General features: G+C 44.5%; 1 protein-coding gene across 2 annotated transcripts; it reads left to right on the top strand.

Annotated features, from left to right (window-relative positions):
- Nucleotides 1-70,203: 70,203 nt before the first annotated feature.
- Nucleotides 70,204-143,811, top strand: XPO6 (exportin 6; the record flags this gene model as incomplete). 2 transcript variants are annotated; one of them, XM_079719914.1, is made up of 23 exons in its annotated part: nucleotides 70,204-70,288; nucleotides 73,278-73,390; nucleotides 74,169-74,366; nucleotides 79,413-79,572; nucleotides 81,541-81,618; nucleotides 91,244-91,697; nucleotides 94,988-95,114; nucleotides 100,988-101,097; nucleotides 109,552-109,660; nucleotides 111,339-111,428; nucleotides 112,595-112,664; nucleotides 119,064-119,223; nucleotides 122,331-122,423; nucleotides 126,024-126,168; nucleotides 127,825-127,971; nucleotides 128,880-129,069; nucleotides 134,587-134,742; nucleotides 135,691-135,805; nucleotides 135,981-136,152; nucleotides 137,556-137,717; nucleotides 140,092-140,190; nucleotides 140,346-140,576; nucleotides 143,124-143,811. In XM_079719914.1, 23 exons carry the CDS (start codon nucleotides 70,237-70,239, stop codon nucleotides 143,223-143,225), a joined length of 3,333 nt encoding a protein of 1,110 aa, XP_079576040.1. In that variant the 3' UTR covers nucleotides 143,226-143,811. The 2 variants fall into 2 exon arrangements, with proteins under 2 accessions (XP_079576040.1, XP_079576039.1); XM_079719913.1 differs by having other exon boundaries at nucleotides 70,237-70,288; nucleotides 111,336-111,428.
- Nucleotides 143,812-144,179: the final 368 nt, after the last annotated feature.

Raw genomic sequence — 144,179 nt, 5'->3', positions numbered from 1 at the left:
TCCCCTGCATTGGCAAGCGGATTCTTAACCACTGCGCCACCAGGGAAGTCCCAACCTCATGGTTTTCAATGCCATCTTCACACTGAAGTCTCTGATATCCTCTCGCCCGCCCAAAAACTACAGCTTTGAGCTCCGGACTCTTAGTATCAAGTCCTCACTTGACATCTTCACTTGGGCATCTCATGTGCTTCTAGGTTGAAAACAACCATGGCCGAATTCTTGAGTTTCCCACCACGTCTCTTCCCTCCCTTGAAACTTCCCATCCTCCCCCCACTTATCCAACCCAGAAACCTCAGATTCATCCTTGCTTCCCTTCTTCCTTTAACCCATCAGCAAATTCTGTCTCCCAAATATATCTAGAAGGCACCTATTTCCCCCGTCTCCAAGGGCCACCATGGTCCAGGCCAATGCCATGGCCCCCTCCATCATCACCATGACCTCCACCCCGGTTTCCTGTGTCTACTCTGGCCTGGCTGCCATGGATTCTCTCCAGAGCAGCCCAAGTGATCACTTAAGATGTCAATCAAATTATATGGCTTCCCCCACTTAAAAGCCTCCAAAGCTTTCCCAATCTTATCCAGAATAAAATCCATCCTCCTCACCATGGCCCACAAGGCCTACATGATCTAGCCATTCCTGTCTGTCCCCATTGCCCATGTCACTCTCCCCGTCGCCCGTGTCACTCTTCCCATCACTCACCCTCCTCTAGCCACAGTGACCTGACATTTTCTCACAGTCTCCAAACTCTAACCTGCCTCTGGACCTTTGCACTCTCTGTTCTCCATGCCTGAAATGCTCCTCCTCCAACTCTGCTCAGCTCCTTCTCATTCTTGAGGTCTTAGATGAATTGTTCCCTACCTCCCCTCCCCCTTATGTCAAGTGGGTGTCTCCTCCAACCATCCCTCTGGTCATTTCCTTAACAGTGGGTTTTGAACACGGAAGATCGTATTTGTTTGTTTGTTTACTTGTATTTTGTTTGACTCCCCCTTTGATAAAAGCCCAATGAGAGCAGGACTGGTGTTTTCACTGTCCAGTTTCTAGTGCTAGTCCACTGAGGGTGCTCAGTGAAATCTGCAGAATGAATGAATGCATTCCGCACGAACATGCTGGGTACCTCTTATGTGCCAGGCGCTTTCATGTATACCAAGTATATCATTTTCACAACAGGACTACGTTTCCCAGTTTCTCTTGCAATTAGCTGCTTTGGCCATGTAGTGTGGGCAGAAGTGAAGTAGGCCTGTTGCAGCTTTGACTCGGAAAACCCTTCCATGTGATCTCCACCCTCTTTCTTCTTCATTTGCCAGTGGAAGCAGAGGATCCGGTGATGGATTCTGAGGCCCTGGGTGATGACAGTATCACAAGGTGGGAGGAGCCTGGGTCCCCGAAAGACTGAGTAGAGCAGAGTGTCCCCCACACCCCAGCCCCCTCTGGACTTTGTGTGAGCAGCACAGGAGGCTCTGCCATGTGAAGCGCATGCGATTCCAGGGCTTGTTCATTAAGGCCGCGAGTCTCACCTTAATCACACATCAAGCATCAAGTGGAGGTGGCTGATGGGTGATGCTTTTGTTGGCAAATTTTCACCAAATGCAGATGAGTACTCAGTGTGGCCGTTTCTTGCATCAGCCCACGGAGGGCACTGCGTTCACACCTCAATGACAGCACATTGCACTGCTTGCAATTGTTCCAGTGTATCCTTGCTGGGCTCCTCCAGGGAAGTGCCTGGTTTGTGTTCATCTCTGTGGCCTCAGCATCTAGTCCCCAGGAGGCCTCGGGGAACATTTGCTGAATCCACACATGAGTGAACTGGTTGCCTGCATCCCTCCTTGCCTCTCCGTCCCTAAAAGCGCCCCAGCAATGCTTTAATTTTACAGAGGCCCAAAGAGAAGAAATGACTTCCCCAGAGTCCCAGAGAAGCAGGATGCCTCAGAATTAGCACGCCCTGGGGCTACTAAACATGGCAGCTATTGGGAGTGAAACCTGGCACCTTCCAGGGGCTGGAGAAAGTCCGAGAGTAGTGGGGGAGGGGAACAGGCTCCTCTCTACCCCCAAGGTGACCCTAGCAGACCTCACTACCCACTGCCCCTCCTCCAGTAGGAAAGAAACACTCCAGAGCCTTCCCCCCTCCCTCCCCGCTAGCACTGCCTGGCTCCTGCAGCCTGGGTGTCCACCATCACTCAGTATTTTTAGCTTTACCACCTGGCACCTGTGGTCACTGTCTCTGCCCAGCCTGGCGGTGTCCCCTCTCCAGATCTTAAAGGGCCAGCGCCCACCAGCTCAGTGATTCTGATGTCCCATCTCCCCACATCATATTCATTCATTCATTCGTCCATTCGTCCAATCATTCAACAAGCATTTTGAGCTCTTACTATGAAAATAGTGATGCTCTCAGGAATTCATTGTTTTGGATTTCGAGAAACACTTCCACACCTGTGACCTCATTGAGTCGCCTAACTTGGCCCCGTTTGGCTTCAAGCCATCCCCACTGCTGGCTCCATCACCTATAGATCAAGTCCTTGGCTCAGCCGTCAAGGCTCTTGGTTATCTGGCCCCCGCAGACCCTGTCAGCCCCATCTCCAACATGCCCACACAATTTCTTTTTCATATCACCAAGTCTTTGCTCTTGCTGTACCCCCTGCCTGGGATGTCCTTTTTTTTTTTTTTTTGCGGTACGCCGGCCTCTCACTGTTGTGGCCTCTCCCGTTGTGGAGCACAGGCTCCAGACGCGCTGGCTCAGCGGCCATGGCTCACGGGCCCAGCCGCTCCGCGGCATGTGGGATCTTCCCAGACTGGGGCACGAACCTGTGTCCCCTGCATCGGCAGGTGGACTCTCAACCACTGCGCCACCAGGGAAGCCCTGGGATGTCCTTTACTTAACTTCACTCACCACCTGGCAGAGGACCTGTTCTTTAAGACAGACCCGCAGGGGCTCCTAGGGTTCCTGCGGGCAGAGGTGGTCAGTCCCTCCCCCTCACTCCCTGCACGCAGTGCACTCACGCCCATCAAGGCGCCCATCGCTCTGCCAAACTGATCAGTTTGCTTTCGGGTCTCTCCTAGCAGGCTGGACCCCATGAGGGCTGGGGCCCTGGCGCACTATGAGTTCTCAGTCACTGCTGAATGATGAACTGATAACCATGCAAGGAGCAGCCCACCATTTCCCAGATGAGGAGACAGAGACCCGTGGGAGGGAAATGACCTACCCAGGTCCAACAGTGAGATTCAGGGAGGAACCTGTCGCAGGCTGCAGGAGCCCATACCCCCGCCCTCCTACTAGGGGCCTGGAGGGAACACCTGGGCTGGCCCTGAGCCTGCCCTTCTCGCCACCTGGGGCAGTGCTGACTCAGGCAGTGATGGAGGCGTGGGCAGGCTGGGCTGGAGAGAGGTGACCCCTGTCTCCCCTACAGATGTTCCATCTATTCCCAGAGCTTGCGGTCACAGCTTGTGAAATGCACTTGGCTGGAGCCTGGGTTTTCCTGAAGGTGGGGGTAGGGAGAGCTGGCAAAAGAGGCAATGATCTCTAGGGCATGAACCCCCCGACCGGGTCCCAGTGCACACTCCCTCCCCCACATAAGTACGTAGAACTCACACCCACTGCCACAGACATGAACACATACTCACAATCCCACATACTCACACCCAGATACCCAATCACATACACACACAAACCCTCATTCCCCTCCCCTCCCTTTCTTTTGTACACAAACTCACATACACGCATGCATATGCACACGCAGACATTTCCACTTATTAATTCAACGAAAACCTAACACTATTAGGTATCAGTGCAGTGTAGGGAGGAAAGGTGGCTTTCAGCTTGGGATGGGGCAGGGGCTTCTTGGAGGGCTTCCTGGAGGAGGAGGTATTGCAGCTGGGCCTGGAAGGAGGGGAGCCAGGGGAAGGGAAGTCTGGGCAGGGTTTCACTGGGGGTGAATACAGGAGAGCAGAGCGAGATGCGGTGGGTGGGGCTGGCCTGATCTCGCAGGCCTTGAATGCCCAGCTGAGTATTGACTTCATCGTGTGGGAGCTGGGAGCCATGGAGGGCTCTGAGCAGGGAGGACATGACCACAGTGGGAAAGCACAGGAGGGTCACTGTGGGGGCAGGATGGGAGAGACAGGGAGGAGGCTGTGGGGATACCCGGGTGAGAGATCTGAGAGTCTGACACAGGGAGGTGGCGGTGGCTGGTAAGAAGTGGACAGACGAGGAACTCGGAAGCAGGACTTCCAGGCCCCCAGGGGCCCCATCCGAGCCCTGTGCCCTCACCCTGCCCACCCGCTGCCCACCTTGGGCACTGACCTCTGCAGTGGGACTTCTTCCAGCAGTTCCTCCTCCTCCTCCCTGTGGAAACAGACGAAGCAGAAGGCTGGCACATCCTCTGTTCCACAGCCCAGGGGCCAGGCCGGAGGCAGCTCCAGGACGGGGCAGGGGTGGCTGGTGGCGGCCTCGGCAGCATCGTCCCTTGCCTGGGCAGGGGTCCCCGAGCCAGCGTGCTCCAGGGTCAGTAGCCTGTTGGCTTCAGGACCCCGCGCCTGCACCTGCCCACCTGCCACCTGTGCCTTTTCATTCAGGTTACCCGTTGCCTCGGTGGGTGGGAGAGCCTGGGGCTCTGTCTGGTGGGATCTGCTGTCCTGACCCACAGACCTTCCAGCCACGGGGTTGGGCCCCGGGAAGCAGCTTCCAGCCGCCTGGACTCAGAGGCAGCTGGCTGGTGGACAAAGGTCCAGCAGGGCCCCTTGCTGCCCCTGGTGGCGCCCGAGGCCCCTCAGCTGCCCACTGTGCTGCAGCCTGTCAGAGGCAGGACCAGGAGGACAGGTTCGCCGATGTCCTGTCCATCTGTTCATCTGTCTGTCCGGCCGTCTGCTCCCCCCCGTCCAGCCAGCACGGCAGTGGCGGTGGTTTCCCTAAGAAAGTTTGCTCTCCCCAGCTGGGGTGGGTGGCACGGCACGGGTGGCCTCCGGGAAGGACAGTCGGGACCTGAAGCTGGAAGGTGGGCAAGGACCAGGTGAGGCTGGCACAGTGCCCTCGCTATCCCCGAGAAAAGTTCTGGACCCTGGAGTCCTGGCTCCAGCGCTGGCTCCCACTGGAGCTCCTTCTGCCCCCGGCTCTTCCGACTCCAGCGGCTGCTCTGCTCCGGCAGACCGGCTTGGCTGTGGGTATTAATAGCTCCACATTCACGCTGAGAAGCCGGGAGGTTAACTCCTTCCCTGCCAGAGCTGAGAGGCCGGTAGGCGGGTGGCCGCAGGGAGCAGAGGGAAGGCAGCGCCTGAGTTCTGCCCCCGACTGAGCCTGGCCTGCCTCCCACGGGACCCTCAGATGCCACCTCTTGCCCAAGGATGACTGTGCAGCGCTTGGCATCTGGATCTTGGTCAGAGTGCCCGGGGCCACCTGAATCCACCACGCGCTTCTCCAGGGAGCCGGGTGAGACTGGGGTCTCAGGGCATCGTCCCTATCATGAGCAGGGCACTGAGTTGCAGGGAGCATCCCCAGGACTCCTTCACTTACACATCCACTCCTGGATCCCTTCTGCATTCCCTTAACAAACAATTACCATCACCAAGTCTGGGTCCAGTTCTGTCACTGGCTTCCTGTGGGCCCCCCCCCACAATGAACCACACGCAGCCCCTGTGGGACCCAGAAATGGACCACATGCATGGTGTATTCTATTGAAGAGTGCGGGGAGAGGGTGGGAGTGGGGGAATCCGAGTGGAATTTATTTACTTGAAAAATGTTTGGGAATTCCCTGGCAGTCCAGTGGTTAGGACTCCACGCTTTCACTGCCGAGGCCCGGGTTCAATTCCTGGTCGGGCAACTAAGATCCTGCAAGCTGAGAGGTGCAGCCCCAAAAAACTGAAAAATGTTTATTGAGCACCAGCTACGTGCCAGGCACTGTGCTAGACACTGGACTCACAGCAATGGAGAGGGCAGACACTTCCTGAGTTGCTGGGCTTGCCTGTCACAGCTGGAGGCCGTTGGGGCTGAAGCTTGTATACTCGGTGGCAGTGTGTGAATTAGGAAAGGCGCTCCCTCTGGGCAGGTGCAGCCCCTCCCACACACACACCCCCGCCCCTCTCCCCAGCACCAGCTTGTAGTGCATGGCAGGCTGGGTTCCAGCCCCACTCACCTCGTCTGCAGCTTACAACATGCACAGCCATTCATAGTGGCTTTGGAAGCACCAGTAAACAAAGGAAAAATAAATTCATCTTGTGTAAAGTGTTATGAAAAAATAAAACATGGAGCTGTGAGGGAGGCTGATGGGAGGTGGTTTGACAGGGTGCTCAGGGAAGACCTCACAAGGAGGGGACACCGGAGCTGTGACCGGCAGGAGGAGGACCCAGCTGGAATAGCTGGAGGATATCTGGAGGCAGAACAGGTCCAAGAAGAGGGACCAGCAGGTGCAAAGGCTCAGAGGCAAGAACTAGCTGGCACGTTTAAGGAACAGTGAGGAGCAGAGGAGAAGGTCTCGAAGCCGAGTTTCAGAGTGAGTAGATCGTTTCCCAGGGGCTCTAGAGGTGGGGCATCACCAGCAGAGAGCAGTGTACCTGCAAAGGCTCAGAGGCATGGAAAGATGCAGGGTGCCCTGCAGGACAGGAAGAAGAGGCAGGTAACACGGTCAGAGATGTACGAGGTATTCATTCCAGCGCTGCCGCTCCCGGGGCTCTGAGGAGGAAGAACGGGTGGGAGGAGGATGGAAGTGGGGACCTGGGTCGGCTGAGGGGCTGAGGAAGTACGTGGGAGGTGGAGCGGCTTGGAAGGAAACATCAATTCAGTGAACTGAATTCCACCGGCTGGAAGGACAGATCTGGGCCTCCTTGGCCAAGAAAAGGTGGGGGTGGGGACACAGCCCGCCACACACAGTTGTTTAGGCTGCACACACTGCACAGGGCAGCCCGGTGGGTGGTGAGTGGGGGCTGACATGCAGCCCTACCTCTGCTCTGCAGTCTTGCACCTTTAAAACTCTGACCGCATGCAGGGGTTGGGGAGCACCTTTTTCTAATTGGTCCACTCAAAAGAGTTCCTTTTTCTTATTGGTCAGCCTGAAGAGTGCCTTTTTAAAAATCAGTCCACTTGGGGGGGGTCGCTTTTGAATTGATCTGTTCAGAGGGCATGCTTTCATCTAATTGGTTCACCCAGAGGGGTGCTATTTTCCAATGGTCAATCCAAAGCGGGGGACTTCTTTCTGATTTACATAAAGGTGCCCCATAGGCGGGACTTGGGGGGGCATGACTAGAGGCCCCAGGTTCAAGTATGGGCTCTGCTTACAGACCTGTGGTGTGCTTGGGGCCAGTCACCGTCCCTCTCTGGAACCATAGATCTATAGACTTAGCCAGAGGAATGAGCCCAGAAAGGGGCAGACTCCCTGGAGGTCACACAGTGACACACGGCAGGGCCAGGCATTCCTGCTTCTCATCTCAGTGCTCTGTCTTCCTAGGCTGCTTGCCTTGGAGACTTGATGTTTCTTTGAGGAGAGGACAGGAAACGAGAAGGGATAGGAGGACTAGTAGAGATTCATGGAGGAGGGGGAGGGGAGGGGAGGGGAGGGCAGGCCAGGTTAGGGCAGGCCAGACCCCAGGGAGGGAGTCATAACGGGTCAGGTGCCCTAAGCCTCCAGGCGCCCCTTCCCCCTCCCCTGGGCCCCCTGGGTTTGTCATTTGTGGATGTTAATTATTCATGATGCTGGTGCTTTGCCTGGTTTTAATGCACTCTGATGGTGTTCTCTGGCTAATGGGGAAAATCAATAGGTTTTAATTCTCAGTAGCTGTGAAGCTCTGTCTGTCTACTGTTTGGGTGGCTGGGTCTGCTCTTGGGCTGGGGCTGGGGGTGGAGGATCAGACCCAGTTCGCAGGAGCCTGAGACTCTGCCTTTCCTTCTCTTGGCCCCACCCCCTTCTGACCCCCGCCTGGGGAGGGAAGATTAGAGTCACCAGGCGGCTCCAAACTTCTCCAAGCACCTCGAGAGAGTCTGAGCACTACACCTCGGCCATTTGACCCCCCTCCAAGAGGGATGGCCCCTGCACCAGACTTATGGGCCAGAAACACGTCAGCAGAGGCAGCCCCACCGGCTTTGGGGGGCTGGAGTCAGGCCTGCAGCCCTTGGCACTCAGGGTCAGCCCCAGCCATCCTCCTGGGCTCAGGCTCGGCTCACAGACCTGTCTCAGGCATGGGGGGAATCTCACATTCCTGAAGAGACTTAAGTGTAAGCTTCTGATATGATTTCTACGTGCAGTTATACATTCAGGCATGACAATTTCTCTGATGGGATTGAGAACCGAGAACATTTATGGGACATTAAGAACTTGTCCCATCTCAGACCACATCCTCCCCTGACCTCTCCATGGGGTATCCCTGAGTCACTGTCCTTTATGAATCCTGTCATTACCTTGTGAACGGAAAAACTATCTTGCACTGTATTTGCATGTATGTTAATTAGGCAAGTATAAACATTTAAGATACACCGTGGCGTTCATAATGCTGTTTTTGGCACTTCTTAATGTTTCCAGAGCACAGTGAGCCTCTAAAAAAGGAAGAGGCCTGAGATGTGTTGACCTTGGAGAGGCCCACCCACCTCCTTACCTGAGAACCTAGACCTTTCCTGGTGGACCCTGGACCCACGCCTTTGCTGGCTGGAAACATTCAGGCCATCCACAGGGGCTGTCTGCCGGGTTCCGAGACTAGCACCCTGGCCTTCGTGAACCAGGAACCGGGATGTGAACAGTGACTGCCAGGCCTCACGTGTCCTGTCCACCCAGGCCCCAGCGAACACTCCCCCATGCCCCTTATTTTCCATTTTGGACTCAGGTGTGCAGAAGGCGGGGTTAATCTTTCCCTTCAGTTCATGGCACATTGTCATTCTTGGTCCACACAGGACCCTTTCTTGTTTTGATTCATTTCTCATTCCCTCTCACCCCCGTGGATGGTGGGCAGGCAAAATCTACTGAGGTTTACTCCAAATACCTACCTCGGGGGATGGTGGAGAGAATTATGTGAACCAGGGCATGTGAAATGCCAGGTACACAGTAAATGGACGGGCTCTCTCGCCCAGGGGCCTCTGAAGCTTGGACAAAGCACCTTCCCCTTTGGCACACCTGAGCATGGCTGGTGCTTTTCAAAGTCCTTCATTGGAGACCTGAATGATAGAACCTAAATTGCTCATAATCCAAGGGGGAAGCAAATACAGACACAAATAGCTCCCATTTCAAATTCAAATTCAGTAGTCACTGGGTGCACACTCTAGGCCAGGCCCCCCATGCTGGGTAGTGCACGTGGGGGCCCAGACAGGTCCAGAGAGGAAACACTCCCACCAGTGGGGGGTGGTTCCCTGCCCAGTAGAGGATGGGTGAGAGATGGCCCTTTACTCTCTATTAATTAGGGTGCAGCTAAGCTGCTGTAACAAAGAGGCCTTCAATTACAGTGGCTCAAACAAACCTTCTGACAAATTAAGAGCATATGCCAGGGACTTCCCTGGTGGTCCAGTGGCTAAGACTCCACAGTCCCAATGCAGGGGGCCCGGGTTCGATCCCTGGTCAGGGAACTAGATCCCACTTGCCACAACTAAGAGTTTGCATGCTGCAACTAAGACCCAGTGCAGCCAGATAAATAAATAAATAAATATTTAAAAAATAATAATAAGGAAATGCAGAATCTTGGAACCCGCCTCAGACCTGCTGAATAAGAACCTGTATTTTAACAAAATCCCAGGTGATTCATGTGCTCCTTGAAGTTTGAGAAACCCGGACTTAGAAAGAGAACAGGAAAAAAAAAAAGAAGAAAAGAAAGAGAATGGCAAACAGAAGGAACAGCTGAAAGAGTTAAATTCATTGCCTTTAGGAAGAGACCTGGAGTACAAGAGAGGTGGGGTAGGGGACTGCTAATTTTTGATATAAGCTCTGTAGGGTTTTTTTAAATTTATTTTTAAAAATTTTGGCTGCATTAGGTCTTTGTTGCTGCATGCAGGCTTTCTCCAGTTGTGGCAAGCGGGGGCTACTCTTCATTGCAGTGCGTGGGCTTCTCATTGCAGTGGCTTCTCTTGTTGCGGACCACAGGCTCTAGGCACGCAGGCTTCAGTAGTTGTGGCGCACGGGCTTAGCTGCTCTGCGGCATGTGGGATCTTCCCCGCCCAGGGCTCAAACCTGTGTCCCCTGCTTTGGCAGGTGGATTCTTATCCACTGTGCCACCAGGGAAGTCCCTAAGCCCTGTAGTTTTATTTGAGTTTTAAACCATGTGGAAGATTTATGTTGCTGAAAAAAAGTAAATCACGTGCATGATTTAAAATCCCCAAAGGGGGGCTTTGCAAACCACCTTTCTGCTGGGTCAGAGGCCCAGTATAGAAGGGGTAGGTTTGCGCCTAATACCTGGCACCGGGGCATTTCAGATTAGTGAGAAAAAGATGGGCTACTTGATAGTCTTTGAAAAATATATATCTGGATCCTCACTCACTGGATACCTCACTCGTTAAAGCATAGGAAACAACAGATGGATCAGAGATTTCAAAGTTAAAAATAAAACTATAAAAGAATTAGAAGAAAATATGAATAAATTTAAAAAATAATCTCAATGAGAAAGTGTTCTCCCGGTGAGAAACCAAGTTCAGAAATTATAAATCTGACTATAAAAAATTTAAAAGTTTCTACACAGCAAAAACTACTACAAACCAAATAAACACAAATGGCCAACTATTTTTTATTTTTATTTTTCCCTATGCGGGCCTCTCACCATTGTGGCCTCTCCCGTTGCAGAGCACAGGCTCCAGACACGCAGGCTCAGTGGCCATGGCTCACGGGCCTAGCCACTCCGCAGCATGTGGGGTCTTCCCGGATCGGGGCACGAACCCGTGTCCCCTGCATCGGCAGGTGGACTTGCAACCACTGCGCCACCAGGGAAGCCCTGGCCAACTGTTTTTAAAGTGTGTAGTACAAATGATAGATAAGCGCTAGTGTCCCTAACACAAAATTAGCTCTTTCAAATCAGAAAGAAAAGGACCATGAACCCAATAGGACAAATAGCAGAGACTGTGAACTGGCAGTTCCAAAATAAAGAAATAGAAACAGCCAATAAGTATATGGGGAAGATACTCAACTCCTCTCATCCCTGAAGGGTCTTTGCATTTCCTGTTCATTTGTTTGGAACACTCCTCCCCCAGGTAGCAACATCACTTGCCACAGGTTCCTTCAGGTCTGTGTCACTCAAGTGTCACTGTATAGTCTAAGGGCTATAAATGACCAGGGGCCTGAATTTCACAATATCTAAGGTGGGAAGGCCCCTGGAAGGTCATCTGTGTGAGATAAAGCCAGCAGGGACCAGGCCATGCCAGCAGGTTAAGGGTTTTGAGTTGATCCTAAGAGTAAACAGAGGCTAATCGGGAGGAAAAGACATGATCAGATTTGTAACTTGAAAAGTCCCCTCTGGCTGCTGAGGGCAGGGTCGGGGTGGGGAACCCATGCGGGAGATGGTGCGGTGGTCCAGGCTAAAGGTGACAGTGGGCTGGAGCAGACTGGAGGAAGTGGGAATGGAAGAAGCGGATGAACTAGAAAGATATGTAGAGGGTAAATCTCAGGCCTTGGTGAGGTTGTGGGAAGAGGGGGACTTCTAGGCTTCTGGCTCACGTATCTAGACCAACAGTTTTGTCAGTCACTGAAATAAGGAATGATGAAAGAGAATTGGTATGGAGCATCGTGAGGGCAAGCTTAGCCTGATGGGTCCCACGGGCGTAGGAAACATCCGGGTGAAATTGAGGAGTAGCAAGTTAGACATGCAGAACTGAGCCTCCAGGGTCGCTTTGGGCAGATGGTGATTAAACTCAAGGGAGTAAGTGACAACAAAGAGGGTTAGTGTGGAGTGAGAGGAAGAGAGGGGCTAGGACCCCGCCTTGAGGAACCCCCCAATTTAGTTGCCACATAGACAGGGATGAGCCAGGAAAGGGGATGAAGAAAGGAAACCTGGGTCAGAGAAGTCAGCTTTTTAAGAGGGAGGGAGGGTGAGCAGTGCTGAACCCTGCCGAGGGGCCAAGAGAGATGAAGACTTAGGAGAAGCCCAGTGGGGGCTTCCCTGGTGGCACAGTGGTTGAGAGTCCGCCTGCCGATGCATGGGACGCGGGTTTGTGCCCCGGTCCGGGAGGATCCCACGTGCCGCGGAGCAGCTGGGCCTGTGAGCCATGGCTGCTGAGCCTGCGCGTCCGGAGCCTGTGCTCCGCAACGGGAGAGGCCACAGCAGTGAGAGGCCCGCTTACCGGAAAAAAAAAAAAAAAAAAAGCCCACGGGATTTAACGTTTATGGCAGAGGCAGCCTGAATGCCGGGATTCTCAGCCTGGGCACTGTGGACATTTGGGCTGGATAATTCTGTGTTGTGGGCTGTCCTGTGCCTTGGAGGACGTTTAGCAGCAGCCCAGGCCTTTACCCACTAGATGCTCGTAGCACCCCACTCCCCAGCTGTGGCAACGAAAATTGTTTCCAGATGTTGCCTAATGTCCCCTGGAAGGCAGAGTTGCCCCCGGTTGAGAACCCCTGCCTTGGCAGCGTGTTTTGAGTAGGCATGCAAATGGCAGCAGTGACATTAGGTAGTTGTTTCTAGAAGATTGCTCGTAGAGAAGAGAAATAATGCCGGAGAGGGCAACTTTGAAAATGTATAAATAACGATGAAGTGGCAAACTTTTGAATTTTCTTTTCTTTTTTTAAATTAATTTTTATTGGAGTATAGTTGATTTACAATGCTGCATTACTTTCTGTTATACATATGCATATATCCACTCTTTTAGATTCTTTTCTCATGCAGGTCATTACAGAGTATTGAGTAGAGTTCCCAGTTCTATACAGTAGGTTCTTATTAATTATCTATTTTGTATATATTAATGTGAAAACTTTTGAACTTTCTTTGCCACTCTTTGATAGGTGAGAAATGGCCTCTCAGTATGGTTTCACTGTATATTTCTCTTATTGTGAGTGAACTTGGCATCTTTTCAAAGGTCTAGGGGAAATTTTTCTTTAGAGACTATCTTTTTCATGTTTTTACCCATTTTTCCTATTGGTTCATTGGTCTTTTTCTTGTTGACTTTAAGAATTCTATATATTAGGCAAAAGAGTCCTTCATTTGTGATATGAGCTGCAAATATTTTTCCCCAGCTTGTCATTTTTTTAAAAAATAAATTTTATTTATTTATGTATATATGTATGTATGTATGTATTGGCTGCGTTGGGTCTTCCTTGCTGCGCGCGGGCTTTCTCTAGTTGCGGCGAGCGGGGGCTACTCTTCGTTGTGGTGTGCAGGCTTCTCATTGCGGTGGTTTCTTTTGCTGCGGAGCACACGCTCTAGTCGCGCAGTCTTCAGTAGTTGTGGCGCGCGGGCTCAGTAGTTGTGGCTCATGGGCTCTAGAGCACAGGCTCAGTAGTTGTGGCGCACGGGCTTTGTTGCTCCACGGCATGTGGGATCTTCCCGGACCAGGGCTCAAACCAATGTCTCCTGCATTGGCAGGCGGATTCTTAACCACTGCGCCATCAGGGAAGCCCTGTCATTTTTCTTTTGACTCTTGTGAGGCAAAAGAGACATAGGTCCTTGTGTATATTTCTGATGGGTTGTGCAAATTTGTACAATTCTTGTGAATGGCAATTTGTCATTATCTATCAAAATTACAAATGCCTTGGGTGGGGAAGAGAAGGATTGGGAGTTTGGGATTAGCAGATTATTATATATAGGATGGATAAAAACAAGGTCCTACTCTATAGCACAGGGAACTATATTCAATATCCTGTGGTAAACCATAATGGAAAAGAATATGAAAGAGAATATATATATGTAAAACCAAATCACTTAGATGTACAGCAGAAATTAACACAACATGGTAAATCAACTATAGTTCAATAAAATTTTTTAAAATTACAAATGCCTTTATCCTTTGACTCAGCAGTCTCACCTCCAGGAATTTATGCTATAGAGGAACTTGACATGGTTGACAATGTGTGTGTGTTTGTGTGTGTGTGTATGTATGTTGGTTATTGTTTCTGTTGACTTTTTTTCTTACAAGACTGGAAATAGCCCAAGAAGCCATCAATAGGGGACTAATTTGCTGCATAAGAATTTTTGATAAGAAATAGAATTATCAAGCTTTTAGAAACTAGAGCAGAGGAAGAATAAGATTATATGAAATTTGAAAAGGTAAATAGTGTCATAGTTTTAAGCAATTTAAAGATTGTTAGATTGAAATTATTAGTCATTCATTCAAGTAATAAACATTTAATGAATACTTGCTATAAATTTAAAAAAAGACTGATTCACTGCTATAAAAAAAAGAAAGTTTCTATGTGCTGTAGTGGAAAACTCGCTAGGACAATGTTAAGCCAAAAAAAAGCAAGAAAAGGAAGAGTATATTTAGAATGCCATCTTTTGTGTAAGACATGGGGGAAATGGGAAATATGAAAATATATTTTATTTACATAAAAAAAACACTGAGGGAAAAAAGTAAAAAATGGTTATCACAAAAGGTTGGGACATAGGGAGGATGGGGAACAGGAATGACAAATATAACTTTATTTTTGTTCTTAGTTTTTTTTTTAAACCGGTAAATTATTTACTCTTTAAAAAGTTAATGGGGGACTTCCCTGGTGGTCCAGTGGTTAAGAATCCACCTTCCAATGCAGGGGACGTGGGTTTGATCCCTGGTCAGGGAAATAAGATCCCACATGCCGTAGGGCAAGTAAGCCTGCGTGCGCCGCAACTAAGACCCAATGCAGCCAAATAAATAAATAAATGAATATCTAAAAAAAATTAATGGGGGCTTCCCTGGTGGCGCAGTGGTTGAGAGTCTGCCTGCCAATGCAGAGGACACGGGTTCGAGCCCTGGTCTGGGAGGATCCCACATGCCGCGGAGCGGCTGGGCCTGTGAGCCACGGCTACTGAGCCTGCGCTCCGCAACGAGAGAGGCCGCAACAGTGAGAGGCCCGCGCACCACGATGAAGAGTGGCACCCGCTCGCCGCAACTAGAGAAAGCCCTTGCACAGAAAGGAAGACCCAACACAGCCAAATAAATAAATAAATTTACTTAAAAAAAAAAAAAATTAATGGGATGGATTCCAGTTGAGAGAAAGTGGTTGAAAATATAGAAGAGAGAGGTTCGCAAGAGGGTAGGAGGGTTGGAATTCAAGACCCAGGTGTAAGTGTTGGAATTTGCCTCAGTTTTGCCATCTGTAAAATGAGCTAACCATGAAAAGCACTTAGCACTGACTTATCAAATGTAACTCTCACTTCTTCTCCGAGGCCCTGAGTAGGCTGGGTGCAGATGCCAGCTTCGGGAAAAGACCTTGTCCATAACTCCTCTAAGTGCATCCTGGGAGGATAGTCAATGGTCAGTGGAGGGCCTGAGCCAGTCCCGAGCCTCACTGCATGCGAGGGAGGGAGACCACAAGTGAGGCTGAGGGGCAGGGAGGCTGCAGGCTGGCAGCCATCACTTCACAAGTCCACCCACACCCTTTTCCAGCTCCACAAGCCCACGGCGGGGACAGATTGGCCCTAAATTTAGCTGAAAAGCAGCCCCAGAGTGAGCTTGAGAAGCAAAATGCACAACAGCAGCCATCAGCATGTTAAACCCCTTGCTTCACAATAGAAGAAACTGAGGCTCAGAAAGGTCTGGGGGGCTAATTATCCAGAGCTGCACAGCAACGTGGGCCTGGCCCTTGCAAGCAAGTACCTGTTCTGTAGTGTTGTCCCCCTCCCCCAACTGATATGTTCAAGTCCTAACCCCAGTACCTTAGAATGTTACTGTGCCCGAGGCACAGTGGTGCTAAATAGATTGAAAAGTCAGAGTTTGGCGCAGAGAAAGGTTTATTGCAGGGCCATGCAAGGAGAATGGGTGGCTCAGCCTCCAAAACCCGAATTTCCTGAAGGCTTTCAGCAAAGCATTTTTAAAAGCAAGGAAGGGGAGGGGTTAGTTGTTGCAAACTTCTTGGTGTCGGAATCCTTTGTTCTTGCAGCTGTCCACATAGGTCAGGTCACAATGTTCCTGTAAACCTCCAATGAGTCAAATGTTATTCTCTGTTCAGCAACTTTTTATCTCTATATAAATGGAAAAGTGTTATACTCTTAAAGGTCAGAGCCTTGAGAATGGGCTACCCTGTATATTTCAGGATATAGGCAACATTTAAAAAAAAAAAAGATTTAATTAATTAATTTATTTATTTATTCATTGGCTGCGTTGGGTCTTCCGCTGCTGTACGCTGACTTTCTCTAGTTGTGGCAAGCAGCGGCTACTCTTCGTTGCGGTGTGAGTGCTTCTCATTACGGTGTCTTCTTTTTGTTGCGGAGCACAGGCTCTAGGTGCGCAGGCTTCAGTAGTTGTGGCACACGGGCTTCAGTAGTTGTGGCTTGTGGGCTCTAGAGCACAAGCTCAGTAGTTGTGGCACATGGGCTTTGTTGCTCCGTGGCATGTGGGATCTTCCCGGACCAGGGCTCGAACCCATGTCCCCTGCATTGGCAGGCGGATTCTTAACCACTGTGCCACCAGGGAAGCCCCTAGGCAACATTCTTAATTGGAAGCAAAGGCAATAGAACACAAAGGTTAAAGTAAAAGAAACAGATCTAATACAGAGTCAGATTTGTTCTTCCCTATTACAACTGAATTTGGAGATGGTGTCTTTAAAGAGATAATTAAGGTAAAATGAGGTCATTAGAGTGGGCACTAATCCAATGACTGGTGTCCTTATAAGAAGAGGAGATTAGGACACAGGGACACCCAGAGGGAAGACCATGTAAAAACAGGGAGAAGGCAGCCATTTATAAGCCAATGAGAGAAGCCTATCAACAATTTTGGATTTCTAGCCTCCAGAACTGTAAGAGAATACATTTTGTTGTTTAAGCCACCCAGCCTATGGCACTTTGTTATGGCAGCCCGAGCAGACTAATATAGTTCATTTCCCATTCATGTCAAATAGGTCTGGAGGCGGGCAGTCCAAGGTGGTATGGCCATGTCACAGAGATTCAGGCTCCACTTTCTCTCCCACCTTTTATTTTCAAGGTCACCTCTTGGACCAAGATGGCTGCTGGAGTTGCCTTATTCCAGGCAGCATCAAGGAAGAAGGGACAAAGAGTGGGTCCTTCCTTTTTAAGGCAACTTCCTGCAAGTCTCATGGACCAGTTTTGCTTACATCTTATTGGCTATGGCTTAGTCACATGATCAAACCTTCCTGCAAGGGAGTCTGGGAAATGTGCCCAGCTAAAAACAAGGGTTTATTCCTAAGGAGCAAGGGGAGAATGAATGCTGGGGGAGGCAACCACAGACCGTGGCCTCAGTCCAGGTACTCAAGGGTACATGAAGATCTTTCTTTGCGTTTTCCACAACTTAGCTTAATTTATATCGCAAGTCAAGATGACACTGCCACCTCACTGTGTGAATGTGTCTAATTCCTGGGTGGCTTTTGAAATGCCCAGCTATGGTGGGCGATGTCTGTCCTAAAGTCCTCTGTCCATGCAGGACAAAACATCAGCCCTCAGCCGTCTGCCATTGACTTTTAGCTTGTACAGTCCCCCTCGTTTCTGTCTCTGCAGCTCCTTTGGCCTCTTCTGGACCATCCTCAAGGCTCAGGGATCGTTCTGCTGTTCCCATGCCCGCATTCTTTCCATCTGCCCTTGGGCTTCTCAAACTTCTTTCTGGGGTCTTGTTCCTTTCCCCACAAGAAGTTGAGTTCAGGGCCTCACCCTCAGAGACTTCCCAAACTCTCTTTCTTTCATTACCTCTCCTCTGCCTCTCTCTTTTGTCCCATACCTCAGGGGAATATTTCTGATCTGAAGTTGGCAAGCCTCTATGTTTCTCCAAGTATGACTTAAGCTATTGGGACACAAAAGCCAGAATCATGGCTTTTTACCCACTCACATTCCTCTCTTGAGGTGACAAGCCCAGGTTTTGGCTTGACAGCAGGAAAGAAAAAAGAAAATATCAGGAAATTTAAAAAAACATAGGTTAATATCCCCAAATTATTGTCCTGCCATATTTTCAATAAACTTCCCTGTGGTTGACACTATCTGGCATTCCTTACCTCCTTCTCTCTTGCTGTTGCCGCTGTACAGCCTGGAAAAGCTAAAGATTTTCTTTCCCAGCCTCTCTTGCAGCTTAGGGAAGCTGTATTTCTCAGTTCTGGTCAATAAGATGGGAGCAGAAGACTGCTCAAGGTTTACGGGAAGGCTTTTACTTTATCCAAGAAAAGAGGCCAGGTGTGGCTGTCACTATCTCTTTCCCTCTGCTTCCTACTTAGAATGTGAACACAATGCCTGGAGCTGCAGCAGCCATCTTGCCACCATGAAGGCAAAGCTAAGAGAATCAGAGATGCCACTGACCCGTTGAGCAGCTGAGTTTACACAGCATCACTTATTTACTATTAAGCAAGAAAAATAAGTCCTCATTTTTATGTCTTTGTTTCTTGCTGCTGAAACCATTCCTAATGTATATACTATAACTTTATTTAAGTTAGCACAAACGGGTTTCTCTTTATTGTCATGCCTGGTGCCCAGAGAGTGACAGTGTCTTGGATTCTGGGCCATGTGGATGCAACAGTATTCCTAACCACCCTCCATCACGCTCAGCCCAGATGCAGCCAGCAGTTCTGTCCTGGTGATCCCCATGCCAGGCTCTATGTTTCAAAGTGAGTCACATAGGTAAGTAAATTCTGCTGAGGGGTACTGAGTGGAAAATCTTGGTTCTTCAAGCAGGCTGAAGGGTGGAGGTAGTTCACCAACTATTGTCAGACTTGTCTACTAGAGGGCTTCTACAGGTGTGTCATGATACGTTGGGCAGGTTCGTGACTGTTCCAGAGGAAAGTGCCAGGCTGAGGTCTTCCTTTATGCAAGGGGAAATCCCTTTGCTAATCCCTTCCTTCTGCATCTTTCTTCAACTGAAGTCATCAAGGCCTGAAAATAGAGGGTTGACAGAGTACAGATATGGTTGGTGTTTCGAGAATGTGTATTATCCAGAACTTCAAATCTGACTCCATCCAGCTCAAAAGTGATGGCCCAAGCCAAGCCAACCTAGAATAAGCCCTAGGACTCTTCCCAGAGCAATTCAAGAAGAAAACCTTTCTTTCCTTTAGAATTATTCCTGAGAGGATGATAGTATGGAGGAACAAAGGCCCACCACTAGGGGAGAGCCTGTCCAAGAGCAAAGCAAAACCAAAGAGGTAGAGACCAAGGACATGGTAGGAGATCCTGGATCAGGCTATGCCTGAAGACCACCTACACAGAAACTTTTAAGAATATATGTGGGGTTTCCCTGGTGGTGCAGTGGTTAAGAATCCGCCTGCCAATGCAGGGGACATGGGTTCGAGCCCTGGTCCGGGAAGATCCCACATGCCACGGAGCAACTGAACCCGTGCACCACAACCACTGAGCCTGTGCTCTAGAGCCCGCGAGCCACAACTACTGAGCCCGTGTACCACAACTACTGAAGCCCGTGCCTAGAGCCCGTGCTCCGCAATAAGAGAAGCCCACACACCGCAACAAAGAGTAGTCCCTGCTCGCCGCAACTAGAGAAAGCCCATGTGCAGCAACGAAGGCCCAAAATGCAGCCAAAAAATAAATAAATTAAAAGAAAAAAAGAATTATAAAAGGATATATGTGAATCAGAATATATCACTGTTTTCTTAAAGCCAGTTTGAATTGCTTGCTTTCATACAAAGTAAAAATGTCTTGAGAATTTCAGCTCATGAAGAACAGTGTGGCCTCTAGGCAGCTAGGCTGAGACTTAAGGCCCACATTGCCTGTTGTCAGATCCATTGCAATGCACTGATGACCAGAACCTGATTCCAAAGTTTCCCTGGGAGAATTTGGGTGCATATAGCTTGCCTTGATGTTTCAGCTTTGCCTTGTCCCTGAGGATTTCCCAGACCATTGGTTCCAGCCCAAAGTGCATCTCTCTGCTCTCCACATTTGTCTGTGCAGTGCATTTGGCACTAAATTATGTGCCATCTCATCTGTTGTCCTTAGCTGGTCTTTAAATCTTGGCAAACTTGGGCTGCTTTTCAATTTTCTCTTTTTATGTGAACTCCTCCAGGCCAGGAGCTGGTTCTTATTGATTTCATTTTTCTACACAGCTTAGGGCTCTGCGCACAGATGGAACTTTGGGGTGGCAGCGTGGGACGATGGAAGATACACTGGCTTTGAATCCTAGCTTGGCCACTTACTATCTGGGTGACCTTCAGCAAGTTACTTAACTGTTCTGAGCCTCATCAGGGTTATTGTGAACACTAAACAGTATAAAATGTCATTCATTTGTTTCTTCATTCAATAAATACTTTTTTATAGAATTTATTTATTTATTTATTTTTGTCTGCGTTGGGTCTTTGTTGCTGCATGCGGGCTTTCTTTAGTTGCGGCGAGCGGGGGCTACTCTTCATTATGGTGCGCGGCTTCTCATTGCGGTGGCTCCTCTTGCCGCAGAGCACGGGCTCTAGGTGTGCGGGCTCAGTAGTTGTGGTGCACGGGTTCAGTTGCTCCGTGGCATGTGGGATCTTCCCGGACCAGGGCTCGAACCCGTGTCCCCTGCATTGGCAGGCGGATTCTTAACCACTGCATCATCAGGGCAACCCCAATAAATACTTATTGCATGCACACTCTGTGTCAGGTATGGGACTAGAAGCTAAAAATACAATGGCGAGTATATCAGTCAAGATATAATTTGGTTGGTAGTAAGCAGTGGTGGCAAACACTGTTTCTTTGTTCATTCTGGCACACAGCTGGACTACATTTCTTAGTTTCTCTTGCATTTGGGTGGGGCTGTATGGCTAAGTTCTGGCCAAAGGATTTTGGGGCGGAAGTGATATATGACACTCCCAGGTCTTTTTCCTAAAGCAACTCCAGTGGAATCCTCCACACTCTGTCTTTTTCTTTTTGCCAGCAGATGCAGAGGATCAGATGAAGGACTCCAAGGTCCTAAAGGTGGGTTGAGTCCCAAGATGGAAGAGGTGTGGGACCCCAAATGACTGTGTGGAGCGAAGCCCTCCTGCCAAGCCACTGTGACTGTGATATGGACAAGAAATAACCTTCTACTGTGATAAGCTACTGAGAATTTAGATTGTCTGTTACAGCAGCATAGCCTACCCTGACATCACGTGTGGCCAATTTAAGCAAAAGTGAATTTCTTGGAAGGAAATGGACTGCTCATGGAGTCAACAGGAGGCTTGGAGATGGGCAGTTCCAGAGGCCAGGAAGGGGAAATAGTCACATGGAGCAGGCACTGCATCTGGAATCACAGTCTAATCATTTCGATCTCTTTGTCTCAGTATTCAAATTCCTAGGAGGAGGGCTCCATCTGACCTAGTTTTGGCTGTATGCTAAACTAACTTTCTTGGTCACCCAGGATTAAGGGATCACTGAATAATTTCCTTCCTTCATTACACTGAGGCTTTCTTATTCAATGTCAATCCTCTCACATCCAACAAGTGTTGACTACATGAGTAATGGAGTTCACACGTTCCCCTTTGCTAGAGGGGAGAAAATCTTTGATTTCAATCCCTGCTAATTGTATTTGTTACTGAGCAAGGGCTCATGTATCCACGACAGAGAAAGCCAAATTCTGACAGTGGGTGTTTGCAGCAAATTAAGGGTTTATTTGCAGGGTGCCGAGCAAGGAGAAGGGGCAGCTCATGTTCAAAAGACCTGAATTCCCCGATGGATTTCAGGCAAGGATTTTAAAAGACAGTGTTAGTGGAGAGGGTCATAGGATGCTTGATCAGCTTGTGGACCTTCTTCTGATTGGTTGGTGGTGAGGTAACAGGGTGATGTTTCAGGAATCTCAACCTTCTGGTTCCAATCAGCCTGGGGTCTGCTGCGAAGCAGCATCAAGTCACCATCCTCCACCTGGGTGGGGGTCTTAGTTTCTGCAGAACAACTCAAAGGTATGCATCAGATTGTTATCTGTTTCCCTTTAGGAGGAACTAGAGTCCTGTGGCTCTTGCCCTAATCATCAATTGCCTGAACCTGCTCTTTGGAACTCAGGGAAGCCCTTGGAGACTAAAGCCTTTTTTTCTACAAGCAAGAAATGGGGGACACAGAGGAACCTTTGTACCTGGGAAGGCCCTGCAGGGTCCTGCTCGGTTTTAATCCCCCCTTTTCTTTGATATTCCTCAACTCTGAGGGGAACAGGGGCGGGACAAGAAAGGGAATAAAGTTTTGGATAGAGAGATTAATCGTAAACTCAGCAGGAGAACTCAGTTTTAGGGGGGGCTCGGTTTCATATTTAATAAGAGGAAGAAAACGTCAAAAGGGAACTGAGGGGGAGATGGATGTCGGGCAGATTGAAAACAAGTGCTCCCCAAATGAGCACACTCCCTTTTCTCTCAGAGTTCCAGCCTGCAGGAGGCCCAGGCTAATCACATACTCTCACAAGGCAGTACAATGGACTGGGGTGACCTCCATGATGGAGAAGTACAAGCCAACCAGACTTGGGCCAAGTGGTCAGGGAGAGTTTCCCAGAGGAAGCAACATTTGATCTCAGGCTTTAAGAGTGATGGTGCTGCAAGAAAAAAATGGGATGCAAGAGGATGGTCACTTCCCAGGTCTCAGGTGAGTCCCTGGGACAGGCTGCCAAGTGAGGGCCCTTGGCTTCACACAGGAAAGAATTTAAGAGTGAGCCACAGTAAAGTGAAAGCAAGTTTATTTAGAGATACACATTCCACAGACAGAATTGTAGTCCATCTCAGAAGGGACAGCAGCCCTGAAATATGGGGTGGTTAGTTTTTATGGGCTGGATAGTTTCATAGGCTAATAAGTGGGAGGATTATTCCAACTATTTTGGGGAAGGGGCGGAGATTTCCAGGAATTGGGTCACCACCCACTTTTTGGCCTTTTATGGTTAGCCTCAGAACTGTCCTGGCACCTGTGGGTGTGTCATTTAGCATGGTAATGCATTATTATGTGTGTATAATGAGGCTCAAAGTCTACTGGAAGTCAAATCTTCCGCCATCTTGGACCTAGTTGGTTCTAACAAGTTTTTGTCATATCCTCAACAGCTATGTCATTCTTTTAATGGTTGTGCCCTGCCCTCTTCCCTCCTGTCTTAATGGGGATCTCTTATGTAAAGGGAGAGGTAGTGGCAAAGGAAAGAACATATGTAAAGGCTGTGAGGTACTATAGTAGATGCAAATTTCTCTCCTTTTTCTCCCACGTAGGGTTTGAAATCAGGAGGAATGCCCTCCTTGATTTTCCGTCATCTCTAGAAAATAGATAAAGGTAAGTAAAATGAAAATGATTTGCAGGTGATATAGTTTTATATCTGGAAAACCCAGGTCTGGGGCGTTCCTGGTGGCACAGTGGTTAAGAATCACCTGCCAGTGCAGTGGACACGGGTTCGAGCCCTGGTCCGGGAAGATCCCACATTCTGCGGAGCAACTAAGCCCGTGTGCCACAACTACTGTGGCTGCGCTCTAGAGCCCACAAGCCACAACTACTGAGACTGCGTGCCGCAACTACTGAAGCCCACGCACCTAGAGCCCATGCTCTGCAACAAAAAGTAGCCCCTGCTCACTGCAACAAGAGAAAGTCCATGCGCAGCAATGAAGACCAACGCAGCCAAAAATAAAAATAAATAAATAAATTTATAAAAAGAAAAATGAAAAATGTATATGAAGGAAACTTTAAAGCGCTGCTGAATGATGCAAAAGAAGACTGAACTCATGGAATGACATACTTATTCTTGAAAGAAAAGTCAACAGCATAAAGATGTCTCTTCTTCCCAAGATGATCTATAAAATATATGCTATTGCAATTAAAAAAAAACTCTATTTGTTCGGAGCTCACTAATTCTTTAAGGCTCAGCACAAATGCCATCACCTTCTACATGAAGCCCCCCAGTCAGAATGTATTGCTCAGTGTTCCTTGACCTTTATTCTGCTTTCAATCTTTCATTAGAATTGGTGGCAGATAGCTGTGACTCTCTCTTGTGGGTTTTTTTTTTTTTCTTTGGCCACGCCAGGCAGCTTGTGAGACATTAGTTCCCCGACCAGGGATTAAACCTGGGCCCCCTGCAGTGGAACCATGGAGCCCTAACCACTGGACCGCCAGGGAATTCCCTGTGGCTCTCCCTTAAGAATGAGAACTTGAGGGCAAGGACTCTCTCCCACTTCTCTCCATGTATCAGGTTAGTAGGGTTCAAGGTAAAGTTGACCATGAGGCTTGGCAGGCCTGAAGCCACAGACTTTACCAGAGGTCAGGCATGTGCAGGCTTCGTCTGGAGTGCTGGAAGCAGCTTCCCAGGCCCTCTCCTGGTCTCCTTGTCCCTCTGCTGCCTGGGGCCTTGGACTTGCCATCTGATTCTGCTTCTTGCTATCATTCTGCTGGGACCTGTTGTTCGTTCCTGCTGTCCTGGAGTCTAAACTTGGCCAGTTCTGGGCACTATTTTCATTCTGTGTATCAGGTCCTAGCAACTGGCCTGGCCTCTTTCTGGGAACTAAGTCACCTTAGTCTGTGCCTGGTTTGGGTTTGGAGTCTTCTGTCTCAAACAACGGTTTGGATTCATACCTCACACTGTACACCAAAATAAACTCTTAAGCAGATCGGAGATTTACCCGTTGCTGTTGGGTGTTCTTTTTAAAGCTATAAAAGTACTTGAAGAAAGTATGGACAGAGGCTTCCCTGGTGGTCCAGTGGCTAAGATTCCGCGTTCCCAATGAAGTGGGGGGGTTCAATCCCTGGTCAGGGAACTAGATCCCACATGGCGCAGCTAAGAGTTCGCCTGCCGCAACTAAAGATCCCGCACGCAGCAATGGAGATCTTGTGTGCCGCAACTAAGACCCAGCGCAGCCAAATAAATAAATAAATATTAAAAAAAAAAAAAAAAGACGGGCTTCCCTGGTGACGCAGTGGTTGAGAGTCTGCCTGCCGATGCAGGGGACACGGGTTCGTGCCCTGGTCCGGGAAGATCCCACATGCTGTGGAGCAGCTGGGCCCGAGAGCCATGGTCGCTGAGCCTGCGCGTCCGGAGCCTGTGCTCCGCAATGGGAGAGGCCACAACAGTGAGAGGCCCGCATACCGCAAAAAAAAAAAAAAAAAAAAAGAAAGAAAGAAAGCATGGACAAATTCCTTCAAACATTGGCATGGGAGTATCTTTGCGAAGTATGGCTCAAAATCCAGAAATCATAAAGGACTGATTAATTCAAGTATAAAAAATAAATTTAAAACTTCTTGGAAAAGTAAAACCATAAGCAAAATCAAAAGAAATGACAATCTGGGGAAAATGCCTGCAAGTCAGTATCACAAATAGTTTATCTCCTAATTACATAAAGAACTCCTAGAAATATAGGCAAGAGTCCAACAATTCAATAGCAAAGAGGGGCAAAGTACATAAATTGACAGTTCACAAAAAAATTGTGATGGCACCTCTCAGTTTGGCAAAAAAATTCAGAAGTTTGACAATATATCCTACTGGCCGGTCTGTGTGGAAATAGATACTCTCTGTGTAGCTTAGAGCAGTACACAACTCCTCTGGAGGGTGATTTGGCACAGTCCATCAAAAACACCATTTGACCCAGCAATTCTACTTTTGTGAATTTATTCTATGGACACTCTGGCACACTTATGTATGTAGATGCACAAGATTTTTATTATTTAGTTATTTTGGCTGCGTCGGGTCTTAGTTGTGGCACACAACTTTTGTTGCAGTGCGTGCGGGCTCTTGGTTCCGGCTCGTGGGCTTCTCTCTAGTTGCTGCGCATGGGCTTAGTTGCCCCGTGGCATGTAGGATCTTAGTTCCCAGACCGGGGATCTAACCCGTGTGCCCTGTGTTGGAAGGCGGATTCTTAACCACTGGACCACCAGGGAAGTCCCTAAGATTATTTTTTACAGTATTGATTTTGTTAGTAAAAGAATGGAAAACATATTATCTTGGGTCACATGCTTAACCCTGACGTGGAGTCAGTCCACCCAAACTTTAAACACTGAGAGTGGAGGAGAGGTACCTTCTGAGCAAAATTGAGGTTATCAGAAGAAGGGACAGGAAAAAAAATAGGAGTCCTCTGCGTCATTTATGTTCTTCCAGTGTAACAAGATGGAGACAACTTCCTTCATCAGAATGTTCCAGAGCAAACACAGCTGATACGACACTTGTGGTAAGATTTCAAGATGTGTTCAGGTAACCAGAGATGGTGGCTAAACCACCTTTTAAGGATGGCAAGTTCTGTTGACGTGAGGGCCCTTTGCTCTGCTGAGCAAATGATGAGCGTGCATATGCAAATATGGGGTAGCATCCAGGGCAATGTCTCCTCTCTGTATAATAGTGAGGAGAGAAACTTGAGATTTGGAATGAAATTCTTCAGGGAGAGAAATGAACTAGACTGCCAGGCACTATGAGAGATGAGAGATGATGGGCTAAAGAAAAAATGCCAGTAGCAGTTTTGCTGATGAAGGATTGTAGAAAAAAGCAGAGTGTGAATGAAGGTTTTAGGTTGTTTGCAATGGGGTGTGTGATGTAAGTCTCCTCTTCTGTATCCTTATGAAATCTTTAGTAAAGATGGGTCCCTGTTGCTTTGGTGCACGTTTACTCTGTTGAGCATGGCACTGCCCCAGCAGCATTAGAAACGTGGGCTGTTTTTACTGGCCACAATGACTGCTGGGGGTGAGGGCATGGTCATTACTGTCACGGTGGCCAGGATCATGCTAACTGGTGAGATGTTTCTCACACACGGCCAGTCGCACCCCATTGGAAACACTGCTTTGGTGTGAGTCAATTGTTTTGGGAAATTTGAAGATGTTTTGGGTTTTGCATCCAGGTTGATGTAAGGCAAAAAGCAGAGCACACAGGAGCCAGAGGACAAAGACACAGCTGACACCTGGGTTACACCTGCATATAAGACTTTTGATTACAGGGACTTCCCTGGTGGTGCAGTGGTTAAGACTCCGCCTGCCAATACAGGGGACACAGGTTCAAGCCCTGGTCTGGGACGATCCCACATGCCGCAGAGCAACTAAGCCTGTGCATCACAACTACTGAGCCTGCACTCTAGAGCCTGCGAGCCACAACTATGCAGCCCATGTGCCACAACTACTGAAGCCCACCACTGAAGCCTGCGTGCCGAGAGCCTGTGCTCCACAACAAGAGAAGCCACCTCTATGAGAAGCCCAAGCACCACAGCAAAGAGTAGCCCCTGCTCACCGCAACTTAGAGAAAGCCCGCGCACAGCAACAAAGACCTAACGCAGCCAAAAATAAATTAAAAAAATAAATTTATAAAAAAAAGACTTTTGATTATATTGTAGCTACATCACTTAATTTCTCTTTTTATATCTTCCTTCATTACAGCCCTAGATTTATTTCCTCTTTGTTGTCTGCTTCATAATAAATTGCCCTTTTCTTTTTTAAATTAAAAAAAATTTTTTTTTTTTTTTTTTTTTTTGGCCAGAGCACCGCACAGCTTGTGGGATCTTAGTTCCCTGACCAGCAATCAAACCCATGCCATCGGCAGTGAAAGCCTGGAGTCCAAACCACTGGACCACCAGGCAATTCCCATAAGGTGTCCTTTTAATTTTCTGCATTTTACATTTTTTCCCATTAGGTCTAATCTGCATATAAAAGAGAGGTATTTTGCACTCAATTTGTATTCATTTGTCCACAGACCAGGGCTCATCTTCTCTTTTGTCAGCACCATATTTTTGGAACCATTTATGATCTTTTATTATCCTCACCATTTTCATTAGCCATTAAAAAAGTAATTATTTATGGATTTCCTAAATTTAGATGTTGTTTGGGAAATAATTTAGGCAAAAATAACTCTTACACACACTGTTCAGAATTGAGGTATTGCAACCTCGCAGATTTTTTTCTATTAATAATACATATGCCTTGCTTCATTCTCCCAAAGTTTGCCAGGTCAACAGAAATCCATTTCAACAGCTAGCTAACGGTGAAGGTGGAGGCGGGGGTTGGGCTTGAGCTGGAGGGTCCCTGATCTGAAGGTTGCCGGGGGGCTCAGTGAAGCTGTAGGAGGCCTGGGTGTGTCTTGAGGTTGGATGGTCTTGATCTTGCATGATGTGAGCCTCAGGCACTTTCTGTCTTTTAAGGACACAGTCAACAGACAATTAGCCAGGTCTCCTGTCAAGGGATTGCCCAGTGGTTGATTGGGGTTGTGGACAACTGGTTTTTCATAGTCCTACAAGAAAGGAGCTGTGATGGCTCCTTATGGGCTCCCTTAAAGGGCAGACCCTTACTATAGTGTTCTGGTTATGGATTGTTGCAGGTTCTGGGTATGTATTGTTGTCTCCCAAAACCTAATGACTTAAAACAACAACTTATTATCTGTCACAGTTTTGCAGATTGACCAGGCCTAGCTGGGCGGTTCTCATTTGGGGTCTTTCATGCAGTTGTAGTTAGATAGGTGCTGGGCCTGGAGTCTTCCCAAGTCATGACTGGGCTCAACCATCCAAGATGGCCTCTTCCCTCACATGGCTGGTGCCTCCACTGGGCCAGCTGTGATGGATGAAAGCTGGTCAGGCAACACTCTCTTTCTTCCCACCATCTTTCCACGTGGTTACCCAGAATTTCCTCACAGCATGGCATTCTTACATAATTAAACTTCTTACGTGGTGGCTGACTTGCCCCAGAGGGAATATTCCATGAAACCTGGGCAAAAACTACAAGCTTTCTAAGATCTAACTTTGGAAGTCATGCTCCCTTCCACTCCAATTCATTGGTCAGAACTGAATTCCCAGGACCAGCCCAGGTTCAAGGGCATAAGCCTGAGAATACTGACAGATATGATTCAGAGGGGGCTCATCTTTGCACACATGGTCGTGTGTACCAGTCAGGAAAGGCCAGGTTATGCTGCAGTAACAAACTACCTCAAAATCTCAGTGCCTCAAAACACATAATTTATTTATTGCTTGCTCTGCTGGTCTGTTGTGGGTCTGGAAGGGGTTCTGTCCCACGTAGTCACTCATTTCATGGTACCACAATTTCAACATGGTGCCTCAGGGTTTACTATGGCAGGGGAGAGCAGAATGGAAGGGAATTGCCCAGGCAAGGAAATGCTCTGGCCCAGAAGTGACATGGGTCACTTCCACTCAGTTGGCATCATCCTACCCAACTGCAAGGAATAGGGACATGTAATCCTCCCCTGTACTTGGAAGAGAACAGGGGCAGATATTGCTGGACACTAGGGGTCTGTCCCCCATGATGCTGTACCCATGGATGGTTCCTGTTGGATATTTCTGGTGGATGTTACAACTAGTTAAGTCTTCAGACAATATTTCTCCAATATCATATTAATGACTGTTTATTAACTGCCCTTTATTCCACAGGAGGAGGACACTTGGTAGGAGACATGTGAGTTTGGTCTTTGGGATGAGTAGGATTTTGAAAGGAAGGAAAAGGGATTAGGAAAATGTCATTCTAAAAGGATGAACAACCTAAGCATAGGCTCAGAGACATGAAAGAGGCTGCTATTTTCCAGGAGCCATGAGGATTCTAGCTAGGTGAGAGAGAGGAGATTGAAAGGAGGACTGGAACTAGGATAGAGATAGTAATTAATAACTAAAATGATTGAAAATCTTTTAATATGCCAGACATAGTTCTAAATACTTCATGGTGCTCAGCTGGGTCTCTTCCATTTCCCCTTCTCTACCTAACCCTGGGCCCAGGAGGTTGGCCTCTATGAACTGTATCACCAGCCTCCCTTGATCTCTGGCTTCTAGTTGGATTTATGCAATGGAGAGCCCCAGCAGGAGAGAGAGGGAGGAAAGAGAGTGAGGTCAGTGTATTTATTCCACTGGCTTCCTCCCTGCAGGATCACCTTGGCTGGATGCTTCCTTCAGCTGCTCTCACATGATTCTCCCTTGCTAGATTCTGGCAACCATTCCTCCTCTAGCCCCTTTAGGCCTAGGGGTACTAGTAGTCCTGCTGTTACTAGACCTGGGGTATTGCATTATCCTTTGTAGGGTTTCCCTACAAAAACCCCTTTTGAAACACCCCTTTGTCAATTCTTCAAATCTGAATTAGAGTTTCTTGATAGAACCTGACTGACACAGGTACCTACCCAGCCAGTTAGGTACTGGTGTTGTTTCCATTTGATGGATGAGGAAACTGAGGTACAGAGAGTTTAAGTGACTTGTTCAAGCCCACACAGCTAGTAAGAGGCAGAGTAAAGACTCAACCCAGAGACTCTGGTTACAGACTTTCAAAGACTGTCAAAGGCCTTGAATGACAGGTTAAAGAGAGTGTGCTCCCGTCACCTATAGAGGGTGCCAGACACTCACCCTTTTTTCCCTTCTTTCATTAAGTCCATATTGAGTGCTACTGTTAACACCTATGTCTTTTGAGAAACTAACATGTTTCTTCATCTGCAAAATGGGAGAATTCTCCAGGTTCTAACAGCCTGGCAGAATTGTGGTGGGGCTCAGAGAGATCTCGGCCATTGAAAGAGCTATTGTGGAGCTTGGGGGATGGAGCATGTGATCAACGTCCAGCCAATCAGAGCATCATATTCTCCCTGGTTGCAGTGATTGGTTCAGGAGCGATCCAATGAAAGCCAATGGGATTATATTCCTGGAACATTTGTAGGAGAGGTATACTCTCTTCTCTATCAGGCTTCAACCTGGGAGAAGATAAAGCCTGGGTATGTAGGGCCCACCATGTGGACCGCCAGAACCAACGAAGCAGAACCAAGAAATGGAGAAAAACTGAGTTCTATGACATCACTTCAGATCCAGAATCCAGCCATGTCTAAAATCCATGAGACCATTTGGATCTCTCCCAGAGACAATATAGTCCCTTTTTTCCCATATGATAGTTAGGATTCCAACTCTAGAGTCCCAACTTTGTCACTTGCAGTGGAAAGAGTCTTGGCACAGTACAAGACAGCTTGGAGTGGGAAGAGGAGTTGGGGACACTGCAGCAGTCAGGTGAACTTCTATTTATCCAGCAAGACCCAACTAAAATGTTACAATTTCTGTTTAGCCTCCCAACTACTCCCCCTGCCATAGCTAGAAGGCTTGTATACACCTCTGTTATAGCACCTCTCACACTATACTGTAATTTTGGGTGGCTGTTTCCATCATGAGGCAGTGAACAATTTGCCTGAATCTTATTCATTTTGGAACTCTTAGGTTTTGCAAAAGGTCTGGCAGAAAGTTAATACTAACTCATTGAATGTTGAACAAATAACTGAATGAATGAGACCAAGGCAGTAGCAATAGGAATGGGCAGGAGGAGATGGATGGGGGCCATCCCTGCAGTGCCAACAAAAAGTAATAGCAGCCTTAAATCTTTTTTTGGAATAGACAGGCCTGAGATTAATATTAATAACAGGATGTTATTTAGTTGACTTGGACAAAATCCCTGGAGTAAAATTAATAATAGCTGTGATTTATTGCATGCCTTATGTGCTAGATATTTTGTGTACATTAAATTTAATCTTCACTCTAGCCTGGCAATGGAGGTATGATGGACGTGTGGTGACTCTAACAAATCCACTTTTTTCTGGGGAATTGAAATCAGCCCAAGGGGAGGATTCTTTAAGTCAATTATAGCAATTCCATCTTCCTCCACATGGCTAGTTCAGGGATGGGCAGGCCTGGGTCAATTAGGACCGGTAGGATAAAGCTTGCTGCCATGAGATAGGACATGAGAAAAGGTGCTCTCTCTTGCTGGATGTGAACAGGGAATTTTGTGGCCCTGGCTGGCTCTGGCAGCCATCCTGAGGACAAGGCTGATACATGGAGGATTGCAGAGCCAAGAAAATCCTAGAGGAATGGATCCAGGGCTCCCATCACTCCCAGCCTGAAGCTGACTTATTTCTGGTTGTCCAGTCATAGGAGTTATGCGAGCCAAAGGCATACCTCTTATTGAGGGTGAGTTGACTTTCTGTTATTTCATCCAATCACACAGTGAGAAAATTAAGACCTCTATAGTTCCTTGCTCAATATATCTCAGCTAGCGGTAAGAGCTGGGTTTCCAACTTCAAATCTGTCTCATCCTAAAGCCTTTGCTCATCTCACTAAACTGAGCCAAGAAAGGACAAGTCACTTGGCATGGATCCTGATTCATCTGTTTATCGTCTTTAAAAAATATATTATATATTTATTTGGCTGCACCTGTTCTTAGTTGTGGCACTCTCTGGAGTCTTAACCACTGGGCCACCAGGGAAGTCCCTGTTTATCTTCTGAGATGGCTTCTCTTGTACAGGCAGTTTATGCTGCCTAGGAGATTCTATGTCCCCTCTCTTTGCCTAGCAAACTACAACATGTCATCCAGGCCACAGCTAAATAAAAGTCACTTCCTGACTGCCTCTGCATCCCAACCCCCAAGATTAGTTTAGATCCCTTGGCTATTAACTCTCAAGTGGTTTGTATTTTACTTTAATGCTCTTATCACAATTGTAAGTGATGACTTATTATTATTTTTTAAATTAATTAATTAATTAATTTTATTTATTTATTTTTGGCTGCGTTGGGTCTTCCTTGCTGCGTGCGTTCTTTCTCTAGTTGCAGAGAGCGGGGGCTACTCTTCGTTGCGGTGCGTGGGCTTCTCATTGCGGTGGCTTCTCTTGTTGCGGAGCATGCGCTCTAGGCACGTGGGCTTCCGTAGTTGTGGCTCGCGGGCTGTAGAGTGCAGGCGCAGTAGTTGTGGCGCCCGGGCTTCGTTGCTCCGCGGCATGTGGGAACTTCCCGGACCGGGGCTTGAACCCTTGTCCCCTGCATTGGCAGGCGGGTCCTTAACTGCTGCGCCACTAGGGAAGCCCGACTTATTTTGTAATACTTTTAAAATAATTTGTTTCTCTATTCCATAAGGGCCCACGTGTGTCTGTTTTGCTCAGCACTGAATCCTTGGAACAGTGGTTGTCACTTAGTGGCAACAATATTTGATGAAAGAATAAACGAAAGCGGTTGCTTTCTGTAGCCATGAGTTATATCAGCAGTTCTCCAAGGGTGATCCTGCAGCATAAGCATCACCTGGGAACTTGTTAGAAATGTAAATCATGAGCTTCTACTGTTTAGAAGCCCTAGGAGTGGGGAACGGCAATCAGTGTTTTAACAGGCCCTCCAGGTGATTCTGGTTCATGCTGGAGTTTGAAAGCCACTATACAGATTTGCTATCCAGCCTATGCACACTAGCAGCACCTCTGCTGCCTGGGATTGTTTCTTGCTTCCATTTCTTAAACTCAGCACTTTCACAAGTAAAGTGGTTGGAGGAAAGGAACAGGAACCCAACGCATCTTTACCCTCTGAGATCCTCTGCAGTTGCTGTTCCTTCGACTTTTTTTTTTTTTTTTTTGCGGTACGCGGGCCTCTCACTGTTGTGGCCTCTCCCGTTGCGGAGCACAGGCTCCGGACGCGCAGGCTCAGCGGCCATGGCTCATGGGCCTAGCCGCTCCGCAGCATGTGGGATCTTCCTGGACCGGGGCACGAACCCGTGTCCCCTGCATTGACAGGCGGACTCTCAACCACTGCGCCACCAGGGAAGCCCTCCTTCGACTTTGATCACACTTCCCGCTACTGACTTTATCCTTCAGGCCTCAGTTTACATTTCCATCCCTCCCTTCCATTTTCTATCTTGGGACCCTGCGTGTTTGTTGCGTTTATTTCACTCACAGCACTCCTCGTTTCTTACAATTAATTTATTCACTTGCTCTCTACTTGCTTCTTATCTGCCTCCTGAGGGCAGAGACTACAGTAGTCTTGTTTACTACACTAGTCCTAGCACCCACAGCGGCGCCAGGTCCATGGCAGGGCTAAAATGTGTGGGCTGAATGGATGTAAGTTCCACAAGGGTAGAGGCTGCGTGCCGCCGACTCCTAGCCGGGTACTGGGCACGCAGAAGGCGCTCCATGAAGATATGGGGAATGAATGAGCGCAGGAAACGAAAGAGAAATCGCCACTTTACCAAGGTGGCAGGTCCGGTGCCCTTTACCAACATGGCCGCCGGCCCGCGTGGACTGGCGGAGGGCGCCGGGCGTGGGGCGGGGCCGAATGGGGGCGGGGCCAGAGGGAGCCGTCAGGTGCGGCCCCGCCCCGCGTCCCCCCCCGGCCTCCGCCCGCTCGATTCCGGATTGGTCCGGTTCCAGCGCCGCAGCCCGGCGGCCGCGCCGTGGGGCCGCGCCGGGCACTCGCCACTTCCGGCGCGTTGGGGCTGTTGGTTGGGGGCGGCCGCGCGGCGCGAGCGGGCAGCTCTGGAGCGGGCGTTCGCAGGGATGCTCCGGGGGGCGGCGGCGGCGGCCGTGTGGGCTGAGGCGGCAAGGATAGCTCGGGCCCTCGGGCCTTTCCCCTGAGCCGGCCACTCGGGCTGCGCCGCCGAGGCTCCTTCAGCCTCCGCCCCTTCAGCCTCGGGGTCGGGCCCACCGCCACTTCTGAACGCGGGGGCCGGGGAGCCCCTGCCTGGGCCCGGAGCCTCCCATTGGGGGTCGGGCCCGGGCGGGGGGCCCCGAGCCGCTGCTCTCCTCGCCGGCCTCCGAGCCCCATTTCCTGCTTTTTCAGTTTCCTTGCGGAGGGGCGGGTGGGTCTGGATGAATTGTTCCGGGGGTCCCCGATGAGGCGGGCCGGGGGGCCGCGCTCTTTATAGAGGGTCCCCGCGGGGCCCGGGTGGGGAGGCCGTTGTCTTTGCATGGGTGGGGGACTTCCCGAGCCTGCCGGGACCATGACCTGAACTGTGCGAGCGGGACGTGTCCGAAGCCCGAGAGCTAGCTCACCTGAGCCGCCCTCTCCCCCGGCCAGCATGGTAAGTGGGGTCGGAGCACCTTTTCTCCCGGGTGCCGGGTCTGAGCGGTGGGAGCGGGCCCGGGACTGCTGAGCCATCGCTTCTCCCCGGGGCGGGGAGAGGCGCGTGCCGAGCCCGACACTGACACATGCGTGCAGGGTTTGCAGCCGGGCTCTGAGCTCCCATCCCCCCTCCCCCTCGGGATCGCTTTGAACTGGGAGGGACCTGGACGCGGAGCGGACACAACCCTTGCATCTGGTGTTTGCCTCTCTTACATTGTAGCAGCTCATCATGATGGTAGCTATGATTTATTTATTGAGGGCTTACTGTGTGCCAGGCGCTGTGCTAAAGTGATTTGACATGTGTTATTTAATTAGCACACCAGCCCTGTGTTCTGAAGTGGGGACACTGAGGCACAGAGCAGCTAATTACCCAGCTCAAGGTCACTCTTAAGTAACAGTGGCAAGATTTGAACCCAGGCAGTCTTGATTTCAGAACTCCTATTTGATAGAACACACTTCACAGAGCTGGAGGAGGTCTTGCTGTAGGTTTATATACGGGGCAGCTGAGAGGGTTTGTGGTTTTCAGAGGTCACTTACCTAGATCATAGGAACTAGGAATCAAAGTCAGGAACTGTCCTATTCTTTTGACACCCGTTCTGCCTTTCTTTCTGCTGCACGCTCTGGCCTTTTCCCTGGTAGTGCCTGGAGAGCTCTTCATCTTTCTAGATCTAGTTCAGAAGCCACTTCTGAAGATAACATTCCACATTTTCCAGACCCAAAGGCACTGTCAGTACTCCCTTAGGTTTGTGCAGTCACATCTGTTTTTAAGCATTTGTCTTATTGTAATTGTCTATTGCAGTAGACTCAGTTCTCTCAAAGATGAAATTGTCTGAACTTTTATCTACCCCAGCTTTTGGTACATAGTAAGCCCACTGGGGGTGGTTGCCTGGCCTGTGTTTGGCCACTTCCAGTTACAGAAGTGTTCTTAAGGTTGCCCATTTTACATCTTCCACACTAGTGGTTTAGTAGAGAAGGGGATGCAGTGACATCTGTAATATAGCTGTTCAGGCCAGTGGGGTTTTCAGAAGTTTCAAGGGGCCTGTGGGTTATATGTTACGTTCTGGGCGGAGAAAGAAGACCTAAGGCGTAGCCCTTGCCTTCGTGGGGCTTACAACCAGTCAGATAAAATGCACCATTAATGCCAAGCAGCACTGTATAATAGATACTGTATGTAGGATAATGGCAGATCAGTTAAGCTGTCTGAGTCCCAGTTTCCTTAGCTATACAATGTGGAGACAGGGATTTTCTAATGAATAAAGGTATGAGGTATAATATTTAGTGAATGATGAAAGTAGTATTCAGTAATCCTTCATTGATTCTTTCAATGAATTTTTTTTAAATGGTGGTAAAATATACGTAACATAATATTTACCATTTTAACCATTTTTAAGTGTATAGTTCAGTAGCATTAAGTACATTCACATTGTGTGCGTCCATCCCCAGAACTATTTTCATCTTGTAAGACTGAAACTGTACCCATTAAACAGTAATTCTCGGGCTTCCCTGGTGGCGCAGTGGTTGGGGGGTCCGCCTGCTGATGCGGGGGACACGGGTTCGTGCCCCGGTCCGGGAGGATCCCACATGCCGTGGAGCGGCTGGGTCCGTGAGCCGTGGCTGCTGAGCCTGCGCGTCTGGAGCCTGTGCTCCGCAGCGGGAGAGGCCACGGCAGTGAGAGGCCCGTGTACCGAAAAAGTAAAAACAAACAAACAAACAAACAAAAAACCAGTAACTCTCATTCCCTTCCTTGTCCCCTAGTGACCACTATTCTACTTTCTGTCTCTATGAATTTAACTACTCTAGGTCCCTCATATAAATGGAATTGTACAGTTTTTGTCTTTTTATGACTGGCTTATTTCACTTAGCATAATGTCCGCGAGGTTCATCCGTGTTGTAGCATCTGTCAGGATTTCCTTCCTTTTTAAGACTGAATAATATTCCATTGTGTGTGTAGACCACATTTTGTTTATCCGATCATCTGTTGATGGACACTTGGATTACTTCCACCTTTTGGCTGTTGTGAGTAATGCTGCTGTGAACATGGGTGTACAAATCTTCTAATGAATTTTAAGTAGCCACTGTATTAGAGGCTCTAGCGAATGTCAGGTAAACAAGACAGACACGTACCTCCCCTCGGGTAGCTGACAACATTGCTTTAGAACCTTTGGACAGAATTTTATTGTTTATTGACTTAAGCTGGCCAAGCACTCTTGTATTCAGGTTTCATTTTAATTGGCAGTCAGGAGAGCGTTATGAAAATGACCACCTTTGAGCAATTAATTGTAAAGTAGTAGTACTTGACTTCACAATTACCATTTACAATGTTTTCTGAGGTAAGTTTTGAGTCAAGTTTTCTGTACCCTACCCCTCACTTATTTTAGCACACAGTGGGTGACCACAGCGGATTTGAGGTGAATAGGACTGTCAAATTACATCCTTTTTGCAGTACTCACACCAGGGGTTCATCTCCTGTAGGTGTCCCAGGTTCAGGGGTGTGGATGGGGCAGGCCTTGTCCCTGGATGCAAGGAAGCCATTGCCTGATTTGTGTCTTCCCGGAGGAGGGTCTTTTGCCTGGGATCACAGTTCTTTATTCCAGGAACTTTTTTCCATTTCTTACTGACTTAACATTTTTACTTTAAAGAGCGTTTAAAGAGTTGGCAAGTAAGTTTGGGCCTTTGTAATATCTTCTTTTTAAAACTTCAGCTTGCTAATAAGATGAAAATGGTGTAATATGATAGAACTACCATTTATTCAGTATCTATACTAAGCTAGCTGTTTTTCATTTGTTTGGTTTTTCTTTCAGTCACTCAGTGTCAGTTAAGCACACCAACACTGGTAGGTTGGTTACCTTATTGCCATTACTACCAGAGGAGGAGGTGAGCAGACCTGGTGTAGGAACCTGTTTAACAAGTGGTGGAGCTGGCATTTGGGTCCAAGGTGCTCTCCTCCAAAGCCTGTGCTCCTGGAGGTACAGGTGCTTCCTCATGTGGAAGTTGGTTGGGAATGTCATCCAACTACATTTTATTTGGTTCTGAGTAGTGATGAGGGCTGGGGAGCATGGGAATTTCCTTTAAACTCTCCCTCTAGGAGGAGGGATTTTGACCTGCAAATTTAGAACTAGTTAAAAAAGATTTGTAGTTGCAGCACAGAATTCCTAGAACAGTTAAACTATAACTACATTTGATTAAATCATCATTTTGGGTTGAATTCCCATGAGTTCTCAAGTGATGTAACATCTTAGAGGTTCCCACTACTTCTCTGAAAAATTGCTACTTAATATCAAATGAGCTTTGCTTATTATGGAAATTTTGTGTAAATTGAACCCTTACTTAAATTAGCATTTTTTTTCTTTTTTAGTTTCTTAGAAGATTTCTTTGGTTACAAAGTCTTCTCATTTTTGAACTCTATATTTTTATTATGTTTGGCAGTGCCGCGAGGCATGTGGGCTCTTAGTTCCCCACCAGGGATCGAACCTGTGCCCCCTGCAGTGGAAGCGCTGAGTCTTAACCACTGGACCAGCAGGGAAGTCCGCCTTCTCATTTTGCTTTTTAATTATTTCATTTTTGGCTGTGTTGGGTCTTCGTTGCTGCGCATGGGCTTTCTCTATTTGCGGCGACCAGGGGCAACTCTTCTTTGCGGTGTGCGGGCTTCTCATTGCCGCGGCTTCTCTTGTTGGGGAGCACGGGCTCTAGGTGCGCGGCCCTCAGTAGATGTGGCTCACGGGCTCCAGAGCGTGGGCTCCAGAGCGCAGGCTCAGTAGTTGTGGCGCATGGGCTTAGTTGCTCCGCGATATGTTGGGATCTTCCTGGACCAAGGCTCGAACCCGTGTCCCCTGCATTGGCAGGCGGATTCTTAACCACTGCGCCACCAGGGAAGTTCTTATTTCCCATTTTATAGATGAGAACATTCAAGGCCCAGAATGGTTAGGCAGCTTCTCAAGCTCACACTGCAATCAAGTGGCAGAACTGGCATTCAGAGCCAGGCAGTCTGGCTCAAGAGTCAGTGCTCTCAACTGTTACACTTTCACCCCAGGAGGGATAATATTGTCCCTGCCCTCTAGAAGTCAGTTTAGTGAGGAAATGGGACATATATTCTGGGAATTATGAGAGGCTGTGGTAAGGGTGACCATAGTAGAAGAATGCATTGATACAAAGGTGGCATACCTGAGGACAGGGAACAGGGAAGATTTCCCAGGAGGAATATTTGAGTCTTGAAGGGTTAGGAAGAGTTTGACAGTTGGACACGGAAAAAAAGGGCCTTCTAATTGAAAGTTTGCAGATAGTTACAAAGATTAGATATGTATTAATAAAGATAATAGAAAGTAATAGGTGTCAGGAGTGGAGGTGAAAGAAGAAATTAACATTTGTTGAGTGCTTAGGACTTTGTAGGTCTTTATGTGCATTTATACGCACAGTACACAAGCATGCTATTTTTTCTCATCGTGAATACCTTTATTCCTACTTTCCTGGCCAGCTGCTGCCCCATTTCCTTGTTCCTCTTTGCAACAAAACTCCAGGAAGGAGTGGTCTTTAATTCCTCACCTTCCATTCTCTCCCAAGCTCACTTGTCAAGGTCCCACCCGCTGCTGTTGAACGCAGGGGTTAGTTCTCATCTTAGTCAATCTGTCCGTAGCATTGGACATGTTGAATACTCCCCCTTCTGTTAAAGTCTTTCTTCACCTGGTCTCCAGGACACTAAAATGTGCTTTTAGTTTTCCGCCATCTTACTGGATATTTCTTCCTCATCGCACTGATCTTTGAATAGCTGGAGTGCTCTAGGCCTCAGACCTAGTTAGCTCCCAGGCCAGACCTCCCCACTGAGCCGCAGTTCTCATATATCCAGCTGCCTACTTGACATGCAAGCTTGTTTGTCAGGCATGTCAAATGTAACCTGTCTAAAACCCAACTCCCGACTTTCCCCTTAATTCTTTTCTACCCACAGTCTTCTCTTTCTCAGTTGGGGGCAGCTCCATCCTTCTAGTTGCTTGTGGCAAAAACTTGGAGTCATCCTTGACCTTTCTTTCTCTCATATCCCACATCTGGTCCGTATCAGGAAGGCTGATTGTTTTCTCCCTTCGAAATGTAGCCAGGATTTTATCACTTCTTGTTCCCTCCACTGCTGTCTCTCTAGTTCAGGCCTTCATCATCTCTTGCCTGAATTACTGCAGTTGCCTCCTAACTGTTCTCCTAGCTTCTGACCTTGTCCCATGATAGACTGTTTTAACACAGTAGCCTCAGTGATCCTTTGAAAAATCTAGGGCAGATCATGTCTTTGTTTTGTTCCCATGGCTCCTCATCTCACTTAGAGCGAAGGCCACAGTGGCCCACGTGCGCCTCCATGGCCTACTGTGCCCTCCATATTCTGGCCCGTGGTTACACTCTGAACCCATCTCCTGCCACTCTCCCCTTGGCTCACTCTGTTTCAACTCCCCTGGCCTCCTTGCTGTCCTTCAGATGCTCCAGGTGTGTGCCTGCCTCAGGGCTTTGGCCTGGCTGTTGCTTCTGCTTGGACTGCACTTTCCCCTAGATGTCTATATGACCAGCGTGACCTCCTTCAGGCCTTCTCAAGAGTCATGTTCCCGGTGAGGCCAGTCCTTACCACCCTATTTAAAATTGTAATCCCATCTCAGAACTCCCAGTCCTTCACATCCTGCTTTACTTTTTGTAGCATTTACACTTTTAAACATTTTACATGGTTAATGTTATTTATGAAATCTATTTTTTGTTATCTCTTTGTGCTAAAATATTAACTCCCTAAAGCTTTGCTCTGTTCACTGATGTATCCCGAGAGTCTAGAACAATTGCTGGCATAGTAGACAGTTACATTGTAGTTAGGAATGCTGTGGAGGTCTTGGGTGTTCAAGACCTTTAGAGAAAGGGAGTAAATAGAACTTGCACAGAGGGGGTATTTCAGAAGAGGAGAAGGGTGTAACTAAATGTGTAGTGTTAAGAAAGGATCTATAATAGACTGGTTTGGCAATGGTGGAGATTTTTGTGAAGAAGTGGTTGGGGAGAAAGTTTATAACAGCAGTTAAGGGCTGGGTTATGAAGGGCCTCCAGTACTACTCAAGGGAGTTTGGCTTTGTTTTTTGGCTGATTTTTCCTTAAAGGAACATTAACCCATCTACTGTGTGTAGGTTAGATTGGTGTGGGAAACCAGATACGACACCATGCCTGGGTGGATGTGATAAAGGCCTGTTCTTGGATTTGGAGTTAGGAGTGGAGAGGAAGACTTGACCAAGAGAGTCATCACTTAAAACTGCCTGATTCCAGGGCTTCCCTGGTGGCGCAGTGGTTGAGAGTCCGCCTGCCGATGCAGGGGACACAGGTTCGTGCCCCGGTCCGGGAAGATCCCACATGCCACGGAGCGGCTGGGCCCGTGAGCCATGGCCGCTGAGCCTGCGCATCCGGAGCCTGTGCTCCGCAATGGGAGAGGCCACAACAGTGAGAGGCCCGTGTACTGCAAAAAAAAAAAAAAAAAAAAAAAAAAACTGCCTGATTCCAGATTCAAGGGATGAAGAAAAGGGAGGAGCTCAAGCTGATTTTGGAAGCCTCTAAACTGGTGATTGGGAATAGTAGGAAATTTTAATTAATTGGTGGTTGGATTTGGTAGGAATGGAAGAGATGACAGGTAAAGAAACTGACAGGGAGATGACAGGAGACAGTCCATGTGCCGATAAAATAAGGGATTTGGCTCTGTAGGTAGGGAGGCAGATGCTGCTGTGTTGAGATGAAGGTAATTGGCACTGGGCAGGACAAGGATCTTGACAACTTTTAGGTAGTTGGATTGTTGACATACGTGTCCAAGTCAAGGGAGACGTGACTGTACCGGCTGGGGTGAAGAGGGAGGGAATTCCTGAATGTGTAGCTGTTACTTTCTGCTTCTTTTTCATCCTCCCTTTTCCTCTCCACCAGTGGTTTGTTGTGCAACCCACTGCAGACTGATTGTTTGTCTTCACTACTTTTCAAGATCACCAGTGACCACTGTGTGCTGACTCCAGTATATACAGTCATCCTTTGGTATCCACGGCGGCTTGGTTCCAGGATCCCCTGCATATACCAAAACCTACGGATGCTCAAGTTCCTTACATAAGTTGGCGTAGTACAGTGAATGCATAAATAGCCTCTTTTCAGTCCTTATGCCATCTTTTGGCTGTTGGCAAACACTGGTCACTTTTTTTCCCCCCGAAACACTTTTTCTTGGTTCCCTTGGCTTCCATGATATAACTCTTGGTTCAGTCTCCCTTGATCTTCTTTCTTATGGCTTCAGCTATGGCCTGTGTACCAATGAGAACTCAACCACCCTCTCCAGCCTTGGATATCCACCGGAGTGTCCTGTAGACATCAAATTAAACATGACTAAACCAAATCCATCATCTTGCCCTTAGGTTAGCGCCTCCTCCCCCATGCCCTAGTTCTCTTAATGATCTTATTCACTGGACACTCAAGTGATAAACCTGAGTCATCTTTAACATCCTCTTTGCCATCAGTCCTCCACTTGTAGACCTGTTGATGCTGCAGCTAACTTATTTGTGTCCTGACCTTGGCCTTTCCCTCCATTCCCTCCATTTTGGTCAGGCCATTGTCATCTCTTGCTTTCATGGGTGGTGTCTTGACAGCTTCCAGGTTCTTCCTCCACCAGTCCATCTTCTTTCTGTATTCCTGCCAGAGCTACCTCATGGAACTCAGATGTGGTCACGTCGCTTCACCCCAAATTATTTTGAGCAGAGGGTCCCCAGTGTTGTCAGAGACCAAGTTTTTATTACGGCAGAGTAGTGGAAAGCACATGGGTCCTGGATTTTCACAATTTCTCTTTTACTCCTCTCAGTAAGAAGAAGATGATTTATTAAATGCTTAAAGTGATTCATTCGAAATATCATTTCAAGACTTCTCAAGTTATGTCTTGTTCTCTAGCCACAGCAAGCCACTTGTCATTCCCAGAACACCGAGTACGCTTTCGTACGTCTCTGCCTTTGTTCAGTGCTGTTCCCTCTGCTTGAATGTCCTTTTCTTCTTTTTGAGGCCTTACCTACCATGAACGTGACCTCTTTGAGGCTTTCCAGCCACTGGTTTAACATTTCTCATCTTTGATTATAGTTAGGTGTTCTTTTTTTTTGCTTTTATTATTTTGATTTATTTGTTTTTATTATATAAGAATTACAAGGCTACATTCTTGTAGTAAGTGTCAAATAACTCAGAAGTTTGAAGAGCAAAATGTGAACCTCCTCCATCCTTTCCTTGCCTTCCTCTCCTTTCCTCCCCCTCCAAGCCTGGGAGTGGAGAGGATTAGTTCTTTCTCTTTATGAGCCCATATCAGAATGAATCTCAGTCTTCTTTACATTTCCAGTGCCCCGTAGGCATTCAACAGATATTTAGGTAATTGAAAGGGTCAGGTGTGATGGGAATTCCCTGGTGGTCCAGTGGTTAGGACGCTGTGTTTGCTGCCAAGGACCTGGGTTCGATCCCTGGTCGGGGAACTAAGATCCCACAAGCTGTGCGATGTGCTCCGCCCCCCCAAAAAAGAGGTGCGAAAACAAATCCAAGAAGGTCAAGGTAGGCCCTTGAGGTTAGTAAATGATAGTAGCAGCATTTAGAGAGTATAGTAAGCTTGAAATAGAGTATGAATATAGTAAAAACCCTGTTTTTCCAAAAGCCATGCAGCCAGCAAGCTCAGATAGCAGCATTTTTGCCCTGGGCAGGTGGAGGTGGGGAGCAGGTAAGCAAGAGGAGTTGTTAGAACAAATGCTGTGCAGATGGTACACTTCCTGTGAGGCTCCAAAAACTGATTGCTTCTGGGAGGACTGCTGGGGAACAAGTGGGAGTAGGGGTGGGGTGAGCTGAGAGCTGTGGATGTACCTGAGGAAACCCACAAGGCAGAGAAAAGTGAGGGAGGTGAAAGAGGCTAATGGGAAGGGAAAGAAGCTGGGGCTCAGAGGGAGAAAAAAGGTCTGTGAGTGTTTCATAATTACACTCTGTGTTAGCCGTTGTTTAGGGGCCCTCATGTATACTACGGGCAGTACCTCATTTCATCTTACAGCCACCCTGCAAGGTAGGTATTACTGTCTGTTCCCATTTTACAGTTGAGGAAGATGAGGACCCCGAGGCTCAGGGAGGGTAATATAAGTAGCTTGTTTAAAGTTACATAGCAAGTTGATAGAGATGGGATGCTGACCCAAGATTCTAAACGCACAGCCCATGTTTTTTCTGAAGCACTAGGTTTCTTCTTAAGCCTATGCACATTTACATAGGTATATTTACTTCAGATGTAACCCAAGTGAGTATATTGTCCCAGGAAAAACAGTACATCTAGCCATCTAGCCTTAAAACTTGCATAATTTACCTTTCATAACAGAAAGGGCAAGATGGTAAAAGTTTGCTGATGACAAACGTTACTTGAAATGTAGCCCAACTGGGTATATTGTCCCAGGAAAAACAGTACATTTAGTCATCTAACCTTAAAACCTGCATGATTTACACCTGGTAATGGAAAGGGCAAGATGGTAACAGTTCACTGATAACAAATGAGAAAATATATATTTCTGCATATGCTTTAATGTGATAGAATAGAAAAAATGTGACTCGAGGGCAAAGTGGTAGCTGGAGCACGTTACAGGACAAAAGAGAGGAAGGTTGCTTGGCTTCTTTATGTATTTCAGTTCAGTTAAGCCCATTAGGCTTAGCATACGCAGTAGTTAATTTACATCAGAGCAGTCTGCTGCTGTTTTATATGAAGGTTATAATGAAAAATATCTCTGATCTCAGACTCCTTGAAAAGGTAAAGGTATTTTATGAGTTAAATGCAGTCGGTGGGGGAAGTCATTAGTTTTTAAATTGGCTAATAATCAGACCTGGGATAGATCAGGGTTTTTTTTAGATTAACAGTTGAATAATTTTTATAAAAATTATGTATGCTCATTAATAATCAAGCAGTATCAAAAGGTATCAATACAAAGAACATGGCAAAAAAAGAAATCCCCTAAATCCTCCTACCCTGAACTATGATTAACAATCTATATATCTTTGTTTCTATCTATTTGCCTATAAGATAAGGAGGATAGATATCTAAAATAAGTACTTTTATTAAAAAAGTGGTGATGCTGATTTTTTGGGTCATGCTAGTTTTAAAATAAAAATCAATTTACTATTCTTTGTATTTAAAAAAACATACTTTTTGAAATATTTATATACTTACAGGAAGTTGCAAAATGAGTGCAAGGATTCCTGTTGTACCCTTCACCCAGATTCCCCCAACGGTGACACCTTACATAGCTGTGTGCAATACCAAAACCAGGAAATTGACATTAGTACATGTCATTTGTTGACTAGACTACAGACCTTATTCAGTTTTCACCATTTTTTGACCTGCATTCATGTGTGTGTATGGCTCTATGCAATTTATTCCATGTATTGACTCATGTAACTTCCACTGCAGTCAAGGTACAGAGCTGTCCCATCACCGCTGAAGATCTAACTCATGCCTTAGTATTTTTTTCCTAATACTCTTTCTATTTGTAGCCCTCCTCCCTCTCGCCTAGCAACCACTAATCTGTTCTCCATCTCTACAGTTTTGTCATTTTGAGAGTGGTATAAATATAATCTGCAGGCCGTAACCTTTAGACATTGATTTTTTTTCACTGAGCACAGTGCTCTTGAGGTCTCTCTGTCTACTTGAATTTATTAATTTAATTTATTTTATTATTTATTTATTTTAAACATTTATTTATTTTAGTTTTTTATTTTTGGCTGCGTTGGGTCTTTGTTGCTGCACACGGGCTTTCTCTAGTTGCGGTGAGCGGGGGCTACTCTGTTGAGGTGCGCGGGCTTCTCACTGAGGTGGCTTCTCGTTGCGGAGCACGGGCTCTAGGTGCGCGGGCTTCAGTAGTTGCAGCATGTGGGCACAGTAGTTGTGGCTTGCAGGCTCTAGAGCACAGGCTCAGTAGTTGTGACGCACAGGCTTAGTTGCTCTGCCGCATGTGGGATCTTCCCGGACCAGGGATCAAACCCATGTCCCCTGATTGGCAGGTGGATTCTCAACCACTTCGCCACCAGGGAAGCCCCTCACTTGAATTTAATAGCAGAAAAATAAACAAGTGAAACTGAAAAATAAGTTGTCAGATTTCAAATAATCTTTGCCACAATAATTATTAGCTCTTGATAAATCCCCATAGGTTAAGGAAAAAGATTATGAAAAACATTATGAAGATGGCATCAATTTTTTTTTTTTTTTTTTGCCATGCCACACGGGCATGTGGGATCTTAGTTCCCCGACCAGGGACCGAATCCACGTCCCCTGCATTGGAAGCGTGGAGTCTTAACCACTGGACCACCAGGGAAGTCCCAAGACGGCATCATATACTTTAAAATTTTTAAAAAATTTTTAATTTAATTTTATTTAATTTTTTTATACAGCAGGCTCTTATTAGTTATCTATTTTATACATATTAGTGTATACATGTCAATCCCAATCTTCCAGTTCATCCTCCCCCCCCCCCCCGCCACTTTGGTGTCCGTACATTTGTTCTCTACATCTGTGTCTCTATTTCTGCCCTGCAAACCAGTTCATCTGTACCATTTTTCTAGGTTCCACATATATGTGTTAACATACGATATTTGTTTTTCTGTCTTCACTCTGTATGACAGTCTCTAGATCCATCCACGTTTCTACAAAAAAGATGGCATCTTTTTTTTTTTTTTTTTTTGCGGTACGCGGGCCTCTCACCGTTGTGGCCTCTCCCATTGCGGATCACAGGCTCCGGACGTGCAGGCCCAGCGGCCATGGCTCACGGGCCCAGCCGCTCCACGGCATGTGGGATCTTCCAGGACCGGGGCACGAACCCGTGTCCCCTGCATCGGCAGGCGGACTCTCAACCACTGCGCCACCAGGGAAGCCCAAGATGGCATCATTTTAAATAAATAAATATATTCTATGTTTCAGTTCTAGGCAGCATCAATGAACTTCATAATAGGAAAAATAAAAAAATTTGTACTCCTTCCCCTTTTCCCTCCTCACTCTTGTTATTTTATTTTGTCAGTGTCTTTAGAGCATTTACAGTCTGTTCTATAACCATAACTCCCTCAGTATTTTGTCTTAGTTTTACATTTTAAGGGATTCAAATGTCCCCCACTAGTTCTTTTAACTATGGTCTTTCCATATCTGAATTTTTGGATTCATTTTCCTGTTAGCTAGATTTTGTTGTCAGGGTTTTTTTTTTTTGTTTTTTTGTTTTTTTTTTTTGGCGGTACGTGGGCCTCTCACTGCTGTGGCCTCTCCCGTTGCAGAGCACAGGCTCCGGACGCACAGGCTCAGTGGCCATGGCTCACGGGCCCAGCCGCTCTGCGGCATGTGGGATTTTCCCGGACCCGGGCACGAACCCGTGTCCCCTGCATCGGCAGGCGGACTCTCAACCACCGCGCCACCAGGGAAGCCCTTGTTGTCAGTTTTAAGAAACGGTGCCTTATTTGGTGAATTAAGAATGTCTCTATCTCTTTATGTTTGAAGGATGTCTTGGCTAGGTATAAAATTCTTGGATTGTGGGGGACTTGCCTGGTAGCACAGTGGTTAAGAATCCGCCTGCCAATGCAGGGGACATGGGTTCGAGCCCTGGTCCTGGAAGATCCCATACGCTGCGGAGCAACTAAGCCTGTGTACCACAATGACTGAGCCTGTGCTCTAGAGCCCACGAGCCACAACTACTGAGCCTGCATGCTGCAACTACTGAAGCCCGCGCGCCTAGAGCCCATGCTCCGCAACAAAGAGTAGCCCCTGCTCGACGCAACCAGAGAAGAACCCACGCGCAGCAACAAGGAACCAGCGCGGCAATCAATCAATCAATCAATCAATCAATCAGTATTCTTGGATTGTGGGACCTCCCTGGTGGCACAGCAGATAAGACTCCATGCTCCCAGTGAGGGGGCCTGGGTTCGATCCCTGGTCAGGGAACTAGATCCCACGTGCACACTGCAACTAAGTAGCCCGCCTGCCGCAACTAAGACCTGGCGCAACCAAGTAAATAAATAAAAATAAGATAAAAGGCCAGGCTTCAGCTCTGGTTGATTCAGTTATTTAAAATAAAAAAAAAAAAATTCTTGGATTGTACCCTCAGATCTTGTAAACATTGTTCCGCCATCTGGGATTCAGTGTTTTCTTGAACCTTTTAATCTATTTAACATTGATTAGCTGATATGTGTGTGTGTGTGTGTGTGTGTGTGTATGTATGTATATATATATATATACGCACATATATACATATATATATATATATATATATATATATATATACTTTTTTTCCAGTAGAGTTCATGGTTGCTCTGTTCCCTGAATTATTTGTTTTGAAAATGTCTGTCGTCCTTATCCATAAATGGTAACTTGGCTGGGTATAATACTAATGGGTCATACATTCTTTTTCCTTAGAATTCTGTAGATATTTCTCCATTGTTTTCTTCCATTGAAGGTTGTTGTGTGGAAAAGCCTGGTTAGCCTAATTCATTCTCTCTTTACCTCAGTGAGAGAGAACTTGCCTTTTTTGCATGATTGCTAGGAGAACTCTGTATTGCTGAAGTTCAGTAACTCAATTAGGATATCTTTAAGTGTGGATCATTCTTTTATCATTTTGCCCTAGAACATGGTATGCCTGCCTTAATGTTTTTACCTAGTTCCCTAATGTTGGATATTTAGATTTCCAGTGTGTGCTGCATCAGTACTATAATAAACACATCAAATTTCTCTTTGTCCATTTTGTGAGATTGTAGGATAAGTTTCTAGAAGTGGAATTGTGGGGCAAAAAGTACATTTAAAAATTCTGGTATTTAGTGCTTTTTCTACAAAAAGATTGTATCAGTTTATATTCTCACTAGTGGGATAGTTCCTGTTTCCCCACCTTCTGGCTGACACCAATAAAACTTTTTAATGTGAAAGATGAAAATGGCACTTCAGGAATAACATGTGCAGTCCTTTAGTTATGAGTGAAGTGGAACATCTTTTGATGCTTTATTTCCATGTGTATTTTTTCCTATGTCACTTGACCATTCCTGACCTCTATACATTTTTCTGTTGGGTCAGCCAACATTTTTTTTTTTTTTTTCATGTAATTTGGCTGAATAGTTTTAGAATGTTGATAAAATTAGGTTTGGAATAGCTTGCACATTTGGTTGATTAATCTCATGCCACTAATTTTAGTCAGGTTAAGAACACTATCATTTCTTGTGTACTAGTATTGTGGACTTGAATAAAAAGATTGTCTTGGTGAGGGGGCTGTAATCTGATAGTTTTCTGAACCATCAGACCTTTTGTCTGATGATCCATGTAATTAAGTTGTCTATTCCTTCCCACTTGGTTTCATATGTATTTGTCATAACATGATGTAAGAACAGGTTTAATCATAGGAAAGCACTTCTATTGCCAGAAAGTTGCAGTGCTCACCCTGGTGAAGTGATTTTTCTGGTAATCATTTGTTGCTGGTCCTGTTAATTGGGTGCATGAATTTAGAATGTTAAAAGATACATGAAGTTAACTGATTCACTTTGTTATAAAGCAGAAACTAACACACCATTGTAAAGCAATTATACTCCAATAAAGATGTTAAAAATAAAAAGATATATGAAGTAGCTTCATAGGAGAGTTTACCGATCATGCTTAGGGTTTCTCTGATTTTCTACTGAAATTCCTCTAATGGCAGAGAGAGCCTACACTTGCTTAAGAGAAGGCCCTTGTCCTGGGGCTTAAGGTCATAGCAGCTCTCTGTAAACCTGAAATTTCTTGAAAATCTTGAATTGTATGTTAAACCTGTGTTGTTGAAGAGTCAATATATATTTTTTCTTTCTTCCTCTCTTCTTTGGTTCCTCCCTTCCCTCCCTCCCCAATCTTTACAAACAAATTAATGATCCAGGCACATCCATTATCTTGAGGAGCACTGTGTAGCCATCATCACATTTTACTGTGGGGGTGACTGGTCCACGTCTCCAGAGCTCTGTGGACAGGCATACTTTTATGAGGAGCGTTGAAAAATATCCTGGTGTATCTGTAAAGGAGACTTCTTATGAAGAGAAAAAACTTTAAGGTTTTTGAAAAGACCTCAAAGAAATATAAGGAAACATTTTGAGAAAATACCCCTTTACACCTCAAGAGGGAACAGATTGAAAGAGAGCTTTGAGTAGACTGCTTTTATTGGCATACTCAGTAGACCCTTGGTACGTAACACTTGTGTTTTTGATTATTTGTCCGTAACCTTCAAAGCCTTTGATAAGTCATTTGCTATTTTAAAAAAGTATGACTTGCAATGCCTTCAGGTGTCTGGAGCAACTCACTTGGCTGGCACATGAGTGGGCCCGGCTCATCTCCTAGCTCAGTACAACCTGGGTGTTCTTTACTCTTCAGGGTTATGACAGTCTTCATTACTTTATGAAAGATAATCCCGCAAAGAAATCCAACTAATAGAACTGGTGATGCAAATGAAATGATCTGAGGAAGTTAAAGTTCTTAGTTAGCAAAAAGGAGTTATGGACAAATTAGAGAACAATGTTAAAAACTTGGTGCCTTGAATCCACCATACTCTAGGTGTGGAAGGAAAGGAAAACAATTCCTCATACTAGGTGAATGCTAGGCCATTGCAAACGTTGCTGATTACTTAGAGTTGAAAAGACACTTAATTTGTGGTGTTATTCTATTCACTGGAATGTGTGTAATTTGTAATTCTTTACTGAAATGGAAAGTCAGGAGCTGGAGGAAACGTTGTTGATGAATTTGGGGGCTCACTTGCAACAGGGTTGCAAGATAACTGGAAGCTGGCCTACAGCTATTGAATGTAAGCATGGAAAAGGGTGACTAGAAGTTACAGAAGTTTATAACTTCTGGAAGAGATGGGCATGTCAGCAAATGATTACAATGCTGGGGAATAAGTACAGAAAAAGAACCTTGTAAGAGGTATAACAGTACTTAAAGAAAAAAAAAAAAAGCCTGGCCACACTGGGGATGGGAGGGTTGTATCAGGGAAGGCTTCCCAAAGGGGGTGGCAAATGAGTTGGGTTTCAAAGCAGAAGTAGGAAGTCCCTAGGCATAGAATTTGGGACATGAGGTGGTGGGGAAGCAGAAGGGCCATTTTGGACAGATGGAGCCACAGATATACACAGAAGAGTAAAAAAACGCAGTGTGTTTAGGACAGGTTGTGAAGATGAAAGCTTTGAAATGTTCAAGAATAAGGAGTTCTAATAGGCAGTGCAGGTGACATCTGTGAAGGCAACTACTCCTGGAAAGGTTTTTATTTAATTATTGAGGGAAGGAGCCATGTGCTTTATTATTGCCTAGGAAATTATTCCTCTATATTTTGCATTCTCTTTTTAGAGAAAGACAAATTTAATTTTTATTTTAAAAACTTTTATGGCCACATTGTGTGGCATGTGGGATCTTGGTTCCCCAACCAGGGGTTAAACGTGTGTCCCCTGCGGTGGAAGCATGGAGTCTTAACCACTGGACCACCAGGGAAGTCCCTAATTTTTATTTTTTATTGAAGTATAGTTGATTTATAATGTTGTGTTAGCTTCAAGTGTACAGCAAAGTGATTCATATATATATAATATATGTGTATATATATAGAATATATGTATATACATTATATATTCTTTTTCAGATTCTTTTCCGTTATAGGTTTTAACGAGATATTGAATATAGCTCCCTGTGCTCTACAGTAGGCCCTTGTTGTTTATCTATTTTATATTTTTAAACTATTTATTTATTTATTTGGCTGTCGGGTCTTTGTTGCGGCATGTGGGATCTTCATTGCCGTGTGCGGGATCTTTAGTTGTGGTATGCAAGCTCTTAGTTGTGGCATTTGGGATCTAGTTTCCCAACCAGGGATGGAACCTGGACCCCCTGCATTGGGAGCACGGAGTCCTATCCACTGTACCACCAGGGAAGTCCCTATTTATTCAATTTAAACATCTTATTTTGAGTTATTTTAGACTTGCAGAAGAGTTGCAAAAATAGTACAGGGAGTTCCTGTATACTCTTCTCCCATAGGGATTTATTAAAGACAAAAACAAAAACAAAACCACAGTAGCCAAGTCTTCCAGTAATTTAGCTCAGTTTCTGCACCTTCTTCCTTCTAGTACTGCTTGGCAGTTAAAGTAGGTACTGATGTGATCACAAGGTCTTCTCTGCCATTTTTTGATTTTTGCTTATTTTTCCTGATTGTAAAAAGTGTTTTGAACTCTGTAGACTATTTGATAGTATAAAATAGACAAGAAATTACCCCCATCTGATTCAACCTCTAATAACGTTCTTGTTTCCTTCCAGTCTTTTTTTCTATTTACTTTTTAAATATGGTTGAGATCACACTGTAAATGTACTTTTTTCTTTTGCCTTTTCCGTTTCACATAGTATAAGTAGTTTTCCAAATCATTAAATACTTCATAAATATTTACAGTGGCTCTATAATATCACATTGCATGATTCTTTGGCAGTTAGATTGTTCCATTTTTTGCCATTGTAAATAATGTGTGATTAATGTTTTTGCAAAAAGCTTTTTCTGTATTTCAGAAAATTGCCTTAGGCTAGATTCCCAGAAGGGCCCAAGGGGGTATGAAAATTTTTTTTTTAATAGATCTTTTATTTTAAAATAGTTTTAGATTTAGTATAAACATTTTTAAGGTATGTTGTAAGCTATTTTCCAGAAAGTTTATACCGATTTATTCTTCCACTAGCTATGGATAAATACTCATTAGCATTGGGTAGTCTAAAGAAAATTGTTGTAAAATTAGTAGATTAAAAAAATGGCTTTTCATTATTCCTTAATATCTTTTTTTTTTGTAGGAAAAGTTTTTACCAAGTTAGATTTTATTTTTGTTTGTTTATAGGAGACAGATCCCTTATGCTTACTTTAGTTACTATTTAAGTATCCTTTACGCTTACTGTAATATATTAGAAATGGTGCCTTTAACTTTTTTTTCCATAGTCTTAAGTTGATTTTTATTGTTTCTTTAAATACACATAACAGAAAGTTGACCACTTTAAAGTGTACAGTTTAGTGACATTAAAGTACATTCACCCTGTTATGCAACTACTCCCACTCTCCAGTTCTAGAGCGATTCATCACTCTAGAGGAAACCCAGTACCCAGGAGCAGTCACTCCCCATTTCTGCCTCTTCCTAGCACCTGACAACCACAAATCTGCTTTCTGTCTCTATAGGTATGCTTATTCTGGATGTTTCATATAAATGGAATCATATAATACATGGCATCTCAATATCTTTTAAAGCAGAAAAAAAGATGAATTAGATTAAATAAAATTTGAATTGAGTCTATGTATTAATATTAAAGTTTGAAAATTGACAGTCCATCTGTGGCAACAGTCTTTTTTTTTTTTCTTTTAAAGATTTTTTTTTTGATGTGGACCATTTTTGAAGTCTTTATTGAATTTGTTACAGTGTTGCTTCTATTTTATGTTTTTTGGTGTTGTTTTTTTTTTTTTTTGGCCACGAGGCATGTGGGTTCTTAGGTCCCCGACCAGGGATCGAACCCGCACCCTGCATGGGAAGGCGAAGTCTTAACCACTGGACCTCCAGGGAAGTCCCCGCAACAGTCTTGAATTCAGCATATTTAGTTGGTCAAGATGTCCCATTCCTAGTTTACGGTTGTTGTTGGTGAACAGAGGGCTACAGGCCTTGGGGGAGGAGGGAACCTAAAATAGGGACAAAGATAGGAAGAATATGGGTTTGGAGAGTGAAAGCCAGTGAAATGAGAGCGTATTCCATGGCTGGGACTATATAGGAAACTCGTCTAGAAGTTAACCTGTGCAGCAGCATGATTTGGAGAACTTTAGGTAAGGTGCTTCCCTCTGTGTCATCAAAAAATAACAACAATAGCAACAAAGTAGCCAGCCTAAAAATGAATGAATACATTTGTGACAGTGTCTAATGTATAATAACCTCAGGAAATGTACGAATTTTTGCTTAGGAGTAAGAGTGGTGTTGGGGACAGTGAGGACAACCAGAGAGGGTCCGGGGTGTCTTTTTCGTGTTTGACATCTTCATTGGAAGTCCTTGGTAGTAGGGGAAGTTTTGTGTGTTTGTGTGGTTTTTCATTTTTCAGGTAGTTTTTCCAAAGGCCTTCAGAGTTTGATCAGGCACCCACTGAAATGGAATGCTTGGTGTAGATGGAGGATTTTATTTATGGAACAAAGTATAGCTTCCATGGTAAATTCTGTGGGCAAGTCAATGTCTTGTTTTCATTAGTCAGTGTGTTATTTCCCCAGAGCCGGATACCTATGAGAGTGGGGTGGGGTCATTGTGAATCAGCAAAGCCAGTGATCAGAACTTGGATTAGAGATACCTCAGTCCCCAAGTAGGCAGTGGCCTAACTCATTTTATTTCAACATTGCTTATGATTAAGCAGTTAAGGACGGATTTTTGCAGCAAGTAAGGAATGCATTCAGTGTTTAGCAATTTTAATACATTCCTAGGTATCTGAAAAATAGTATAACCTCATGTTTAAGAGCATGGGTTTGGGGCCTGGGATTGAATCCTGGCTCTGCCACTTAACCAAGTATGTGACCTGGGACAAGTTACTTCATTTCTCTGGGCCTCATTTCCCTCATCTGTGCAATGGGATTGTTATGAGGATTAAAGGAGTTGATGTCAGGTCCTTAGGACAGTGCCCGGTATGTACTGAGTGCTAAGTAAATGTTAGTTTTTTTAAGTTATCACCATTGAGTAACTACTTTATAGCTTCACTTAGTATAAGAGAAAGAGTTAAACTAATTCCTGTAACAAGTGTTTATTAAGTGCCTGCTGTGTGCTAGTTAGACCCTGGGAACAGAGATGACTAGCAAGTAGTCTCTGCCTGTGCACTCCAGGCTACTGGAGAGACCCACACATTAGCAGGAAATTTCTTTTTTCTCTAGTTGTTTTCTCTGTTTTCTTTTTTAAACAAGTGAGCATTGTACAAAATTTAAATGATACAGTAGAGTGTACAGAGAAAAGTCAGCCTCTTGCCCTTCTCCTGTCCCCAGAACCCCATTTTCTTCTCTAGAGGCAATCACCATTACCAGTTTAAAGAAAAGTGTGTGTATTTTCACATTCCCTACTCTACCTCTACTAATGGGTAGCATACTGTACATACTGGTACACTGTTTCGTGCCTTTTAAAAATTTTTAATGTATTGGATGTAGTTCCACATACCTATGTGTATAGAGCGTTCTCACTCTTTTTCACAGTTGCATAGTATTCCATGATAGGGATGTACCTTATTTAACCAGTCTTGCTTTGATGGAAAATTAGGTTGTTCCCAATCTTTTGTTTTACAAACAGTGTTGACTTGAAGGTCCTTTCACACATAAACTTTTGGAGGAAAAAAAAATTGCTATAAGTATACTCGCTGGGTGAAGTTGTCTATGCATTTAAAATTTGTAGATAACTGCTAAATCGTCTTCCATTGTGGTGGCACTGGTTTATGATCTTGCCAGTGTTGTATGAAAAGTGAAAGAGGTCATTTCAGTTCACCGTGTTCAGTGTAATGTTAGGAAGCCCACAAAGAATGGCCGGCCCTGCTGGGGGAACTTCAGTAGGCTTCACAGAGGTGGTGCCATTTTCAAGGAGTCTTAATGCATAGGTAGGAGTTTTCTGGGTAGAGAAGTGCATCCTAGGTAGCAGGAATGACATCTGTGAAGACATGGAGCTGTTATGTGGAGAAGCTGGGTCTGGCTGGGGCACAGGGTGGTTGAGGAAACTGAAAGGGGGAGCATGGGGATGGTGACGTCCAAGGGGCAGGTCAGGGCCAGGTGATGGGGTGACTTGATCACCCCTGATGGTCAGGTGGCAAAGACCCTGGGTGGCGGTGAGAGGCTTGCAGTTGAAAGTTACTTGAGGGAGAATTTGCAAACCAGTCTTTTAGCAACCATTTATTACCTGAAGAAAACTTCCCAGACTTGGTAGAACCTGCATCAAAGCTGGAAGGGCTTTTTTTTTTTTTTTTTTTTTTTTTTGGAGGGGCTTTAATTCTGAGGAATTTTAATGTGGTACTTTCTTGGAGGTGTCCCAAATGCTGCATAGGCGTTTGGGTTCTCCTCCTTCAGCCGCATTAATTAAGCAGTCTCTGATTGAGTCTATTTTATGTACTGGGATTCTATGTAATATTTTTTTCTAAAAAAAAAGACCAAACAGCTTTTGCTGCTGGAATCATGGATCTAATTCCAACCCGTGTTGTCCCAAACACAAATAGAAGCCTGGAAGACGATGGTGCTGTTCTTTTATTCTTTGTTTGCGGCACTGGTAGGTTGATTGCTATAAAAATGAAAGTGAAGACGGTGGCATTCTTGGAATTTTTTTGAGCATTTAGTTGACTTATGTGGGATTTTTGTTTATTTGGTTTCTTCCTTTTTTTAAAGCTTACTCATCAGTGAAATGTATAGTGAAAGAGTTCTGCTCATTTATGGTTAAAGGTGCCAAGGGGTTTTTGTGTGTTATGTCATTTACTTCTCACAGCTACCTGGTGGGGAGCTGTTGTAAATCCACTTCGCAGGTGAAGAACTGAGGCTCAGAGAGGTTAAGTACTTTGTGCCAGGTCATGCACAGAGTAAGTGGTAAAGTTAGAGGTCAGATACAGACCTGAGGCTGACTCCAGAGTCCACACCCCACACAGTTACGCTGTGACAATTCATTTTAAGGCATTCCCAGGATAGGGAGTACCCAGCCAGCTGTATGGTGGAAGGGCACGTTCAGGTGGAGTGGTGTGGAATTTCTAGTCCTTGGCTTTGGGCTGTTGCCCAGAGTGAAGGAGCAGAGCTGGGAGGTGGGAATCAAAAGCAGCACTTTATCTTTACCTCTGTTCCACTCCTTTCCCCCATGTTCTAGCAGGGTCGGTTGGGGACTGTAGGAAGGGCGGTTACGTGCTCCCGTCTCAAGCTAATTATGCTTGTTGTGTGGGGTTTGGAGGCTGATAGAAGGCTGCTTCTTGAGCCATCCCTTCATTATCCAGGGATGTGAGCAAGGCCAGGATTCCTGGCAGGATCAGACAGTTGGACAGGAGCTAAGTATCCATTTCCTTTCTCCTGTGCACCTCCCACCTCCACTTCCCCCACTCCTAAAAAAACATCCCCAGAACTGCCATTGTTCTGTCTTTCTAACCCAGTGAATCTTCAATGGGGTGGAGGAAGAGAATCATGAATAGTTTCAATATTACGATAGCTTTCCATATTGTAAAAGTTACAGCTTTTTAAAAATCACAGTTGTGATTACCAAGCATACTATTGAAAGTAAAACTTAAGAAAATTGCATCGACTAATAGTGCTGTGCAGAACCCAGCACCCAGGACAGTCCCTGGTGGAGAGAGTTGCTCTCACCAGAGCATGTGATGTCTTCTTTCTTGGTGACTAGTAGTCATCTGTGGTGATGGGAGGAGCATCTAGAACTCCCCAGTCAGGAAGAGTCACTTCCTACTGAACGCAGATCTCTGCTTGTGTAGCAGCATCACACTTCCTGCAGAATGTAGCACCGTCAAAGGTCCTTCAGCAGCTGCTCTCGTGGGTATCGTTGTTTACATTGTGTGGGATACATAAGCACCCTTTGGCATTCAGCAGTGATACTTGGAGAGCCTTAGAGTAATGTGACTGATCATAAATTAAGAATTACAGCATTAAGGTGGTGCTGGGTATATTGAGAGGGACAAGCTGATGACAACTTAGGAGACTTTGCCTTTATAAAAGCAAATCCAAATGAGGGTGGGCTAAGAGAAACTTGTAGTGACAGAGGAACTACTCTATTAGCCAACATTTACATAGTGCTTTATAATCAACACGCAGTACACACACTTGATTGCATTTAGTACCAAGGATGCTCCAAGAGCTGGCAGGATTTGCCCAAAGTTATGCAGGCTGTATTCTGGAGCTGGGGCCGGCTCTCACTCGGTATTTTCTCTGCCAGGCTGTGGCTGAGGACCTCTCAGTGGTAGCATTGGTTCCCATGCAGCCTGTTAGTTCTGTCATTGCTCGTGTAAAGAGCACCTTCTCTGTGTCCCCTCATTCCTGCTTTGGTGCACATTCAGGGGATTGTCGTCTGTACCCCAAGTGGGAGCAGTACTGGAGCACAGTCTCCTGGGCCCCGTCTCCCTCCTCGCATTTCTTCCTTCCCACAAGAGTGATTGATCTCTTGATGGTTGCACTGGGGGGAGCCCAGCACCAAGGCCCGTATCTACTAGGTGCAAGGTCACTCAGTGCATCAGAACACTGCCCAGCTTTGTGCCTGTGCCCTCTCACTTGCTTCCTCTCAGGAGAAGCTTGTCTTCCTCTGTGAACGAGAAAGGGGTTGCAGCTTTACCCATCCTGAGGAGGACATTAGACTTTGACCTGTACTTGATCTCTTGAGACTGTATATCAATGGATAGAACCAGGGAGGGTGAGAGAAGGGAAGTGATGATGCTCCCCCAGATTCCAACAGTCTGTAATATAGTCTTTAGATTTTTGCCAAAATTACAAACATGTTATTTTAACTGTTATTTAAAAGGCCATTCTGGGAGTAATTCAGGAGGAAGGTGGTATGGGTTTACAAGAGACTTGCTCTTAAATGGTGCAGGTGGTAACAGCAGTGAAATGAAATTATTTACATTTGAGCTGTAGTGTTAATTGTGATTCAGATTTACAGCATTTTTTAAAAAATTTATTTATTTTTGGCTGTGTTGGGTCTTTGTTGCTGCACGCGGGCTTTCTTTAGTTGCAGCGAGCGGGGGCTACTCTTCCTTGCGGTGCGCGGGCTTCTCATTGTGGTGGCTTCTCTTGCTGCAGAGCACGGGTTCTAGGAGCATGGGCTTCAGTAGTTGCAGCACGCTGGCTCAGTAGTTGTGGCCCACAGGCTCTAGAGCGCAGGCTCAGTAGTTGTGGCACACAGGCTAAGTTGCTCTGCGGCATGTGGGATCTTTCCAGACCAGGGCTTGAACCTTTGTCCCCTGCATTGACAGGCAGATTCTTAACCACTGCACCACCAGGGAAGCCCTGCAGCGTGTTTTTGTGGTGGTCCATCAACCTTGCACCCATTCATTTCCCGATTTCATCAAATGCAGGGTAATGCCAGCTCATTCATCGTTCCCACAGCCCTTGGAGCAGAACTCCTCTGGGCTTCTTTAAGGGGTAGAGGAGCCGTCGCTGGGAAAGGACTCTGGTGGCCGAGCCGTCGCTGGGAAAGGACTCTGGTGGCCGAGCCGTCGCTGGGAAAGGACTCTGGTGGCCCTGCCCAGTGACTTGACCAATAGCTGGCTGACTTTGGGCAAGATACTCTGAGCTTCATTTTCCTCATCTGTAAAATGAGGTTGGACTTGCTGTTCTCTGGGGTTTGTTTATTTCTCTCAAAATTCTGTGGTCCTCTTTTAGGAATTTTTGGTAGCATGCCTTGTGTTAATGTGCTCACTAAGTATCTTTCGAGTTTAATTGACTAGGCATGCTGATGTAAACATTCATCCTCCTGGGATATGTACCTGGGAAAGAGAAGCAGATGGGATTGTGAAGAGAGCCTGTTCTTGGCTGTATTACACATTTATTTTAGGCAGTTTCTTGCAGAATAACTATTTTTATCATTTGCTTTTTTGGCTGTCTAATTAAAGCTTTTGGACTAGAATATGAATAAATAAGTGTATAAGTTATATGTATTTTAGCTCTTAGTGGGATGTGGTTCTTGTCCAACCAGCAGATGCAAGATTTTTAATGTCTAGGCTATGTATTATCCTTTGTCAGAAACAGTGTGAGATAATAAATCTGGCATCTGAGGGAGTAAAATAATCCTTTCCTTCTTATTGTACTCTTTTGTCACTTTTTCTTTCCTCTTTGACCAGCTAGCTTGGAGCAGTGAGGAGCAAGGTGGAGGGTACTAATCCAACAGATGAGATTTTAAAAAACTTTTTAGTTGGAAAAATTCCAAATGAACAGAAATCTTGCAAAGAAGGAGTAGTACCAAGAACACTCTTAAACTCTTAGCCCAAACTCACCTATTGTTAACATTTTGCCATGATTGCTTTTATTATTTGCACTTCCTCTCTATGTATATTTATGCACATACATACATACACACCCACACACACGATATTTTCTGAACCGTTTGAGAGTAAGTTGCCTATATCACGGTCCATTGCCCCTAGATAGTATATTTCCTAATAGGGATATTCTCTTACATAACTATAGTGCAGTTGTCAACTTTAATTAATTTAACATTGATTCAGTACTTTTATCTGATCTACCATCTGTATTCCAATTTTGTCAGTTGGCCCAGTATGTCCTTTATAGCATTTTTTCCCTCCAGTACAGGATCTAGTCTAGAATCAGGAATGACAGTTATTTGTCATGACTCTGTAGTTTTCTTCAGATTTGCTGGAAAATTTTGAAACCAGTGCACCTGTCCATTCGTAGCTAATTGGTGCCTCTTGTTATTATAGCTTGTCTAGTAGTAGGTGGATTGGTTTTTCCCAGCATAAAACACACTGTCCTCTGTGTACAAGATGTTTCCTCTAATTGGTCCCCATAGGACAGAATATACTGCTTTGGCTTTCTCACTATCGTAGTGGGACCCATTGGGCTTTCTGGCCCAGATGCCTGGCAGTCATCCTGCCCCTAACTCCTGGTCCTCAGCAGTAAACAGATCCTTTTGGTCATGGAAGGGACGGAGAATCTGACTGAGCACTTTCTGCAAACCCAAGAAATATTGGGGGTGGGGGGGACGGGAATGTCTTGTAGTTGATCAACTTTATAGTAGTTTTAGACTAAAGCAGATAGATGCCTTTTAATGATTAGAGTTATGTTTAGATATAGCCACAGTATATGTTTTAATCAAATATTAAGTATCTGCATGATGATATCATACAAAGTTATATCTATAGTTACTCTCAAAGGGCAAATATTGTTCAGATTTATAAGCTGTAGGTGAGACAACCAGGAGCCTTTTGAGGCACACGTATAACTTTAGTAGTTAGTTCCAGTCATGTGTTCGTAGAGTTGTGGTAAGTGCATCTGCCCCGGCCTTGCTTTCCCGGAACATGGTGTAGCTCTCCATGTCTTTCCTTCAGTAGAAAATATTTTTTTTCCTTGCAACTTTTGTATATGACTTTTATTTTTTTTATTTTTAAATTAAAAAAATTTTTATTTTATTTTTATTGTTGGCTGTGTTGTGTCTTCGTTGTCTTTGTTGTTGTCTTCGTTGCGCGCGAGCTTTCTCTAATTGCGGCAAGTGGGGGCTCTTTGTTGCAGTGTGCGGGCTTCTCATTGCGGTGGCTTCTCTTGTTGCGGAGCATGGGCTCTAGGAGCGTGGGCTTCAGTAGTTGCAGCACGCTGGCTCAGTACTTGTGGCTCTCAGGCTCCAGAGCGCAGGCTCAGTAGTTGTGGTGCACGGGCTTAGTTGCTCTGCGGCATGTGGGATCTTCCTGGACCAGGGCTCGAACCTGTGTCCCCTGCATTGGCAGGCGGATTCTTTTTTTTTTTTTTAACATCTTTATTGGAGTATAATTGCTTTACAATGGTGTGTTAGTTTCTGCTGTATAACAGAGTGAATCAGCTGTACATATACATATATCCCCGTATCTCTTCCCTCTTCCGTCTCCTTCCCACCCTCCCTATCCCACCCCTCTAGGTGGACACAAAGCACTGAGCTGATCTTCCTGTGCCATGCGGTTGCTTCCCACAACTATCTGTTTTACATTTGGTAGTGTATATATGTCCATGCCACTCTCTTACTTCGTCCCAGCTTAACCTTCCTGGCAGGCAGATTCTTAACCACTGCGCCACCAGGGAAGCCTGGTATATAACTTTTAGAGTTAATTACTTCACTATGTATCTGTACCCTTTGTCTCCCCTCTGTCTTTGGTGGAAGCATTTTCAACACCTCCAGGGTGACTGCACTTCTGAGTGTTAGACTTTGAAGATTCAACTGGTTTTACCAATTTGCTTTCAGAGAAATAAAGTGAGATTTCTACTTCATCATGGTGTGTTTAGTTTGTTTTTTATTTATTTATTTTTTTTGCGTTACACGGGCCTCTCACTGTTGTGGCCTCTCCCGTTGCGGAGCACAGGCTCCGGACGCGCAGGCTCAGCGGCCATGGCTCACGGGCCCAGCCGCTCCGCGGCATGTGGGATCCTCCCAGACCGGGGCACGAACCCGCGTCCCCCGCATCGGCAGGCAGACTCTCAACCACTGCGCCACCAGGGAGGCCCAGTTTGTTTTTTAAAAGGACAGTATCTGCAGGTTGAGACACAAAGAGCAGTGATGGGAAAGGTGGGAAGAAGACTTGTTCTGTGTATTCTTCTCCTGCCTGGGGCTTCCTTGGTGCACTTCTTAGCATTTTCAGCTGACTGCAGGAGGGGATGGATAGATGCCACATTGATTCCCATTGTGTGTTATTTTAAGCTTAGTATTTCATCTCTACTTATATGCAGGCCTAAAGGCCAAAGAGATTTTTTTCCCTCGTCTGTTTTCTTTGCAGTGGTGAAGGTATAGGGAAGAATGAGAGTGTTCTTTTGAGAGTTTAGGCATCCATGGTAATCCTGTTAGCTCCCAGAGTTTATATGAGATTGAATTTCTTCGCTAATGGCGTCTGTTGTAACACACCAGGTATGTTTTGCATACTTTTTATTTTTAACCTTGGTCAGCAGTTAGTATAGAATCACTTTTCTCAGAAACCTTCTTTATATATAAGTAAACAGAGTAGTAAAACTGTTCTAGATATGCCACAGGAGTATTTGACTTGGGACTCTGCTATGCTCGCCGTCATTTTTTTAGGTTTACTATCAAGGAAGCATGAACCTGAATACAGAAGGCTCATGTGATTCACCTCCTTGAAGGACAGACGAAATGTGGCTCCTGGCAAAAGTGGCAAAAAGCTTGATAAAAACCTTCTTTAAAAAAAGAGTCATTTTTTTCCCAGTATCTATTTTATAAAAAGTTTATGTGTTAGAGAGGGGTGTTATAGAGGCAATTAGGTAAAACATTACAGATTTAATCAGGATTTGAGAAAACTGTCATCTAGGTGTCTTAACAAACAAAGCACCATATTACCCATCATCAGTCTCAGTGCTTTTAAGATAAATTATTAGCAGTCTCCTGGTTTTCAAAACGTATTCATTGAGTGCTTGTGAGCAAAGGTCATTATGATCAGAGCTCTTAAAGGGGGAAATTTAAACAGAGTCATATGTATCTTGAATTTGGAAGGAATTACCATTACTCCTGAGAAAATAAAACTGATACTAACAGTCTACTTGTTCCTTTTACTCTCCTGAATTTGTTCTGTAAAATATTTGAATACCAGTCCATACTGGACGTTACAGGAAATACAAACATTAGGCAGAATCTCTTTCCAGACAGTTTATGTTCTGGTTAGAGAGACCTAATATCTCTGAATTATTAATAGTTACAGATACGACTTTCAACTCTTACTTTATTCCTGGCATTAGGTTTACTACATGCTTTACATAGATTATTTTATGTAATCGTCAGAACAACCCCATGTGTTAGTTTCTCTTATCCCCAGTTTTGCACAAGAGGAGAAAGAGTAATAGGTTACATAACTAGGCCAAGGTGCATTCTGATTTGAACCCAAGGAACCTGATACCAGAGCCTGTGCTCTTTCATTGTGCCATTCCGAAATGAGCAGAGAACAGTGCCATGGGCAAAATTCTGTGATACCGATTACAAGAAAAGACAAAAGATGAAAACAAGGAAGGGATCTGCACTGTAAACTTTGTAAGAAATTTCATGAAGGTTGAACTATGAATTGCAGACCCAGGAGCAAATGCAGGATGGGAATAGACATTTGTTCTGAGACCATGAGTATTCAGAGTGGAGTGATGGCTTCCTGTGGTGAGTAATGGTGAATCAGGCATGCTTTCCTTCTTTCTTCTTAGTAAACTCTGCATTCTTCAAATCCCAACGTATATTATCATCTCTGTGAAGCTTTCCCTGTCTCCCTCAGACAGAGTTAGTTCTGTTTAGGCTCCTAAAGCCATTTATACATATGTCATTACTATAGGATGTAGACCATCACATTCTACGTTTTTATTCATAGGTTCTACCCTTCTCCCCGCCCCCCCCCCCCCCGCCCCCCATGCCATCTCCAGTTCTTTGAAGTCAAGGACAGTCTTACTCATCCTGGTATCTCAAGGACCTAATGCAGCATCAGTTACTTAGTGAATATTGAGTTTATTTGTTGAGTGGATAGCTGAGTGTCTCAGTTGGCCCAGATTTAAAGCCCCTTTAAAGCTAGGTTTAGACTAATTGAGGCAGAAAATGGATATTTAGGAGTGTTTATCTGGTAATGAAGTACAGATTGGATTGGAATTGGGAAAGCTGACATCAGGAGGACTAGGTAAAAGAAGTTACAGTAATCTAGGCAGGGGGTGATTCGGGCCTGGTAGCAGTGGTATTGAGGGAGAAGTCAAAGAAGATTTCAAAGGACGTGGCCCTTGCCCTTCTTGCCAACTTTTCTTGTAAGTTATTAGGTGATTGTGAGTCTTAATAGCAGTTCCTTAATAAATGAGTCAGTCGTATAGTATAGTCTTTGAACTGCTGGACCATGAGCAGTGCAATACAAATGCAGATAAAGTCAAGGCAGGCATAGTTGAAAGCTCCACTTGGCAGATTTTAACTCTTTTTGGAACACAAAAGATTTTTTAGATATACACGTAGGTCTCCGAGAGTGTATATATTCTGAGCCACTTTTAATTCATCATCCTAAGGATTTTAATTTGCTGTTGAGGTAAGCTCAGGGGAAGCATAGACTTATGGGATTATAATACTTTTTGTTGTCACCCTTGCAGCTTTGAAGACAAATCGGTGATGATTCCTAGGAATCCAGGAGTCTCATGCTCAGACTTCACCTGTAGACCTCCCAACTGCTCTTAATAATTGTGCTAATAGAGGAAAAACACAATTTCTAAAATCAGAGTCTGCAAATACCAACCTTAATGTTAAAAATAAGTATAACATTAAGTTTCAAAAATTGTGTATATGTACTTACAGAAAAGTGCACAGTCATCCTGATGTAACTTTCAGATCAAGAAAACAGAATATTACTAGCATCCCAGAATCCCTCCTCCACAGAGGTTAATAACCACTATTCTGATTATAACACCATGGATTTGTTTTGCTTGTTTTTAAAAATATATTAATATAAGATGAATAATGAAGGATGTGTTTTGGCCTCTTTAATTCAACATTGTGAAATTCATCCATGTTGTTGTATGAAGCAATATTCATTCATTCTTTTTGTTTTTAAAATGTATTTATTTTTGGCTGTGTTGGGTCTTCGTTGCTGCGTGCGGGCTTTCTCTAGTTGCGGCGAGCGGGGTCTACTCTTTGTTGCGGTGCTCAGGCTTCTCATTGATGTGGCTTCTCTGGTTGCAGAGCGCGGGCTCTAGGCGCACGGGCTTCGGTAATCACGGCACGTGGGCTCAGTGGTTGTGGCGCACGGGCTTAGTTGCTCCGCAGCATGTGGGATCTTCCCGGACCAGGACTTGAACCCGTGTCCCCTACATTGGCAGGCGGATTCTTAACCACTGTGCCACCACAGAAGTACCTGTTCATTCATTCTTGTTGTCTTATAATATCTTCCTGATGAATAAACTACAACTTATTTGTCCATTCCACTGGTGATGTACATTTGGGTTCTTTAGACTTTTTGGATATTATGAATAATGGTGCTGTGAATATCTGTGTACGTTTTGTGGGATATCCAAATTTCTGTTGGATACATTGTCAAGGAGTAGAATTACAGGGTCATAAAGTATGCATATGTTCATTTTCCAAAGTGGTTATACCAGTTTATAGTCCCACCAGCCGCAGTGTGTGCATGTCCCAGTTGCTCAGCATACTCACCAGTACTTGGTACTGTCTTTTAAATTTTAGCCATTCTGGTAGATTTGTAGCACTGTCTTGTTTTTAATTTACATTTCTGTGATGACTAATGAGGTTGAGCACTTGTTTTATGTATCGGCTTTTTGAATATCCTCTTTTATAACTATTTGCCTGTTGAAAAAATTGAGTCATTTATCTTTTCCTTATTGATCTGTAGAAGTTATATTGTACTCTGATAGGAGTTCTCTGTTATCCATATTGGTGATATCTTTCCCCATCATGGCTTTCTTTTACACTCTCTTCATTGTGCCATCTGATGAATATTCCGATTTATCAATCTTTTCCTTTATGTTTAGTGTTTCCAGGAATTTTTTCCCTACCCCGGGGTCATGAGGATGATCTGTATTATCTTCTAGAAGTTTTATTGTTTTACTGCTTACATTTTATGTCTGCCATGTAACTGAAATTTTTTTTGTGTGTGAATGTGCCTCGCTTGGTTTTAAGCTAACCTTGTCTTTTAGTTCTGCAAGATCTGGGTCTTAAATCCCAAGTCCAAGATGGGAAGCAGTCAGGTGTCTCTGAATCCTGAATGTTGTTCATCAGTTAATCAGAGCATTGCTTGAATAGCCTTTGGGAATTGAATTGAAACCTCTCTTCCTACCACATCATGACACTTTTTAAAAAAATGCCTTTGTCCTTTTATAACTTGAAAGTGCAGTCTGTATGGAATATTCCCATGTATTGATACTTATTTGCCACTAATTTTTTTTTATAAATTTATTTATAAATTTATTTTTGGTCTTTGTTACTGTGCATGGGCTTTCTCTAGCTGCGGCGAGTGGGGGCTACTCTTTGTTGGGGTGCACGGGCTTCTCATTGCAGTGGCTTCTCTTGTTGTGGAGCATGGGCTCTAGGCACGCGGGCTTCAGTAGGCCACTAATTTCTTAACCCACTGCCGTCTGAATTCTGGCTCCACCATCTGCTTAAAACAGCTAGCAAAGGGTCCAGTGGCCTTCTTGCCAAATGGGGCTAATTCTCCAATATCCTTCAACCATTTGCAGGTCTTGAACATATCCTTTATGTCTTTATAGCTCTGTTCTGATTGTATGATCCTGGCAAAGTCTCAACCTTCTTTTCTTCTCCTCAAGATAGTTTTGTTTTGAAATCCAGTTAGAAAAAAGCCCCACTAGATAATGTTTGGGACAAAGCCCTTAAGCCTGAAGGCATGAATCTCCAGTTTCAAAGTAGGCCTGACCACTTTTGTTGTTTTGCTTTGGTCTGTTTTCATTTGGTATCTGAGACCAAATAAAAATGATAACAGCCATAACTGTGAATTAGATAACCTCTTGGAGTTTACATACCAACTTTACATGGAGCATTTCATTTGATCCTCCTAACACCCCATGGGGTAGGTATTCCTGTTGCAGTTAGCGAAATGATTGAAAATGCAAACAGCACGTTATTTGTTCTTGCTGAGAAACACCTGGTGTGCCACTGGATTATTAGGTTTTAGAGTTTCCTTTTTCATATAACCATCATTTACGAAATCAGGTGAGACTATCATCCTGTGATTTTTGTGGATAATTTTGTCTTTCCACTTTGGGAATGTTAGCTTGGGTTGGAGCTGGGGGGGGGGGGGCGTTGATGGGACCGGGAATGGAGATAGGGTTGGATTCTCTGGGGAGTCAGAGACTTGCTTTCAGCAGCCTTTGATGTATGGCCGGTAATTGTCAAGTTCACAAACTTCTGCCTCAAGAACCCATATGAAATAAACCGTGACAGTTGATTGCCTGAATGTGATAAGCTCAGGTTTTTTCCAGGATCTACTCTAAAATGATTCATTGAAAGAATAAGTTGTGGAGAGACTTACTTCCCTGGCGGTCCAGTGATTAAGACTCCATGCTTCCACTGCAGGGGCCTTGGGTTCGATCCCTGGTCAGGGAACTAAGTATCCCACATGCTGCATGTCACGGCCAAAAAAAGAAAAAAGAATAAGTTTTGTAGCAGGTGTGACTTGAAGATGTATCTTTAGTGTTCAGGAACCTATTTTAGCTCCAGAAAAACTATCGATTTATTTTGACTAAATAGCTGATTTTGGTTCAAGAAATATGTCTTGATTTATGTTTATTTCTTTGCCAATAAGTTACTTTAACATAGGAGATTTTCCTTTGAGTCTTTTAAATCTTCCCACAGACATTTTTAAAAATTGTTTTTTCAAATGAAATGGTACACCAAGTTGATTCATGAAGCAGACCGAAGCATTCTTTTATTTATACAAATTCATTTTGAAATATGAATTTATAACACTTAGAAAATCTGTCACTGAGAACAGTGAGGCTGTTTTGATCAACACAAAAACTTGAAACAGGTTAAAGAGGATTGCAGTCTTATTTTTGTTCCACATTCCGGTTATTTCTGCATTAAAAAGCTTAACTTGCAATCCAAGGGTATTTTTTAGTTGAACTGATATATTGGTTTGAAAAAAGAGCAGAGGGCTAATATTTATCATAAAATTCATACCAGAAAGTCCCTCATGACTTCCTTGGTGGTGCAGTGGTTAAGAATCCGCCTGTCAATGCAGGGGACACGGGTTCGAGCCCTGGTCCGGGAAGATTCCACATGCCGCAGAGTAACTAAGCCCGTGCACCACAACTACTGAGCCTGTGCTCTAGAGCCCGCGAGCCACAACTACTGAGCCCATGTGCCACAACTACTGAAGCCCATGCACCTAGAGCCCATGCTCCACAACAAGAGAAGCCACTGCAATGAGAAGCCCGTGCATTGCAACGAAGAGTAGCCCCGCTCGCCGCAACTAGAAAAAAGCCCACGCGCAGCAACGAAGACCCAATGCAGCCAAAATAAATAAATTAATTAAAAAAATTAAAAAAAAGTAGACCCCGCTCGCCGCAACTAGAGAAAGCCCGCACGCAGCAATGAAGACCCAACACAGCCAAAAATAAATAAATAAAATTAGATTAAAAAAAAAAGAAAAAAAGTCCCTCAAACTCACAAGTGCTAGAACTATTAAACAATAATTCATCACTCAACATGTCAGAGTTCAGCTGTCATTGCACAGCTGTCACCATGACTGCAGCATGGGAGCGACAGCCGTGCCTGGCACTGCTTGAACGTGGCCCCCCCGTGTCCTGTCTAGTGTGCTAACATGTGCTGGTTGATGTAGGTGGGCTGGTGCAAGCCTGATTCAGCCTCTGTAATTAGTGCCAGTCCTAAGAACTGCTCGTTGATCCACAGAAATGGCTCAAGTTCCTCAGTGTCCTCAAAAGCCCATTACCAAGTGGAGGCCCCTGGTAATATTACAGCTTGATACATGATACATTTGAGTGTGGGCTTATTTTATTTATTTATTTACTTTAAATTTATTTTTTAAATAAATTTATTTTCGGCTGTATTGGGTCTTTGTTGCAGTGCACGGGCTTTCTCTAGTTGCGGCCAGCGGAGGGCTACTCTTCGTTGCAGTGCGCGGGCTTCTCATTGCAGTGGCTTCTCTTGTTGCAGCGCACGGGCTCTAGGCATGTGGACTTCAGTAGTTGTGGCACATGGGCTCTAGAGCTCAGGCTCAGAAGTTGTGGCGCAGGGGCTTAGTTGCTCCACGGCATGTGAGATCTTCCCGGACCAGGGATTGAGCCCGTGTCCCCTGCATTGGCAGGCGGATTCTTAACCACTGTACCACCAGGGAAGTCCCTGTGGGCTTGTTTTAAAATACAGTTTTAATAGTCAGCTCTCACTCTAGGGGCAGTGGAGAGGATATAGGGAAGGTGGATGGGAAGAAGGAAATTAGGAGATAATTAAGAAATCAAAACTGCTGTTGGCTCCTGATCATCTCTAGGTAGATTATTGCCAGTGAGGATTCAAAAGGGGCCTGCAAATGCTCACCTTGTTGCAGACTGGTTATGTGAAGGAGTGTTGACTCAAGTTCATTGCTGCACCTGATGTCCCCTCCTTCAGTGAGAGAAGGGGAAGTGGGTTTGGCGCTCCGTATGGAAAAGGGAGACGATGAGCCTTAGGGGGCTTAGGGTCCCTCTCTTATTCTCCGCCTGAGTGGTTCTCCTGAGAGTCTGGCTCTCTGTGGGTCTGAGGTTGGGAGGTACTGTCTCATTTTGAGTCCTTGCTCTGCCTGGCTCTTAGCTGCACCTTAATCTCTGTTGGCTGCTCGTGTGAGATTGAGAGTTGAGTGGAGGTTTGGCTCCTGAAGTCCCTTCAGAAAACCCCAGGAATCCATGCAGCAGTTTGACTACAGTTGCTCTGAATTAGAATATGGCTAACTATTCAGACATGGGCCAAATAACGTTGGCGGATAGTCTACAAGGCACCCTAACCTTTCTGAATCTCTTCACTCTGCCTATTCAGTCAGGGCCAGGGGCTGTTAATTTGCTTTCAATATGTTTCCAGAATTAAATTTTATATTATTTGCTCTCTTTTCCTTAGCATAAATAATTGAAAATTGATAGCACGGTAGCATGAATTTATAGAGTATACTAAAACTTTGGGTTTTGAGTCAGCTGGGAAATTCCTTGCAGTTTTTCTGGCTTATATCATGTATTTGAAGAATGTTGAACCAAGATGTTTTGAGGAAGTAAATTACTATGGCTGTTGAATGTGACCTGGAAGGAACTGAGGAACAGTAGAACTGAAAATACAGCTACTGATTTTTTTGTTTGTTTTTTTCAAATTTTTTTGTTAGGCATCTGAAGAAGCCTCTCTCAGGGCACTGGAAAGTCTGATGACAGAATTTTTCCACGACTGTACAACCAATGAAAGAAAACGTGAGATAGGTAAGTGAAATGTTGAGTAGTAAAGAGTCGTTTATAACAAAAAGGCCCCAGTGGGGAGGAAGGAGTTGGTAGCCTTGATGTTGGCAGCCTGGTCAAGCCTGCATGTTTCCCCTTGAATTCTGGCTCTTTTTGCTCCAGTCCTGCTGGTTGGTGGCTGGTGAGGTCTACAAACCTAGCTGCAAGGGCTGTAGTCGGCAGAGCCCACTATAATCCATAGTGATAGATTTTCTTTGCTTTGACCATGTGTGGAAACGCCTCCCCCTGCTTTGCTCTTAATTTTAGCAATGTTAAACTTTTATAAGAAGTCTGTGACTTAATTTAAAGAAAAAACTCATGAAAGCATTAAAACAAACATGTTTTTGGTATGTAGAAGTCTATCCTGAACCTCATCTAGTGCCCAGAGATCCTTTAACGGGTGTAACCTTTGGGGCCTTCTTGCTTTTTCCTTATTGCCACTGTTATCGCTCTCATTCTGCAAGTTTTGTTGAATAAAGGCTTCAAACAACAGAGAGATGTAGGTGTAGTAGGTGTAATTTCAGGTCTTCTGGGAACCTTGCCACCTTCTAGAACCTCTTTTTGAATTTTATACTCACTGACATGCACAATATTCATTAAAGCATACTGTAAACTAGAAGGTTTATTTAAGTTGTGAGATCTCTGCTTCAGGGACATGTTGCACTGAAGTCCTAGAGTAATCTTTTTCTCTCTCTGAGTCCTCACTTAAACCCTGAACTTGAAGATGAAAAATGTTTTTCTTGATCCAAGCCTCGAGGCTTTCCCCTGTGTGTCTGGCTGCTCTGTACTGACCTTCATTGCTTTCACTTCCTTGGAGGCCTTTTTCTGTGTCTCCAGGTCTCTGCAGAGCCATTTCTCTGTCCCACATGGCTTCTCTAAGTCATGTTAGCCAGCTCAGTGTTATGGCTGACTTCTGCCCTTGGTCCAAAGCTTGATTAGCGTTTGGATTTTCAGGTGGCCAGTAAACCTTTGGCTGCAGCCCATTTTCCCTTGCATCCTTTGAGTATCACATCAGCTCCCGGTGGATGTAGCTTCTTATCTCTTAACTTTAAATGTGGTGGTCTCTTGTGGGCCTGCCCTGTATATGCCTTCTTTTCTGAGAGACTGTGCTGTAGGGAACCAGAGAGTTTATGAACAGGGGATACTGACGAAAGCTGAGCCCAGTAGATGATCAGGCATCTGGCTTAGAAGATCCCCTCTGCTTGCTTCCCTAGGTTTTCTCTTATTGCTCAGTTGGGCTGACCCACCTCTTGCCCCCAGAGTGAGCCCCTTGTTAGTTTTATGCTACCAAAGTACCTCATAGTAAAAGTATCAGTGGTGATTTTTACCAAAGGAGGTGAAGGATCTTTCCCTTGTATCTAATTTCTACGTAGTCCTGTTTTAAGCTTATAATTGATATGCTTTTGGTTTTTCTCTTAAGTTTTGGATTGCAAAGCTAATGTTGTTCACCTCAGCGTTCATGAATTAAAAGTGGAAGCTTTTTAACATATTTTTATTCTAATCTGATTTTTAAATAGTTTTAAATAACCAGATGCTACAAAAGTCTAATTTAAATGCCGGCTAAGGGGAATCCGGGGGTTTGGTAGTAGGCATGTCTTAGTTCTTTTTGTACCTAGTCTCCATAGCTTTATTTGAGTGTGTGGGCTGGAACCACTTCTTGCTTCTTTTTTGATGTCTTAGGATAAACCAAAGTCTTTCCTAGCTAGGTGGGAGAAAGGAGGGAGACCTTTTATTATAGGGGCTCCACCCATCCTCCACCAAAAGTGTGTTATTAGTGCTCTAGAGATAGAGCTGTTAGCAGGGAGCCTCAAGAGACAGTTTGGTCATTTTTAAAAGTGGAGAAGGCTGAAGCATCAAAGAGGAGCAGTGATTTGCTTGGGATCAGACTCAGTGAATTAGTGGCAAAGCCTAGAACAGAGTCCAGAGTTCCTCATTTCCAGCCAGAGATCACTCTCTGGTTGGACTTCACCTCTGGGAGTCATAGAAACTTTTGCTTAATTATAAGAACACACCATCAGCTTCCTTTATGGGATTTATAATGAGACTGCCTTGGTGCACTTAGCCTGAGTTGTAGGGCTCTGGCAGAGCAGTGACTTTAGGGTTAGAACGGGCTGCAGTGCTTGCTGCTTTTCCAAGGGCTTCCTAGAATCTCTCAGGGTTGTTGCCTTTGTATTTTTACCCACTCCGTGTTATATTTTATGACCAGCACAGCAGGTCAAGGTGACTAAGGGGCAGCATGTCCAGAAACACGGCGATAGACTCTTAATGCTTGCTGTCTGTCCAGCAGCCTCAGGAGGAAGAAAGCCACTTCTAACTGATTTGAGGTGCCCAGGGTGGTTCCTGGCAACTCCCATGACTGCCGCTCTTGTTTGCCGACTCCTGGGTGATATTTTAAAATAAAACCAACTCAGATGAAGGGAGTTAGCCATCTTGAATTCTCTTGCATTTTTTCCAATCCTTTATAAGATTAGTCTTAATTTTTTCTTTTCCTGCTTTTCTGCCCATCATTGTGTGTGTGTGCGCGCGCGTGTGTGTGTGTGTATAAGTGTGTAAGAACAGTGTTGAGTGAGTGGTGAGGAGATAACCTATAGCTGTACCCCAGAGGAAGTAAGTTACCAATTGGCCATCGTTTGTAAGGTAAAAATGATACTCTTATATCTGTCCATCTACACATTAGGTTAAGAATTTCAGCAGTGAAAGTTTCTCTGCCTAAAAAAGTGCCCATAAAAAAAAAGGTGTCCATAGCTAGGTTATTGTTATTTAGGTGTCAGTGTTCATGGTCACCTCAGAGTCAGAAAAATATTGTATGCTTTGTCCTTTCTATCTTGAAGAATCAGCTGGATTTTGTAGTTGGTTTTGACGTCATTACATTATGTGGGAGAGGTGTGTTTAAAAAAAAACAGTAAGACAGCTAGCCTTATGTTAATTTTGTGTATTTTCATAGCCTTCTCTTGTTGCTATTTAACTTTTCCAGAGGAACTTCTTAATAACTTTGCTCAGCAAATAGGAGCCTGGAGATTCTGCCTGTATTTTCTCTCCAGCACTAGGAATGACTATGTAATGATGTACAGTTTAACGGTTTTTGAGGTAAGTTGTCAGATACCTTTATACTATTCTGAAGAGTATTTTTTAGTCACATTGCCTTGTTATTGGCACTAGACTTTAGTTTTGATGTGTACATGGCTGGGAAATAGTGGTAACTCAGCTCAAGGGCTTCTTCCCACATACTGCCTTTGTCAAGATGTCAGGTTTTCCAGGGCGCCTTTCCATCTTCAGCACCAAAAGGTAAGATAGGTGAGGTCGGGAGGTCGTTTGTGGTAACATCTAACTTTTCCTTCCATGTTATCATTTAAAAGAGAAAGATGATTAAAGAAAAACAGTTGGGAGGAGGGATGGTACCCATTAAAAATCTTCATTCATTTCAACTCTCTTCCTGTGCACACTTTTTTCAAAAAACCTAATTATAATCATATTGCTCATTTCATTTTGCATTCTGTTTTTTCCCCCCACTTACCTTTATATTATATTCCTATAAGTGGTTGTACCATTATTCACCAAGCCATTCTCCTATTCTTACATTAAAGTTGTGTCTGTCATTTTTTGGTGGAGACAGTGGTGTTATAGAAAGTTTTTGCACCTACACCTTTTTGTTTCTGTTAAATTATGTAGCTGTTAAATTATGTTCCTAGGAATGGGATTATTGTATCATAAAATTTGAATATTTCATTATTCTCATTGCCAGATTGCTCCAAACCTTTGTTTAAAAGCAGAGTTTCTTGTTTGAGGGAGATAGCTACTGTTGGATGAAAACCAGTTTGTTCTGTGTATAGATTGTTAACTTACAAGATGTATACTTGTTTTTCAGAATCTGATCAATAAAATGTGGCTTGGGGTCCCATCTCAGGATAAGATGGAAATCCGTAGCTGCCTGCCCAAACTCCTCTTGGCTCACCACAAAACCTTACCTTACTTCATCCGGAACAAGCTCTGCAAAGTGATTGTTGACATTGGCCGTCAAGATTGGCCCATGTTCTACCATGACTTTTTTACTAACATTTTACAGGTAAGGAGATAACCTACGGAAAATTTATCTTGTAAATAATTTGTTTGAAGAAGTGATTATTTTCTTGTCTTGAAGAGGATTTTTAAGATGAGCATTTTGGAACTGCAGTGGTGAGGTCATTGTGGGGTGGATTATCTCATTCACTTAACCTTGTGTTCCTGAGACATGTTGTACCTTGGTGCAGTGGAGAAGGTGGGGAATGGGAACCCCAATCACTTTGTTAACCTCTTGTGAAATTTTTGTCCAGCGAGTATTTGAAAGCCTGTTAGGTACCGTGCCAGGTGTTGGGTGCCAGGATGAGGCCTTCGATAGTTACAGTTTAGTGGGGAGAAAGCGATGGAAATAATAATTACCCAACAATATGTTAATCACTGTAGTGGAGTATTGTGCCGAGTGCAGTGAGGACACGGCACTTAGACTCAAGGAGCTGAGGTGTTTTCAGTGTTGCTGGTGATGAGATGCGAGGTGGTGGCTTGAGTGGTAGAGTGAGAGGCTAGGCTGATGGACAGGGCCAGAGCAGGGAGGGCTTTGCGTTTGCAGGGGGCATCAGTGTTTAATTCGTAGTCCTTACTCGAGACCTAATGAAAAGTTTGGAGAAGGGAGACAACGTGGCCGCATGTTTATGTTGGAGTGACGACTTTAGCAGCAGTGTGGAGTCTGGATTGCAGAGGGGTGAGGCCGGAGTGAAGGAGGCCTGGAAGGCTGCTGCTGGAGAAGTCTGAGTGAGCCGAGGGGCCTGAGCCAAGCCGGGGCTTACCTGCTGGACAGCAGCGAGGCACGGAGGAGGCTTTGGGCAGGGACTAGGTTGTAGGGAGGAGGGAAGGAGGAAGCTAGAATGCCTTCCAAGTTCCTGGCTCAGATGGCAGATTTTCTAGGCCATCTGAGGAAATGGGTTTGGGTAGAAGATGGTGAATTCAGTTTGGCAGAAAATGCGTTTAAGATTTGCGTGTTCCTTCTGTGCACGTCTAGTGAGACATTAGGAAATGTGGATCTGGGGTTCAGGATTTGGAAGTCATCAGGGAATAGGTGGGACCTAAAAGCCAAGAGGGTGATGCTTTTGTTCATTTGACTCCTGTGATAAAGTTGGAATCGTTTATATTATCGAGACAGGCTTGGGTATGGAGGAAATGGGTATTATGTACAGATTATAGAAATAAAGTTCTTTGAAAATTGGTTATAGTCTTAGTGATGGCAGAATCTTCCGGAACAATTCCATTTTCTAATGTTCTGCTTGCTCTCCCTGCAAACCATTCGAATGATGCACCAATTTAAAAATTTTAGCATCCATATTGCTTTGTTTGGATTGCCTCTCAAGGTGGCACAGAAATTCTTCATTCAATATTATTTTGTTTTGTATGGTGATTCATTTATCTAGAGATTTATTGAATTGATATTGTAATGGAGATTCATGCATTTATTCCATAAACTATTTGTTGAATACCAGCCATGTACTAATAACTATAGGTACGTGGGGGGATATAGTAATGAACAAACAGCTGCCTTCATGGAGCTTATAATCCCAAGGGGGAGGCATCAGTAAACAATAAGCAAATAAATTCTTTCAGGTAGGTATAAGTATTGTGAGAAAACTAAACCTAGGGTGAGGAGGAGGGAATATCAGGGGTGTTATTTAGATGGGATGATCATGGAAGCTTTTTCTGAGAAGCATACTCTTGAGCGGAAACTGAGTGGAAGTGATGGAGTGAGCCATGTGGGCTTCCAGGGGAACAGTGTTGTAGGCAGAGGGAATAACAGTGCAAAGAACCTGAGGAATGGCAAGGAGGCGGGGAGCCTGGAGTGGTGGGTTAGGAGGCTAGAGGCTTTGCTGGCTCTCTCTGACACGCTTGCTTTCACTCCACGTTGAAAAGCAGTTGTGGTAAGTCTCCATGGCTCTCTAAGAGGGAGCCAGGAAGTCCATGGAGATGGAAAGAACCAGGAAGGTGGGGGGGTCTGAGTGGATTCCATCCTGGGTTGGTCAGTGGTGTGTCTTGTGTGAAGCAGCAGTGGAATGTGAGCCAGACAGAGAGCCGAGTCCTGTCGGCAACAGTGAGGAGAAACCATGTTTTCGCCTAGCTGGGATCATTTCCTTCGATGAAAAGCAGACATTTCTTGTCTGCCCATGAAGTATGATTAATGATGATAAATGAGAATTTGGAAGAGCATTTTTAGGTGAGGTGCTCATGGAGATTTCAAAAGGGTAGCTGTCTTCCTCTCTTGCCCACCACCTCCCACTTTCCACCCTTCAGAAATGACTCCTTTCACCCCATGCGGCCTTCATGACTTTGAAACACCCCATAGTGGAAGGGGCTTGGGACTGGGAGGCAGTGGGTTTGGGGTCTGTGTCCATTTTTGTCACAAATCACCTTGATTTTAGTAACTCCTATGTGAGCCTCCATTTCCTTCTGTGTACAATGAGAGGATTGGACTAAGTGATCTTTAAAATTCTTTCCAGTTGTATTATTCCCCGCTGCTTATTCATGCATGAGAACCAGTCAGTGGCATGAAAGCCATGTTAAGAATGATTGGTGCTAAATTGCTGACATTTCTGATAATAATAATAAAATCTTTTCTTTAGGCATTGGTAAACAAGACCAAACTGGTTCTGGAATCAACTTCACAATTATATGATCTGTTGATTAAACCATCTGAAAGGTTTTTTTTGGCTTAGTTCCATTATGGCCTGCAGTCTGGGGTGCATAGCCTTTTTTTTTAAAATTCTGTAACATTTGGCCTGGGGCATCTGTGCAGTTTATGCCATAATTATGATGACCGCCATACCAGGCAAAGAGGAGTTGATTTGGGGCCCCAGAAAGATATCTGCAATTCTATGTGTTGGTTATAGCCTTTCTAGGCCATTGGAGAAGGAATTGTTGAAGTCAGAACCGACCCCTGTTCTCCCCACCTTCCCCCGCCGCCTGCACTAGCACGTACATCACACCTTTCTAGAGTCTGTTCTTCAGAGTCCTGGAATCTGCTGAGCTGGACTTCTGGTCACATTGTGCCTGGGGCCAGATACTTAAAGGGCAAGCATCGAAAAGAAGCATAGAAAGAATTTTGATGTTTCTTCTCTGATTGGCTGGTATGATAAAAATTTCTGAAGCTAACACTAAGGACCTGAACTTGATTTGCAACCTGAAGGTGCTTATTCTCTATTAAAATAAATTGCAGAGATTACCTATGTCATGAGCTTTAATTATGTATGTGAAGATGGTGAAAGGAAACACTTTTAATAAAAAGCTTTCTGGAAACAAAGCTAGTGAGAAGGAAAATTACACATTTTATCAGGCTGTTCTTTCAAGTAAAGAATAACTTTCATTTTCAGCCAGCTCCTTGCCTGACTCTTCCCTTCTCCCAAATGATGAGAGAAAGGAGGACCTTTAAGATACGTTTTCCATACTGTAGGGGTATTTTATTTCTGGAGAGCACAGAAGCATTTCATATGTACAGGAAAGTATTGCCCAGTGGAATATTTGGTAATGAGTCATTCCCAGCTGAGAGAGTAAGAATGAGGTCTTGGGGGAAAATAGAGACAAAAGGGGTGGAAGAGAAAGAAGGAAATGAAAGGGGAGAAGTAATGGAAATCTTTTAAAATACAGATTGATAATCCAAAGGTGTCTGAATGAAAAGGGATGCTTATAAAGTTCTATTCACTTTATCATGTAAAGAAAAATTGTTAGAGGAGGGATTTCCTGTTTCTCCCCTACTGCATTATCTGAATTTTAAGTCCGTGTTAGAAATAGCCCGAACTTGTAGCAAATGAAGGGAAAACTTGTGGAGGATGTACTTGAAGTGTTAGCTGATTTAATAGAGAGCATTTTCAACACACTATTCTTTGCTGCTGAGGGCAGTTGAATTTCTCTTTAAGTTCCCAATATTGAGTTTTGCTCTTCGGGGATGTGCTTTTCCTTGGTCTGCAATGGGAAGAGTTGTTTTCAAGGGACAGGAAAGTGCCCTGTGTTTTTTGAAGTGGAGAATATCCTTTCTATCTGGGTGTAGTTCCTGGTGACCTCCTCTTCCCTAAGGCTTATATTTTATAGATTGAGTAAATAAAAAACTTATTTTTATCAGGGAATGAACTACATTTAAAGTTAACTATGATTAAAGAAAATGATCAAGTTTTTAATTTGTTTGCTCTTTCATAGATTGTAGCATATAACCCAATAGGATTTTAATGGTACCTTGATTACTTTTACCATTTCTGGAAACTAAAAAATAAATGCTTTGAATATTGTGAAATTGATAAGAAAGGTATAAGTAGTGTTATGCTATTGAAAGTGTACCCTTTTTGTCTCTTGTTTAAGGAAACTTTCCTATGGCATAGTGGATATTGCAGGTGATAGAAAAAGTACCTTAATTTGCTACATAGGTATTTGCAAAGTCCTAACCGTATCAGTATCATAGTTTAATGACGTGTATGTGTGTTTCTGCTCTGCCACATGTTTAATCTTGAACTTTTATGAAGCATTCAAAGCTTGGAACTGTAAACTTGATTTAACACCTGAATGTTGGAAAGATATCACAAATTGGTTTACACATACCTTAATCACTAATATAGTAACCTGGGCAGAGTAACCAAGGCTCTGTTGGGAGTATGGACATGTATAAAAATTGTCAAGTTAGGTGTAAAAGAGCATTGTTTTCTTGTTGTTTTTAAGTTCATGGTGTTATTTAGAATTTTGTCTTTAAAATAAGATGAGAATATATTTTGATTGGTTAAAAAGGTACATAAGTGTACTCAGTCATTTTTCTAAAGGTTTGATTTATGTAGCCTGTTCATGTAAGATTAAACACACAGAGGTACAGTTGACATTCCGTATCCACAGGATTTGAACCCTCCTGTATGAGGGCTGACCGCACGACACCATTGAATATAAGAGACTTGAGCATCCTTGGATTTTGGTATCCACGGGGGTCCTGGGAACACCCCCCCCCCACCCCACACGGATACCGAGGGACAACTGTACTTCATAGGTTCACCATTCGTCAGTCTTCTTTGTACCTTAATTAGCCAGGCACTCTGCTCAGAAACTTACTTTTTCCTGGCAGTTGATCCAGTCCCCTGTGACAACTCCCCTTGGGCTGATCATGTTGAAGACAACTTCAGAAGAGCTGGCTTGTCCCCGTGAGGACCTCAGCGTGGCTCGGAAGGAGGAGTTGCGAAAGCTGCTGCTGGAACAGGTGCAGACAGTGCTTGGGCTACTGACAGGTGAGCAGCTGGGTGGCACCAGAAGGCAGAGGCCTGCCTGCAGATGCCCGGAGTGCAGGCCCTGGCACTCAAAATTTTTGAGCAGTTGCCTTAGCTGTTACTGAGACCGAACGTAAAAACAGAAAGAATGTGGTGCCATATTCCCAATACCTAGCCCAGTATTAAGCACACGGTAGGATCTCAAAAAATGTTTGTAATTTATTTTCCTTTTAAAGTCTTTGATTATTTGGTCCTCACTATAGCCGTGATTAATGTGGTATAGACCCGGTCATAGGAATGCGACTGAAATGCTGATTACTGCATTCTAAGTAAGGTGGGTGGCAGGCACTTTATTTAAGATGATTTGAATTTAAATCAGGAGAAGAAGTTGGAGGAGGAGGAGGAAGATGTGAACATTTCGAATTCTGAGTAGGGAAGTGAGACCAGGTGTGGAGTCAGCACCCTGTGCTCCAGGTTGTAGTTGTATGTAGCGTTTGCTTCGTCATCTGGTCTGTTGCGTTAGAGCCTCGTGACTATTAGTGAAGAGTAAGAATAAACAGAAAGCAAACTGCAGAATGAGACAGGAGGGTAGGAAGAGAACGGAGCCCCTGTGTCTCCAGGGCGACAGGGCGAGGGCCGTGCCCGCTGTGCTGCCGGTGGAGCTGCTGGTTCTGAGGTGCAGGGGCGGTATCGGGCCCTGAGGCTGAGCTGCGCGCTGGAGGGAATGTTGTAGGGACAAGAAGGGTTTCTGTCTCCACCTCTTCTACTCAGGCTGCTTCTTGGATATCTAGGGGCTTTTTTTTTTTTTTTTTTTTTGCATGTGTTACAAAAGTGGTCATAATGAGGTGGGCACTTAAAATTGGTTATAAGAGTGTTTTGATTAAAAGTAAACTTGTCATTTACCCCCCTCCCCATCCTTCCCCAAATCCCTAGGGGAAACCCAGACCTCAGAGCATTTATTCATTCAAAGCATATTTATTGACATCCACAGCTAGATGTTAAATTTCTGGAGTTAGGGACCATGTCTGATATCTCTGTGTCCTACTTTTGCGGACACTAAAATTTTTTGAATTGAGATATAATTCACATATCATAAAATCTACCATTTTAAAGTGTAACAGCTCAGTGGTTTTTAATATAGTCACAAGGTTGTGCTACTATCACATTGTCTAATTCCAGAACATTTTCATCACCCCAACCTCTGGCAACCATTAGTGTATTATCTGTCTCTGGTTTTTCCTATTTGGACTTTTCATAAAAATAGAATCATAGAATATGTGACCTTTTGTGTCTAGCTTCTTTTACTTAACATGATATTTTCAGTGTTTTCCATGTTATAATATTAAATATTTTGAGAACAAAATATTTTTAAAAGCTTTTATGATCATCTTATATGCCAGGTTCTGTAAGGAGATATAAAGAGGAATAAAACATTGTCCCTGCCCTCTAGTAATGTATACTCTAGTAGGGGAGAAAGACAATGTGTTAAGAGTTATGGTATGTTTTATGTGCAGGCAAAACTGAGCAGGGAAGACTTCCTGGAGGAGGTGACAGCTAAGTGGAATTCTCAGAGACAGGTAGCAGTTAGTTAGTCTGGTGAAAGGTCAAGTTGGATTGGAAGGGGGAGAGCAGTTCAGAGGTTAAGAAGGAGAACACATGAGAAAGGAACAGCTAGTAAATAGTGCAGTGTGATGAAGCCTGTGTGTGGGGTGGGGGTGAGGCCGGACGGGGAGAGCAGAGGCCAGATGCCGAGATTGTGCGGATGGTACTGGTGAGGAGCATGAGAATATTAGTGGCAGGTTTGTGGGGGCAGATAAATTGAGTGTGGAATATCCAAGTGGTGTTGTCCAGAAAAAGCAGTTAGACATAGAGACAGATGTTTAAATACTGATTCTTGATCAAACATATCAATACATTGTTTTTCTAAATCTGATTTTTATATGTTAGGTTTTATTTCTCTCTTAAACTCAGTTTCTCCTTTCTTGGTAGGTATCTTGGAGACTGTCTGGGACAAACACAGCGTGACTGCTGCCACCCCACCACCATCCCCGACCTCAGGAGAAAGTGGTATGGTCTGCACCACACATTGTGTTCCTCTTTTTAAATTCAGTTGGGGGTCTCAGCAGGGTAGCAATTGCTTATCTGTGCCAGACACAGATGCACATTCTTCCTTAATCTATTTTTGGCCTCTCTGCCCTTGTCTTCTGAGTAGCTGACTTTCTTAGTTCCTTGTAAGTACTTGTACTTTCTAATATAATATTTTGAACAACATAGCTTGTTTCTTCCTTGCCCATCAGGAAGGTGGCACCTTCAGCTTATGACTGCTGTCCCTCCTGGCTTATTTTTCCCTTTTTCTCATATTTTATGGCTGTATTGCTCATGCTGAGGTTGGTATGAGCCTGTGGGCGTGATGGGTCTGCTTTGCAGTCATGCGGGGGTCAGGTCATAGGAGGTGGGTGGCAGCCCGAAGGAGGGGACGTGGGCATGTGGAGTGCTTACTTCCTCATGGGCTCAGGGAAAAGTCATCTTGGCCTGGACACATTGGGAACCAGTGTGCAGTAATCAGCATTGACTTTACAAAAGTTTGGATTTATTTGATAAAGTGTGGGCATATTTACAGTGGCCATTAAATAGTTTACTGGTGGCTAGTTATTGTCCATAGTTATATTAATATCTGTTTCAAAAGCTAGAGTGCAGTTCACCTAAAAATGGCTACTTTCAAGGATGGATGGAAAGAGGAAATTGTGTCTGAGCAGGAACTTTTAGTTTCTAAATGGCTTCTGTTTACATTAAATGGTCACAAATGCTTTTCAAGTAGAGTACATCCTGTGAAATGACACATACTACTTCCTCTACTGTAAAGGTTGATGTGGCTAATGAGAAATGTTTCCTCATCTTTCTCCTTTACCTCAAGGAAATAGGCTGTTGAAATCAGACATCTCTGAGCCCTAGCTGTTTCATGTAGCCTGTTGTTAATATGTGGAAGTTGAAATTCTTGCAGAGTTACTGTAGAATTGAAAATACATCATGAAGTTTTGAGGACTGCTTACAGATTACTAATTTATTTCAATTCTATTTATCATACTTGGATTAAAAACTGTTAGAGAGTCATTTGTCATACTTCTTAGGTTAAAAACTATTACAGAGTTCTAGAGTATATTAAAAGCCTACAGGAAATTGAACTTTATTTGTATTTGGTGGCAAACCTTCATTTTCAAAGTGGATATTTGAGGTGACTTAGCAGATTTATATTTTGCAATATTTGAATGATTAAAGAAAAAATTGCAAAGATGCAGAGATTTGATTTTTGAGTATACACCTTGGAATCTCTTGCAGTTTGGCTGATCTTAAAATTTGTCATCTCAGGAATTCCCTGGTGGTCCAATGGTTAGAACTCCGTGCTGTCACTGCCGAGGGCCCAGGTTCAATCCCTGGTGGGGGAACTAGAATCCCACAAGCCGTCTGGTGTGGCCAAAAAAAAAAAAAAAAAAATTTATCATCTCATTTCAATAGTAGTTTGCAAAAATTGCTTCTTTTGATAGTTGAATACTATCTTAGTATCCAGGTTAAGTGAGCAGCAGCAGTTTACTTCAGTAAAACTTGTTTTTCTGATATCGTTTTCCAGTACCAAAAGCTGTGAGTTTTAGTTGGCTTCTTTCAGGTACATGTTCTGAGCTAACTCAGTTGATACTTTGATAGACTTATATCCTGGAGGCCAGGTTGGAGAATATTAGATAATACAAATCAAAAATAAATGCTTGACTCTTTCATGTGTTGCCTAGGTTTTGTTTATGAGGTTAGGGGAAATAAAATAAGAACTCAGTTGACATTCCATATAAACAAAACCGAAAAATATGATGCATGCTTTTTGAGAGTTGCCTTTTAGACACTATTAAAATTTTTGAAGTCTTGAATTTTAGTGTTTGAGAAAAAGCAAAATAAATTGAGACTGGTGGGGGTGTGGACTAGGGAGTTAAATAAGCTTTTAAGTTGGTACACTTCCTCTTTTAAAAAAAAATTGCATGTTCACTCGTTAGCTCTCTTTATGAGAGTTGTGAGTAAAGTCATCAGATCTTGCTTCACTATATGGGCAATGCCGATGATTTAATCAACATTTATTTTGGTGCTTTTGCTCAACTGCCTTTGTGCCCTTAAGACACCAAGTTAAGTGGTAAAATGTCTAGAAAATTCTTTAGCTCTCTTGACTGTGAGTTCAGTTTTATGGAGGAAATTCTGAGGAACCATGGGGCCCAGAGAATAAACTCAGATAATTCCTAAACATACCCCATCAGCAGTCCCTGCCAGACTCTCACTGCCTTGCCCAGCTGCCCATCAGACTTGGCCCCGTGGGCTTTTGGTCTCTTTTGTCATATGTTTTCTTGTAATGTCATTTTCTGTCTGATGACTTTCAAAGAATAAAACCCCAGGGACCATTCCCTCCAACAACTGCTCTAACAGTCTGGTTATAGAAAAAATTTTGACGGGTGTGTGTAGTTTATTTCTCAGAATAGTTCCCCAAATTATTGCCTCATCTCCTAAACTCACCTCACTAGACCAGAATCCTGTGAAATTGATGATGGTTTTCTCTCTTATTTACAAAAAGGAAGCTGGGGTTCATGGCGGGTAACTTGTCAGAGGTCACATCACCAGTGAGGGGTGGGACAGTGACGTGAACCCATCATTCCCAGTCGAGGCGCACTGTCTTTCTTCTAAGTTTGCTGTCTCGGTCACTCTCACCATGTCTGCCCGCCTCCTCCTTCCCCTGGTTGAGTCCTGGCTCTCTGCTTACTTGGTTTACCTTCTCTGACCTTGGATGTCCTCTCTGTAGAAGAGCAACTCTGCTCTGAGGAGTGAGTGAGGGGAGGTGTGGATGTACCGTCTGTATGCCGTGGTGCGGCTTCCTTCTGTGCTCGTGCAGCCTCAGCCCTCTTCCTTAGTTACTCTCCTCTTGTCCTTGCTTCTTTTTGCTTGGAAAATGGGAAAAAAAGTGAACAAAACGAAATTACATAAATACTGTAGTTCTGAGCTAGCTTTGATTGTTCTGTAATAAAAATTAAGGGGCCATATCGTTCTTGCACACATGGTATTTAGTTTTAAATATAGATGCGTATATATACTGGCAATGGAAAGTTTTTTTTTTTTTTTTTTTTTTTGCTGTACGCGGGCCTCTCACTGTTGTGGCCTCCCCCATTGCGGAGCACAGGCTCCGGACGCACAGGCCCAGCGGCCATGGCTCACGGGCCCAGCCTCTCCGCGGCATGTGGGATCTTCCCAGACCGGGGCACGAACCCGTATCCCCTGCATCGGCAGGCGGACTCTCAACCACTGCGCCACCAGGGAAGCCCTGGAAAGTTTTTTAGGGTGAAGATGTCTTAGCCCTAATCGATTGCGACCAGTTTACACCTTCCGGTTTTTTCCCAAACTCTTTACAAGATGCACATGTTCGTGTACTTGCAGATCTTTTCATCTGTAGAAAAATGGGACTTGGGATCACAGCTCTTGTGATCTTGTTTCCTCCTCCCATGGGTTCCTTAAAAAGAGTTTCTCCCCATTTTACTGGACTGAGGCTACAGTTAGGTCGGAGGTTCTTCGTTGGGGTGATTTAGCCCTGCAGGGGATATTTGGCAATGTGGAGACATTTTTTGGTTAACATAAATGAAGAAAGAGTACTACTGGCATCTGGTGAGTGGAGGCCAGGGATGCTGCTAAATATCCTTCAGTGCACAGAACAATAAAGAACTATCCAACCCCAAATGTGAATAGTGCTGAGGTTGAGAAGCTCTTAGTAAATGTAGAACTGAATAGAAAACATGTGGAATTTCAATAAGTAAGAAAAGAAAGAAGCTGAGGGGATCTTTGTATGAAAGCCCATTACAAGTGTTCCGACCATGTCTGGGTTACTTCCAAGTTAGTAAATGCCCCAGAGTAGCCTACGTACTACTCGCGGCGTGGGTGTCTGTTGCCGCCAGGGCCTGGCCCAATTCAGGGAAGATGAGGTTGGTCACGGGTTTTTTAAAATTGAGGAGCCCTCTTACAAGCCCTCTTTATAATCAAGAGCTTGTTAAAGCTCTCTCAGCATAGCTTTGGAAATGCTGCAGCATGAAGCAGGGTCTCTGTTCTGTGGCGATTCCTTCACTTGGATTAAAATATAATTTGGGGGCTTCCCTGGTGGTGCGGTGGTTGAGAGTCTGCCTGCCAATGCAGGGGACACGGGTTCGTGCCCCGGTCTGGGAAGATCCCACGTGCCACGGAGCGGCTGTGCCCGTGAACCATGGCCGCTGAGCCTGCGCGTCTGGAGCCTGTGCTCCGCAACGGGAGAGGCCACAACAGTGAGAGGCCCGCGTACCGCAAAAAAAAAAAGAAGAAAAAAATATATAATTTTGGAAAAATTCTTCTATGATTTACTAAAATTCCCTGAAACATTTAAAGTTGAGTAAAATAATTTTTATCGAGAAACAACATTAAAAGATACTTGTTTTGAGGGGAAAAAAATAGAGATCATCCTATCCACATAAACAGGTTTTACCTTTGCACACTCCCGTTCAGTCTTTGTCCTTGTGCTTATATCTTTGTATAGTTTCTGTCATGGTGTACACATGCTATTTTACATGTGACTTTGGATCTTACATATTTTTCTATTTTTGAATATTAGCTTTCTGACTGATCATTTTTCTTGGCTGCATAATCTTTCCTGACCTGGCTTCTGGGAAGGAGCATAGGCTTTGGGGCTAGACCTAGGTTTTAGTTTCAGCTCTGCCTCTGACTAGCTGAGGAACATGGGGGAAATGCCTCATCTATCTGTGTTTGAGTTATTCTAACTGTCTGTAAGTGCAGATAATCATAATACCTACTTTAGAGCTGGGAGCATTAAATGAGAATATGTAAAGTGCTTGGTGTAGCACCAAGCAAATAATAATAGCACATGAAATGGTAACTGTTCTTTTTTTTTTTTTAAAACTATTATTTATTTATTTATGGCTGTGTTGGGTCTTGGTTGCTGCACGCGGGCTTTCTCTAGTTGTGGCAAGCGGGGGCTACTCTTTGTTGCGGTGTGCGGGCTTCTCATTGCAGTGGCTTCTCTTGTTGCGGAGCATGGGCTCTAGGCGCCCGGGCTTCAGTAGCTGTGGCTCTCAGGTAGAGCACAGGCTGAGTCCTTGTGGCGCACAGGCTTAGTTGCTCTGCGGCATGTGGGATCTTACCAGACCAGGGCTCGAACCCCTGTCCTCTGCATTGGCAGGCGGATTCTTAACCACTGCGCCACCAGGGAAGTCCTAGTAGCTGTTCTTAACATCAGTGTTATCATTGATATGTTGCTCTCCCCACACCCCACCTTAGAATCCCATTCTGGAAAAATTCTTCTGAGCTGAAGAATAGGGCCAACTTTTTTGTTTTGTTTTTGTTTTTAAAGCCAGAATTTATTTCTATTTAAGAATGTTCAAGAGACTTTAAAAAGACCCAAGGGCTCAACAGTGTCCGGGTTTAGTATAAGATCATACTGAGGTGGTGTCTGTTGGTTCCTCCATTGCTAAAGCCTCAATTTGATCCTGGTTGATAAATGCCCTGATAATTCTAATAGTTGGGTAATGGTGATTTCCTCTAACTGGCATCTTTCATAAATGGCCGTCAGTCCATGAACGATGAAAAAAGCAATACCAGAAACAACCATTGATAGAGAGAAAGTTGTATGACTCAAGTGGAAAGCCACCACAGCAATTCCAAAAATCAAAATTATTAATCCAGTAATAAACAAACTGAAACGTTTGCAGAATCTCCTTGAACATCCTTCTTGCATTATTCTTTGAAACCAGGTCTTCTGATTACCAGCTTGAGTAGCTGAGATCATGATGAGTCTCATCTGGTATCAAATGCAGCTCTTTCAGAACAGAAACCAGCAAACACCTTTCAAGATAGATGCCAGAGAACAACTTTTTAATCTAGTTTTAACAATGGAAATTAAACTCTTATTAATAAATCACAAAATCCTCATTTTAATGGCTGAGGAGATTGAGGCTGAGAAACGTTAACTACTCTGTTCATATTAATCCAACATTAGTATAAGGCAGCAGTTCTCAACAGGTCTGGGGACCAAACCCTTTCAGCATCCCAAAGGTCAACGATGTGGTCATAAAAAATACCCCAAACCGTTTCAGGGTCCCAAAGGTCAACGATGTGGTCATAAAAATACTAAGACGTTGTTTGTCATTTTTATTCTCACTCTCATGAGTATACCGAGTAAAAAAAGCTCATTCAGATTCCACATTGCAATTAACCTTTAAGAAATTAGTACTCATCAGATTTTAGTATTAGAATAGCTGCCATTATCTGAAAAGGCCACTTCCTTCTCTTTCAGTTGTATATCTGTGTGAAGTTGGGTTCTCTTCAGTAAAACAACATCGTACAACAGATTGGGTACAGAACCAGATGAGAGAATCTAGCTGTCTTCTTTCAAGCCACACAATAAAGAGATTTCCAAAAATGTAAAAACAGTGCTATTCTTCTCACTAATTTTTGGGAGGGAAAAATACAATTTTTTCATTTAAAAATGTTATTTATGCTAACATGTAATGGGCTTATCATTATTAAATGAATTAAATATTTGAAAAATTATTAGTTTTAATTTCTAATATGACAAATATCAATAGAAATAACCTACAGAAAGAAGCTTTTTGCTGTCCTCAGTGATTTTTAAGAGTGTAAAGGGGTTTTAAGACTAAAACATTTGAGAACTGCTGCTATAAGGTAAAAAACAAAATGTAAAAATTTACTCAGTATTCCACCATACAGAAATAACATCATTCCAGACCTCTCTCTCTACATAAATGCAGTTAAAGATAGATTAAACTGAATAAAAGGACCAAATGGCATCGTATCATATATATTTTTTTGGTATCATATATTTTTGCTAAAGACTATTCAGTTTTAGTTTTACTTGAATTTAACAGGAAGTATTAAATGGAAGGAATTGCTGACCTTGAGATGCTTTTTCCACAAGGAATATTAGTTTGTAAAAGATATCTCCAAGGATAAGAAAAAAAGATTATGAAAACCAATTTCTTACTACATATTTTAATTTTAGACCATATATATATATATATTTTTTTTTTAGAAGATGTTGGGGGTAGGAGTTAATTAATTAATTAATTAATTTTTGCTGTGTTGGGTCTTCGTTTCTGTGTGAGGGCTTTCTCTAGTTGTGGCAAGCGGGGGCCACTCTTCATCGCGGTGCGCGGGCCTCTCACTATCGCGGCCTCTCGTTGCGGAGCACAGGCTCCAGACGCACAGGCTCAGTAGTTGTGGCTCACGGGCGTAGTTGCTCCGCGGCATGTGGGATCTTCCCAGACCAGGGCTCGAACCCGTGTCCCCTGCATTAGCAGGAAGATTCTCAACCACTGCGCCACCAGGGAAGCCCTAGACCGTATATTTTGAGACTTCGTGCTTGTGAAAGGTGAGAAAGTTAGTTAGCACACCCTTCTATAATTCCTCCATTTGTTTGGTCTTGATTCTGTATTTAATTCAGTGCTTGCATTAGTCCCTTTGCCACAGCTTCACCATTCTGTAATTCTTTTTTATTTATCTCTTTATTTGCATGGTTTCATTGTTCAGTATCCTCCCTAAGAATTTGTGGGCAATATATTATTTGAATTTTTGCATGTTTGAAAAAAATGTCACCTTCTTTTATACTCAAAGGGGACCTTTGGGTTAAGTCATTCTTTGCCCCAGAACTTGTAGACACTGCACCACTGTTTTTTGGCTTTGACTGTTACTGTGAAGTCTGAATTCGGGGTTTTCTCCTTTGTATATGTGCTTTTTCTGCCTACATTCCCTTATTCCTGAAGTTTTTGTATTGATTACTCATTTTTTTTCTTGGGGCAGAATAAGCCCTTTCATTTTGTATAGTCACACCTTTATTTCAGGAAAGGCTTCTTCTTGTTATAGTTATGAATGTTTTTCTTCTTTTGTCTTCTCTAAAATAATTTTATAGCCACCCCCACCCCCAATTTCATTTTGTGTGATTTCCTTTAGTGTTCAGTGCTTCTCAAAAATTAAGCAAGCATAAGAATCACCTGGAGAGCTGGTACAAGCACAGCTTCCTGCCCTGGCCTCCCAGGTTCTCCTTCAGTGGGTGTGGATGTTGCCTGATCATTTGTATTTCCGACAAACTTTCAGGTTATGTTGATGATGCAGGTCCACAGACCTCACCTTGACTAGCCCAGTAGTTTCAAATTTTTGGTCTTTGGACCTGTTTACTCTTTTTTTTTTTTTCATTTGAGGTATAATTGACATATAACACTGTTAGTGTTAGTTTCAGGTGTACAAAATAGTGATTTATGTATATTTGCAAAATGACCACCACAGTAAATGTAGATCCGTTACCACACATAGTTACAAATTTTTTTCTTGTGAGAATTTATTTTGCACTATTAGCAACTTTCAAATATACAATACAGTATTGTAAACTATAGTCACCATATTGTACGTTACATTCCCAGGACTTATTTGTCTTACAGCTGGAAGTTTGTACCTTTTTACCACCTTCACTTGTTTTGCCCACCCTGGACCCCTTTACTCTTTTTTTTTAAAATTAATTATTATTATTATTTTTTGGCTGCGTTGGGTCTTTGTTGCTGCACACAGACTTTCTCTCTAGTTGTGGTGAGCGGGGGCTCCTCTTCGTTGTGGTGCGCGGGCTTCTCATTGCGGTGGCTTCTCTTGTTGCGGAGCACGGGCTCTAGGCGCCCGGGCTTTGGTAGTTGTGGCACGCAGGCTCAGTAGTTGTGCCTCGCTGACTCTAGAGCGCAGGCTCAGTAGTTGTGGCACACGGGCTTAGTTGCTCTGCGGCATGTGGGATCTTCCTGGACCAGGGCTTGAACCCGTGTCTCCTCCATTGGCAGGTGGATTCTTAACCACTGTGCCACCAGGGAATTCCCTGGACACCTTTACTCTTAAGAATTATTGAGGGGGCTTCCCTGGTGGCGCAGTGGTTGGGAGTCCACCTGCCGATGCAGGGGACACGGGTTCGTGCCCTGGTCCGGGAGGATCCCACATGCCGCGGAGTGGCTGGGCCCGTGAGCCATGGTCGCTGAGCCTGCGCGTCTGGAGCCTGTGCTCTGCAACGGGAGAGGCCACAACAGTGAGAGGCCCGCGTATCGCAAAAAAAAAAAGAATTATTGAGGTCCTCAAAGAGCTTTGTGGGTTTTATCTATTGATATTCAAACTGAGAAAATTTGGAAATATTTATTAATTCTTTTAAAAGTAACTGTGATGAACTCAGTGCATATTAACAAATAATATATCTTAATGAAAAATAACTTTTCCAAAGCAAACAAAAACATTTACTGAGAAGAGCAGCATTACATTTTTGTAAATCTCTTTAATATGTAGCTTAATGATAGATAGCATTTGCTTTTTCTCTGTTGCTTGTAACTTGGCATGTAACCTCTGGAAAGCTCCGTTGTACACTTGTGAGTTAATAAAAGTGAAAAAGGAAAACAACATTCTTTTAAAAATGTTTTGAATTTGTGAACCCCAAAAAGGGTTCTGGGGGCTCTCCGGGGTCCCTGGACCAAACTTTGAGAACTTCTGCTTTATGCTAATGCTTGGTTTTTTGTTTTTGTTTTTTTTAAGGAGAATTACTTAAATTGGTTTATAAGAGATTTGATAGTGTTTATCTTAAAAGCCTTTTGTGTTTCAGGTGACTTACTGAGTAACCTGTTGCAGAGTCCTAGTTCAGCCAAACTGTTGAATCAACCAATCCCCATCCTTGATGTGGAGAGTGAGTATATCTGTTCCCTGGCCTTGGAGTGCCTGGCCCATCTCTTCAGTTGGATTCCTCTCTCTGCCAGCATCACCCCGTCCCTCCTTACCACCATCTTCCACTTTGCACGCTTTGGCTGTGACATCCGGGCCAGAAAGATGGCATCAGTTAACGGCAGCAGCCAGAACTGTGTGTTGGGTCAGGAGCGCGGCCGGCTTGGGGTCCTGGCCATGTCCTGCATCAATGAACTCATGTCCAAGAACTGTGTGCCTATGGAGTTCGAGGAGTACTTACTGCGTATGTTCCAGCAGACTTTCTACCTCCTGCAGAAAATCACCAAGGATAACAATGCCCACACGGTGAAGAGCAGGCTAGAAGAACTCGATGAGAGGTAATGAAAACAGGTGTGGCATCGGTTGTGCCCTGAGAATGGGCCTTGACTGTTTATCACGTTGCGCTGCATAGTGTCTGTAATCCTCTTTGGTTTCAGAATCTGGGGCTCCTGGTGAGGAACGGAGAGGTAGGTGTGTATCAGTAAGTCCAAGCTTAGCTGGAAGGGCTAGGGTGGTTAAGGGAAACGAGTTGAGTTGGAAAAGTTGTGAATTGTGTGAATTGTGTAGGTTGGTTGTCTTCTTTGCCCGTCCATCTCCTGTCCTCCCTTCCACCCTTGTCCGCCCTCTCCTCACTCTTTGTCTGCAGGTCTGAGGTGGTGCAGGAGCTGGGACCGCTGCTCATGCGTAGCCAAGCACAGGAGAGGAGGCCCGTGGAGGTACAGGAGTTACACTTGCCCTTCCTTGCTTGGTGTTGCTTGTTGGTTCTTACTATTTGACTTTTCTCAAGTGAACATCGTGCAGTGTATAGGAATGTTGTCACTAATGTGAGTTTTACACCGATGGCAAGTTTTCATCAAAAGAAAGGAGAGTTGTTAATGGGGCACACACCTGAGTTTCTTGGTTACTGTCCTCCTGAATGGAGCCTAAAATCACTTAGCCTCTCTTTATTAAGGACTCTTAGCAGATGGTTCCACAGTATGCTGAGGCATGGTCTCATTTATTTCCCTTACAGATGATGTCATTTATGTGTCTTACAGCTTTCATTAATATGATGCTACTGCTGTGTAAAAACAAAAGGGAAAATTGGAAGCTTATATTAAGAACATTATGTTGACTGTTCAGAGACTTTCAAACAGATAAATTGTATTGAATTAGTAAATATTTATAGATTGCCTGGCAGCAAAAGTTGTTAGTATTTTCATCAATTTTCCTTGGCTTGTTTTTGTTGTTAAGCTATACAGAGTTAAGCCATTTCTTTTTCTTTAGAGTAAGCAGTGGGATATAAAGTCAAGTGCCTAAAGTTAAGACAGTTTTAGTGCTTTCTAAATTTAGCAATTGTAATACATTTTTCTAAAGTTGAAAAAGATGATACATGAGATTATTTTGGTTTGGTTCATTGTAAACAAGCTTTGTGTGAAATTTTCTTTGTATAATCACAAAAGAACTCATAATCTGATATGGTAATATGTTGGTTTTATTTTTCATTATTTGGTAATAGCTTCCTATTTGAATTCAAAAGCATCAACATTCAGACACACAGCTTATATGTTTATATCCTTTCTAGCTTTGGTTAAGAAAGGCTGTATTTTCATATGTTTAAAAAAATCACAACAGTAACCCAACTGCTTGTACCAACCATCAGATATCAGTTGTTCTGACTTTTACTTGTGGTGTAATGTTTGTTATGGCTTACATTTGGGTGGTATAAAAATGTCATCACGGATGATCTGTGTTCTGATTTTGTTACGTGTAATTTTTGTGCTCTTGGTTTTATATTTTAATCCTATGCTTCCTATTGCCCTGTGAAAGCTGAGAGGTGCCTGGAAGCAGAAAGGTGACATGAACAACACTGTGTGCTTGCTTCCTGGCTCTTGGGTCCCTTACCACTAATTCTAAACAGCTAAGTCCATTCTCAGTTGTTTAGGAGCTGCTTAACCAGGTTTCTTCCTCTCCTCCTCTACTGCCTTTTTTTCTAACTTTCTACTGCTCATTAGCACCTGTACCAGAAGGTGGGCAAGGGAAAGAAAATGAGGTGAAATAAAATCGGAGTTTTAGCTACTGAACAGTCTTGCTTGTATTCTTTAAAAAAATTGGGTTGGAGATTCAAATAAAATTGAGATTGTGTGGTATTTGACCCATGACTTCTCCTTATTCTTTAATGGGTGGTAGGGAATTGAGTGCATCTTCCTGAAGAGCAGCAAACTGGTTGGTGTCTTTGAATAACCACATAAAAATGTGTAATAGGCTGAGCGAGGAATGAGGAGTTCCTGCTCTTGAGTATTAGTGATTGAAGGCCTCAGAGAAGTTTTTTTGTACTTTCCCGTCTCTAAAAACTGTTGATTAGTGCCTTATTGTTTTTCAAGTATTTGACCCCATGATCCTTATCAAACAAATTAATTTTTTTTTTTAAGCTGCAAGTAAGCTTACCTGTGTGTGGCGGCCACACAGATTGGCCACCCTCAGGGTGCTAGGTCCCAGGAACAATATGGGACATTTTATTATGGGCCAGTTTTGCTCTTCTGAGGGGTAGTCTTCTTCCCCTTTATTATCTCATACATCTTTGCTTTAAAAAAAAAACAACACACAGCTTTTTGCAGTTAGGAGTTTCAGAATTGCTTTTAGCCATCGTTCAATATTTGGCTAAGGCCCAGTGTATCTTTTATCTTTTTTAACCTGTCTCTGAAATGTGGTTTATGGAGGTATGCCCATCTCATTTTCTAATCACCTTTTGGTATTTAGGAGCTTAAAATGACAGTTTCTGAAATGTGAGAGTGATGATGTGCTGTGTATTCAATAACAAAAATATCTTATCCTTGCAGCTGTGACCCACACTCTTCTGTGAAATGATTTTTGAATACAAATGAATTGGGAATTCACTGTGATGTGAAAAGAAAGAGCACTGGATTGGGAGTAGATGGTAGTCCCATTCTTCTGTGAGCTGGCTGAGTGACCTTGGGCCAGTCACTTTATCTCTCTGGGCTTCATCTCTAAAATGATGCATCATTAAATTGTCCCTGAGTCTTGTCCAGCTCTAACAGTCCTCCTCCCTTAGATTTGAAATCACTTTTAGAATGGATTGGGACATGCTATGTTTAATTAGCACCAGGAGCCAGAGGGTGGGAAAAAACATGAACATTAGGTTGCAGGACTGAATATATCTTACCTGGATGCCATCCATCCCTTTCCTATAGCCTTGTTTTGTTTTTGGGTTTTTAGCACATTCGTTTTAATATTTTGGCCTCCTAGCAAAGAAAACCAGCCCTCCAGACTTGCCACATTGAAATGACAGATCATCTGCCCATGGACCTTTTGAGTACCATTTCCTTTCACTTTAATTGGGTCATAACACTGAGTTAGAAAATATGAGTACGCTAGCTTATAAGATGCCTTACCTAGATAGTGTCTGAGGATTAAAGTTGCTTTTCTGCTATGTTTCAGGTGGTAATGGAATGAAGGGTTGCCTGACCTGTAGGTAATTGTTGCAGGCCTTTATATTTTTAACTGAAAATATATTAGTTATAAATCTGTATAGTTTTGTACTGAAAGAAATTTGGATTGAATTTGAGTTCTCTTCTAGGGAGGTGGCCGAGTTTCTCATTGTCACCTTTTGTCTTCTTGTCTTCTTTAGCTACATTGAGAAGTTTACTGACTTTCTGCGGCTCTTTGTGAGTGTTCACCTAAGAAGAATCGAGTCCTACTCCCAGTTCCCCGTGGTGGAGTTTTTGACACTTTTGTTCAAGTACACATTTCATCAGGTAAAGCACTGGAACTGCCCATGTCTATCCCTTGCCACTCAAAATGTCTGCTTTGTTATTTTCAGGAGAAAGAACTTCTTTATTTTATTTGTCAAACATTTATATAGTGTTTTACTATATGAAGATTAACACATTTGTCCTTCATAACAACCCTATGAGGTAGGTATTATTATCATCCCCATTTTACAGATAAAGAAACTGAGGCACAAAGATAACTTGCTGAGGGTCATACAGTTAGTAAGCGGTGGAGCCAGGATTTGAACCCATAGAGTCTGCTCTTAATCACTGTTATGTTGAAGAAACAAAATATAAAAAAGTCTGAAGTTAGGGCCTTTAGTTCTAGTCTGTAACTGTCACTAAGACTTCCCACAAGGAGATTGTAAATAGTGAAGCTCTCAAGAGTTCAGTTTTGGTGGATCCAGTTGTTTCCCCCATTCAGCAAATGTTTTTCGAGCTCCTGTTGTGTTCCAGGAGCGAGGCATATAACCCTTGTAAACAAAGTCCTTGCCTTCACTGAATTTACATTCTGATGACTCAATATTTTTTGTTTCTATATATATTTTAGCAGCTTTATTGAGATAACATTTACTTACTATGCAATTCACCCATTGTAATTGTACAATTCAGTGATGTTTGGTATATTTATAGACTTGTTCAGCCATCATCAGTGTCCAGTTTTAAACATTTCTGTCATGCCCTATCACTTGTGTCCATTTGTGTGTCTTTTTAAAATAAGCTTTTTGGGGAGCTCCCTGGTGGCCTAGTAGTTAGGATTCGGGGCTTTCACTGCCGTGGTCCGGGCTCAATCCCTGGTCGAGGAACTGAGATCCCGCAAGCATTGCAGTGCAGCCCCGCCCCCCACTCCCCCCAAAAAAGCTTTTTGTTGAACTATCACACATGTATGGAAAAGTGCATAAATCATACATGTATAGCTTCATGAGTTTTCCCAAAACGAACAGGACATGTGACCACCACCTAAGTCAAGAAGTAGAACATTACCAGCACCCCCAGAAATCCCCTCATGTCCTTCATCACTCCCCTCCACATCCTCCCCAGAAGTAACCCCAGACCTGACTTTAATATCCCAGATGAGTTGTGCCTGTTTTAGAACTTCTCTAAATGGAAGCATACAATGTCGATTTGTTTTGTCTGACTTTTTTCATTCAACATTATGTTTGTGAGCTTCATCTGTGTTGTGTGTGGCAGTAGTTTGTTCTCTTGTTTTATAGGAAGTCATTAGAAAAGCCACTCTACTGCTGATTTGGGCCACTTCCAGTTTTTGGTGGTCATGAATCATGTTGCAGTGAACATTCTTGTGCCTGCCTTTTGATGTACATACGTAGCTCTTTCTGCGTATGTTGGTATATTACCAGGGATGAAACTGCTGGGTCAGTGAGGGCATCTGATTTTACAAGCAGTCTTTTTTGGTTGTTTCAATCACTGATGTTGTAACTTAATGAGGCTGGAGGAGAGGTAAGGGTGGAGGCTGGGAGGGGTGTGTGTATGTAAAAGGGGATTTGGAAGGGTGCGGATGGAGGAGGAGGATCAAAGGTTAAAGAAGTGACACAGACGATGTCTGATAGAGGGGCCAGGGGCCAGTGAGTGCAGAGCAAGAAGGAAGCACGCTGATCTCACTAGGCCTAAGAAGGGATAGAAGAGGTGATGAGATGTAGGAGGGTGAGGATGTAGGAGAGAAGCATCAGAAGTGGGAGAGATTTGAGATGGATCTGGGGGAATCTTAAAGGGGACCAGGAAAAAAGGAAGGATTTGATAGATACCTTAGAATAAGTGCAGCAGAAATGAACGAGAGATAAGAAGCCAGTGCTGGGGGCAGAAGGAAGGGTTTGTTTGGGAAACAGACTGAACCGTCTTGCGATTTTGCTCCCTGTGTAAAATGGGACCTTTTTAGTATACGTGGTGTAGAAGAAAGCTAAAAAGTGTTTTGAAGTATGCACGTCTGATGCTTCCTTCTTTGGATGTGGACCCAACAGTTCTGTGTTTGAGCTCTGGTTATTTCTATTAGGTCTCTGTCCTTGGACAAGTCTTTTAAATTTCCTAGGGAGATAGACTGCAGTGGGCATCTTTAGGGTCTTTCCATATTCATCTTCTATGATTCTTTCACTAGAATCCTACGGGTTAATTTTCCATTGAACCGAGAGTGGTGGTTTTGTATATTTATATATGTTTTAATTACATACTGGGAGAAGAGACAGATGGTCATGAGGCAAACAGCAAGCTTCTGTCTTCCTCCCTCACCAGCGGGTCACTGTCAGCTGAGCTCCCTGTATTCTGCTGGCCTCCTGTGCGAGGACTTGCATTTCTGGGTGCAGACTCCGGGCTGTGTGGGTTGGTGGCCTCAAGGTGCAGGCAGAAGCCGATTCTGAGCACTGGCCAGAGGGGCAGGAACCTGGAAGGGGCTCCGGGGGAAGCTGCCCTTTGCTGGAGAGGCAGGGAGAGAGGAAGCTGGCAGGGCACACTCTAGGCCCAGGAGCTGGTAGTAAAAGATTTCTTTAGGATAAGATTTAAGAATAAGAAATTAAATTGCTCTCAAGAGAGAGCTTTAAGTTCTCATCTGTTCATTAACAGCGTGCTCTTCCTTTATCATAGCTTAGTTCTCTGTAAAGGGGGAAAATGTGTCTTTTCTCTTGTTTAGAGGGTTATTCTCAGTGTACTTTGCCTTTTGTTCCTACAGTTCATGGAAATATTAGTCCTGGTCTACATTTTTTTTTAAATTAATTTTTTATTTATTTATCTTTGGGTCTGTTGGGTCTTTGTTGCTGCACGCGGGCTTTCTCTAGTTGCGGTGAACGGGGGCTACTCTTCATTGCGGTGCGCAGGCTTCTCATTGCGGTGGCCTCTCTTGTTGAGGACCACGGGCTCCAGGCATGCGGGCTTCAGTAGTTGTGGCACGCGGGCTTCAGTAGTTGTGGCTCGTGCGCTCTAGAGCACAGGCTCGGTAGTTGTGGTGCACGGGCTTAGTTGCTCTGCGGCATGTGGGATCTTCCCGGACCAGGGCTCAAACCCGTGTCCCCTGCATTGGTAGGCGGATTCTTTTTTTTTTTCTTTTTTTTTTTTTTTTTTTTTTTTTTTTTTGCGGTACGCAGGCCTCTCACTGTTGTGGCCTCTTCCGTTGCGGAGCACAGGCTCCGGACGCGCATGCTCAGCGGCCATGGCTCACGGGCCCAGCCGCTCCGTGGCATGTGGGATCTTCCCGGACCGGGGCACAAACCCATGTCCCCTGCATCGGCAGGCGGACTCTCAACCACTGCGCCACCAGGGAAGCCCGGTAGGCGGATTCTTAACCACTGCACCACCAGGGAAGTCCCTGGTCAACATTTTTTTTTTTTTTTTTGCGGTTCGCGGGCCTCTCACTGTTGTGGCCTCTCCCGTTGCGGAGCACAGGCTCCGGACGCGCAGGCTCAGCGGCCATGGCTCACGGGCCCAGCCGCTCCACTCCATGTGGGATCTTCCCGGACCGGGGCACGAACCCGTGTCCCCTGCATCGGCAGGCAGACTCTCAACCACTGCGCCACCAGGGAAGCCCAACATATTTTTAAAGAATAGTAATAAAATAAAGATGGTGGTAGTATCTTCCTGTAACCATTTCCTCTCTTCTGTTTACTTTTCTGCATTTTTTCTTTCACCTAAGTGTCCTGCCACAGTCCCTCCAGCCCCTATTGCTCACCAGGTGTTTGCCTCCACCATTGCTGAGCCCCTGAGGTGTCTGTATAAACATATGGTTTCTGTCTTCCTGCTCCTTCTCTTGCTGTATCATTACCAATTCCTTCTTGGTCTTGCAGTTTCCATTTTGCCCCTTCTTCTTAAAACATGCCTGAGATAGTATGGCATAGGGGGAAGGGTCTGGACTGGGGGAGTCTTACGATCCACAGTCTAGTTCTGTTTTTGTTCTTTATCTTGTCACCTTGGGCAGATGACTTGACTTCTGGTTTCTTTATCTGTAAAATGGGAAGAAGAAAGACATCTCCGCTTTCCAGGACTGTTGTGAAGATCAAATAGACCTATGCAAATCAAAACAAACCACTTGGAGAGAAGAGTAGTATCATTAGTTTTTTAAAGGAACTTGCCAGGATCTTTAGTGACTAACCAGCCCTGGAATCTGAAAAGTAAAAAATCTGAGTATGGGTACATTTTAAAAATGGGTCCATGAGGGCTCTGCAAAGTTGTGTGACTCCAAAAGTGCAGTCAGCCTATTGGCTTTGTGACCTTAGCAATCTGTGCCCAGAGAAATTGTCAAAGGCCAGATTGTGGGCAGTGCATAAGGCCTCACAGTGGGGCCTGTAGAGGTGGATGTGAATGGTAGTGTTTCAGGTCCTACAGAGGGTGTATTTGCCCAACTTTTTTTCCAGCCTTGAGCCACACAGTAAATCCTCAATTCAAACGCATGAGAAAGGCGTGTATAATTGTAAACTACTTTGACATAGCCATAACACTTGGATTTATATGGTGGCTTTTCTCAAAAGCACCTCCACGTGCATCTGATCAGTTATATTTTTTGGTGAGGGATCTGGTAGGTATTTATTTTCAAAGCAAGGAAGGGCGTCTGGGTGACCTCCTTACTGGAAGCACAGCAAGCCAAAGCCAGGACAAGACTACATCTCCTGGCTGCAAGTCAAGTGCCTGTCCACAAGCTACCCATATTATTTCCACACGGCTTATTGTTTTTTCTGCTTATTCTTCTGGTTCATTTCGTGTTCTGAGGATGGCCCTGCCAGTGGTCCTGATTGAGCTGTAGCAGTCCAGTTCCAGAGCTGCCCTGTGGCTTGTGAGTGGGGTCTGCCACATTTTTTAAGTTTACAGTTTTTCTGTCTCAGACTCAGCCTGGGTACACCACCACCGTCATTGGTAGTTATCTCTTGGACAGATTGCATACATGCCGTTGTAAACTTCTGGATTTCTTTGGCTCAGAGATGGAAGGAAACTGACTCAAGAAGATGATGGTATTATTTCTTTCCATATCTAATCCTACCATCAAAATATGTGGTTTGATGAAGTAATCACGAGTAAAGCCAAAGAGTTCTTATAGGTAGCAAGAATTTGAGTGGATATATAAGGGATTGGGGGGCCACAGATGAAACTGAATATGTGTGAGAAGGACTAGATGTTGGAGAATATAGTGCTTGGATTTTGCATGAAATAGAATCTCAAGGCTCTTGAGAAAGTTGATCAGTGCAGTGGTCCAGGCACTAGGACCCTACAAAGACTTGCTCTTTTCTTCTTACTTTGTCCTTATGGACACCTGGTAAGAGGTTGCTATTAGCCTGTTTGACACGTCTACTTTGCAGATGAGCTAAAGCCTGTAGGTCAGTCTTAACGAGCTCATTTTCAATCTGTTATGTAGGAAGACTGCAGGTGTTACTTTCCTAATGTTCAAATGTGTAAACTTGTCACTTTGGAGCCACTGAAACTTAGTTTTGGTTTTGTAATAGTATGTAGTGGAAAGAGCATTGGCTGGGGGTAAAGGGACCTGTTCCTACCCGTGACCTTGAACATATCTCTGGATCTCAGTTTCTTTTTCTCTAAAACAGATTTGAATTGGATGATCTGTAAGAGCTGTCCGCATCACAGTCTCAGACTTTAAAACAGGTGTTCGCTTGGCTTATTTTGTAAATTGGTTTGCCCTGCATAGTACAGTATCTCCTTAATGATGTGTTCCATGGTACCCTTGTCTTGTTAGGTTCAACAGGGCCCAATCGTGAAGACCGAATAAAAGACACCAATTGTGGTTACCAAGAAGCCGAGGGAACCTAGGCTTATGGTTGTAGCATTCTGGTGGATGGAAACACTGGTGGGTGTGTTTCTAAGGAGTAGTTGCATTAAGTAATTTCATTGTCTGGATTTCTTTTGCACCATAGCCTACTCATGAAGGTTACTTCTCTTGTTTGGATATCTGGACGCTCTTTTTGGACTATCTGACAAGTAAAATTAAAAGCCGTCTGGGAGACAAGGAAGCAGTTCTCAACAGGTAAACCGCAGAAACATTTATAACTAGAAATAAACATTTTTGTCAGTTTTTCTTGTGGCCTAAAGAGACAACCATGCAGTCAGACCTCTTTAGTGAAACTGAGTCATGTAAGCTGTTTAGGTAGTAAAGCCATTGAGCATTTTCTTCTTTCTTCCCCTTAAATATCTCATTTTTTAAAAACACATTTTTCTGATTAAAAAAGTAATATGTATTGTTAATTTTTTCGGTATGATAATGTTTTTGTGGTCCCCATCCTCCCCCATGGCCCTTATTTTAGAGATACAACCTGAAGTATTTATTGGATAAAATGATATGATATCTGGGATTTGCTTTAAAATAATTCCCTGGGGATAGAGGTGGAAGTGGGTTGGCCATGTGTTGATAATTGGTGTTGAACTTAGTTGATAGGAACTTGGGGTTCATTATAGCCTCACTCCTTTTGTATGTGCTTGAAAATTTCCCGAATAAAGTAATAAATACTTGTCAGGAAAAAAATATTTATTTTAAAAACTAGCAAAGATAGAAAAATACAAAGGAAAGTTATCTATAATCCCGCAATCCAGAGATAATCATTTTTATACTTCTAATTTTATTTTAAAAAACAGAAAATGGGGAAATATTTTTTTCCCACATTTCTCAAGCCCATTTTTTCTTGTTTGCAGGCAGAAAGTATGGTTCCTATACACTGTGGTCATTATATATCTAATTATTTGAAGCTAATATATCTAGAATGCTCAGCACATTACAAATGCTCAGTAAATAGTATTAGTGGTTGATGGTGGAGATAGTGAACGCCCCTCCCCCAGAAATGTGCCAAATGGAGGTGGTGAGGAGACCCCCCCCCCGCAACTGGGGAGAGTTGGACTGAACCTCTAAAACCCTTTCCATTGCTGAGGTTTTATGCATTTTTAAAATTCAAAACAGTATTTGCATTCCAAGTTTAGCATTTGCACTTTCATTCCCAAAACTATTTTTGTGATTGCAAAATAGCTTCCAGCTTGTTATGGTGTCAGGTCACATGTGGTTATGGGTAGTTGATTTGTGTGTCAGAAACCTTCTTACACAACAGTGGATCCTGTTTTTGGTGAATTTGCCAACTGTGAGTAATTGTTTTGTTGAATGAGATTGTTCAAAGAAAAGGCACTTCCGCCAAATTCTCTTTCTTGTATGCTGAGCAGTTGCATCCTTTGGTTCTGGGACTGTGCCTGATTTTGCTATATTTAAGTGGCAGATATTCTTTCACATATCTCAGGCTTGTTGGAAGAATAAACTGAGGACATGATTAATATGAAAATGCTTTTTAAAGCACAGTACAAATGTGCTTTAGGTGTGGAGAATATGGTTCCATTGAGAAAATATATACTTGTGCAGACTGTTGCACCAATAGAAGGAGCAGTGGTGCAGTTTAAATTTCTTTTCTGCTTCATGGCAGCAGTGTTACGTTTGGTCAAGTTACATGGTAATCACATTTCCTCTTGCAAAATGAGCATACTAATACTGATACCTCTTTTGCAGAATGGCTAGGATTCAAGGAAATTGTATATAAAATACCTGGCACACTATCGATCATGTATTAGGCACTCAATAAATGGACACAGTAATGACTACACAGTAATAATAAGTAATAGAAGATGTTGCTGTCATTTGACTGAGGTGGTGACTGTGGAGTTAAATGACAGGGTCCCTGGATAGCAAAGACCTTCAGCCCACTTGCAGATGTTGTCTTGCCTGCCTAGGCATCTGTCATCTGTTGTCACAGTTGTCAGTGGTTCTTGCTGACCGCTTTAAACACTAGGGGTGGGATGATTTGGGAAATTGGGATTGACATATATACACTATTGGTACTGTGTATAAAATAGATAACTAATGAGAACCTACTGTGTAGCACAGGGAACTCTACTCAGTGCTCTGTGGTGACCTAAATGAGAAGGAAATCCTTAAAAGAGGGGATATATGTATATGTATATACATTCATGTATATGTATACATATATACAGCTGATTCACTTTGCTGTACAGTATAAACTAACACAATATTGTAAAGCAACTGTACTCCAATTTCAAAAAAAGCACTAGGGATTTTTCTCATTGATCATTTGGTTATTATCCTAAATAAGGCTTTCTAATTTTTCATGACTTTTTTTTTTAAACGTACATGTATAACACTTTTATGCCTTTAAAAAACAAAAAAACCCCAAACCTTCAAAGCTTGTCTGTGGTTTATGCTGTTAAATGGTAACCATCATCTGGGGAGCTGCTTGTCAGTCAGACACCCTCTAGTGGTCTAAGGTAGTAGACTACAAAAAAGGGTGAAGTCTGCTGAGGTGTGCAAAGAAAATAGTTGAACTTTAACTTAACATGCTTTTCCTTTCACCTCTTATGCTGTATATTTACACAAGTGTGCACTGAAAAAATTTATTGATTTATTCTTAAAATTTATTTATTAAAAATTATTTATTTAAAAATATATTTATTTTTGGCTGCGTTGGGTCTTCGTTGCTGCACATGGGCTTTCTCTAGTTGCGGCGAGCTGGGGCTCCTCTGTTGCGGCGCGCGGGCTTCTCATTGCGGTGGCTTCTCTTTGTTGCAGAGCATGGGCTCTAGGCACGTGGGCTTCAGTAGTTGCAGCATGTGGGCTCAGTATTTGTGGCTCTCGGCCTCTAGAGTGCAGGCTCAGTAGTTGTGGCGCACGGGCTCAGTTGCTCCGCGGCATGTGGGATCTTCCCGGCCCAGGGCTCCAACCCATGTCCCCTGCATTGGCAGGCGGATTCTTAACCACTGCGCCACGAGGGAAGCCCTGAAAAAATTTTAAATGAAAGTTAAACCACTGCTCTAGGTTATATGAGAGATCCCAATATATTAGAGATACACTGTTTTGCAGAAGCAACTGATAAAGAGCACTGGCTACAGATAATTACCACATTCATTTTAATGAAGAGCATGTAAATGCAATCAAATGTTTTTCAACTGAGAAAATGGTATCTGAAAGAAGTTGGGGGGCTTTTGTGGCTTGAGCCAGAATTTCAGAAGCAACTGATCTTGCAGGAAGTAGTCAAGAATGTTTTCTTAGTATCTTAAATGCAAAACGTAGGTGTGGTTAAGTCACAGAGACAGCATTCAGTTCCTGTCCCTTGTGGTTTAAAGGTTTTGCATCATTCATCACAACAAAGTGATAGGCATTGTAGGCTACGAATTTAGAAGCACAAATGTACATGGATTTATTTTTGGTCCTAGGAGCTTGGAAATTGGAGCTCTGCATGTTCCTTGTTCAGTGAGGATGCTCAAGAGTTTCTTGATCAGAACTGGTGGGGACTTAGAGAACTTGAGTCCCAGTGTTAACGGAATAAATGTTCTGTAACATACCCAGTTGAACAAAATTGCTAATGGGGTTTACTGTCCAGGTTTGCCATTTTGAATCTGTGGTGTGGGAAGACCTAAATTTCAGTCTCCTTTTCTCCTCTTTGTACTTTGGGAACGGTTGTTCCTACTTTACAAGTTGTTGAGCAGATTAAATGAACCAGTGTGTGTAAAGTACCTTGGCTGACCGTAGGTGTTCAGTAAATAAGTATTGGTTCTCGTCCCTTTTCTCTCTCACTCCCTTCTCTCTATGCTTGTCAATGTGAGGGGAGACACCTGTGTAGAAACTTACTTTTACAGGAAGATTAGGAAACCTGAAGTGAGTTAAGCAACCTGAAGTTATTGAGTCATGTCCTGTGAACCCCTTTGTCATGAAAGTACTGGGAAGTGCTGGCCATAGACCTGCCAGGGATTCTGGGTGACATTCAATTGAACTATAAACAAATGTGGGTAAGCGTGAGAAAAATTGCTGCCCTTTTTTTCTGAGTGGGTTTTTCTGCTGAATAGAGAGGAAGTGCCATTGTGACACATGGCATTTTGATACAGTTAATAAAAGGTATTAACTAGGGTTGTACCAGGACTTCAGTAGCTTTCTAGCTCTTGCTACGAGAAATTCATGCTGTTGACTGCCCCAGAGAGCAAGGGAATGGAATCTTAGTTATTTCATTGAGTTGAAAAAGCTATCCAGGACTATGCTTCAGTGCTTCATAGTTATCTGACTTGTAGTTTTGTTTATTTATTGCCTGCGTGTTTATTCATTTGTTTGTTCTCTTGTTCTTTCATTCATCATATGTTTACAAACACCTACTATGTAGTCACCTTAACGTGTATAATTTTATTTAACTCTCAGAAGAAGTTGAGGTGCTTTTGGAATCACATTTGTGGCTTGAGCCACCCAGGTCTATAGGTTTATTTGCATTGTATATTTAACCATGTAATGCTATAAGTTTCTCTCCGAGCACTGCTTTAGCTTTATCAAATTTTAATATGTTTTATTTTCCTTTCCATTCAATTTAAAATATTTTGTAATTTCTCTTGAGTTCCTCTTTGTTGTTTAATTTCCAAATATTTGGGGATTTTCTATATGTCTTCTCATTATTGTTTTCTAGTTGATTATGATCTGCAAACACATTTTGGGTGATTTCAGTTCTTTTCAATTTGTTAAGGTTTGTTTTATGACCTAGTCTTCTTGGTGATTGTTCATTGTGCACTTGAAAAGAGTGTGCATTCTGCTGTTGTTGGGTGGAGTGTTCTAGATATGTCAGTTAGGTCAGGTTGGTTGATGGTGTTCTACATGTTGTCTTTATCCGGTTTGTTCTATCAGTTACTGAGAGAGAGGTGAATTCTCCCAGGTATAATTGTGGATTTGTCTACATCTGCTTTCAGTTCTATCAGTTTTTGCTTCATTTATTTTGAGACTCTCTTGTTTCACACAAGTTCAGTTTTCCTTTTCAATGTATCTATTGAGTGTTTGACTGTATCTCTTTATGTGAGTTTTTTAAGTGGTTGCTCTGTATATTAAAATACATATACGGGCTTCCCTGGTGATGCAGTGGTTGAGAGTCCGCCTACCGATGCAGGGGACACGGGCTCGTGCCTCGGTCCGGGAGGATTCCACATGCCGCGGAGTGGCTGGGCCCGTGAGCCATGGCCGCTGAGCCTGCGCGTCCGGAGCCTGTGCTCCGCAACGGGAGAGGCCACAACAGTGAAAGGCCCGCGTACCACACACACACACACACAAACCATATATATTTAATTTTTCAAGTTAACATACTACCACTTCAAGTGTGATACAGGAACCTCATCACCATATAGATCTTTTTGCCCTCCCTTCTTTGTATTGAGGCTGCCATATATTTTACATCTGTGTACATTGAAAACCCCATCAGACAGTGTTCTGTTTTTGCTTTCATCCAACATTCATATTTTAAAGATCTTAAGAGAAACAATAGAGAAACAGTCTGTTGTATTTACCAAGAGATTTGTCAGTTCTCTTGCTTTCCCTTCATTCTTGAAGTTTCAGGTTTCTTTTTCATTATCCTTTACCTTCTATTTTAATCAGCTCGGGCTGCCATAACAAAATACCACTGGCTGGGTGGCTTAAACAACAGAAATTAATTTTCTCATACTTCTGGAGACTGGAAGTCATGGATCAGGGTGCTGGCAGATTTGGTTTTTGGTGAGGGCTCTCCCTGGCTTGCAGACGCTGCCTTCCCTCTGTGACCTCACATGGCCTCTCTTCTGTGCATGAACAGGGAGTGGGGAGAGTGAGCAGCTCGCTCCTACTTCCTCATGTCTCCTCCTCTTCATAGAAGTGGATTAAGGCCCGCCCCACCCTTATGATCTCACTTAACTTTTATTAACTTTTTTAGGCCTTGTCTCCAATACAGTCACACTGAGAGGGCTTCAGTGTATGAATTTATCTATCTATCTTTCTTTCTATCTATCTATCTATCTATCTAAATAAATTGGGTCTTCGTTGGGTCTTCGCAGCATTGGGTCTTCGTTGCTGCACGCAGGCTTTCTCTAGTTGCGGCGAGTAGGGGCTACTCTTCGTTGCAGTGTGCGGGCTTCTCATTGCGGTGGCTTCTCTTGTTGCGGAGCATGGGCTCTAGGTGCGCAAGCTTCAGTAGTTGCAGCACATAGGCTCAGTAGTTGTGGCACACGGACTTTTAGTTGCTCCACGGCATGTGGGATCTTTCTGGACCAGCAACTGAACCCATGTCCTCTGCATTGGCAGGCAGATTCTTAACCGCTACGCCACCAGGGAAGTCCCTCAACATATGAATTTTGAGTGGACACAGTTCAGTCCAAAACACCTTCCAGCTGAAAGAACCTCATGGAGGATGGTTATAATAGCTGCTTTAAAAATCTTCGATAATTCAACATCTATGACAATCTGTTGATTTTCTTTCCCTTGACAAATGTTCAGTGTCTCCTTTTTTTTGGTATGTCAGTTAATATTTTGTTGTTTGTTTGTCTTTTTTTTAGGCCGCACCGTGCGGCATGCAGGATCTTAGTTCCCCGACCAGGGATTGAATCCGTGCCCCCTGCATTGGGAGCGTGGAGTCTTAACCACTGGACTGCCAGGGAAGTCCCTGTCAATTAATATTTGGATCCCTTTACCTGTTGTTCTACCAGCCTTAGGCATGGCTTCCATCTCCACAGTCACCTTATGGTCAAAGATGGATGCTGAATCTATAGACATCACACCTATGATTCAGGCAGCAGGAATAAGAGGGAGAGGTTAGACAAAAGAAGCTTTCCCAGAGGTCCCACCAAATGACTTCTTTCCATATGTCCTTGACCACTGAGACAACACAGATGATAACTGGGAAGCAGCTCCACCACTAGGGCTAGCGGTACAAAGGAAAGAGGTGTTGGGGTCATTAAAATGTCAAATATCAGAGGGACGGCCCCCATGCAGCTAGAGCTCAGATCTCTGAGGAGAGGGTATCACCCAACTGCCACGGGAGCTCAGAGGAGAGGCCTCAGGGAGCTGGGACTTAATCCTTTGAGGAGAAGATGTAACCTGGCTGCTGCTAGCACCTCTGAGAGTTCGTGATGGGGCTGGTTTGGGGAATGTGGAAGCTGGAACCAATTATTACTGCCAGGTGACCATTGTTGGGGTGACACTGGCCAGGACAGCAAGCCCACAGGAAGAATGGGGTCCCTTTGCCCCTCCTTCTGCCTTCCAGTTTTCCTCCAGTGCCCCTGTTGACAGAGCCTAACAGGCAGAGGAGAAATGTGCTTTGTGTAGTCTGAGTCCCAGCATCACAAAACGTGGAGAGTGGACTGGCACTGAGAGCTGAATAACCAGCATGGCTGGTTTGCCTTGTGAGTAAGACGAGCTCTGAACTTCTCATAGAAACATTTCAGGACAGGCAAGCATTCAGGCTACTTGATTTGTTCTTGAAAAGTAGTGGTTTGTTGGCCCTTGTGGTAGCAACTGTCACATAGAACTATGGTGTCTTCTGAGTTAGGTTCTTATCACATGTGGGAAATATCCAAGCCTAGGGCTCCACATGTTTCTTTGAGAAATTATTCTTAGACATAGATCAAAGGGTCATTGTTCCCTTAGGCTTTTTCCATCTCTCCTTTTAGGTTTTAAGTGTTCTTACAAATTGACTAGAATTGAGGTTTTCTGGAGTGGGTGGAGCAGGCTCCAAGCCTGTTGGTGGTTTATGTGTAGAGAGAAGAACATGACATGTTGAGTTAGGGAGCTCTGGGTTCAAACCAGCTAGCTTTGTGACCTTGGGCAGTTTATTTAGCTTCTGTTAACTGTAGTTTCCTCATCAGAAAAGTACCGATAATACCACCTACCTGTCACAGTTGTTAAAAGGACTGAATCATTGAATTAATAGATATTTATAGATAGTACTTATAATTCTCAGGGCAACCACTGAGAAAAAAAACTTCAAAAATATTTGGTAAAAGAAATGGCAAGGGAATTAAAATAGCACAGTAGAAAATATCTATTTAACACAAAAGGAGGCAGTACTGGAGGAATTGAGGAAAAAAAGATACAGAGAAAACAAATGGCAGAATGGCAGAAGTAAGTCCTTCCTTATTGGTAATTACATTAAATGTAAAGGATTAACTTCTCCAGTTAAAAAGCAAAGATTGGCAAAATGGCTTAAAAAACATGATCCAACTACATGTTGTTCAAGACACTCACTTGAATTTTAGACACGAATAGGTTTAAAGTAAAAAGATAGAAAAAGATATTCCATGCAAACAATAACCAAAAGAGAGCAAGGGTAGCTATACTAATATCAGACAAAACAGATTTAAGACAAAAATTGCTCCCTGAGGCAGAGAAGGACATTATATAATGATAAAAGGTTCCAACCGTCAAGAAGGTTCAATCCAGTATGTTCTACGCCTGGAACATAGTTAAATAAATAAACAAACACCCCTGCTACTGTTCCACTCTCACATAGCACTTGCAAAACCATAAACTAAGTTTAGTTTAGATGCTTCTTGTGTATGGTGATCCAACACAGGCACCATTCCCTTCACAGTACAGGAGGCCTTTTTGAAATCCTAGGCTAAAAGCCTCCTTTCATCTGATGTTGAATTTCTCCCTGCCACATAGGTACGAAGACGCCCTAGTCCTCTTGCTCACGGAGGTGTTGAATCGAATCCAGTTCAGATACAACCAGGCCCAGTTGGAGGAGTTGGATGATGAGACACTGGATGACGATGTAAGCAGCACATCCTAATTGACCTTAATCACTGTCATGCTGTGGTATGAATCGAAATGGAGCCTTGGAACCCATGGCCCTTTGCTCTGGAGATTATTTTTAAGCCAGAGTGGTCTTATTTGAGTTATGCATTTGAAATTTGTATCCGACTGGTCTCTTTGGGTTCATTAACTGTAAAAAAAAGTTGTACAGGCATTTACCTATATGGACTAGAGAAGTAAGTAGAGAAAACCATATGTACAGTGAAAAGTGGTTTAGTAAGAACTCTGCATCTACCTCCTGTTTCCCCTGCCTTGCACCCACACTCTGGGCAACAAATAAAAGCTAGCTGGATGCTGGTGGAAATAGTTAAAGAGATACTTAAATGATAAGGCTAGAATGAAAGGATGTCTCTTTTGACTATATATATTTTGTAAACAGGTATCTCTTAAAATCAATCTTGAATTTAATGATGCTGGTGTGCCCAACGTTTGTAAGGAAAATGTCTTTAAGGACACAACTCCAGTGTTCCTTTTTCTTAAGCACCATGCATTTAAAAAATTTCAGGTCACTGGTATGACTCTCAAAATAACAGCCACTGTGGTGTGGTCAGGACCTTGAGGGAAGCCATATTTGGGTTCAAAATAGCCTTGTACTTGGAATCAGATGGCCTGGATTTGAATCTCTGCAACCCTGGGTAGGAAGGGGGTAGAGGTCTGGTCACTGAATTTCTCTAAGCTTTAATTTCCTCATCTCCCAAAAGAGGAAGGATATATCTGAACTGACCTGTGTTGACGGTTACATGTGAGGGTAGCACACGTGGATGTACTGACCACGTGCCTGGTGGATAGTAGAGGCTTGGTGAATTTTTTTTTTTTTTTTTTTTTTTTTTTTTGTGGTACGCGGGCCTCTCACTGTTGGGGCCTCTCCTGTTGCGGAGCACAGGCTCCGGACACGCAGGCTCAGCGGCCATGGCTCATGGGCCCAGCCGCTCCGCAGCATGTGGGATCCTGCCGGACCAGGGCACAAACCCGTGTCCCCTGCATCGGCAGGCGGACTTCCAACCACTGCGCCACCAGGGAAGCCCGAGGCTTGGTGAATTTTAGTTTCACTTCCTGTTACCTGTTTGATATAGGCCAGTGCATCTCATATTTTAGCCTGGATAAGAATCACTGGGACAGCTTGTTAAATAGACTTTGATTCAGGAGGTCTGGGGTGGGGGCACAGAGTTTGCATTTATGACAAACCACCAGGAGATGCTGATGCTGCCTGTCTGAGGACCATACTTTGCCTTGCACTGGTGTGGTTGGTTATACTTATACGTGCTTAGTAACAGGCTGTCTCAGAAGGTAATGAACCAATTCCTATAGCTGGGATGATGTAAAGGGGACTTGAGCATTTCACAGTTGGCTTTTTAAAAATATCTTATTCCTATGACAGTAGGGAGAAAAGTAGGTCATTCTATGTGGATCATTTGCTTTTTGAGGAAATAGCTTCTTGTGAAATTAATTCATTGGATTAAAAAAATTTTTTTAGCTTAGCCTTTTTAAAGTACCAAATAACCTGGTTCCATCATTTGCTATTTCTTCACATATTTATGTCTGAGAGTGGACTTGAGGTTGAGGACAGGTTGGCAGGGAAGATGATGAGACTCTGCCTGTCTGGGAGAGCTGATCCTTCTGTGTTTGCCCCGCAGCAGCAGACAGAGTGGCAGCGGTACTTACGCCAGAGCTTGGAGGTAGTGGCCAAAGTGATGGAGCTCCTTCCCACACACGCCTTCTCAACACTGGTAACTCACCACTTGGAGGGGAACGAAGAGCCTAATTATTTCCCTGCATATAGCACGAGTAGTAAGGCTTTTTTGCTCACCAGTATTATAAAATGTATGTATTTTAAACAGAACAATAATTACCATAACTGACCCTCAAATTTAAAAATGTTAACATGTCCCCCAGATATTTTAAAATCAACATTTGGAAGCTCTGTTTTTCTTTCCTAAACTCTTGGGTGTAATATGAATTTTACTAATGCTTTCATCAGTAGCTCAGAAGTGGCTAAGCCAAGTGGAAGATATATTTATAAAAATTACATTGTTGAAAAGTTAGCCTTTGTAAAGCTCACTCTTGACAAATTATTTGCTGGGTACTCTCTGCCTGTGTTTATGTGCTAGAATCCTTAGTCATAAGGACTGATTTCATTTACTAAGTGGTGTTTGTTATTTGAGGAGATTTCATTAAGTCCATCTCTCCTCTAGAGGCAGGATAATTTATTAGGGTCAGCTTTGCATTGCACAGCCCAGCTATATCTTGTATTCTCTTATGGAGAGTGCCATTTTATATTTTGCCATCTGCCTTTCTTTGGGACCTGTCGTATTAACATCTTAATTTTATCTTAATGGTGAGTTAGCAGCTTTAGAAAGAAAAGGTAGAGCTCTGGTTATGAAGGTCCTGTCTGCTAAATGAGTAAGGCAAACTGACTCCAAATAATTTGGCTGTCTTTTCACTCTGCCATGCACTTTAATAAGGCATATCTGCTATTGCTTTCAAAGGCAGGGTTTTCCTTGGACTTGAAGGGAGGTGGGCCCTGTCTCAGAGCTCTAGAAGGTGTAGATCATTTGGGGGCTGGATGTCCTCTTTTAAGAACATAATAGTCATAATAATCATACCCAGCATCCAGCGCTTTGTTTAGAAAAAGTATCAAACTGGTGTGTTATTTTCTTTCTTATTCCAAATATTAACTGGTGGTTTCAATTGTAGAAATTGTCGGGGGTGGGAGGTGCTGAAGGGTGCCACCTCTTCTTGGCTGCATATAAAGCTTCCCAGAGAAAAGTTTTTTATCCTGTTCCTCCCCACCATAGGTACTCCTTTCATTGTTGAAATGCTGTTACAATTCACATTTATGATGGGTTTTTTTGTTTGTTTTTTAGTTTTTAAATCTTTGTTTCTTTGTTTTCAGTTTCCAGTTCTTCAGGACAATTTAGAAGTTTATCTGGGGTTACAGCAGTTTATAGTTACTTCAGCGTCAGGTAAACTGGCTTTTATTTTCTAATTTAATGTTCAGAAAAAATTGGACTGATATTTAATTACTGCCTTCTGTGTTGTCAGAACATGCTTTCTCCACTGCCCCCTCCCAACTGCTCCCTCTCTCTCCATTTCGAAACAGGGAAAATTAAAAACACACACACACACACACACACACACAAAATCATGATTAAAAAGGAGCTTTGGGGGAGGTAAGAGATGAGGCTGTGACGGCATATTCCAAAGAGGCGTCTCAGTGAGAGAAAGGAAGCTGGTTTGGAGCAAAGAGGTAGGACTTTTGAAAAACTCTAGTGATTAGAATATTTCTCTGTGTCCTTTAAGCCAGCTAGTACACTAGAAAAAAATGGCCTTGGACTTTCCTGCGACGGGTTTGTTCTTCTCTGGCTTTTAGAATCAGGAGGACATGGGAGCAACTCTGCAGCAGGTGGACTGGTAGAGCTCACCCTGGGGGATTGTTAGCTCTCCTGTGTCAACAGCCCTGACTGTAGCCAGTTGGAAAGATTTTGGCCTGCTGTTGGCAGGTTTCACCAGCTTGGGGTTTAGGGTTAGCATTTTTTGGTTATTTTGTTAATAATAATGATAAAATAATAGCTTCTATTTGTAGAAGACACATTGCATGCCAGGCACCATGTTATTTGCTTATGTTATTTAATTCTCTCAACTGGCCTGTGAGGTGTAAGTACTAATAATAGTTCTCCTGTTTTACAGAAGAGGAAATTAATGTTCAGAGATGTTAGTTTACCCAAGGTCACGTGGCTTGTTGGTGCTAGTACCAAGATGGTGTAATAGGGAATGATAAAAAGTTGAATTAACCAAAATCTGACATTCGTTCTGCTAGCTGAAAACACACACGCGCCTGCACACACACACACACACACACACGTCATTTCACACTGCTTTTCCTCACAGTTTTCTTTACAGGAGTTATGCCTGGCCCTGGCCGGGCTCCCCTCTCTTGTGTAACTCTTGTTTCAGCCTGGCACAGAGCTGTCCAGGGTGTAGCCCATTGCCTGGATGAGCTTGTTATTTGTGGCAGAGCCTCCCCAAGAGGCTCTTTCTGCCCTTCTTGGTGGCCTGTGACGGCTTGTTTCCATGACTATATTAGCTTCTAAATAATCCGCTGGGCCCCAGGAGGTTGATGGGACTTGGCATGCCCCAGCTTTAGGCCCTGATTGTGTAGATAGGGTAAGAACAGCTTATGCAGAACTTTGAAGAGACCACTTTTCAAAGCAAATGCGCCTGTAAAATGCTGTCAGCACTTATGGACATATGACTGTGTACAAATGCTACAGATGTTTCCAGAATCCATTCTTGGGAAAAATCGTACTGTGCTGATCTCTCCCTCAGGGCCACTATTCAAATTAGAATATACTCAGGACCCTAAAGACATTCTTGATCTTAAAAAAAAAAAGTCGAGCGTGTATTTCTTTCCCCCAAAATTGACCTCTAAAGTCAGTGTTAGTAGCTGACTATTTTTACATTACATTGAGTCGGTCTTCAGGTGAAAATCTGCAGTGATTCTTAAGTCCTTTTTCTGAGACATAATTGATAACTTAGAGCTTCTTATCTGAGAAGGATAATCTGAATGATTTTTCCCTAAATGAAATATCATATGCCTGCTCTCATTGCCGCCCATTTACTGGCAATTTCACAGTGCACTTGGCTCTTCCAGGTCATTTCTAAACCTCATCCCTAGCACTGATCATTGGTGCATATACTCCAGTGGCAGAACCTCTCAGGCCAGAGAAATCCTTATTTCCTGTTTTAAAATGAGCTCTCTTATCCATGACAAAGCAAAAGCCAAGTTTCCAATGCAAAGGCTATTAAAAAATGGAAACTCTGAGTACGTTTTGTTCCTTGGTTCCCATGGTCATTTACCCCTCATATAACCTCCATGCTATATTAGTCAGCCTTACTGCCTCTTACCAGAAACTACGTTCTCTTTCCCCTGATGGGTTATGGCCCATTCCTTTCATCTGCATTGACCTTCTCCCGGCCTGAATTCCAGAGCCTGTGAGATGGGAGTCTTACTATTTACTCTGCTTCTGCTGATCCTCCTGCTTCCACTTCCTCAGTAAAGTCCAAGGCAAAACATGCTGTCCCTGTGGTAGGTACATTAGTCACTGTGCCTCCCTTACCCCTGGGAGTCATCCTTTGCCCTCGCAAGTGGTTTGAGAAATCCTTAAAGCCCTGTTGCGCCCCTAGTGCTGCATTTCTGTCCTTATGTGGCCCTCAGGTATCCATTTTGTAGGTGATTGGCTTCTGCCACTCCTCACTGAGATCTTCCCTCATTGGGGCAATATTTCTGCTCTCAGCAGCCCTGTTAATTTTTCTGTTTAGCTGTGCAAACTTCCCTGCCTAAGAGATTGCTCCCGCTACAATATATAGATTTTTGGACTTAAATTCTTGGTTCTGCTTAGGTTCGTTTATGACTTGTTTGTTCTCTCAGAGTGGAATACCTTAAATGCTAATTTTTATACCTTTATCTCCCAGCCTCCCCCCGCCCCAAAAAAAAAAAAAAAAAAGAAAAGAAAGACCGAATTATATTTAACATTAAGATGTTTCTTTCCAGGGCAGTGATTTGCCAGTGAGCTGTTCTTTTGATGTGGCTTAGGTACATCTAGACAGCTGCAGGGTGACTTGCTTTCTGTAAGATAGGACTTCAGTGTGGCCATGATATTTTCTATCTCTGAAACCTGTACCTAGCAGTGTTCTCCCCTGCCGGCTCCACTTTGTGGATGTTCTATGCTGTTGACTGGAGGAGGGAGGGAACTAAGCCTTAGCCAAATAGAAGAAAATGTGGGTTGATCTGAACAGCTTTTCACAGTGGGAACTCTAGCCTGCCCCCTCAGGTTGAGGTGTGGTACCTTGCATGATTTTTTGGTGGTGGTGTTAGTATGTGGTTTCCAGGCTGGGGGCAGGGGCTGAAGACTGATTTAGGGTACTTACTGCCTGTATGTTTGTCTGCCTTGCAGATGGAGCAGGGAAGAGCCAACTGCCATTTTGATTAACGTGAACCTTGGATGGCACATATGTATTAAGTTGAATTATATGGAATTGCAGTTTTGTTAGGTCAGAAACGGTCAAATATCAGCAATTTCATATGGTTCAAACTAATAGTTTAAGACACACATAGCAGTTGCGAGCTGTTTTTCATTTTAGGTACTGCTTTTTGTCAGACAAATTAGGGTAGGTTTAGAGGGGAGTGATCAGGATGGCAAGGATTCTCGAGGGAGGGTGACACAGAAAATGGAAGGGGCCCTGGGGTGTATTTCAGCCAAGAGGAGACTGGCAAGAGTGTGACCCCTCTCTCCATATCTCCCCAAGACTGTCATGTGTCAGCAGGCTTAGGCTTGTTTTTCTCCCCTCAAAGAGTGGGACCAGGGGTAATAAGGAGCAATTATAGGAAGACCCCTGTGTTTTTGACCAAGCTGTCCAAAGATGGAAGACTCCCTCAAGAGGCATTGGGCTCTCTAGTATTCAGTTGAGGTGTCCAGGAAGAGGCTGGAGGGGCAAGGCTGGGGGAAGGCCGTGCTTCAGATGTATGCGTGGATGCAGGGGCCAAAGGGGAAGGGGGGCAGGCCTGGTCACCATGACTTTTAAGCTGTCTCGTGACCATCTACTAGGGAAACATGATTTAGGGTGGTGTTTTGGTTTGGTTTTTAAAAGAGAAACACAGACTGTTTTCCTTCATGCTTAAAATATTTAAGAACCTAGTTCTTAGGTTGTACCTAAGGGTACCGAGTTCTTGGTATTTAGTACAGTGAATAAGTTGAAACCGGCTCGTCAGGGTAGAGCTCGGTGGGAGACGGGGTGGAAGATGAGGATGGGTGTGTGCAGGGAGAGTGAGGGGCCACTGATGCGGATTCGAAACCTGTCCACGTTGCTCTCTGAAAGAAGAGCTGGCCTCATCTCTTTTGAAGCCTGTACCACCACCACATCCAGTTCCAGGGTATGTTTTGCTTAAGGGTTGATTTCCCACAGAGCCCTAAGGCTTGGTTGGTGTGCATACAGGTGGAACAACAGGTTTTCGTTTACTCTGGGCTTCGGTTACATAGCAGTAACCCTGAACATCCTTCACATTCAGAAGGTGTGTAACTGTGGCACTTTTGTTAACTGGGAGAGGAGAGGAGAGAGGCATTTTTCCTTCTCATGTGACCAAGCACGACCAGAACCACTTCTTGGTTCTGTGTGTTCTGTGGGCTCCTCTGGCTGGCGGTGTGGGATGCTCACCCTCCTGCTCTGACTAGGGGAGCTGGCCCACCCTCCTTCGACGCCCACCCAGCGGCCTTGGCAGGGCTGCCTGAGGCTGAGAAGCCCACTCCGTGTTTCTGCACTGAGGCTCTCCTCTCCACGGGGAGTGTTGCAAGCGGACAGGTGATCAGGCAGGTCAGGGCGGGCTTTGTCACTGGCTCTCTCCTTGAGTTGCCCCTTCCTTTTGTTCTTCTGCTCCTTGGGGTGTGACCCACTGTAACAACACCCTGGTCACAGTGTCCCCTTTTCCAGTCTCCTGTCCTTCCTTTGGGGCTGTCACAGGCTCTCTTCCAGCCTCAGCACTTGGAAGTCGGTGTAGGAGCTGAGGCATCGAACTTGCTGCTTCACCCCCAGTCTCTTAGGTGTCATCCTTCCTTTTTCTTCTCCACCGGTGTCGCTTATCCATATTCACGTTTACATAGTAAAGTGAATGCTCCCAAGGGCAGTATGAGAAAATTCAGGCCCCCAGGACTCTCTCTCCTGCTCTAGTTAGCTCTCTGTTCTGTGTGTCAAATTCAGTCGTACATCTGTGGTCACTCATTCTGTACCAGGTGCCGTGCTGGCTGCTGGGCAGAGCCCCTCACCACGAAGGAGTTAACAGTCAGTGAGGAGACAGACTTATAAATCAGTAGTTTATCTCCTTACATGCACGGAGTGCCCCGGGGCGGGGGATGTAGGAGGGGAAGTGAGTTCCCCCTGTTGGGGGAGTGGGGAGGGAAGGCTTTCCAGGAGAGGCGATACTTAGGTGAGCCTGCAGGCTATATGAGGGCCGTGAGGTGTGCGTGGCCAGAGAGTGACATGGGGACTCCAGGCAGAGACCCCAGCTTGTGCAGAGGTGCAGAGACGAGGCACCAGGGGGTCATCAGTGGGTTCAGGTGATAGAGTGGGATCGGAGGAGGAGGTGAAGTCACAGAGACCTCAGCTGAAGCTGGGGAGGTTGGGATTTTCCCTTTTGGCCAGAGGGAGCCCCAGAAGGGTTTGGCACCTTGCCTGCTGGAGCTTTGTGCTTAGATCTGGGTTCTAGGAAGATGCCATGGAGCGCCATGGGGTTGGGGGGAGGTTCCTGCCTCCAGCAGAGTAAAATCCTGAAGTGGCAGTGGCAGGAGAAGGTTTGAAAAGTCTTTAGGGAGTGGATGCATTGCAGGTGCCCTATGACAGTGGTCTTACTGTTACTGCCCCTCCCTCCCTCCTCCTGGATGCAGGAGGAGGACTTGGTCAGACGGAGAGCACTTTCTCTGGCTTGGCAATAATTAATACATTTTGTAGACCTGTGTGGGGAGAGGGGTCCAAAGGGCAAGGAGGTGGCTGAATTGAGGATGCTGCTGTCCTTCATCTTTGTTTCCTCCTTGCTCAACTTGAAGAAATGTTGAAGGAAAGTTTCAAGCCTTAGAAAATCACTAGCTCTTTGTTATTCATTATTAATTACAAACACTGAATAATGTTTTATAGTTTATAGGGTTTTTACACATTCTAATTCAGCCCTTACTATAGTGAATTAGATAGTAGTGCTTGTTTCCATTTTAAAGATGAAGAAACCGAGACTTAGAGGGCTCTCTGAGGCACAGAGCTTGCACGTGGCAGGGAACCTGTGTCTTCTGAATTCCAAGTCCTGTGCCTTTGGTCCATACGGTGCTACCTGCGAACGGGGGTGGAGTGCTGAGTGCACCCTGTTCTTTGAACCCTGTCAGCCCATGGAGACTCCATTCTGCACCAGGGCCATTTGCAGAAAGCCCGCAGAGTCGCATAGACTTAGCTTAGGAGTCTAGCTCTGCCCTGGAAATACGACCCATGTTAGGCAAGTTACTGGGCCCCCCTGCGTGTGTTTCCTTGCCTGTAAAATTGGCAGTGTCATTCCTCACAGGGTCAAGAGGAATCCAGTCATGGATCAGATCGGTCCATGTGAGCATGGCCCGGGCTATCTGTTGTCTCTGTTTCCCCCCCTGGCCTTGGGATGCATGTAGGTGGAGCCTGCCCAGTTTCCCTGCTTGGTACTGGGAAGCAGCCTGTGGGTTGCTATGTTTCAAAAATTGGTTTTGCTGAATGTAGCGTGCCTGAATGTGCAGTTATCTGTAGCGGTCATTAAAGCATGTTCTTCGTGTTGAAAAACCATCTGAAGTGTTATGTTCCAGGACACAGGTTGAACATCACAGCAGAGAATGACTGCCGGCGGCTGCACTGTTCCCTGCGAGACCTGAGCTCCCTCCTGCAGGCTGTGGGCCGCCTAGCCGAGTACTTCATCGGGGACGTGTTCATCGTGCGCTTCAGCGACGCCCTCACGGTGGTGGAGAGGTGGGTGGGCAGTTACAGCATGGAGCTCAGCTTACCTGCTTGTGTGAGAACAGCTGTTGCCAGGCAGCTCTCCTCTGGCGCCAGGTGAATTGAGGCTCTGCCACATACAGGGGAGTGTGGAGCAGTCACTGACCCTCTCTGAACTTCAGGTCCCTCATCTGTAAAATGGAGTGGACATAGTATCCTGTAGGTTTATTGTGAGAATTACATGAGGTAAGGCACTGAGCACAGGGCCTAGTATGTAGCAAACAGTAAATATAAGCTGTTATTTCATAGGAGATCTTATATTTAAAGACAGGAGTAACCTCAGAAGAAACCAGGTGAGGTCATAAAGAGACATGAAGAAAGCCGTATTAATAAAAGGACAAACAAGTAGGCAGTAGGCACTATCCGAGTAGGCAGCCAGGCGCCAGAGGTGGGAGCTTTTCTGGTCCTTTTAGAATGGGACTGTTTTTTCCAGTCCTCTTAGGGTCCTGAGGATTTGAAGCTGGGCAGCCTCCAAGCCTGACCTGAGGGGTGGATCCCAGCCTTCCCACCACCAAGCTCCTTTTACTACTTCTTCCTTGAGGGTCCCCCACAGGGTTTACAGCTGCATTTGTTGAAGACCATTTCCTACTACCTAGTCTGCCCCCTCCCTTCTCATGAACTCATACATTTAAAAAGTCATATGCTTAAAATAAAAGTGACAGGAGGTTTTCAGATCATTTCAAGGTAACCAGTGAGTTGATTCGATCAAAACTGGGTGGGTGTGGGTCCAGCCGAAAGTTGAGAGACACCTGGTGCTTTCATTTACCCAGTAGCTGTATCGTTGGTAACACATGAGGGGTAGCTGGGGCTCAAGCCTAATTACTTGCATGCCAGATTTTTCTTTAACTGTTACCCTTAGCCTAAAAGCAGCAATAACTAAGAATTTTAAATAAATCTTGAAAAGCCAGATTAATATTAATAATAAAACCAGCATACAGTAGTAGGAAATTTTCAAAAGTAATTTTGTACATTTTCTTTCATTCTATACTTTGAGGGACAGGTATTGTCATTTTATCTGAGTAAATTCTGGCCCAGAGAGGGTGAGTGCCTTACCTCAGGTCACACAGTTCATGAGTGGGAGCACAGGTACTTTAATCAGTTTCCTGAGTCCAAATATTGTGCTCTTTCTAAACCACAGAGCTTCTACTTCAAGTTCTTTTTCCTCTTTTTCCTGCACTAGGCCTGTTTCCGCTGATGGTTAGTAGGAATAGAATATGTCCTTCTGTCTAAAATCCATATTTACTTTAAACTTAAGCAATATGTTATATCCATCAGTCATTTCAACTTCATAGTGAGATGACTGTTCAGAGATCCTGGATTGCTATTTTATAGGTCCTTATATATACATCTTTCTGCACTGCTTAGGTTTTCAGGCTCAGTACGTAAAGATACTTTGCTGTTTTGTCTTCATTTAGAATAAAGTGTGAGAGAAGCCTCCTTGTTATGGCTATGTGATCTTAATAGCCACTGTGATTAGCAGTGTTTTCACTTACAGGTTACATAAAACAAACCTAATATTAAGATTGCTAAACATTGAAATATTAAAAGATGTTCATTTTTAGTGTAGAACAACATTAAAGAATGCTGTTGAATGAAGGAACAGAATGTAAAGTCACATGCGATATGATTTCACTTACATGAGGTACTTAAGAGTAGTCAAAATCATAGCGACAGAAAGTAGAAGGCTGGTTGCCGGGGTGGGAGGGGTATGGAGAGTTATTATTTAATGGGTACTGAGGTGCAGTTTTACAAGATGAAAGCGTAATGGAGATGGATGGTGGGGGTGGTAGCACGTTGTGAATATATTTAATACTACTGAACTGTACACTTATTGTATGAATGTGAAAAATGTGGGGCAGCTTAAAGAATTAAATACTGGCTGCGCATTGGAGTCTTAACTTATTGATGGTGACTGATTTGATGCCTAGTTATTGCCACCACCACATCTCGCTTCCTAGGACTTCAGGTTGAGAACGCTTGGCTCTTTTACCCTTATTTCCGTGACTGACTGGAAATTCGTCTTTCTGACTGCTCCCCAACCCTGAATAACTTGTGGCTCAAGCTTGTACTTTTGTAACAAAGTCCTGCTTTCTCCCCACCATCAGAGAGGAGCATTTTTCAGAGTGTGGTCCACATGTATCAGAGTCCCCTGGCTGCTATTCAAAGATGCACATTTCCAGACCCCCCTCAATGCTACAGAGTCAGTCTGTGGGGCAGCACCAGCGAGCTGCATTTGTAATTAGTTCCCCAGTTGATTCTTATGCTCAGTGAAGTTTGAGACCCTCCTCACTGTTGGATTGGGGGAGAGAAACATGTACTGTCTTCCCTCGCGTCCCCCTCAGACCTGCTCCTAGGTTTCCTTACAGAGTAAGCACAGAGAGAACCTAGCCAGGTCTCTAGTTTTTTTGGTTTGTTTGTTTATGTTTACTCAGAAAGGAATGTCTGTCTCTAATGAAAGACGCATTTCCCATTTCCCACTAGAGCTGGCTATTAGTTATTGTATTTAATGTTCGTTTGTACTGATATATAGTGAGCCCTTGGGCAACCAGTGGGCTCAGTAACTTGCTTCTCAAAGAATTGTGCTTGAAGTTAAAAATACCTTAATCTATTTTAGAAACTTTTGTGGCCTCCCTCCCCCTCACCCCATTTCAACTCTTCAGAAAGTTAAAAAATTGTGTAGGAAATACCCATAGATTCTACAGTGAACATTTTGCTGTATTTTCTTTATCATATACCTATCTGCCTGAAACATTCACTTTTTTTCTAATTTTTTTTATTGTGGTAAAATACACATAGCATAAAAATTTCCATCCTAATCATTTTTATTGTGTATATTGTTACATTATGTTCTCTGTGTTGGATATTTATATTGTTTTCAATGTAAGTAATGCTTTAGTTGGTATCTTAGTATATAAATCTTTATGCACATCTCAGATTATGTCTTTGGGATAAAATTGGAGACCTGGTCTGGATTCTTTTTGATTGAAAAAAATCTGTCCTCGAGACCTTGGTACCTAGTCCATTTTGTCTATTTTAGTCCATAAGCTGAATTTTTTTCTTATATTCTTCTTTGCCAACAGGCTGGTCAAAGTCACTTTGTATGGGTCTCAGATAAAATTGTACAACATTGAGACTGCCGTGCCATCTGTATTGAAGCCTGATCTCATTGATGTGTAAGTATAGTTAGATGTTCATGTATTCTCAGAAAGACTTTGTTATCTGGCCCCAAATGATTTTACAGATAAAAAGGGACTGTAGTGGCTGCCATGAAAAGATGAAAAACTCCCACCTCCAAACCTAGAAAGAGAAAGATTGTTTGATGATATCTCAGGGCCGGGGTGGTTGGAGTGAATGGAATTCATCGGGCAGATGAGAGCTGGCAGCAGAAGGTATATGGAGTAGGCATTTCAGGAGGAAAGAACAGCACAAGCCAAGCCACAGAAGTGTTCCAGAGTCACACAGTTAGGGACGTGGTGAGCAGTTGGTGTGGCGGGAGGCGGGGCTGGATAGGCATGTTAGGGATAAGTGTTTCACCTTGAATGCCGTGACTCTTACCCTGTAGACCAGTGACTGAAACTGCAGGGTACAGGAGAATTGCTTGGGAAGCATATTCCCTCAGAGATTCTGATTGTAGCAGGATGGCATAAGCCTCGGGTATTTACATACTAAACAAGAACCTCAAGTGATTTTGAAAGTGGGGCATCCAGGGACCACACTTTGAGAAACTTTAAAGACAGTGAAAAGCCATTAGGAAAGTGACATATGGAAGGGATAGAGGAATGGGGACTGGAGATGGGGCCATATCCCTGAGATCACACTGCTCAGAAGGCTTGCTCTAGACTAGAGCAGGAGTTGGCAAGCTATGGCTTGTGCCAGATCCAGCCCACTGCCAGCTTATGTAAATAGTTTTATTGGAACACAGCCATGCCCATTCATTTATGTATTATCTATGAGCTGCTTTTGCACTACAGTGGCAGAGTTGAATAGTTCTGAACAAGAGTGGATGGCCTATAAAACCTGAAATATTTATACTCTGGTTTTTGCAGAAAAAGTCTCTGACCCCTGTTCTAGAGCATTCTTGAGCTTCAAATTAGATAAATAATAGAGAGTCTTATTTACTGTGGTAGTTAAAAAAAATTTTTTTTTTAAATATTGCTTTCCTTTTTGAGAATTTAGAGAAAGCTTCTCCCAAGAAAGATGCTAATTTGCTCATAAACACAACGCCTTGAACACAATTTCAGGAAGTTTTAGAGCTCCTCCCTTCAGCCTTAAGGAGCTCTGTAAGTTTGATAGATTGATTGAAATTCTTAGGAACCTGCCCCCCCGACCCCGCCCCAAGACGCACTTTGATGTCTTCGTACTTACTTTTTGATCAATGGATTCTAAAGATAAAATACAAAATAACTGCTTTGTCACTATGAATATCAAATTCCCAATATTTATATTTTCTTACTTTAAGGTACCTAGTACCTTCTCTTACCTAACTTATTTTGAAAAAGTTCAAATCTATAGAAAAGGGGAAAATAGAATGAACACCCATATACTATACTCTCAAGCTAGATTCATCAATGATAAATATTTTGCCACATTTACTGTTTTTTTTTTAAAATAAATTAATTTAATTAATTAATTTATTTTTGGCTGCGTTGGCGTTGGGTCTTCATTGCTGCATGCAGGCTTTCTCTAGTTGTGGCGAGCTACTCTTCGTTGCACTGCCAGGCTTCTCATTGTGGTGGCTTCTCTTGTGGAGCACGATCTCTAGGTGCATCGGCTCAGTAGCTGTGGCACGCAGGCTCAGTAGTTGTGGCTCGCGGGCTGTAAAGCACAGGCTCAGTAGCTGTGGCGCATGGGCTTAGTTGCTCTGTGGCATGTGGAATCTTCCCGGACCAGGGCTTGAACCTCGTGTCCCCTGCATTGGCAGGTGGATTCTTAACCACTGTGCCATCAGGGAAGCCCTGCTGTTTTCTTTTTCTTGTGCTTCTCTCTGTATACACAAGTGCACACACATACATTTTTTGTGTGTGAACTGTTTGAAAATAAATTTCAGACAACACATCACTTCACATGTATATCCTTCAGCATGTATCTCCTAGGAACATTCTCCTATGTAACCATAATACCATTATCAACACTCAAAAACTTTCATAGATACAGTAATGTCATCTCCTATTTTTAAGTGTATATGTATATATATTCCGTATTCAAATTTCCCTAATTGTCCCAAGAATGTCCTTTTTACATATATATCTATAGACATACTTTTTTTTGGATCTGAGTTCTAACTAATGAATTGCACATTATGTGTGTCTCCTGTAACCTAGACCAGTTCCCCAAATTGTGCGTGTTTGGGAGGGGTGGGGAGAGACTGACTTTCTGGAGATCCAGATCCTAATTTTTTTTTTTTTTTTTTTTTAAATCTTAATCTGGATTTGTCTAGTTTTTCTCTGTATTCGATTGAGGTTAAACATTTTAGCAAGAATACTGCATAGGAGATGACATGTCCTTCTTGCATCATATCTAGAGGCACTTGAGGTCATTTTGCCCTGGGATTGTTGATACTGAGTTTGATTTTTAAATAGTGTCTGCCTATAACCTAGCTATATCCACTGAAAGGTCCTAGAAGCAGTGACACTCCAGTAGCAATGCTACCTCTAGTACTCAGGCTCTTGGTTTCTAAAATACATTCTCCATCAAAAGGAAGCAGAGTTCCTTGGAGAAATGCTCCAAGTCTGGGGCAGGTTGACCCTGGAGAATCTTGTTGAGTCAGTAAGGAAGGTTGGGAACATATGAAAAGGACATAGGGGGTATAGCTTGAAAGGGTTTTTCCTGGTCACACTTGACAGTGTGATCATCAAGAAAGAATGAGGAACATATTGAATATAAAGCATCCATATGATTTAAAAGAAAGAAAAAGATCAGGGAGGGAAAGCTGTTTTTTACAGAAGAATACAGCTAATGAACAGAAAAAGAAAGAATTAGAAAAACCACTAGTTTGCAGCCACCAGTGTAAGAATGATTTAGGCAGGGTTCCTCCATGGGTGTTTGTTGGGGAATGGTATATTTATTTAGAGTCTTAAAGTGTCACCCCAAGATTACTTACTAATTTTTTCAGAAAAGAGAGAAATAACCCATTTAGGTTTATTAGAAGGTCTGGTGTTTTGTAAGCTCTGAGACAACTGCCTCACTTGTAAAAAGATTGATTATTATCTGATGAATTGTGAGCTTTTATGATGTGTATTTTGTTGTGTGAATGGTACAGTACAAAACTGGCAGAAACCAAACATAGTCTTTGCTACTTCAAGCCTCTAGCCAGATACCATGTATGGTATGATGGAAGCTTAAACTTGAGAGACTCATATCAAAGCTTATTTATAAAGCTATAATTCCTGGTAGTTTTCTACATCCTGATTTGTAGCTATGGATATAAAATTTTTACTAGTTCCCAAGTCAACACATTATCACTTAAGTTCTTTGATTCTGTTTTTATTATTTACCATTCTGTCAGCTGAGCTCACGTGTGTCACAGAAAGATTGAATGAGATCTGATAGACATTTACTAACTGCCTTCTGTGTTCCAGGCAATGGTGGCAATATTTAGACAATGGGTTTTAACTTTTCGGTACTACGTGAGCAAGTAAATGGTTTCCACACTTTCACGCGTGTCCTAGAATAGTAAATGTGATGGATGAAATTCTTCCCTCCTGTGGAAACAAATTTAGTGATAATATATTTTGACCATAACCTTTAAAATCACGTCTTCTCTCCTTTCGCAGGCACGCTCAGTCCCTGGCTGCTCTGCAGGCTTACTCTCACTGGCTAGCACAGTACTGCAGTGAGGCTCATCGGCAGAATACGCAGCAGTTTGTTACGCTCATTTCCACCACCATGGATGCAGTCACACCCCTGATCAGCACCAAGGTCTTGAAACAGCAAAGGCTGCACCTTTTCTTTAACTCCACGTCTGTCCTTCTGTTCATATACCCGTTTATTATAACATTAAAATACCACAAAGCATTAGACCCAATTCTTACTGCTGTGATAGAACTATGTGTCATTTCATGTTCCTTTTTAGTTGTAGTCCATATAAATTCAAATATAACTATTTTTTCAGTTCTCTAAGTCCCACATGAATACATGCTCATTGTCAAAAAGTAAAATACTGTTCAAATATACAGACTAAAAAATTATGGTACTCTTTAATCCCTACCTTCAAAACATTTTCCTTTCCAAGGGAAGCACTGTCAACAGTTCGTTGTATATCCTTCAGACTTTTTCCTGTTTTCACATACTGCATACGTAAAAGTTTTTAGATAGTTGGAGAGATATCTTCAGATATCTTCTTTTGCTTAACCGTATGCCTCGGAGCCCTTTACACATGTCGATCAAGTTCAGTTTTTCAAATTGACCAATGCTATTCTGTAGTAGGGGTGTATAATGATTTTTCTGTTGATGGAAATTAGATCCTTGTGTGTACATCCTTGTAGGGTAGATTCCTGGAAGTGTAATTGCTTGGTTGAAGGTTATATCCATGTAAAATTTGATAGATCCTAAGTCATCCTCCAAGAAGACCACCAATTTATATTTCTAAAGCATATACTTTTTTTCTTTTCTTTCTTTTTTTGGGGGGTGGGGTAGTTTTAATCATACATGGTATCCTGTACCACTATTAACAGAACAATGTATTGTTTTCTGTAAATTTTTGTTGTGTTTGTAATTGTAAATGAGTTATGATATCCTGTGAGGGGTTGTTTCAAAACTTACCTACCCATTGCTAGTATTTTACGTTGCCTCCGCTTGATAAAAAGTCACTCTGTAATGAATAACTCTGAAATGTGTGTACTCATGAATGTAGCTTTGTCCTTTTAGGTAGTTTTCTTAGAATAAGTGGGATTATAGGGTTAAAAGTTAGGAATATTTTGTGGTTCTAGGAAGTTATGTAATTTTTTTTCCTAAATTATTCTACGTGCCACTGACTCTTTGGTGTGTGTTTTCACCACAGTCTTACTAGCATTAGGTCCTGTTTTCAAAGAGTCTTCTCTTTTGCTAATTTGAAAGGGATAGAATGGTATGTGAACCAAGGTTTTGATTGGCATGTTGAGGTGAAGGAAGTAGGCGAGCCTGGTGCGATTGATGGAGTGCAGAAAGGGGCGGGGGTGCGTGGAGAGATCTTGGCTTGATTGGAGCAAGAAGAGTGAGATGAACAATCCCCAGCTGTTTGAATGATATGCCAAGGAGTTTGCCATGTGATTTAAGAGCTGATGGGAGCCACTGTAGATTCTTGAGCTGAGAAGTGACTGAGCTCAAAGATGCTGGTGACTGAGAATGGGAGGAACTGGGCAGGGGGCGTTGGGGGGTGGTCCTGGCTTGAGGGCAGGAGCTATGGATGTGGCAAGGAAGAGGATGCCTTGTTGCTGGGCATCATTATAGGAAAAGTTCTTTGAGCCAGAGCCTAGGTGGTATACTTTGGCATCCAAGAACCATATTTAGCTTGTGGCTGCCTCACCAAGTTCTTCTGATAACCAGTCTCACAGGAGATGTTGTGAGCTGACGTATCATGTCCTCTTCCCTCTCCAGGTCCAAGACAAATTGCTGCTATCTGCATGCCATTTACTGGTCTCACTGGCCACCACTGTGCGACCCGTCTTTCTGATCAGCATCCCCGCAGTACAGAAAGTATTCAACAGAATCACCGATGCCTCTGCCCAGCGGCTGGTTGATAAGGTGAGGCCTCAGGGCTACCCTGGGGTCCCCAGAGCCATGTGGCTCAGGCTCAGGGAAGCTGAGGAAGAAGAGTCTAGCCTTTCTTTTTGCACTTAGAGCTTACAGGCTGTGCCAACACAGGTGGATTTCTTATATGCGTGGCACCGATGCAGCCTCAGTGCTCTCTGTCATGACCTTCCTAACACAGGCAGTGTGCTGATTCACACATAAAATGTTCCTCGCAAGAGGCGTGGAGATTGTGCTACTTTGAGAGCTGGCAATTTGGCTGGTGTTGGGAGAGTCCTCTTTGCATTCTTTCTGGTTTAAAACAGTCTGCTTTTGTTGTTAAATGTCTGTTTTCTTAGGGTTGAGACACTCCAGACAAGTATATTCTCCTAAAATCTTCCGGGAGGCTCAGGCTAGAAGTTTAAAAACAACAGAATGGGGGTGGGGTCCTAGGGGAGTCAAAGCAGTTACTTAAAAGCACCTGGGATGTGAATGTATTGCTTCTTTCTGACTTGACGCCAAGGGCACATTGACTGTAAGAGACTCTTACCAGCACTGTTCTGAGTAGCTTCTCGGAGGGTGTCAGAAGGCGGCAGCTGAGGGACAGGTTGGATTCAGTGTCTGTGACTTCTCCCTCTGTAGTGCTTCAAGTACTGAATTAGAGGGGAAGTGCCAGCACTAAGAGTGATTGTTGAGGCTGGCCCTGAGATGTGCTAGACCCAGATTTTGTGTTTTTGCCTCAGTTTCTCTTTTATCCCTGGATTATCTGAGTTGGACCAAAGTCCCAGGCCCAGGTTTTAAGAAAGGAGCCTGAGGCCTGAGCTCGCTGTGTGCGGTAGGTACTGAAGGTTATGTCAGGCACAGCCCCTCTGCTGCCCATGTTGCTCGTAAACTTCTGATGGACGCCTTGGGTTCTCTTCCAGGCGCAGGTGTTGGTGTGCCGAGCCCTCTCTAATATCCTGCTGCTTCCATGGCCAAACCTCCCAGAGAATGAGCAGCAGTGGCCTGTGCGCTCCATCAACCATGCCAGCCTCATCTCTGCGCTCTCCCGGGATTATCACAACCTGAAACCCAATGCTGTCACCCCACAGAGGAAGATGCCCCTGGATGACAGTAAGTGGCCCCTAGGCAGGGACAGCCTGGGGAGATAGATAGGGCAGGCATCATTCTTCCTTTGTGGCAGATGGGATTTGCATCTGGGGCTCATGGGTGAATTCATCTGTCCACAGTCACGCAGCTGCTAGGCAGCAGAGTCGGACTCGGGGGTAGAATCCTGCTCACCTGTGGAATTCAGTGAACACACCAGATGAACCTATTTCCTGAATGCAGATTGCCCCGTCTCTTATTTAAAATGTCCAAAATAAGGAAAACATCCATTTAAAGGCATTATTTGATGATGCCTTCCGTGGGTAAACATCCTACAGTGATTCTTGATCCATTTCAGATACTTGTATAGCAATCAAAGCAGTTCACTTCTACACACTGGGAAACATGAAACTATCTTTTGAAACCGTTTCTAACCTTTCTCCAAATATATTTAAGGAGCTTTGAAAGAGCTTGGTATCTTCAAGTTTGATTGTTTATATTAAAGGAGGAGGAGAAAAAAGAATCAAGAGAACTCAGTAGTTCAAGTAGAAGGCATCAGCTTTCTCTGAAAAATCTTCCTGAAATAACAAATATTAAAGAAATATTTTGAAAATACAGTCTATTTTCACAGAAAGAAAATAATAGAACATTGCTGATGTCAGCAAAAATGCTTTGTGAAATGTTAGTCATGTGTACTCAACATTCTTTAAAAAAAGCATTACTTTTATAATTAGAAATATTAACATATGCTAATTGTACAAAAATACTAGAATGGTATACAGGTGGAAAAAGAAACTCTTAAATCTCACTATTTTTAGTATTTTAGAAAGTAACCTTTTTAACCGTCTTATTGTTAACAACCTTAATAATAATATACCGTAATAGCCAATTATTTTACCAGCAAAAGTGAGTTTATTCGGGAATAGCCAGAGGAATTGCAGTTCTCAGGATATTAGGACTACGGCAGACCATAGGCAAATCCAAAGAACTAGGAAGGGGAACTTGCTTTTATAGGGTAAAAGGGGGAGTTGCTAGGGGCTGTAATAACCAGAGTCCACTGGAGGAACCTGGGACTCCAAAGTATAAAGACTTCTCACTGGTTAGTCTGTGATTTGCTGGACTGTCTTCAGGTGGGAGAATAATTTTCTTCTTCCTGTGGGATAAGTAGGCAACACCTTCCTATTTGTAGTAACTGACAATAATACGTGGTGGGGCATGATAGCTCCCCCTGCAGACCTGTCCTGACTCCTGGTCTAGCTAAGGTTTGATTCCTCATTGTCTTCCCTTTTCTATTTGTAAGAATATTTTATAGTTATATAGCTGCATAAGAATGGCTGGCTTAGTGAGGGCATCCTGTGTGCCAGGCTCTTGCCTTGGCGATCTTACATCCTCATCAAATCTCTGGCTGTGCCAACATCAACCTTCAAAGTCTGGTCTTTGTCTGATCCTTGTTCTAAGTGTTTTACATTGAGTAATTCATCTAATTCTAGTAGGTACTGTTTATGAGTTAGGTACTGTTAATTATCCTGATTTTATCCATGAGGAAACTAAGGTATGTGAAGATCGAGTAATCTGCCTAGGGGTTCCATACAGCTATTGTGGAATCATGTTTTATAAAGCTTAATGGTCTTTTCTCACTTTATCTTGCATGTACTTACATCAGGTAGCATAAGCTAGGTTATGCTATGTGGTACCAAACAACCCGCAAAGCTTAGGGGCTAATGCAGGGAAAACATCTATTTTCTTGCTCTTACTGTGTGTCCAGCTTGCGTCAGGGGTTTGGGGAGGTGGTTCTTATTCTAGTCACTCGGGGACCCAGGCTGATGATGGCTCGGTTGTAGTCCGTGCTTACGTTGGGAAAGGAACATGGCGAATTGTGCAGTGGCTCTTAAAGCTCTTGCCTAGAAATGATGCTTGTCATTTCCACTCCCATTTCATTGGACAGTGAATGGTTATAGGGCCAGGGCTTAACTTCAGAGGAAGTGGAAGGTGTGATTGCCACCATGTGAGGAAATATTTGCTGAATAGCATAATGATTTCCACGGTAAACGTAATGAAAAACATAGTTAACATTTGTTGAGTGTGTACTCTGTCCCAGGCACTGGGCTGGGAACTTTATATACGTTATTTCACCTAGCTTTCCCTATAGCCCTTTGAGCTATGTCTTATTATCCTCATTCTACAAGTGGTGAAATGAAGGCTGGAAAGTTTTTCCTATCCCAACTTTATAGTTTGAAAAATTTCCAAACCTACAGAACAGTTAAAAGATTAAGTAAACGAGGGACTTCCTTGGTGGTGCAGTGGTTAAGAATCCACCTGCCAATGCAGGGGACAGGGGTTCGAGCCCTGGTCCGGGAAGATCCCACATGCTGCAGAGCAACTAAGCCCATGCGCCACAACTGCTGAGCCTGCTCTCTAGACCCCGTGAGCCACAACTACTGAGCTTGCTTACTGCAACTACTGAAGCCCACGCACCTAGAGCCCGTGCTCCGCAACAAGAGAAGGCACCACAATGAGATGCTCACGCATTGTAACAAAGAGTAGCTCCCGCTTGCCGCAATTAGAGAAAAAGCCCACATACAGCAACAAAGACCCAAAGCAGCCAAGAAAATACATGGTAGTAAAATAGAATTAAACCCCCATTCCAACTAAAACAACATTGTAAATCAACTATATTTCAATAAAAAAATTTTTTAAAAAGAAAGATTAAGTAAATGAGAAACTGATATCTTTCACCAGGATTCACCAGTTGTTAATATTTTGCCACATTTGTGTTCTCCCCAACCTCACACACACTTTTTCTTTTTAACTGAGCCATTTAAAGGAAGTTGGTGACATCAACACTTTATCCCTGAGTACTTAACCTTTATCTTTGAGAACAAGATATTCTCTTATATAACCAGAACACCATTAACACAGCCAACCAAGCTGTGGAACACTGTTACAATAATGTTGTTTAATAATATAGACCACATTTAAATTTTCCCTAGTTGTTATCAAACTGTCCTTTTTTGCTTTCTAAAAAAGGATACCTTCAAGGATCATGGGTTACATTTGATTGTCACATCTCTTTAGTTTCTTAATAAAGAAAAATATTCCTAGTTTTTGTTTGTCATGACATTGACATTTTAAAAACGTCCAGACCTGTTTTCTTGTAGAAAGTCCCATAATCTTATTCTGTCTGGTTGTTTCCAGCAGTTTTTGGCAGGAATACCACCCAGGTAGTGACGTGTACTTCCACTGCATCGCTTCTGTTTATCCCATTATTGGCAATGCTCAGTGTGATCACCAGCTTCAGGGAGTGTCTGCCAATTTGTCCACAATAAAGGTATCCCGTACCCCCTACCCCCCACCCCAGGCCTGGCAGGTGTACATTGCTCTGGATCACAGGGGAAGTGGTGGCGTCAGGAGTGTGATTTAGGTCTGACTGGCTCCAGATCCGTTGCTCTTCACCACATTGCCCCTTTCTTCTTCTTCTTTTTTTAAATTAATTAGTTTGTTTATTTATTTATTTATTTTTGGCTGTGTTGGGTCTTGGTTGCTGAGTACGGGCTTTCTTTAGTTGTGGCAAGCGGGGGCTATTCTTCATTGTGGTGCACAGGCTTCTCATTGCAGTGGCTTCTCTTGTTGTGGAGCACGGGCTCTAGGTGCGTGGGCTTCAGTAGTTGTGGCTTGCGGGCTCAGTAGTTGTGGCTCGCGGGCTGTAGCGTGCAGGCTCAGTAGTTGTGGAGCACGGGCTTAGTTGCTCCGTGGCATGTGGGATCTTCCCGGACCAGGGCTCGAACCCGTGTCCCCTGCATTGGCAGGTGGATTCTTATCCACTGCGCCACCAGGGAAGCCCCCCCCCACCTTTCTTTTTATTATTATTAATTAGCCTTTCTTCTTGAAAGCAGTGTTTTTAATGGTTTTATAACATCCTATCCTGTGGAAGTACCAATTTACATATTTCCTATTTTTGCATATTTAATCCATTTTCCTATTATTGCATATTTAATTGTGCTTTTAGTTTTCCGCTTGCACATTTTTGTGAATAAATCTTGGTTCTTGTTTAAATACGCTCACATCAGAGGTCAGATTTTGGTCTCTTGACTCTGTTTGCCTTCCCTGTGCCTTGTGTGTTCTTGGGGAAGCGTCTGCCAGGTGCAGTTTTCTGGCTCAGTGAGCATCCGTATGCTGGTAGTGTTGTGAGTGAATGGCTTCTTCAGGAGCTCAGTTTCTAGCACCCTGTGACCAGCCTTGAGTGGACCAGGCCTGTTGCGAGCCATTGTCTTCTTTCATGCCCAGTCCTATGAGTGAGGCGGTGTCATCTCTCCATGTTTTCAGATGAGGAAACCGAGATTCAGAATAAGCAGAGTCAGGAGTCAAACCTGGCCCAGTGCCCCTCTAAAGCCTGGATTCTTTCTGCTGTCCCCTTCCCTGGAAGCTGCTGCAGCCCTCACAGAGGCTGGTGGGCTCTGGGGGTCAGGGCCACCCAGAGAGCCCTAGCAGGTGGAGGCTGGCTCTCAGCCCAGCTCCAGTTCCTCCTCTGGAGCCCCGCCAGCGTCGAGTCTGTCAAGCTCAGGCTGAGCCCTGTGGGGCTTCTTGAGGCAGCCGGTGGGAAGAGAAACCCCACAGGTGCTGGGGAATGGTGACAACTTCCTTGTGCTGGATCTCCTGATATGTCAGGTGCTTTGCGAGAATCATTCTGAACCTAATCCTCACAGCAACCCTGCAAAGGTGGGGGCTATTGGCCAATCCTGGTGTACCAATGAGGATCCCACCCCCATGTGTAGCTGTGTTGACCACGTGCAATTCACATCCAGGCCCCTCTGACGCAGGCCCCTTGCTCTGTCCTCTGAGATCCTGCCTGTTTGCTAGCCACTGCCTCTGTTTCCCCTGTGTGCTGTATGGAGTCATCAGTGAGCTCTTACATCAGGGGATTGTTAGAAGTATTTATCGTCAGTAACATATAATACAATATATATTACAATATAATATAATGCAACATAATAATAATTATATATACTTTTTCAGGCCCAATAGACCAAGAATTGATCAGGCAGTTGATTCCTTAACACAGCAGCAGTAGATGTGCATGGCAGGTGCTTGTGTGGATTACCAGGCTAGAGCCATGTCTGGAGTTGAAGGAGGGTGTTTGATCTGCATGTGTCCATTCTTGTCTGTGGTGATTACCTTGTGACACTTAACATTCTCACTGGTCTATCACCATCTTACAGTCTTGATTAAGTCCAAGACACCTAACCTGAGGGACATTTCATCTTCTCTGTGGACATGTTTCAGGTGGATAGAGGCAGAATAGAGGCAAAAAACTGAGCAGGCTGGCTGGCAGGCAACTGGAGTCCTGACAGTAAAAAGGGAACAAAAAAAGGAAGAAAAGGATGTAGAAAGAGAGATACAGAGAGAGATTGATAACTCAGTCAAGAGAGACTTTTGTGTGATTGTCCTCTGAATAACTTCGCAGGTTTCTTCCCCTTCCCTGTGTTCCCTCTTACCCTGCTTTATCCTCAGACAAGTCATAACAGGCAACTTAATCTTGGTTTGCAGCCAAAGTGATTATCCACCAGACACTTAGTGTCTTAGAAGATATCGTGGAGAATATCTCTGGGGAATCCACCAAGTCCCGACAGATCTGCTACCAGTCCCTGCAGGAATCCGTTCAGGTCTCCCTGGCCCTCTTTCCAGCTTTTATCCATCAGTCAGGTAGGAGCTGGCCTCAGGCCTCACTGCTGGGTGGTGCTGACAAGGACCGGAGTAACTGCTTAGCTCTGCAGGGCAGGCCAAGTCAGTCGGTGGGGTCGGCCTAGATGGTGAAGGCAGAGGGCGGTGATGTCGTGTGTCGCTGAGTCACTTGGGAACATGAATGGATGGGAGTAAGAGGGGCGTTGCAGCGGGATGGAGAACTTTTCTGATAGTTCCACTTATTTACTTACACGGCAAGGTGGATTCTGCTGAGATGCTTCACCTCCGCACACTGTCACTGTCACTTAGAGAGGCTCTCTCTGGGTCTCTGGATGTACTCGCCTGGCTCTCATGACCACTTACAGTGGTCTTGTCAGTCTTATGAGAGAAATATCCAGGGCTTCTCAGTCAGCAGATGTTCACCGATTGCCCCTGAGTGTGTGCGGTTCAAGCCAGAACGTACTCTACAAGATGATTGTTTAGATCTGGAAGTGGAGCCACACTAAATGTAACCAATATATTCTGCAGTTAATCTATTTAATAGCCCAGGGCCATGCAATCTGAGTACCCTGGACCCAACTGCAGATTATCAGTCATAGAGAAGTGGCTGAAGCCCTCAGGGGCTGACCCAGTTCAGTAGTTGCATCAGCGAGTACAGAATAACCCACCTGCAGTGAGAATTCTGCGTGGTGCTGGGTGCTGGGCAGTGAGGGCGGCTTCGAGATGACCTTCTTTTCCTATTGTGAGCCATCAGGCAGAGTTCTCTGTACCAGAGCTGTTTTCTCAGCACATCCTTAATCATTTCCCACTTTCCGTCATTGGCTGTGATGGTGTTGGGGAAATTTCTTCCAGCAGGAAGTCTTAGAGAGAAAGGATAGTGCAGACTGCAGAAGGAAGTGCATCAAGCCAAGGGCTTCTGTTTATCCCTGTGTACCTGTCTCTAATCATTTGCTTTGTCCCTTTATGTAGATGTGACTGATGAGATGCTGAGTTTCTTCCTCACTCTGTTTCGAGGCCTTAGAGTACAGATGGGCGTGCCTTTCACTGAGCAGATCATACAGACTTTCCTCAATATGTTTACCAGGTAACCACAGACGCGCTGTGTCCAAGGTTTTCAGACTCCACATGTGAAGTGGTGCGACCTGGCTACAAAGTGTGGGACTTTTTGCTCCTTTCCTTCACTTGCCACAAGGGTTGGTTTTCATACTGCTCCCCAGAGAAACGTTTTCTTGGCTACTGTGTGCTTTCTCTGTCTGCAGAGAACAGTTGGCCGAGAGCATCCTCCACGAAGGCAGTACTGGCTGCCGGGTGGTTGAGAAGTTCCTGAAGATCCTGCAGGTGGTGGTCCAGGAGCCTGGCCAGGTGTTCAAGCCCTTCCTCCCCAGCATCATCTCCCTGTGCATGGAGCAGGTGTATCCCATCATCGCCGAGGTATGAGGGGCTGGGGTGGTCCCCTGTGCTGCCTCCTGCCTGAGATGGGGGAGGGAATGAAATATTGAGGAAAATGTGTTGTGTTTTAAAGCTAATTTGTTAGTTATTTTATTTTTCTTATATTTTTTTTTCTGAGAAAGAATGCCATTAGCGTGGTATGGTTTTTTTATATTGGTTGAGTTAATTAGAGCTAATCTGGTGTAAGCATAACAGGTTAATTGTCACAAGGTTGGTTGATAAGTAAGATCAGTGTCCCATGGCAAACAATTTAGAACTTTAGGTGAATATATGGTTTTCTCCAGCAAACATAACAAATGTTGTAGTAATAACACTTCATAACACTTTCCTATTAAGAAATTTCATGATCTCAAGGATACAAAACAAGTTCTTAGAACCATTCAAAGCTTTCATCATTAGAAAGCTCTTTGTCCTTCTTAGAGAACAGCCACTCAGCATGACAAAATTCAGAATAAATATATATTTAACTTAAGTTTTCTGTAATAGTTACGTAAATGAGGGCTAACCTTCCTACCTGCCCAAACTAAGGTTTAAGTAAGTCCAGTTGCTTTGCATCATTAAACACACCTGCGCCCTCTGAGGATTCCTGCCGTGGAAGTTGGTGCCCCCTGGTCTTAATTTAACTTCAATCAAAGCTGAATTAAATAGATCTGGGCCTTATAATTTTTAATTCTGCTGAGACTTGTGGAATAATGTGACCTGTCATGCTCTTCAGTGACTTGGAGAGTTTTGGATAAATGTGAAAATTATTGCTGAGCCTGCCTCCCTCACCCTCTCCTCTTGCCATTGAGAAAGGAGACAGACTGGGAGAGCAGTTAGCGCCACACGGTGCCTCCCCCGAGGTGCTGCTTCCACCTGGAGGCCCTCTAACGCTGCTGTCGGTGGTTTCTAAGTGCTCTTTAAACTCCTTTTCTATAGAGGGCAGAACCTCTTTTAAACCTTCTTATTTGTCTTTATCCTCAGAGGTTGCATAAGACCAACAGGTTAGCTGGGACAGCTTTTTTTTTTATACTGGCAAAGGAGCAGCACCACCAAGAAGATGTGACAGATCAGATCAGCTGCTTGCTCAGCAGGAAATCCATATTCCTAATTGTTTTCCATTTAGTAGCCTTGTTTTCTTAGCTTAAAAAGCTGAGTGCTTCCATCAGAAAAAGGGCCCCTTGGCACCGACCCAGGCATTCTGTGTCTCAACTGTGGCCATGTCTCTGCCGAAGAACTCCTCGTTTGAACTGCTGGCCCACAGGGGGCTTGACAGGACAAGAGTGAGGGTGGAAAGCCAACACACTGCTGGCTGTTAGGAGGCATCTCTCAGGCCTCTTTGCTGCTCTGGGCCCAGGCTGTGAGTGGCTCCCTGAAGGTTTGAGGGTCTGTGTGTGTCTCCACAGCGCCCCTCCCCTGATGTGAAGGCTGAGCTGTTTGAGCTCCTTTTCCGGACGCTCCATCACAACTGGAGGTACTTCTTCAAGTCCACCATCCTGGCCAGTGTCCAGAGGGGGATTGCTGAGGAGCAGATGGAGAATGAGCCTCAGTTCAGTGCCATCATGCAGGTAATGTGGCAGAGCTGGTGAGGCTGCCTTGTGATCGAGGAACAGACAGGCATCATTCTGGATACCACCTGGGTCCACTGGCCGACTGTCCCTTGCTTTGCTTCTGTGGCATATGGTCCCACTGCCTCTAACGTGGCCACTGCAGCAGGCGCCACACGGTGGCACTTTGAAGCCTCGTGGTCTTGGGTCTGAAGCTCAGCTCTACCTCTTAGTACCTATGAAGTTAGTTAACTTCTTGGAGCCTCAGTCTCTCCATCTGTGAAGTAGGGATAATAGTGCCTATTTTGTGGGTTTGTTGTGGGGTTAAATGAGAGTGTACACAGCGTTCGTGGCACCCAGGATGCTGGATACATCTCAGTTCCCTCTATCTTATAGCAGAGTTGCCCCACGTGTGAGGAGGCTGCCCACGTCAGGACCACCTGGGGCCCTCCTTACCTGCAGCAGTGTGTTAGTTGATCTGCATTTTTGAGAGATAATTCTGGCTTGTACCGTGTTGGGAGAAGCACTGCCCTGTGATTGTCTCCTTTTTGATCAAGTGCGACTGTTAAACCCTAGAGAGTGAGCTCTGGGGGCTGAGCACACACCACTGTGGGAGACGGGCGGCCTCCCGTGCCAGGGTGGCCGGCTGCTCAGGGACCGCTTTCAGGCGCACTCCTTGTTCTGCACTCAGTCGTACAACTTTTTTATTCTAAGCCTCGGCTGAAGTAGAGAGTTATTTTTATTTTTTGGTTTTTCAGTGCTAGCTTTTCGTCACGGGGAAGCCAGCGGATTCTACCGTTCTTCCATTCAGCTTCCTCCCAGCATGCGTGCACACACACACGCTCACGCGCTCTCCCTGTGTGGAAGAGCGGATGTCGCACCCCTGGTCTTTGCAGTTATTTTCATGAACTTCCATCTCTGACACCCCATCACGGGCCTGGATTTGGAGTATTCAAGTGCCTTCTCTCCTTCCCCTCCTACCTCCCTCTTCAACTCTGTCCTTGCTTTCAAGACTCTTTTGATGGCTGGTCCTCCACTCAGGGCTGGTAAAAGCCACTTTGGAAAACAGCTTCACAGTTTGGCAGTTTCTTATAAAGTTAAACATGTAATTACTATGTGATCTAGCAATCCCACCTCTAAATATTTTACCTAAGATAAATGAAAACATATATTCCCCCAACCTGTACACAGATGTTATAGCAGCTTTTTTCATAGTTGCCAAAAGCTGGAAACAATTCAAATATCCATCAGCCAGTGGCTTGGTAAACAGACTGTGGCACCTGCTCCTCAGCAAGTAAAAAGGAACCTGTTCTCATTCGCACAACACAGTGACCTCCCAATACATTCCACCAGGTGCAAGAGTCCGGCTCCAAAGGGCTATGTACTGCTGATTGCATTCCATCATATGACACATGTTCTGGAAAAGGCAAATCTGAGGGAATAGAGAGTGAGCAGTGGTTGCCTAAGGGTAAGGGGAGAGGACTGACCACAAAGGGGGCATGAGGAAACTTTTTGGGAGAAGGAAATGTTCTGTTCTGATCATTGTGGTGGTTTGATGACTCTGTGTGTTGGTCAGAATTACACAATGGTGAATCTCAAGAGGGTGCATTTCACTCTGTGTTACACTTCAATAAACCCGACTTTAAAAACTAAATAAAACAATTGGGCATCTTGGAGATTTTATCACTACAGCAGGGGTTATAAGACCCCCTTCTCATAGTTTAGCAGCCCAGGACAGAATGACGAGGCCATCACTGGCTCTTTCTGGGGAATGCCCTGCCCACCACTGGGTTTACATTTCATTGGCCTCCCCCACTCCTCCTCAGTCACTTTCTGTGGGAGCAGGGCTCTTTGTGTTTGGGGTAGGGGGTGAACTGGAAACTTCCACAGCCCAGAAACTGCAGAGTAGTTTAAAAATTTGCTATTGCTTAACCCCAAGCCAGAGGCAGCCAGGTGTGAAGGAGCCTTCAAGGATTTGTGGTTTATAAGACCTGGGATGCCAAGGAGAGGGTGGCTTATGGGCGAGTGGTTGGCTTGAGGCGGGGAGGGCAGCCTCTGGTATCTGCTAAGATGGCTGAGGTACTTGCCTAGAGGTGTTAGCTGCTTCCTTCAATGACAGATCCTGTGAAGGTGTGGAGGTTTATTACAAAAGGTGCAAGATGAGACCAAATAAGTGAGGCCCAGTGGGGAGGACTTGGGAGCTCAGACTACACAGGAGGGTTCCAAAGATCTGACCAGACAGGCCAGGAGAATGAGGCAGTAGGTGCCCCCGCCCTGCGTCGGCATGGGGAACCGCCGCCAAGTGTCAGTTCTTTGGGCGTAGGGAGGTGCCCTAGAAGGGCTGGATCTGAGGGTGTTGAAAGGCTGCTTATAAAATGGTGGTCTTATTTCCTAGGCTTTTGGACAGTCCTTTCTCCAGCCTGACATCCACCTATTTAAACAAAATCTCTTTTACTTGGAGACTCTCAACACCAAGCAGAAGCTGTACCACAAGGTAAGTGCCCCAGCTCTCAGATGAAGGTTTCTTCATCAGAGGTGTCGTGGGCCCAGGCCGAGGCCACCCTCCTCAGGTCAGTGGCTGTGGAGCACGACAGGGAGTAGGCAGGGAGCCCGCCCGGCCTTGGCTCACCCTGCTCTTTCCGTCTGCAGAAGATCTTCCGGACCACCATGCTTTTTCAGTTTGTGAACGTGCTGCTCCAGGTCCTGGTTCACAAGTCCCACGACCTCCTGCAGGAGGAGATTGGCATCGCCATTTACAACATGGCCTCTGTGGACTTCGATGGCTTTTTCGCGGCCTTCCTCCCAGAGTTCCTGACTAGCTGTGACGGTGTGGATGCCAACCAGAAAAATGTGCTGGGGCGGAATTTCAAGATGGATCGGGTGAGGAGAGAGAGGCCAGGCTAAAGGGAGGGCAGACGTGGGCTCTCAAGCCTGGCACCTGTTCTGAGAGGAGGGGGCAGGCTGCCTCACGCGTGCTTTGTGCCCTCGGCGGCTTCACTGTAGCTTGTGCGGGCTCCTGGATGACTCGGTGCCGTGGCTGGATTGAGGGGCACACGCTGTCCCCCAGTGGTGGCCTCTGCAGCACGTGTATTCTTCGTCTCAGCTACTGGGCCCGGTTCTGGCCCCAGCTGTCTGCCTGATTTGTCTCAGCTTCTTTGCACCCTGTCGAGCCCACCTCTGACTGGGGCCCAGCTCTTGTTTCCTCTGGGTCGTGAGCCAGTACAGCCAGGACTTGCAGACAGGCTGTGAAGATTGATGCTTGGGAGCCCAAGCACCAGCGGTTAGCGGTGGGGCCCTGGGCTCTTCCAGATGCCAGGCTCAGTGGGGCTGACCTGCTGCCAGGCCCTGGGAGGAGCCTCACAGCGCTCATGCTCTTGCCTCCCACTGCCCACCCAGAGACGGTCAGGTGGGCTGTTCCGCCTGGGCAACCCCTTGAGTGAGAACTGGGGTGGTGAGGTCTGTGGATGCACGTGAAGCCATCGTTGCTAGTGTGTCCAGGTCCCGTGGTGCCCAGCCTCTCCTGTCCTGGGGCCTCCTTGCTGGGCCCTCACCTGTCCTCCTCCTTCCAGTTTCAGCTGCTAAGTCTTGGCTGCTCGCCCGCCAAGAGGCTCTTCCTGGAACTTTTCCTATCGAATAAGTAATTTTCGTCTTTCAGCCACTCACACTTGATGCAGTGACACCTTCTCTTTCTCCCACATCCTCTTGGTGGTGTTGACCTGACCGCCGTGCGAGAACAGCCCGTCCCCATTCCACTTCAGCGTCCAGGGTTGCGTGTTGCTCTTGCTGGAGCAAACTCTTCGTCTTCCTTGCTTGTCTCGTCTGTGATACGTGTCAGGGTAGTTCTTTCTTAGACTCAGCTCCTGTTTTCCCTTGTCTTGGAAACTTTCTCTCCCTGGCGTCGATCTTGTTTTCTCCTGAGCTTCGTTAAGTTCACCTCAGCCAGTTGGGTATTTTGTCATCCTTATCCTGGAGGCCAAATCCTAATATTTAATGATCAGTTTCTAATGATGTCATTCTCAGTCAACTTCTTGATTTAAAGCAGTGGTTTTCAAAGCTATTGATAGGTATGCATCAGAGTACCTGGGGTGCTTATTAAAAATGCAGAAATATACTGCCATGTTCCATTCAAGACATTCGAATTTGGCATTTGGGTGCCACTGATTTTAAAAATATCCCTTGGTTTGTTTTCTTGAGGATGAAATAAGTAAAGGAATCAGCGCCTTCATTCATTCGTTCATCCATCCACTGTGTGTTTGAAGCTGGCTTCTACTCCAGCCCTGTGCCAGGTGTCCAGGAGCTCATGCCTCCCTGCCTTTAAGGAGTCCTGCTGGGAAGATGGGCAACAGCGCCCTCTGTGGACCACGCTGAGCCAAGCACCTTATTTGCCTCGGCTTTTTTATAGTCTTCCAGCAGCCTTCTGAAGTGTAGGTCCTGTTGTTCAACCCCACTTCACAGAGGAACCCAGGCTCGGAAAGGGCAGCAGTTGGTTGGCAGTTACAGAACTTGGGATTGGTGGAGCCAGGAAGCGGGATCTGGAGCTGGGGGTTCTGCCCCCAGAGCCTGCCCTCACTGTCCGCAGGCAGGGTGAGCCAAGGGCCTCAGAGAGCTTGGAGCAGAGGCACCGACCTAGCCCGCTGGAGCCAGGAAACAGGATGTATCCAAGTGGCCTTTTTGGAAGAGGCAGGCTTTGAGCTAAACTTTGAAGAGGAGGAGAGGTTAGCCAGGTGGCCTAGGGGGTGTGGACAGGCACCGTTGATGTTACTTTGCCTGTGGACCTGCAATCCAGCCTTCAGTAATCCCAATCCAAAGATGAAGAAGCAGACCTCGGGTGGTCCTGTAGTGGTCCACGGTTGAATTTGGGCTTCCTGCTGTGAGGGGCCTTCTCTGTTTGTATTCTGTGGCCTAGCAGGCTAGGTGTCATGAGACATATGGGCCACTGTGACTCTTGATTGGCAGGGCCTGCCTGGAGCCCTGGGTGGAGAAGGGCTCTGCAGATGTGGCTCGGCCGGCCGTGGTGGAGGGGAGCCGTATCCGTGCTCGGGAGCGACTCCAGTCTGAATCCCCTCCCTTCCTGACTGTGTAACCCGTGGCAGGTTTCTTAATCTGTCTGCGCTTCGCTTTCTTCATCCTTCAAATGATGGTACTAACAACCTGCACCGCAGGCTGGCAGTGAGGATTAAACGACTTGTCTCTGAATCGCTTGGGACAGGGCCTGGCACGTGGTGGGCACTAGGGCAGTATCAGCTGTTGTTCTTTTTCTCCCACCGGGCCTTTGCTGACACGTGGGGCAAGAATGAGTGAAGTTTCACGTTTTGTCAAATGTTCTCAGAGCTCCGGACGCCCTGTGGGACAGGAGTGGGCTGGTGGGGTGGGGGTGATTTTGGGTGTTGGGTGGGGCTGGGCTGCAGCTGTGCCTCTGCCTTCCAGGACCTGCCCTCGTTCACCCAGAGTGTGCACAGGCTGGTCAACGACCTGCGTTACTACAGACTCTGCAATGACAGCCTGCCCCCCGGCACCGTGAAGCTCTAGGTGCGGCCTGCTCACCGCCCAAGGGACATGGACTCCTGCCGCTGCCACCTGCACCACCTCCGCCTGCTGCCATGGGTGTCTCCCGGACGGGCCTCGGCCACTCCTCGGCTTCTCACGCCCGGAGCGGCGTCGCCTGCCCTCACCCCCCTCCACGCTCCTCTCCTGCCACCCACCCAGCAGAACTGGCTCCGGGGTGTCCCGGGGTTTGGAGCAGGCAGGGATCATGCGGCCAGGTACCAGGGAGGCAACGGGAAACCCTGTGGGGTGGTCCGTGCAGATCATGCGTGTATCAGTCACGAGGCAGAAATGCCAAGGACAGCTGTGACAGTGCCACCTTCTCACCATTCCACCTCCCCACCCCTCCCGGCTCAGCCGGCTAAGGAGAGGCATGATGTTGGAACTACTTTGGCACTTCTGTCAAGCCTCTCCCTCCCTCCCCCTCAATTGCCTTGAAGTCTCTGCTGTTTGTCAGAGATTTGCAGACCCATGGGGTTTTTTTTTGTTGTTCTTGTTTTCTCATCATTCCATTGTGATACTAAGAAACTAAGAAGCTTAATGAAAAAATAAAATGCTTATGTTGTTGTTATATAAACGCTGGTTAGAGAGCTTCTTTTCCACTCAAAACTTCCTCAAGGGCCAGCATCCAGGTGAAGGGGAGCGTCCTGGCAGGGAGCGGGGCAGCAAGGGGTGAGGCCTGTGTCGGTGCCTTGGGGGAGCCCCTCCGAGGAGGACTAACTTACATCCCGTCCTCTTCTCGACAACATCTTTAACAGTGAGAAGACGCAGGGTCCCTGTTTCTCAAGTTCAGGGACGGTGGGGGACTTGGTCTGACAGCTACCCTAGTGGTTGAGGTGGGCCTGGAGTCCAGATGATGTCCACACCCCTGCTTCTCAAAACGTGGGCTCCCACTCCTCCCCCTCCCAGAGAGTAGACCCCTCAGTGGACCAGAGTCTC

Source organism: Hyperoodon ampullatus (assembly GCF_949752795.1).
Source record: "Hyperoodon ampullatus genome assembly, chromosome: 14".
Classification (NCBI taxonomy): Eukaryota; Metazoa; Chordata; class Mammalia; order Artiodactyla; family Ziphiidae; genus Hyperoodon; species Hyperoodon ampullatus.
Note: the sequence above shows the minus strand (reverse complement) of the source record. Positions and strands in the feature narration are given on the sequence as shown.